Below are 141899 nucleotides of genomic sequence, written 5' to 3' on the forward strand. Positions count from 1 at the left end.
GCAGCTGATGCTGCCAGGGTAGGTGATATTTGGAACCAGTGACTACTAGTCCCCCTGAGCAGTTGGGATTTCTTAGGAATGCCACTTGGGGTGGGTAGTGATTTGTATACACTCTCAAGGAAATTTTGAGGGAGTTCAGAATATTCTTTTTTCAGAGATGTATCTGACAATTCTCTGGTTTTTTGGAGCTGAATTAGAAAAAGGGCAGGGAGCATATGTACTCCTCTAAAATAAGTAAATATGGATTTGTCTGATAATCTTTCCAGAACAATCTGAATTCTATAACTTTCTGAAGTTGTATGTAAAATATTTCATGAACAAATGGTGGTATATTATTCTGGAGAGATCTTTGGTTAAAGACAATCTTTGAGATAATGCTACAGGAGGCTGGGGTTGGGGCTCAGTGGCAGAGTGCTCGCCTAGCACATGCAAGGCCCTGGGTTCGATCCTCAGCACCACATAAAAATAAATAGATATTGTGTCCAACTAAAAAATAAATATATAAAAAAAGATAATGCTACAGATGAGTGTTTCCCAACCTTTTCACCTCGTGACACATATACAAAATATATATATATATTTGCACGACACTCTAGAATAAACTGAGGCATGCTAGGGTAACCTGTTGAGGCTTCTTCAGCCTGAAGTTACTGGCCAGGCCCACCCCATCTCTAAAGAGATTAGTATCAGCACATATATAATCCATGTGTGGCACAATGGTTAAGAAATTTTTATAGATTACTGTGGTATCTTTAAATCAGCCTGGATTTATTGCTAATCAGAAATCAACTTTCAGCCTAGCCATATGCATCCACAGACTGTGATGGAGGATGTAGACTCTCAGTCCCTGTAGGGCTCCAGTGCTCACTTGTTCACTTATCAGAACAAGTGTGGCCTTATAGCCTCTTGACCTTCTTTTGGCCTAACCTCACCCACTCATGGATATGGAGCAGCAGTGACTGATTCCTTGGTGCTTTTGAGGGAAGCAGAATTAAAACAGCTGCCATATGAAAATCTCAAAACCAGAGTATAGTTTTAGTTTGGTAAATTCCAGGATTTAAATATTCATCAGCCTGGCTATCCACATATCTGTTGTCCTGGCCCTGCCATTCTGGAAGGAGTTCCCATTGAAATGAATTAGTTGTTTCAGCTCTGACATAGGCACCAAGATCAAGTTTGCTGTGTGCTCCTTCCTGAGAGATAACTCTCTAAAATATTTACCAGACTCAAGTCTCATTTTTTGTGTGGGGCGGGTGGGACCTGGGTTGGGAATCAAACCAAAAGCCTCACATGTATCAGGCAAGTGTTTTACCACTGAGCCCAGACTTGAGTTCTTTTTATTTTATATATATATATATATATTATTTTTTTTTTAAGTTTTTTTCGGCGGACACAACATCTTTTTGTTTGTATATGGTGCTGAGGATTGAACCCGGGCTGCGCGCATGCCAGGCAAGCGCGCTACCGCTTGAGCCACATCCCCAGCCCCAGACTTGAGTTCTTGAAATGCAAGTTTAGGAAAACAATTAGCCAGGATAGTAGTCCCTACTTATCTCTAGGAATCCCACCACTACCACCACTACCATCCTCATTGGAAAGACACCCTGCAGAAGTGGCCTAGTTATTTTAGAATTCTCTTCACAGGTACAGTTCTTTGTAGGAATGTCCTCTGGCCAAGATCTGGAAACCACATAGCTCTTACATAAAATGAACTGTCCATGTTGGCTTGATTAATGAGCATGTGTATAGTTGGAGCGGTATTCTTAAGTGCATATGAATAATAACAGTCTGCACTTGGCTACTTAATGATGTGTTGCCTTGTTAATTGTTTGAGCTGTCCATTCCTCTTCCTTTGTATTGCTATTGCTGTCCTCTCTGTCTCATGCTAGATCACTGCAGCAATTCTCTACCTAACCTGATTGGGAATGAAGAGCAGAATTCCAGGTAACTTTAAAGAAACACTTGACAACTTTGATTCAGCAAGTGTTTAGCAACAGTCATGTGTCAGTTCTGTATTGGGCCATGAGAAAACAAAACTGAAGAAGACATGGTCTTTTGCTCTCAATGAACTCTCAGCACCAACTTCACCTCCTACCCCACTAGCACACCCTATAGGACACTGCCACTTCCTTAAAGACAAGCTAGTTCATTCTTTTTTGGTGCCAGGAATGGAACCCTGGGGCACTCAACCATGGAGGCACATCCCCAGCCCTTTTTGTATTTTATTTAGAGACAGGGTCTCACTAAGTTGCTTAGAGCCTTGCTAAATTACTGAGGCTGGCTTTGAACTCGTGATCCTCCTGCTTCAGCCTCATGAGCTGCTGAGATTATAGGCATGCACCACCATACCCAACTAAGGCAAGCTAGTGCTTAACTCCTCGTGGTGCTCCTGTCCATAATACAATCCAAGTTCTACCTGACATACAAGACCCTGTGTCAGGCAGGGCACATTCATCTGTAGTCCCAGCTACTCAGGAGGCTGAGGCCAGAGAATCCCTTGAGCCCAGGGATTTAGGGCTGTCTGAGCCATCTTCATTTGCCTTTACCTCTACGTGTGCCTAGGCTTTTCGATCACCTCCATGCATGTGGATTTCCTTTCATTTATATAACACACATTTTTAGTCCATCAGATTCCTCTTTCAACTTCTGCAGTGCTTGTATGGAAATCATGCCTGAGGAGTGACTTGGGGGCTAACCTCACCCTGGCCTCTACAACTTGCTAGTTTTATGGGCTTGTATATGTTTACATCATACTTTGACCCTCAGTGTTCTTAGATGTGAGATGAGAATACTAATAGAACCAACCTTCCTTAATAGATTGTGGTGCAGATTAGATGACTAATACACAGAAAGCATTTGGTTCCTGGCACACAATAAAAGAACTCAAAAGATTATCTCAAATTTAGCATTTAATTTTATACCATATTGTTTGCTACTGGTTTTGTTTGTCCAGTTAGATTTCAGACTCAGTGTAGGCACTTTTAGTCTTGTTTCATTCTCACCAAAAAATACAGAGTCAGGTATTTAATAACCACTTAGATACTTAAATACCAAAAAATTTCCAAATAAGAAATATTTGACCTCCATTTAGAGTTTTCTAAATGATCAATTATAAATTCCTAAGCACATCTACCAAGTTGCTTGTAAGAATGCGAAAGAAATTATTCAAGTTTTTTTTATTGGCATTGATGATAAAATTATTAACTGATGTATAATATTTGTACTCAATGAAAATGGTGTACTACTTTCTCTAGGATTTTCTCCCTCCCCACCCTTCAATCTAGCTGTTGCTATAAATTGCACACTTCATCCCAATTACAACATGAGAAAGTTTACTGTAACTCAGCAAATGGAGAAAGTCTTTTATCTACTGTCCAATATTGGTTTCAGTGAAGAATAAAATGAGCCAACCAGCTTCACAAGACTCCTTTAAAGTTTGTTTTTTTTTTTTCTTTTTTCTTTTTTCCTGTTCTACCACTGAGATGCTTCCCTGGTCCTTTGCATTTTATTTTGAGACAGGATCTCACTAAGTTGCCTAGACTGGCCTGGAACTGGGAATCCTCCTACCTCAGCCTCCCAAGTAGCTGCAGTTACAAACGTGTGCTAGACCCACCTATTAATTGTACATATTAATGGAGCTCAGTGTGTTATTTCAAAACATGCATACATCATGCACTGATATCGTCCAGCCTTCATTGATTTCCTTCTCCCCTTCATAGTCTCTAGTAATCTCTAATCTCCATTCAGGTCAACTTCTCTTCTCCCTATCTCTTCCACATATGAGAGAGAACATGCATTTGTCCTTCTGGGTCTGGCTTATTTCAATTAATAATGAACTCTGGTCCCATCCATTTTGCTGCAAATGATATTTCTGAATAATATTCCATTGTATATGTGTGTGTATGTATACACACACAGGGTGAGGTATATATATATATATATATATATATATATATACACACACACACACACACACACACACACACACATTTAAGGATAGAAATACATAAATTAATGAAAACCCATAGATATTATATATATAATGTATATATATATATATATAATGTATATGTATATTATATATACATATATATTAATTTCCATAGGCACAACTAGATTTCACATGTAATATAAAATTAACACCTTAGGGCTGGGATTCTGGCTCAGCAGTAGAGTGGCTCGCCTAGCACATGAGAGGCCCTGGATTTGATCCTCAGCACCACATAAAAATAAAGATTTGTATCCAGGTACAACTAAAAAATAAATATTTAAAAATAAATAAAATTAACACCTTAAATAATCCACAGATAAAACTATATATACATACACTATATATACATACACACACACACACACACACACACACATATCTCGTTTTCTTTATCCATTCATCTGTTGGTGGGCACCTAGGCTGATTTCATAATTATTGTGAATAGTACAGCAATAAACATAGGTATACACTTATTTGGTATAGTAATCTTACTTCCTTTGGATATATATCCAGAAGTGGAATAGCTGGATCATATAGTGGTATATTTTTAGTTTCTTAAGGAACCTCCAACTGTTCTCCATAATTGTTACACTAATTTACATTCCCATGATACTTCTTTTTTCTCCACATCCTTGCCATCAGTACTTTTTTAATAATAGCAATTCTAACAAGTGACATTTTATTGTAATTTTGATTTGCATTTCCCTAATAACTGATATTGAGCATTTTTTTTCCATGTATTCGTTGGTTTTTTGTTTGTTGGTTGGTTGGTTGGTTCTGAGATTAAATTTGGGAGTACTCTACCATTGAGCTACATTTCTACGCCTCTCTCTCTCTTTTTTTTTTTTTTTGTTAACATTTTAATTTGTGAGGAACTATATTATTTGCCTGAAGTACTGAAGTAACCAAGTAGTTAATACATAGGAATATCTGCAAAACGGGAATATTGTGGCATTAAAAATGAGAAAATAAACTTATTAATATAATTTTTCATGTACTAAGAGAGTGTCTATACTTTTTATTTTTGAGTCAGGGTCTTGCTAAGTTGCTGAGGCTGGCCTTGAATTACAATCTTACTGCCTCAGCCTCCTGAGTCTCTGGGATAACAGGCATGGACTACTGTGCCCAGTTTGTATTTCTTCTTCTTTTGAGGAGAGTCTTATTCAGATCATTTGCTAATTTTTTAATTGAATTACTCAGGTTTTTGTTGTTAATTTTTGAGTTCCTTAGATATTCTTTTTTTTTTTTAAAGAAAGAGAGAATTTTTTTATTATTTATTTTTTAGTTTTCGGCGGACACAACATCTTTATTTGTATGTGGTGCTGAGGATCGAACCCAGGCCGCATGCATGCCAGGTGAGCGCGCTACTGCTTGATCCACATCTCCAGCCTCTCCTTAGATATTCTTAATACTAAACTTTGTCCAATGAATACTTGGCAAATATTTTCTACCATTCTGTAGGTTGTCTCTTTACTGTTTCCTATGCAGAAGCATTTTAGTTTGATATAATTCTTTTTTTATTAGTTGCTCAAGACAATACAATGATCTTGACATATCATACATTTGATTCAAATAGGGTATGAATTCTCATTTTTCAACGTGTCCACATTGCAGGATCACATTGGTTTTACAATCCATGTGTATACATACAGCAATCCTAGTGTCAGTTGTATTCTGCTGGTTTTTTTGTTTGGTTGGTTTTTTTGTTTGTTTTTTAAAGAGAGAGAGAATTTTTAATATTTATTTCTTAGTTTTCGGCGGACACAACATCTTTGTATGTGGTGCTGAGGATCGAACCCGGGCCGCACGTATGCCAGGCAAGCGCGCTACCGCTTGAGCCACATCCCCAGCCCTCTGCTGTTTTTGATATTTGTCTATTTTTGCTTTGATTTCCAGTGCTTTTGGGATAATATCCAGAAGTTATTGCCTATGTCAATATCTTGAACTGCTTCTCCCATTTTTTCCTCTAGTAGTTTTATAATTTCAAATCTTATTTTTTTCAGTCTTTGTTTCATTTTTTGAGTTGGTTTTTGTACAGGGTAAGAGAGCTCAAAATTCAGTCGCCTGAATGTGGATATCCATTTTTTTTTTTTCAGCACCATTTTTTGAAGAGGCTGTCCTTTCTCCAATGTATGTTTTTTGTTTGTTTGATTGGTTTTTGGTTTTGTTTTGTTTTTGTTTTTGTTTTTGGTAACAGGGATTGAACTCAGGAATTCTGAGCCATATAACCAGCCCTATTTTGTATTTTATTTAGAGACAGGGTCTCACTGAGTTGCTTAGGACCTCGCTTTTGCTGAGGCTAACTTTGAACTCGTGATCCTCTTGCCTCAGCCTCCGGAGATGCTGGGATTACAGGTGTGCACCACCATGCCTGACCCAATGTATGTTTTTGTTGCCTGTGCTAAGAATCAATTTACTGTAAATGTCTGAGTTTATTTCTGGGAACTCTGTTCCTGTTCACACACATAAAAAGAAACTATAGACCAAAATCCCTGATGAACATGAGTTCTGAAAAATTCTGAACAAAATACTTGCAAGTAGAATCCAACAACACATCAAAAAGACCATTCATGGGCTGGGGATATAGCTAAGTTGTTAGAGTGCTTGCCTTGCATGCACAAGGCCCTGGGTTCAATCCCCAGCACCATTAAAAAAAAAAAAAATTCACCAGGATCAAGTTGGATTTATCCCAGGGATGCAAGGTTAGTTCATCATACACAAATCAATAATGTATTACATTTCATCAACAGAATGAATTATCAAAATCATATGATCATCTCCATAGTTGCAGGAAAAAGAAATTGATAAAATCTTAGGTTCCTTCATGACAAAAATCCCTGAACAAATCATGTATAGAAGGATCACACCTCAGTGTGACAGACCCACCAGCAATATCATACTGAAAGGGAAGAAGCTGAGAGCATTTTCTCTAACATCTGGAGCAAGATAAGGGTGTCCACTCTGACCACTCTTAATTCAACATAGTACTAGAAGTTTTAGCCAGAGCAATTAGGCAACAGAAAGAAAAGGCATACAAATAGGAGAAAAGTCAAATTATGCATTTGCAGTTAGGGTACTATACATTGAAAAACCTAGAAACTCCACCAAAACATTATTAGAACTGATAAGAGAATTCAGTAATGTTGAAAGATACAAAATCAGCATAACAAAAATTGACAGCATTTTAAAACATCAATCATGAGATGAGAAAGAAATCATGAGAGCAAACCTATTCACAATAGCTACAAAAAAATAAAATACTGTGTGGTGTACCTATAACCCCAGGAACCCTGGAAGCTGAGGCAGGAGGATCCCAAGTTCAAAGTCAGCCTGTGCAATTTAGCAAGATCCTGTCTCGAAATAAAATAAATAGGGCTGGGTTGTACCTCAGTAGCTCAGTGGTAGAGTGCCCCTGGGTTCAATCCCCAATAAAAAATAAATAAGTAAATAAAAGACATTCTTTTTAGAACTGGAATGAATAAATCTAAAATTCATATGAAACATGAAAAACCCCAACAGCCAAAGCAGCTTTGATCAAAAAGAACAACGCTGGAAGTATCACTATACCTGATTTCAAGACATACTACAGAGCCACAGTTACAAAAAAAAAACAGCATAATATTTGCATAAAAATGGACACCATGGGGCTGGGGTTGTGGCACAGTGGTAGAGCACTTGCCTAGCATGCATGAGGCATTGAGCTCGATCCCAGCATCACATAAAAATAAACAAAAAGGTATTGTGTCCATCTACAACTAAAGAAATATACACATATTTTTTTAAATAGAACCGTGGAAGAGGAAAAAGATCATTAGAATTTTTATATTTCAAAATATTTTTAGTTGCATATCAACACAATAACTATTTTATTTATGTGGTACTTGCTGAGGATTGAACTCAGTACCTCACACATGCTAGGAAAGCCCTCTACCACTGAGCCACAACCCCAGGCCCTGGAATATCTATTCTTTATCTCCCATTGAGGCAATAGGTTTATAAAAGTAGTGCCTCACCACCCTGATTGATATTGCAATTGCCCAGAGAGCTTTTGAAAACACTAATGTATGAGTCCCTCTAAGGATCAATTATAACAAAATAGGGAGGAGGGGTCCTTACCATCTTTTTACTTTTTTTTTTTTTATAAGCTCCCTGAGAGATCCTAGTATACAGCCAGAGTGGAGAGTCTTTGAGGTAGAAAGTAATAGAAGATCTTATTCACAAAATGTTAAAGCCAGAACTGATTCTTGGAAATCATCTAATCAACTGCTTTGCTTTACAGATGAGAAGCTGAGGCCGAGATGGGAACTGGTTACACCATAGTCATATTGGTTGATTAAAAGAGAATCTACACAACCAGGAACAGTGGCACATGCCTGTAACACCAGCTACATGAAAGACTGAGCCAGGAGTACCCCAAGTTCAAGGTCAGCCTGTACAATTTAGCAAGACCCTGTCTCAAAATAAAAATAAAAAGGGCTGGCAATGTAGTTCAGTGATAAACTGCTTGCCTGGAAGTGTTTGTATACATGCTAAGGAATGCAACTGCAACTATACACATGCTCATTAACTAAGCCAACATGGACAGCTCATTTTACACAAGAGCTATGTGGCTTTCAGAACCATCTTGGCCAGAGAACTTTCCTACAAAGAACTGCACCTGTGAAGAGAATGCTAAAATAACTAGGCTACTTCTGCAGGGTGTTTTTCTAATGAGGATAGCAGTGGTGGTAGTGGTGGGATTCCTGGAGATAAGTAGGGACAACTGTCTTGGCTAATTGTTTTCTTAAATTTATATTTCAAGAACCCAAGTCTGGGCCAGGAGTATAGCTCAGTGGTAAAGCACTTGCCTAATATGTGTGAGGCCCTGGGTTCAATTCTCAATCTAAGAAGGAAGACAGAAAGAAAATATATGAATTAAGGCCTGGAATGTACTTGCCTAGCACACACAAAGGCCTGGGTTCAATCTGCGTGTGCGCATGTACACGCACACACACAAATTAATATCTTAGAATGAAAGAAATATGGTATTTGCCTGAAATCTAAGTTCCATCAGGGACAGAGCCCAAAAAGCATGTAGTGGGTGGATCTTGGATATGAGTCTCCCTAAATTTACCCAAGAGAGAAGGAGGAGTGTGGGAAAGAAAAGGGAATTTGGAAAGTGATAGAACTGTATTCAAATCCAGAAGTTTTGATCTTAGCAAACCCTCTGCTTCCCTAACTGGGTTTCCTAGACTCTAACATGGTTGGGTGTGTATATACACACACACACACACACACACATACATACATATATCAAATTATATACTTTATTTATTTATTTTTATGTGGTGCTGAGAATTGAACCCAGTGCCTCACACATGCCAAGCAAGCCCTCCACCACTGAGCCACAATCTCAGCCCTGATATGGGGATTTAATACGTTCAGAGAGTTGCTGAGGCCAGAGTGCTGAGTACAGGCCTGGCATGGGATGGGCCTTGAGAAATGATTTATGAGGTTGAAGTTGGCACTCCTGCTGCTGACCTGATCCCACCTCTCCATGGCTGCCAGTGGGAGAGTCTGCTCTCCAGGACCTGAGCTATCAGGCCCAATCCCTGGGAGAAGATATACTGGCAGAGGAAAGGAACATGACTCAGCCTCAGGGACCTTGGGAGAACAGCAGGTTCTGGGCCATGCGCAAGGGTGGGTATAGAAGTCTCCCATGGGGGTGCCCAGACTTGGTCTTGGCCTCAGCTGTTTCCCACCTGCTGACCCAGGCACTGACCTTCCTGTATTACATTTTGCTTTGAATAGAGGTATCATCAAGCATCAGGCCTTTGGTAGTGATAACATGCTTGACCTGTGAGCAAGTGATATATCCCCTCTGAGTACTAACTGCTAACATTTGTATACCAAATGCCCAACCACTTAGAGAGGTTTCCTCACTGCTTCATCCTGTTCAATTTGACCTTCACAACACAATAGGGATATCAATGAGGCATAGTATTATTCCACTCCCCTTTTCTTTTTTTTAAATATTTATTTATTTTAGTTATAGGTTGATGCTATACCTTTATTTTATTTCTATGTGGTTCTGAGGATTGAACTCAGTGCCTCACACATGCTCAACGAGCACTCTACCTCTGAGCCACAACCCCAGCCCCTTATTTTTCTTTTTCAGAGAAAGAAATTAAGCTCAGAGAGATTGTATACCTTGCCCACAGTCACAGTGCAAAAAAAAAAAAAAAGGGAATGCTAATCCTGGTTTCACTCATCCATAAGCAAGCCACACGAATTGAGCAGCTGTCATAAGCCTGGCTCATGCTGAGAGACCCAGGTATCTGGGGAATGTCAGAGAAGACAGATACCTTCTTTGCTTTCAAAGGGCTCTGCATCTAGAAGTAGAGATGGATGTATAAACAAGGGGATCAGTACAAAGAGAGTTGTGTTGACTGCTGTTTGAGCCCCCAGGAGGCAGAGCAGGACAGAAATTAGTGTGGGCATTGACCCAGAGAACTTGCCATCCTGTCTCCCACTGAATCTTTATCTATCGTGTGATCTTGGGCAAGTGCTTTAGCTGCCTTCTCTGTAGCATAGAGTTAATTCATGGAGTTACTGTGGGTTTGATATGAGAAAACACATGCAAAGCTCCTGGCGTCTGACCCAGAGTACTCAACAAACATTAGTTCTCTGGGCAGTAGAAAAGAGGTTGATCAGAGAAGGCTGAACAAAGGAAGAGATATTTGGATTAGGCATTAAAGGGCAGGTTTCCCCAGGTGGGAGGAAGTCATTTCAGGAGAATATAATACTTTACATACAGACAAGGAAAGAGAAAGAAGAGGATGGTGGGAAAAGGTGGAAGTGCTGGGGATGGAGTGGGAAGGGCCTTGCAGGGGGGAGTCAAGGGGGGTGTGCACCCGCCCCCAGCTCTTCTGCTTGCTTCACCTCAGGAGGCTTAGTTTGAGCCAGAGGGGACAGGTTGTGGGGCAGTACTTTGATGAGAAAAGGGCTGCTGGGTAGGACAGGTTCATGGGAGGACCCAGCTTCTAGGAGCCAGAGGGGATGCAGCTTCCAAAAGAATGGACAAAGTGACTAGTGTCACTGACCCTTCAGTTCTGCTGAAGGTGCTTCTGTGTGGCCATGGTCAGTATGTCCAGCTGCAGGTTGAGGGTCCGAGATCCAGGGGAGAGCAGATCTCAGCCTCTTGTGCTGGATGTGCAGGGCCTCATAAAGGGGGACCAAAAAGGAGCCATCTGAATCCTAGTCTTGCTGGGGCAACGTGGCTTTGCACAGAGGTGGCCTTTAGGAGCAGGGGTTCCAGGCAGCAGCAAGCCATTGACGGGAACAATCAAGATGGTGCCAGAAACAGGCTGAACAGAGCAGTATCTGCCTGGAAAGCAGAAGGGACTGGTGGCAGCATGGGGCAAGACAGCAACTGCCTGAGCAGTGTAGAGGCCTGTGTCATCTCTCAGCCATATATATATATATATAAATGTTTTGATTTTATCATGGTTCTATGGGCAAATAGAGTTAAGTTCTATAACCAATCTCTAAATACCATGATTATATTGTTACTCTGATCTTGTTCAGTTTCAATGCATTATCTAGTGATGGCCTACTATGAAAGATTGGAATTTATGTGTTACCCCCATTTCCACTAAGCACTACCACACTTCCCGTACCCTGATCCTTTCAGTATAGTTCTAGTGTAATTTTTTTTTAATATTTTTTTTAGTTGTAGATGGACACAATACTTTTACTTCATTTATTTATTTTTATGTGGTGTTGAGGATCAAAACCAGCGCCTCACAACACAACCCCGCAACTCCAGACCCTCTAGTGTAATTTTACTTAGATAATAGTCAATGTTCACATCATTATGACCATACAAATTTACTTGGAGAGGAATCCATGTAATAAACTGAACTCTTTATATTTGGGGGTAGGGGGTACTGGAAATTGATCACAGGGGCACTCTGCCACTGAGCTACACCCAAGCCCTTTTCATTTTGATTTGAGGCAGGATCTCACTAAGTTGCCCAGTCTGGCCTTGGACTTGCAATTCTGCTTCCTCAGCCTCTCAAGTTGCTGAGATTATAGGTGTGCACCACTATGCTCAGTCTTTGTTTTACCTTGATAATAATCTTTCTCTAGTTTATATATTTATTATTGATTCAAGCCCAAACTCTTTAAAGTTTCCATCAATGTATGCTTAATTGCTAGTACTTACAATGTTTTTCTGCAGTATATTTTCATTGACAACATATAAAATTTTGGATATTGAATGAGCTAAGTAGGTTTTGAGTGGCTAGTCTGAGCATAGCATTGTTTAGTGTGTTGATTCTTTAGGAAAATGTGCTCTGATTTCCAGGCAGTTGGTTTATGAGTGTTCTGTGGGTATGTCCACCTATAGAATACCACTTTCTGCCCCCAAGGACCTTCTGGTATTGTCTGAGATGCAACACTGAGACATGAATTACACAAAGGACAACATCACTGTGACAAATAATCTAGTGCCTGTTGAGTGGTATAGACAGATCAGTGCAAACTCGAGTTTTAAGTGATTGTATGTGTTTTTTTTTTAACATATATTTTTTTAGTTGTAGTTGGACACAATACCTTTATTTTATTTATTTATTTTTTATGTAGTGCTGAGGATTGAACCCAGCACCTTGCATATGCTAGAGGAGTGCTCTACCACTGAGCCACAACCCCAGCCCCTGATTGTATGTGTTTTTTTTATTTTAATTTTTATTTTTTAGGTGTAGATGGACACAACACAATGCCTTTACTTTTATGTGGTGCTGAGAATCGAACCCGGGTCCCGTTCGTGCTAGGTGAGCACTCTACTGCTGAGCCACAATCTCAGCTCTTGTGTTTTTTAACTGTGGTAAAATATACATACATACTGTAACCCCAACAGCTTGGGAGGCTGAGACAGGAGGATTACAAATTCAAAGCCAGCCTCAGCAACTTAGTGAGACCTATCTCTAAATAAAATACAAAAATAGGGTTGAGGTTTTGGCTCCGTAGTTAGGCACTCCTGGGGCGGGGAATGAATATATATATATTCCCATTTTAGCCATTTTTAAGTGTACAGTTCAGTAACATTAAGTACATTCACAAATTTGTGTAACTATCAACACTCTCTCCAGAAACTTTTCGTCATCTCAAACTGAAGACTGTACATATTATTTCCTCTAAGTTTTATTTACTATTTCTGCTTACAAAATTTAATGTATGTATTAATATTATTATGTATTTAATGCAGACAATTGGGAAAAACAAAAATGCACTAAGGAGACAATTTTTTTAATATTTATTTTTTAGTTTTAGGTGGACACAATATCTTTATTTTACTTTTATGTGGTGCTGAGGATCAAACCCAGCACCCCGCGCATGGCAGGCTAGCGGGCTACCGCTTGAGCCACATCCCCAGCCCCAGGTGAAAATTTTAAAATCTCGTAATTTTACAAATTGGTTAGGGACTTAATGAGAAAGGTATGGAAGGGAATCCCAGGATGAGACCTAACCCATTGGCTCAGATGGTCAGAGAGTGAAGATAATTATCTTTTATCTTCCTGGTTCTAACAGTGAACCCAGCCCATAAAGATTTCATCAACTGCTCTGGTTTTCTGTTACTAATAACAAACTTATTGGTGCAAATCTACAGCAGTCATTTGTTACCACTGCTATCCTTCACAGGCTGGAGATTAGCTCGGCAGGTTGGGGTGGGGTGTCTCTGGCACTGAGGCACTGGGGAAGCCCTCCTCACTTACATGTTTGGCTCCTGAACTGGACAGATTCAAACTGCAGGGGGTGGGGACAGCTAACATGGCTATCTCCATGGGATCCCCCCCACACAAGGTTTCTGGAGCATGGTGGCTGTAAGGTGACTGGACTTCCTACACAGTGGCTCAGAGGGCCAAAGGTGCTAGTCTTGGAGAGAGCACCAGGCAGGAGCTTCATCCTCACCCGCTTTTTTTTTTTTTTTTTTAATATTTACTTTATTTTTTTATGTGGTGCTGAGGATTGAACCCAGTGCCTCACATGTGTGAGGCAAGCACTGTACCCCTGAGCTATAACCCCAACCCGCTTCATCCCCTTTTATGATGAACCTCAGAAACCACAAAGTCCACTTCTATCACACACTATTCTTTAGAAATAAGTCACTAAGGTCAGGCTACGTCAAAGGGAGGCCAATTAAACTCTACTTCTTGAAGGGAAGAGTGTCAGAGAACTGAGGGCACCTAACCATTGAGCCACATCCCAAGTCCCTTTTATTTTTTATCTTGAGACAGGATCTCATTTTCTGAAGCTTGCTTTGAACTTGAGATCTTCTTGCCTCAGGCTCCTCAACCAGTGGGATTATAGGCAGCACCATTGCACCCAGCTCATCTTTTTTTTTTTTTTAAGTTGGGTTCTTAATTTGTTACCCAGACTGGCCTCAAATGCCTGGGCTCAAGTGATCCTCCTGACTCGCCCTCCTGAATAGTTGGAACTAAGGCACATGCCACTCTACTTATAGAAACTAATGACATCTTCCTTCTTCTTTCTTTTTTTTTTCCTTTCTTTCTTTCTTTCTTTTTTTTTTTTTTTGGTTTTCCCCACAGTGCTGGGAATGAAAACCAGGGCCTTGAACATGCTAGGTATACATATAAAAATATCTACCACTAAACTATATCCCTAGCCTGATGACTTATTTTTGGTACTTGGAATTGAACTCGGGGGCACTCAACCACTGAGCCACATCCCCAGCCCTATTTTGTATTTTATTTAGAGTCAGGGTCTCACTGAGTTCCTTAGTGCCTCTCTTTTGCTGAGGCTGGCTTTGAACTCGTGATCCTCCTGCCTCAGCCTCCCAAGATGCTAGGATTACAGGTTTGTGCCATTGTGCCTGGCTGGCTTTTTTTTTTTTTTTAATATTTTTTCTTTAGTTGTAGATGGACACAATACCTTTGTTTTCATTTATTTATTTTTAATGTGGTGCTAAGGCTCAAACACAGTGCCTTATGCATGCTATGCAACCTTATACGTGCTAGGCTCTACCATTGAGCTACATCCCCAGCTTGACTGATGCCTCTTGATTAGAAGATTATAACATACCAGGCACCATGGCACATGCCTGTAATCCCAGCAACTCAGGAGCCTGAGGCAGGAAATCTTCAAGTTGCCTGGGCAACTTAGTGGACACTGCTTCAAAATAAAAAAGGACAGGGGATGGGGATGTAGCTCAGTGGTAAAGCACCCCTAGGTTCAGTCTCTAGTAGTGAAATAAATAAATGAATAAGTAAATTAATAGGCTATGGATATAATTCAGTGGTACTGAAAAAAAACTATAACATTCTTTTCTGATAAGGATCAGCCTGAAGTAAGTGTGCAAAATTATCATTTTTTTTCCTCAGCATCAGATTAGCTCTTGGTGTTCCTCATATCTCCTATCATGTCCTCCTCATGGTCCAACATGGCTATAAATTAAACAAAATGTAATTAAGATTGACAAAAATTTAATTGTTGAATGATTTAAAAAAAAGTTCATGGAAATCCTAATGGTGTTCATCTGGATGTGTTCTGCAATCCTTCCATGATCGCTACCCAGAAACACGCCACACTCAATTGGAAGCTTTCCATGGTACCATTTGAAAAGAGAAAACAGTAGAATATTTGAATGATTGATTGATTGATTGATTAAAGAAATAAATCAGGTTCCATATCCACTTTTAATGATGTGAACTTTTTGGAACCTCTGGTTAGAAATGTACCACATATCCAGCCCTTTTAATTTTCTCAGAGACAAAGCCCAGTGAGAGAATGGAAGTTCCCCAAGGTCACACAGTAAGCCTGTAATAGACACAGGTCAAGAACCATGGCTCTTATTCTTTATACTGAGTTTGCTTGGCCTGAGCCTGTCACTCTCTCCCCTCATCTCACACTCACATAGTCTTCCCCCAAGAGCCTGTTGCTAAAGGGAAAGAAAAAAATTTTTTTTCTTAGTGCTGAAGATTGAACCTAGGCCCTTGCACATGCTAAGCACACACTATACCACTGAGCTACACCCCCAACCAAATGCTGATATATGAAATTAATTTTTTTTTGGTGGGGGGGGATACCTAAGATTAAACTCAGGGGCACTCGACCACTGAGCCACATCCCCAGTCCTATTTTGTATTTTATTTAGAGACAGGGTCTCACTGAGTTCCTTAGTGCCTTGCTTTTGCTGAGGCTGGCTTTGAACTCTGGATCCTCCTGCCTCAGTCTTCCATGCCACCGCATCTGGCTTTAATTTGATTTTTGTATGGCTTGTGGAATTCTTTCTATGGTGACAGTTAAATCATCAGCTGCTTTCTGGAGGACATATAAGACCTGCCCATCTGGCCCCACCTCCCTGGCTTCATCTCCTGCCCCTGCTTTCCTGCCCAGTGCACATCTCCTATACTCTGCTTAGAATTTCCTTGGAAACCCTTCCCTGCCTCTCCCCAAGTCTGGCCTGAGTGCTCTGCCTCCCTGTCCCCATCATGGCCTACCTCACCTGGTATTATAATTGTCTACTTGCCTGCCTCCCTTGCTAGCCTAAGTGCCATGCTGGCATGAGCCCTCTTACTTATCACTGTGTTCCCAGAGCCCAGAGCAGGGCCTGACCCATGATAGCTCTGTGAGTCTCTGTGGAGTCAATAATTGGATCTGCCACTTCTGGAACACTTCCTCTTCTCTCACAGAACAGAGCCTCTGCAGAGGGTGCTTCTGCTGCCATACCCGTCAGTTCTATCTCCTTAACTTGTCAAAACCCAGTTCAAAAATCCACAACAATCAACAGTTCTGTTGATTGAAGCCTTCTTCCTCAGACTTAATGTCACCAGGCCCCGCACACATTTACTCTCCCTTCTTGCTTCCATCCTCCTTGCCACCCCATATCACTTAGGACCCTATTGATCCTGTAGAAAGTAACTTTTTACCCTGGCCCCTGGCACCTACACAGTGCTGGCTATTGTGCTAGATCCTTGGATTTTAGCAGTGAACCTAGCTAGTAAAAATCCCTGTCCTTGCTGGGTATGTAGAGTACCCCTGTATCCCAGTCACTTCAGAGGTGAAAAACAGGAGGATCACAAGCACAAGGCCATCCTGAACAACCTAGCGAGACCTTGTATCTAAAATATAAAAAGGGCTGTGGATGTACCTCGATAGTTGAGTACCATAGCACCCCCAGATTCAATTCTCAGGATTTGGGGGAAAAAATCTTGTCCTCATGAAGCTCACATTGGAGGTGGGACAGGCTATAAATAAGTAGGGCTGGGGGTGTACCTCAACCTTAAAGTGCTTGCCTAGCATTCATGAGGCCCTGGGCTCAATCCCCAGAGCTGCAAAACAAACAAACAAACAAACAAAAAAGAGAAGAAAAGAAATAGAATGAGAATCTGTTAGAAAGTAATGAGTGTTGCAGACAAGAATAGAGCAGGGAAGAGGGACAGGGATAGATAGCAGGGGAGGTTGGAGGAAGCCTGGAAATCTTAGGACGAGGCACAGACCTCCAGATTTGCACTGGCTGGGCAAAGGTCTGGAGAGGGGCGCAACATATGATCCAATTCCACACAGGGGTTGTTATGACCAGAGAGGTGGGGAGCAAAGGGGACAGTATAGAAAACGAGGATAGAGAGGAAAAACAAGTCTCCAGATCAGACAGGCCTGTGGGTGGTAAGAAGGACTTTGGCTTTTGCTCTGAGATAGGAACCATGAGCAAAGATATGACCTGATCTCATCTTAACAGAGCCACCCTGGCTGCTATATTGACTAAAGGGGGGCAAAGGCAGAAATGAGGCCATGAGGAGGCTACTGTAATGACGTGATAGGGGAGGGTGCTTGGAGCAAAGTGGTAGAATCAGAGAGTAGTGGGAAATCAAAGATTCTACATTTTTTACCTGAGCAATAGAAGTATGGAGCTGCTAGAAGTTGAAATGAAGACTATGGGAGGAGTAGGATTGATGGGAAGATCAGGATGTAACCAGAGGACAAATGGAACTTTGAGCAAGTACCTAAGTACCCAAATCTGGGCTTCAGAGGAGATGGTCCAGGCTGGAGGTATTCATTTGAGCATCACCAGCATAAAGATGCTCTTCAAAGCCTTGAAGACCAGATGAGATCTCTAAGGAAGCAAGTGTTCCAAGGATCAGTGAGTGATCCACCAGATCAAATGCTGCTGAGGAGTCCAGAAAAAATGAGGCCTGTCAGTGAATGAATAAATATCAGATTCCTTTAGATTTGCAAAGTACAGGCATGATAATGGTTAACTGACAATAAATGGGTACAGAGACAAGATGGATGTAAGTCACAGAACACTGGGAGACACAGGGAATGGAAGAACTATGGCATCTTTGTGTTGAGAGGGACCTTAAAGAGATCTTTTAATCTGTACGCCTCTCTCTACCCTGCCTGAAGACTGAATCCCTAGTTCTAGAATAAAAAATATCTGTGGGATACTGGGGCAACTAATCTGGGTATGCCATTTAGACAAAGCACAGGTGAAGAATGGGAGAAAGGGTAGCTCAATAAATGCTAGACAGCAGATACAGAGAAAGGAATTGGAGATGATGATCTCCTGGACTCAGGTCTTGCATCTGCTGTTTCCTGATCTCCTGTTCTTCAGAAACTCACTTCACATGCCCAAACCTCAGTTCCACGGTATGTAAAATGGGAGCAAGCAAAATTCCTCGTTCCTCCCACGGTTGAAGTGAAGTCTGAATATAGTACTGTCTGTCCTCAGTGGGTCTGTTGATGCGGCATGTGAAGAAGTGAAACAGGATTCAGGCCAGGACCTAAGCTGGAAGGGAATGGACAGAGCTCGGTGGCAAAAGAGGGCCATCTAGACTGAGACTAAGGTCTTGCATCTGCCTCCATTGAGCCTGGAACAGAGATGAAGGAGACCCTGAGGCAGTGATAGGGAAAAGAAATGGAGACACCGAGGCAGAGACCCGGAGACCCAGAGGCAGGGAGACTAAGAGATAAACAGACCCCCAAACAAGCGGTCTCAGAGGGGCCCGAGGAGACCTGGAGAAGGCGAGGCACTGGAGCCCAGACCCTGCCAGAGCAGCGATCCCGCGCAGCGCAGGGTCCCAGTGGGGCTCCGGCGGCCGCACTCACTGGGCGCCCCCGCCCGGGCCGCTCGCCCAAGATGGCGATGGAGGGGCGGGCGAGGCGGCAGCGGCCCCGGCCCCCGCTCGGGCCCGGGCCCCCGAGGCCGCGCCCCCGCCCGCGGCGCCGCGCCTCCCCGGGCCACTGACGCCCGGCGCGCCCTCCCCCCGCGGTGGCGGTCGAGGCGCCGGGAGGCGGCGGCTGCGGCGGCGGCCCGACCCGGCCCCATGGCGCGGGGGGACGCTGGCCGCGGCCGCGGGCTCATCGCGCTGACCTTCTGCCTGCTGGCCGCGCGCGGTAAGGGCGGGCGCCGCGGCAGTGGCGGGAGTGGCTGCGGTGGGTCGGTGCGCCCGCGCCCTGGGCTGCGCTGGGCTGTGGGGCTGGCGTGCGTGCCCGGTCCGAGTGAGTGCTGGGGCCGTGGTCGCGAGTCCTTGTGCCTGTTATGCCTACGCGTGGGGACTGCGGGACGCGGCCGGGGGTCGTTTGAGGAGCGTTCTTGTCCGCAGGGGGTGTGTGTCCTTGGTTCGCAGAGTCTGGAGTTGTGTGTGTGTGTGTGTGTGTGTGTGTGTGTGTGTGACTGAGGGGTGTCCTACGGGTGTACGTGTCCGCAGTGCGTGCCATGGTCGCAGCGCGGCATCCGTGGCGCGAGCGGCTGTGGTGTCGGTGGCTCGCTCAGGGCATGCTCTGCTGTGCCCGCATGTGTCTCCGGGCTGAAGGTGTGTGAGAAAGAGGAGGGGAGTGGGAGTGTGTGCGTGCACCTCCATTTGTGTCGAGTGCGTGTGTAACTGTGTTTATGGGGCTGAGCTAATATTTTGGCCTTGGCTTTTGGGGAGTGTCCTTGTCCGTGTTTGGGGGGACAGCAGTAGATTCCAGATTGACTGAGGAAGACGGTAACAAAACACTCAACTTTGCCCAGTGGGTGTGGTCCCTAGGGCCAGTTGGGGGTGGGGGTGGAGGTCTTGCTCCCCCAAACCTGTGACCTGGAGTGGATTGGGGGATGGGGCAGGAAACCAGTTGCTTTCATGGACGTTTCCAACACTCTCAGGATGGGACGCGTGTCATGCCTGCCCCACCCCCAAAGGGCCGATCAGGAAAGCGTGGACGAGGTCAGCAAGGCCTCCTCCAGTTCCCCACCCAGGGCGAGGTAGGGGTAGGGCCAGAAGCCACAGTTGCCCAAGCTGGAGAGAGGGCTGGGGAGGGGGTGATGGAACCGCCAAGTGTGTGTGGCCAGGGCTCCTTCTACCCACAGCCTCTAGCTTTCGGTGGGTTGTGCGTCTGTTGGGCGGCCCACGGGACGGTAGGTGGTAGGGCTGGGAGGGGGATGGGCTGCCCGCTTTGTTCGCCTAGTTCTTGCCTTCCCTGTGGAGGGGGGAGCTGAGGATGTGTCCGGGGAGAGTCGGGGAGGGACTTGTCGGTGGGGGTGGGGAGGGGGATTTCTCTCCAGCTGCTGCGGCTTTCCAGAGAGACTCAGCCAGGCCACGTGGGAGAGAGGCAGGGAGGGCGATGTCGCGGGGGAAGGAGCCTCAGCCTGGCCAACCCCAAGCCCATCTCCAGGAAAACCGCGTGTGGGAAAGTGCAAGGAACTATTGGGACCCCTTCTCTCCGTACAAAGACACGCCCCTTTCCAGCCTGGACTGTGGACTGGGCTGGACGCCTTGGCTCGGGCAGCGGAAGCTGGGGGCCCTCGGAGTTCTGTCAGGTGAAAGCGGCCAGGAAGTGTCAGAGAGGCTTCTGTCCTCCCGGAGCCGGAGGATTAAAAAACAGTTTTGCCCCTTCTCCCGCCCTTCCTTTCCAAGAGCTCCAGGAACGAACTTAGTGTTACCCAGCAAAGAGGGATCAGGGTTGGGAATTGCACCCACGCTTTATGGAATACCGTTGGGGCCTCTGGCAAGGGGCTTAGCTTCCCTTTGGAGACCTGGCCTCTCCTGGCTCCTGAGTGCACAAGGCCGGGGAGGGCCCAAGCTGCCTGTGCTCTGACCTGGTACAACATCTACTCTGCTTGCCTCCTTTGAGTGTGCAAAGCCCAACAGGCCTGGGGACACGTCTATAGAGTTCTGATTAACCACCCTAATCTGGACCAAAGTCATTCATTCGTTCCACAATATTTACTGAACAATTCTTATAGGCTAGCATGTGCCTAGAATATAGTAAATAAAAAGTCAGACCAAGTCCCTAGTGGGGAGTTTTCAGTTGTGGGGTGGAGGGAGACAACTGACAAATACCTTGCAGAAAAGAGGCTCCTAAGCCAGTCTGGGAAAGTCAGGAAAGGCTTCCTGGAGAAAGTGGTGAATAATAAGACTGAACAGAGAGGGAGCCAATCCTGTGCAAGGATAATGATGACAAGAAAGTTTTCCAGAGAACTGCATGTGCAAATAAATACTCAGAGGTGATTGAGTTTAGATCACTGAATGAAGCTAAATCCCGCTGAAGTTGAGAATGCAAGTTGTGGGAGTTAGGCAGGTAGGAGTGGGATGGGCCAGGAATCAGGAGTATCTGGAGAGGAGGCTGAAGAGGGCAGCCAGACTCAGCTCACAAAGGGCAGTATCAGCTCTGCCACAGTTTCTGGCCTGAAAGCCCCTGGTGAATCCTGGGCTCAGCTTTGCATCAGCTCACTCCAGCCAGTGTGGAGAATTGATTGGACAGGCCTGGAGGCAGGAAGCTCCAGCTTCTTGGGAGGCTGTAGTAGTAATCCAAAAGAAAGGATGGTGGCAACTTGCAAAGTAGCAGTTGGGGTGGCCAGAGTGACTGGATCCTAGAGATATTAAGGAAATGGAATCAGGAGGACCTGAGGATAGATTAAGTTTGTAGGGAGTAAGGAAGAGGAAAATAAAAAACAATAGACCGATCAGCCACCCCACCATGGGACAGGATTATAACAGTGACTGCCCCTCTCCTTGTCAGCATTGTCCTTGAGTCAGGGATTGGAGACCATAGAAACATTTTTTAGGAAAGGAACTCTTGCTTGGGGACAGTGATGGAAGGCTGGGCTTTTTCACCACATGAAAGAAGTGGGACTCCCCTTTCCACCCAAGTTAGACTTTGGGGTATGAATAACAACAGGAGGACCCAAGGATATGGGAGCATTCTCTTCACCTGGGAATACCTCCTTCCCTCCCATCCATTTCTAGGCTCAGAGGCCAGTCTCAGTCAGTTGGGGTGGCCCTCTCTAAACACCATCTTTGAGGGTTAGGAGTCAGGTCAAACATTGGGAACTTCTCTTAATAGTGAATCTTATCCAGAAGTTATCGAAACCTTCATTGATCCTATAAGCGCTTTCATCGCCTAGATAATAGCACATTTATGTGAAAATTAATATTTCCTGTCTTTTCTCTTAAAGTTAAGGGATCTCACAATTAGAGCATACAGAATATCAGCACTGAAAGAGACCTAGGAATAATTTTTAGCATAAACCCATTTTACAGATGAGAATGGAATAATTCCCAAAGTTACATAATTAGAGACTGAACTGGGGCTAGAACCAGTCTCCTGGCTCTTGGACATTGTACTGTAAGGCCAGAGCAGCCACCCTTTCCAGGGATTTGGAACAAAACATACTCAAGTTCACCCTCTTTGCACTTCTCTCTTCTCTCCACCAAATGAGAAGTTATCAGCTTCAGGCTTGCCCTGTCCCCATATGCAGTCAATCTGGGATCCACCCTTTTCCTTGTCTCACCCCTCAAACTCTTTCGATTCCCTCCAGTGTCTCTGAGGTAGAGCAACCAGTCTTGACATAGAATTCCAGATGAAAAACAGATGTCATTGCTAGACAGGCCTGGGGGCTCCCGGTTTCCAGGAGAACAGGAGGAGTAAGAGTGGCCCTGAGAGATAGGACCCTACCCTGGTCAGAGGTGGGTGACCGAAGCTAAAGTTGGGGAAGAAGGACCCACATGCTGTTTCTGAGCCAGCAGAGCTGCCAGCTTCTTCAATGCTGGGGCTCAGGCATCCTTTGGATTTAGAGGATGGTGGAATCCCTGGAGTCAGGGAAGCGGAAGATCAATAATCTCTCTCTCAGGTGCAGACCCAAGACTCCTGGATGATTTGATAAGGGGCTCATTACCTTGTCACATAGTTTGGAGGATGGAGTTCTGATGAGTGAGCAGAGAGCATACTGGGAGACACAGGTGGGTGCAGGAGAAAGATATTTTTAACCATTGAGCCATATAACAGGAGAACAGGGAAGCTAATGAACTCCTAGCCCTGGTAAGGTTTCTTTCAGTGTGCATTTGCTGTTCTGTGTGCTTTTGAAGCATTTTGTTAGGTGTCTAGTAGGTGTTGTGTGGTATGCTCAGGAGTCTCTAGAAGTATTATTTGCATCACCCCCAACCCTAAGGGAGTTGCTATTATTTTTACAGATAAGAAGACTGAGGCTTGGAAAAGCATGAGGGGCTTTTCGTCTCATCTTTTCGAGTAACTCTGCATGCCCACCCATCCATTCAAGTTATGTGTATTGAGCACCTTCTATGTGTCAGGCTCTGTTCTAGACACTAAAGAGGTACACAGCTGGCTAGAAAGCAATCATGAGTCTGTTGCCTAACTGGAGAAAAAGACAAGTCAAAAATCTAGACCAAGGGGCTGGGGATGTAGCTCAGTTGGTAGAGTGCTTGTCTCGCATGCACAAGGCCCTAGGTTCAACCCCCAGCACCACCAAAAAAAAAAAAAAAATCCTAGAGCAATGACTACCGTGATGCAGATGCCCAGCATTCTGTGGGGCAGAGGAAGAAGAGGTATCAAAATCAGACAGGGTGTCACACCAGGTTCCAGGGAAAGGGAACAGCGCCTGTGGCACATGGAACTGAAAGTGGTTTGCTATGTATGGCGGGGGACTGGTGGGAGTCTCAGTGGAGCAGGAGGTAGGCAGGCCAAGCCCGGTGTGGTTTGCTGCTGACGCTGAGCCTCTCCACTCCGGAGGGAGGGTCAAGGCCTTCCTTGTGTCCCAGGCAACGCCCCAACTCTCCTTCCAGCTGTTGGTGGGCGGGGCTTAGTGCGGGGAGGGGAGGGCGGGGGGCGGTAAGGGAGAGGCTCAAGCTCTGGAAGAAACTGACTTGTGTCCCCTGGGAGGAGAGAGCAGTGGTGGTGTCCTGGAGAACTGCCCCGAGGAAAACAAGCTGCAAATTTGTTGGGTCCTGAAACTTAGAAGTGACAAGGAACTGATGTTTGTGGCCATTTCTGGGCCTAATGGAGAGAGGGACTTGGCTTTGTTCCCCTCTCCCACCCCCTTCCCCTGGAGGCTGGAACTCACCCTGGGCTCCCTTCAGCCCACCAAAGGGCACCGAGCTGGCCCTGGGCATGGCAGCGAATCTCCTTTCTGACTGAGTTCTAACTAGCTTCATAAAATCAGTGTAAGTGGGTAAAATAATGTGTCAGAAAAAAAGAGACCGAGAAATGGCTCTGGGGTTCCCAAATGCCGAGACTCTGGGTCTCACCAGGTGTCACAGAAAAGATTAAGGAGAAGGGATTGTGGGGGAGGGAGGCCCCTTCCAGGCAGAGAACTGGCCCCAGCAAATATCCACTGGTAGGCATGGTGTGTCAGACCCAGGCCTGGGAGGGACCGCTCAAAATCCTGTGGGAGGGGCTTTAGGGGTCTGCCCTGCAGTGCAATGGTGGTGGTGGTGGCAGGAAAGAGGTAGCTAGACAAACAAGGTCTGCTCCAAAGAGCATCACTTTTATGAAAAGATTGTATGCAGTATTATATATAACTATGATGTACCAATACAAAATTAAAAAAATAAATTACAATGTGGTTATCCTTAAAACAAAGATTTGATGGTGAAGGAACCACATTTATATTAACATTGCAGCTGGGCGAGATGGCACACGCCTGTAATCCCAGCAGCTCCGAAACCTGAGGCAGGAGGATCTCTAGTTCAAAGCCAGCCTCATCAATTATCAAGGTCCTAAGCAACTCAGTGAGACCCTGTCTCTAAATAAAATACAAAAAGAGGGCTGGGGTTGTAGCTCAGTGGTACCGCACTTGCCTAGCATGGGTGAGGCACCAGGTTTGATTCTCAGCAACACATAAAAATAAATAAAATAAAATAAAAGTATTGTGTCCATCTTCAACTTAAAAATAAATAAATAAATACATACATACATACATACAAAAAGAGCTGGGGATGTGGCCCAGTGGTTGAATGCCCTGAGTTCAATCCCTAGTACTGAAAAAACCAAATCAAAACAAAACGTTGCTGCTTTGTAGAAAAGAATGGACAGTGTACTAGAAGTTTAAAAATAAAAACATTTCAGGCAAACAGGACACCTCATATGTACCTTCTCTGCTGTTAGGAGAATTTGATGAAAATGTTTGAGAAATTTGGAGACTCCCCATTTTAAGTTGAGGAAACTGAAGCTGAATAGAGGAAAGAAACTGACCCAAGATCATGCAACCAATAACTGGACCTAGAGCCGGAGTCTAACTCCAAAGTCAAAGTTTGTCCCATCTCATCCCATGTTTGTTTAGGCAAGAGGAAAAATAGTCAGGGGACCTTCAAGTGGCCTTTGATGTGAGACTCAAGAAACACTGCAATTGGGGAAAGCAGGCTGCAGCCTCACAGAGAGGCTGGCAGTGTGGGTGGAGTCCCCAAAGTACCAGTCTGAGGCACAGAAGTCAGGTGGGGCACTGAGGCAGAGAAAAACCTCTTACTCAGGAGCAAGTGTCGGTGCAATGCTGGGTTCATCTCCAGAAAGTCAAAGAAAGGCTGGGCACAGTGGCACACGTCTGTAATCCCAGCCCCTCAGCCCCCTCAGCCCAGGAGGCTGAGGCAGGAGGATGGATAGTTCACAACTAGCCTAAGCAAGGGCAGGCGCTAAGCAACTCAGTGAGACCCTGTCTCTAAATAAATGGGGGATGTGTGGCTCATTGGTTGAATGTTCCTGAGCTCAATATATGGTGTCCAAAAAGAAAAAAAAAGTCAGAGGAAGTTCACCCAGACTCTTGCCTCCCAGAGATATGAGACACCATCCTCACACATCTCTGGACCTCAAGTTCCCCACTTGTTGAATGAGGATCCTCAGATTTCACAGGCATTTCCACTAAAATGGGTCATCTTGGGATCCTGGCACAGCACTGCTGCTCTCTGAGGGGGACCCCCTGTTCTCTGCATCTCCATCTCTGCTGGTTTCCCTGTTTTGCCTTGCTGGGCTTCCTCAGAGGCGGGGAAGCCAGACATCTGCCCATCCATGAATATTCAGGAAGGGAATCGGAGCCTCCTCTGGGCTCCCCAGCCAGCCGCCAGCCCCTCTGGCCGCCGTCCTGCCCGCCAGAGCCCAGGCTGCTGACATATCCAGCAGCTGCTCAGGGCCCCAACTGTTCACATTGTTTGTTCAGCACGGCAGGGGATTTTCCAAGCCCTGGATGTACTTTAGGGGGCGGGGAGGCTGCCCGAGGGCCCAGGGATTCATGTCATGTGGGGCTTTTTTCTCCCCTGAAACCCAAACCAACTGCTCAGCGGCTGGAACAGGGCATTTTGAAGCCACTGGGCTGAGAGCCCGGGCTCGCCTTCCTCCAACCCCGTGCTTGAGTCAGGAAATTCAGGGCCTTAGAGATAGAAAGATCGGAGTGTTGAGTACAGCAGTCAGCATTCCTGCAACCTTTACAACGGAGAAAGTGCACTTAAAGAATGAGCTCCTGTTCCTGGAGTGATGGCCGTTGGCTCTGGCCGGAGCCCTGAAATATATCATCTCGTTTAATTCTCACAGGCTCTCAGTGTCATCTTCATTTTACACACGTGGAGACAGTCCCGGAGAGGTTAAGTGGCTTGTCACATAGCTGATAGGTAGTGCAGCAAGACTGTAATCTTTATCTTCTGCCCCAAGGTCAGTGGTCTTGCCACCACCATCACGTGACTGCTCTGAATGCCTGTTTGCTTTCTTCAATTAGAATGCAAACTCTGCGCAAGGGCAGGTGCTGCCTTCTCCTTCCCTGCACCCACCAGTCCCGAGGCCAGCTGTGCAGCTGGACATGTCCAGCAGAACCTCTCTGATGGATTAAGAGAGGCAGTCGTTTGCATAGAACCTTCTTGACCTTCAGACCCTGGATTCTGCCCTAGTTCCCTTATCTCAGGCAGTCGGGACTCCTCTTCTCCCCTTGGCCTTGCTCCTCTTTGGAGGTTGTGGAAAGGGAGGCTGAAAACATACTATAAGGATCTAAGTGTTGAAAGACAGACCGAATGTGCATGTGTTTAGGCCACACAGTAGACTGTGAGAGACCTGGGTCTAGAACTAATGGTCTTCTGATTCTGTGGCCATCATGCTTTCTCCCCCATGTGGCACTGTCAGTCCCAATCTGCCTTATAATGAGTATGGGCGATGGTCCTCACCTGTGCCTCCGGTTTACTCTCAGACGTGCATTCTGTCCTGAAATGAAAAGTCAGACCAGAGGATAAGAAGGGATCTTGAATTCTTATGGGACAGGAAGACAGCGAGTCAACCTTCTGGAAGGTACCAACCACTTCTCTATGAATAATGGTGATGGGGCCTTGCTGAAATGTTGGTTGAGTTGCCTTTTGTGGTTTTTGCCTTGACCCTGGGGTGGCACTTCCTTCCTGCGTTATTCCCTCCCTCTTCCCTTTGGTAAGGGCAGTGTTGGGGTCTGCAGGCTTTTCTGGGGCCTGGGTCAGGACACCCAGGTCTTGACTCCAGCCTCCTGTGTGTCCTTGCAGACATTAGCCGCAGGAAGAAGCCTCCCCAGCTGAAGAGGCCTGGAAGGAGCTGCAGGAGCCTCCTGTGGGCTTGCTTGGAGTCTAGCTAGAGCCTCGCCCCTACCTGGATGGACAGGGAGCACTTAGTTTTCCCAGCAGGGCTGCTCACCTGTCTGTTGTAGAGAAGAAGGGGATTCTGGCTTTCTTTCATCCAGAAGGCTCCACAAACCAACTGGGACTTATTTTTATGTTGTTTATTCAATATATATATGGATTCACATGCATGTTCTCACTCACTTACTTAAGTACTCTGAATATAGTTTAAACATTTCCTGGCTACAATAATTTTCTAGCCCTTGGCATATTTTTGGTGGGGTAGTAGTGGTCAACATGAACTGCTGGGTTCCACTCTGTGCCTGGCCGTGCTGCACTCTTCTCACACACCATCTCATTTAATGCTCACAGCAGCCCTACGAAGAAGGTTTTGTGTTGTTTTGTTTTAATCAAGGTATAAATCACACACCACAAAAATCACCATATACAGTGTATAAGTCCATGGTTTTTAGCATATTGACTAGGTCGTACAGTGTTGGCAGCTATCTCGTTCTAGAACATTTTCACTACCCCCAAAAGAAACCTCATGCTCATTAGCAGCCACTCCCCATTCTTCTCTGCCCACAGCCCATGGGAACCATTACTTTACTCTCTGTCTTTATGGATTTGCCTATTATGGGCATTTCATGGAAATGAGATCATGCAGCATGTGGCATTTTGTGACTCGCGTCTTTCACGTGGCATGAAGTTTTCAAGGTTCATCCACATCAACACAAGCGTCAGTACCTCCTTCCTTTTCCCGGCTGAGTAATAGGTGTACCTGTTCATGGGCCGGGAGCATTTGGCTACTGTGTGTGATGCTGCTGTGAACTGGACCTTTTGGTGGGTGAAGAAGGTAAACAGTCGGGAAGCTGGGCACAGAGAAGTGCAGCATTTTCCCGGAATCACAGGGAGCAAGAGAAGAGCCGGGTCCAGGTCCAGGTCTTCCCAGGAGACCTCTTTCTTAGTGGTTGGACCTAACTCCTGGGTGGTGGCTCTGGAGCAGAGACTGGGAGTGGGGAAGAGCCACGCTGATAGCCCCTGTGTCTCCTCCTCTGCGCAGGAGAGCTGCTGTTGCCTCAGGAGTCGACTGTAGAGCTGAGCTGTGACGTGGGGCCGCTGCGTGTGATCTTGGGCCCAGAGCAAGCTGTAGTGCTGGACTGCAGTCTGGGGGCTGCTGCTGCTGGACCCCCCACCAGGGTGACGTGGAGCAAGGACGGAGATGCCCTGCCAGAGCTTGATCACCTGCACCTACTACCCAATGGCTCCCTATGGCTGTCTCAGCCACTAGCACCTGATGACAGTGACGAGGCAGCCTCTGAGGCCTTGGGGGTCATTGAAGGCAGCTATTCCTGCCTGGCCCATGGTCCCCTCGGAGTGGTGGCCAGCCAGGCTGCTGTGGTCAAGCTTGCCAGTAAGTACTTGCATCTGGGGGCTGGAGCTGAGGCCCAGGCAACCTGTAGTGTGGGACGTGGGATCTGAGTTGGTTACTTGCACAAATGCCTATCTCCCCGGCCCACTCCCCCGTCCCCTGCCTCTCTTCCTGCTCAATGTCCCTTCCTGGTATTGTCACCCCTCCCTGTTCAGTCTTCCTTCCCTCCTCTTCTCCACTTCTCTGTTCCTCCTTTTCTTGCCCTCTGAGCGTGGAGTTGTGCTGTTGTCCAGAAAGCCTGTCGAGAGGCTTGGGAGAGGTCACAGGCCCAATGGTGCCCCTCTGGGAGTCCCCCACACAGCGGGCAGCGTGTATGGAGCTCTGTTGCCCTCTTACCCTGCTCTTGGGTGCTCAGGAACCACAACTCAGTAGCAAATAATTTGGGGGCCAAAAGAGGAGTGCATCTTACTGTAGTGTGACCATCATGGTGATGCCATGGAGATGCCATTTCAAGGGGACCTTGAAATTCATTCTGCCAGCAGCATCTGACCAATAGTCACCACTTTTTATCCATTGGCTGCCTCTGTCCAGCTATCTCCCCAGCTATCTCCCCTCGTCTGAATTTGTTGTGCTGTGCATTTCCGTGACTCTGTGTGTGTTCGCTGTGCTCACTGTGGTGTGCCCCGCCCCATGCTCCTGTCCTGTCTCTGCCCATGTCTCACTGTCCTCATCTCCAGTGCTCGAGGACTTCTCTCTGCACCCGGAGCCTCAGATGGTAGAGGAGAATGGGACAGCTCGCTTTGAGTGCCACATTCAAGGGCTGCCAGACCCTGTGATTACTTGGGAGAAGGACCAGGTGACATTGCCTGAGGAGCCTCGGTAAGTGTCCTGTGGGAATGGGTCCCTGTGGGAATGGGTCCCCATGGGCAGGACAGACAGGACTCCAAGATGGGCTCAGAACTGGGATTCTTAGTGCCAATGTGGTCCCAGTTCCCAACTCCTAGCGCTCTGCTGGCCTTTTTTTTTTAATATATATTTTTAAATTGCTGATGGACCTTTATTTTATTTACTTATTTATATGTATGCGGTGCTGAGAATCGAACCCAGTGCCTCACACGTGCTAGGTGAGCGCTCTACTGCTGAGTCACAACCTCAGCCCTCTGCTGGTCTTAAAGAGAAGTTAGACAAGAAGTTTTTGCTCCCTGGGAGGAAAGCTACTCACCAAGCCAACAAGAATCCATCAGAGCACATTAGTCTGACCGTGGCTCTGTTGAGGAGACTGAGGTCCAGAAGAGCTGTGGTCTGTCCAAGGCCACACTGTGAGACGTTGGCAGAATGTTGGTTTTTCACTCAGGGCCCTGAGGCTGAATTAAAAACTCTCCAGTAGTGGTAGAAGGTACAGGAGAGACTCCTGGGTAGAAAAACTACAGGATATTTGTGAGGGCAAAGTTACAGAAGAAGGGTAAGAGGTCAGGCTATAAGAGATTCTTAGTGATGGCTTAGAGCCCACCACTCCTTAGCCTGTCAAATCTTGCTAGCCTTGTTTTCCCCGCCTATGAAACAAATGGGAAAGAAAAGGGGGTTCATTTATTTTATTTTTTTATATTTATTTTTTAGCTTTAGATGGACACAATATCTTTATTTTATCTTTATGTGGTGCTGAGGATCGAACCTAGTGCCTCACGTGTGCTAGGCGAGCACGCTACTACTTGAGCCATATCCCCAGCCCGGTTCATTTTAGATCATGGTTTCCCAAAGTGTGTCTTTGTAGAACATCAATTCCAGGCAGATGAGCTGGGCAAGCAAGAACCAATCGAGAGCCTACTCCTCACAGCCCCCGAGAGGGTGGGAGAGCAATGACACCCCCCACACCATCAGCACAGGCTCCACTTAATGAGAGCTTCCCTTGGTCCAGGCACTGTGCTACGTTTTGTATGTTTTCTTATTTTTTTCTTCCCATCATCCTTCAAGGTATTTCTAATTTTTCAGTTTTTCTCTATTTACTTTTAATTTCTATTCTTAGCAGATGCATTTTAAAATTCATAGAACCAAAGAGGTAGAAAAGGCTCAGAAGGCTGAGGCAGGAGGATTGCAAGTTCAAAGTCAGCCTCAGCAATTTATCTAGATTCTAAGCAATTTAGCAAGACCCTTTCTCAAAATAAAAAATAAAACGGGCTGGGGATGTGGCTGAGCAGTTAAATGAATTCAATCTCCGATACAGGGGGAAAAAAAGTAGAAAAAAGTATCCATTATCTTATCACTTGTAAAAAACCATTGTTAGCTGTTTGTTTTTGGTGCTGGGGTGGAACCCAGGGCCTCCCATGTGCTCTCCTGAGCAGCGTCTCTGTCCCCTCATTGATAGTTTTCATGTCTGTCCTTCTGGACTTTTTTCTTATGTGTTTGTAAATATTATTTTTAAATTTTTGAATATATTGTACATACTGGGTTCTTTGTTCAGTCTCAAAACAAAGTTTTTTCACTTAACATAATGAACATCCTTTAGGATTTGTGGGTATGGATATGGTAGAAAATTCTGTCTAAAACGTTAAAAGGAGAGATCTGAGACAGAAGTCACTTGACCTAAGTCACACAACTAGTCCCCAGAGTGTCAGACTCCTGAGCTCTGGTGTGGATGACACAGACCTCTCCTGGGTGTGATTTGGTGGTGGGGTGGGGAATGCGGGGTCTGAAGAAGTTTGTGCTATGGGTGGGGTGAGAGATCGGTTGTCTCAGTGTGGCTCCAAGCAAAGTTTCTCAGCAAATCAGTGGGGTTCAGACCATCCTTCCCAACGTCTAATTCAGACCTAATCCCATGAAGCCACAGACCTCACCCACGAGGCTAGAGCTGCCAGGTCCTGGACTCGGGGAGTGTTTGCCCCCAGGTCCTCTGAAAAGTGATCCTCATCTATAAATAAGCCAGGCTTACATGTCCCAGCACATTGTGTGGGGGAATAAAGAAATGTCTAAAACAGCAGCTGGATTACGCCCAAGGTATGTATTTTTACATGTGCCCAGATATAGTGCATGTACAAATATGCTATTCAAACACTCGGCCCAGCAGTTTGAAGGAGACCATATATGTGGAGTGGGGTGTGCACATGTGCAGTTAATAGACATACTCTGTCAGGGTAGGTGTGCATACTTTTGGAAGTGATAGTGAAGACTAGCCCCCAAGGCAATTCCCTGATACTTACCCATGGAAGGCAAACCTTCCATGGGAACCAGTAATCAATGAGAGCAGTGTTCCCCAAACGCCTGGCATTCATAGCCACCTTCGTAATTTTGGCCATCCTTCTGCCACTTAACACTTTTCTTAACATCATCTCTCTCTCTCTTGTAATTTTAACACATATTAACAGAGCATTATCAAACCAGGTGTAGTGGTGTGGACCTGTAATTCCAGCTACTCAGGAGGCTGAGGCTTAAGGATCGCAAGGTTTAAAGCCAGCCTGGACAACTTAGCGAGACCCTATCTCAAAATAAAAAATAAAAGTGTTCAGGGTTCCATCCCCAGTGCCACGGGCAGGGTAGGGTGGGGGGAAGGAGAGAGAGAGACAGAAAGAAAAAAAAATACAGAAACAGAACTTTATTGGGTTGGGGCACAGCTCAGCAGTTGAGCATGGTGCTTGGTACGCACAAAGCTGTGGGTTAATCCTCAGCACCAAAAAAAAACCCCAAACAACAAAAGCCCCACTATCTCACTGCAATGAAATGGAAAGCCAGCAACAAATGCCATAAATAGAAGGTAGTCATAAAAATAAATATATAACTATTCAAATAAAAAACGTGTCTGGATCCACTTGAAATCATTTTGTATCACTGTCCACCTATTTTGGGAAACACGAAACCAATGCACTTAAACAACCTAGGCTCCCTCGCCTAGCCCTCCTCTTGGCCTCTCCCAGCATCCGCCCTGTTTGCCAGGCTCAGGTAACCCTCAGCTAGCATTGCCTCTGGGGGGGGGGGGCGAATCTCTCAAGGGCTTAGCCCAGGGGCTCCTTGACCCTTGGAAAATTCAGAGCTGCTGGGTCCTTTCATCTGTGTTCTTGAATTCCTGGGCCTAAGTGACCTTTCAGAGATGGGGTCAGCAGACCTCAGATTGGACTTGGAAAAAGAATAAATCCTTTCGAAGAGGTTGTTTCCCATTCTATAAGTACCTACTTTGTTTTGTTTTAAATTAAAATGGTAAAATATACAACTTTACAGACCGGAGAGGGATCATCTACTGACTAAACACAGTTATTACAGTTTTGGATGTTTGGATGAGTCCTTTGAAATATGTACACGGTTTATACCATTTATCAACTTGTTTAGAGCTTGTGACTCATTGTGTTTTGTCCCATACCTAATGTGAGCTCATGACAATTAAGAGAGTCAGGGTTGTGAAGTAGGTGGGGCAGGAATCATCTAACCCATTTTTCAGATGTGAAAACTGTAACCCAGACACATAATGTTACTTGCTAAAATATATCAATTACAGCCAGTTCTCTCTACCAGGCCACTACTGCCTCTGTGTTAGAGCCCCGAGTTTTAAAAAAAAACAAAGCGCACATGAGCTTATACTTTTTTTTTTTTCTTTGGTGGTAGGGCTGGGGATTGAATCCAGGGCCTTGTGCATGCAAGGCAAGCACTCTACCAACTGAGCTATATCCCCAGCCCCTGGGGGCACATACTTTTAAAATTTAGAAGATAAAAATTTTCCATATTTCTAAACTGATAAAATTCATTGTTTAAAAAAAATATACAGGAGTCAACAAATAAGAGTCCCCAGTAGTCATGCTCCCAAAGAAAACCCCATGAATTACTGGAGCTTTGCCAACCTTGACTTTTTCTGCACACACCTGAACCTATCATTTATCTATTTTACAAAAATAGATTTGCTTCATAAACACCATTTTGCAACCCCCACCCGCCCACCCACTAACCAATTCTTGGACATCTTTCCAAGGACAGAGCTTCTAAAATCACATTTTTAACAAAACAGAAGATCTTAGATGGGCACCGACTGGATCTGCCTCACCTCCTTTGGCTGCAGCAGCAGCAGCACCCTGTTGGGGGAAGGAAGGCTTCATTCCCTCCTTGGTTCACTCCTTCATTCAGCGCAGAACGAATGAAGGGTTATCTGTCAAAGGAGGTGTTAGCTCTTGGTACGTGGAGCATGATTTCCCTGGGAAGACCAGAGATCTTTGGGGTCAGGAAGCACAGGCTGCTCCTGGTAGAAAAGTCAGCTAGCTAGACAGGGAGGAAGAGGTTTTGAACCGGAGAATATTAGGGGGCACAGACCTGGGTGGGGGTGGAGGTGGAGCCTCATTTCACATGGGTTCTGCTTGTCCTTCCCCGACTCTTCCTTTCCCATCAAGTTTTTGTGGCAGTAGACTGGGTCCTGGCCCAGGATTTCTCCTCAGTGACCTCTGGCTTCCCTGCCCCCTGCCCACTCCACTCTAGCACTTCTGTGGGCAGCTGTTGGAGTTGAGGGTGAGAGGCTGGGGGCCTGGGGGTGGCCCATTGGTTCAAGGAAGGAGTGGTGTAGGGTTTTGTTCTTCTTTAAGTCTTTGGGCTACAGCAGGTTTTCAGGCCTGGGTCCAGAATATCTTCCAGCACTCTGCCTCCCCTACCCTTGAGCTACTTGTTCTCTCCCCTGTTTAGATTTTCTCAGACTCTGATTCCCAGGGAACTAAGGGATCTTCCCCAAGCACACAATTGCCCCACTCTCTCTCACTCTGATCTTAGCCAAGCCTACAACCTAGGGCCCAACAGAGCTGTTTACCCACTGCTTGGACCCATTTTCCCATTGCTTGGGCTGGTACCCACTCTGCTGCCTACCATCCCAGCCTCCACGGAGATCTCCCTGTCCCAAATCATAGCCTTTCTTTTTCTCTTTTTTTTTCCTTTGTGTATATTTTTTATTTGTTCTTTTTAGATATACACGACATGGAGTATAACTTCCATTCTTGAGGTTGTACATGATGTGGAGTTATACTGGTTGTGTATTGATACATGAACATAGGAAAGTTATGTCCAGTTCATTCTTCTGTCTTTCCTATTCCCATCCTCCCTCCCTTCCCTTCATTCCCCTTTGTCTAATCCAAGGAACTTCTGTCTTCCTCTCCCTGCTTATTGTATGTTAGCATCTTCATATCAGAAAGAACATTTGACCTTTGATTTCTAGGGAATTGGATTATTTCACTTAGTCTCCAGTTCTATCCATTTACTGGCAAATACCATAATTTACTTCTTTTTTATGGCTGAGTAATACTCCATTGTGTATATATGCCACATTTTTTTTCTACCTATTCATCTGTTGAAGGGCTCTTAGGGTTGGTTCCAGCTTAGTTATTGTGAATTGAGCTGCTATTAACATTGATGTGGCTGTGTCACTGTAGTATGCTGATTTTAAGTCCTTTGGGTATAGACCAAGGAGTGGAATAACTAGGTCAAATGGTGGTCCCACTTTCAGTTTTCTAAACATCTTCATACTGTTTTCCAAGTGGTTGCACTGATTTGTATCCCACCAGCAACTTACAAGGGTACCTTTTTCTCTTGGGCTTGTTTTGAGGGTCATATGAGAAGTGTGAATAGGGATTTTGCCAGAGCAGGGAGGAAATAATACCAATAAGAGGTTAAAAACTTTTGAACTGTATAGGATATATAATAAAAAATAAATCCCATGGCAGGCGCGGTGGCACATGCTTGTAATCCCAGCAGCTGAGGAGGCTGAGGCAGGAAGTTTGAAAGTTCAAAGCCAGCGTCAGCAAAAGTAAGGTGCTAAGCAACTCAGTGAGACCCTGTCTCTAAATAAAATACAAAATAGAGCAGGGGATGAGATTTAGTGTTTGAGTGTTCCTGAGTTTAATCCCTGATACTCCCCACTCCAGCTCACAGGATCCCACTTTCCCCACCCAGAGATAACCATTACCAGGTACATTATACGCGGAAGTGCTCCCAGGCCTATTATTGTTTTGCACCCAAATGCGTTCTGGAGATTGCCCTCCACCAGCAGGCCAGGAGCTGCCTTTTGTTTAACAGCTGACTTGCATTCCATTGTATGAAGTTCCCAAACCCATATAGCTGGTCCCTTCCCTACAGAGGGACACCTGTGCTATTTCCAGTCTTGCTATTACAGGCAATGCTAGAGTGAATGTCATTTGACATACTTTTTTTTTGGTACACATGTATGAGACTGTCAAATGGAGTCCTAGAACTGGTGTTGCTGGGTCAAAAGGCTCATGCACTTTTTTTTTATTTTAATTAAAAATTTTTTTAGATGTTGATGGACCTTTATTTTATTCACTATTTGTAGTATGTAGTGCTCAGAATTGAGCCCAGTGCCTCACACACGCTAGGCAAGTGCTTTACCACTGAGCCATAACCCCAGCCCCGGTTCATGCACTTTTGATGTTGAGCTGTTACCAGCTCGTTCTGGAAAGACTGGGTATTGTATGGCTGCTGCCAAGACAGGAGTGCTGTCTCCCCATTTCCTCATTCACGTGAGGTGTCAGCAAACCCTGTGACCTTTGTCAGTCTGACAGGTAGAAGTAGTATCTTACAGGTTCTTTGTTTTTGTTTTTTTGTGATGCTGGGGATCAAACCCAGAGCTTTGTGCTACGAGGCAAGCACTCTACCAACTGAGCTATATTCATATCTTGCAGTTTTGATTGACACTTCTTTCATTGCAAACCACCTTCTCTGTGCCCGCTTCACTGTTGTCCTCTCCCCCTTTCCCAAGGCTCATCATGCTTCCCAATGGTGTGCTCCAGATCCTGGGTGTTCAGGAGAACGACACAGGCTCCTACCGCTGCGTGGCCATCAATTCAGCCCGCCAGCGCTTCAGCCGGGAGGCCTCGCTCATCGTGGCCCACAGAGGTAAGGGCCACCCAACAGGGAAACCTAAGGGTTTCTGGAGCCAGCCACCTGTGAGCTGGTAGGGACCCAAGAGGCCAGACCCAGCCTTCAGGTAGGTAGTAGGGTAGTCATCCCACCGGACAGGTAAGGAGAGAAGCCCAGAGGGGCAGTGCCACCCAGCCAACTGGGCATAAATCTGGAGCTAGAAACCAAGACCTCTGCTCCCAGTGCAGGACTCCTCACTTCCTGTGGAGTTTCTGTGTTCCCCTGGGTTGGACAGAGCAATGGGGATGGCTTCTGAGAAGGGGTGCCTTTTCTCTGCTGCGTTGGCACACCCCACAACCCCACTGTGAGCCCAGGGCTCCTGGTGCTGGAGAATTCACCCTGCTCTGCTGACTCTGCACAGCCAGTCTGGCTTCCTGAGGCCTTTTCTATTTCTGCCTGTCTGAAAAGCTCCTGCCCCAGTGTTATAGGTGTAGGAAGAGTAAAGCTTTGGGGTCAGAAAGACCTGGTTTGAATCCAGGCTGTCTACTTACCATCTGCTTGACCCTGGGCCTGCTATCAAATGTTTAGCTCAGAGATGTAGAACACTAGCTGTAGATGTGCCTGGCACTTAGCAAATGCCCTGCAGATCTCATTTCAATCCTCCCCCAAGGGCCCCATGCTTCCCTTTGCTGTGGCATCCTCCCCTCCAGGATCCCCTCCCGGGTCCCCTCCCTGCTTGCTCCTGGACTTTGACTGGTGAGGTACTCCGGAGTCTGGTTCACTTTCTCTTCTGAGCCCAGGGTCTCTGCCTCCACCTGCTGGACAAACCACGAGTTCACCATTCTGTCCAGAGGCCCAGGGTCACGCGGAGAACCTGGCAGAGATGCTGGGCTTTGGGAGCTGCTGAGCCGGCAGAAACTTGAAAACCCGCTGCCACCACTCCACCTTTTCCACATGGGAACCCAGGGCCCTGTGGGGAAGGGACTTAGCTAAGGTCACACAGCGTGTTAATAGCAGTGCTGGAACCAGAGCTACGAATGCTGAGTCCAAGCCCTGTGCTGCCCCACCACCCTGCAGTCCTCTGGGTTGGATTTGGCAGGGCAGAATGGAGGGAGGTGTGGATCTATCCTGCCATTCCTCTGGTTCTGCATCAGAGGCCAGGCCGTTCTTCTGGTTCTAAGAGAAATCTCCGAGTTCTAGTCCCAGCTCTGCTGAACTTGGTGGCTACTTTCTCATCTGCTTGATGAAACCATGGCTGCTCCCTGCCAACTGCCTCAACAGGTGACCAGGAGCCTCGGGTGAGGTATGTCAGGTAAAGGTGCCTGCTAGTAAGGCTACCACTGGCCTGTCTTCTCTCCAGGGTCCCTGGCGGCCACCAGGGGGCAGGACGTGGTCATCGTGGCGGCCCCGGAGAATACCACCGTGGTATCTGGGCAGAGTGTGGTGATGGAGTGTGTGGCCTCGGCTTACCCCACCCCTTTTGTGTCCTGGGTCCGACAGGGTGAGTGGAAAGAGAAGGGCATAGGAAGGGAGGGACATGGCATTCCCAATCAGGGAGTCGTATGTGTGATCACTCAGTGTGGTAGGGACTGGGTGTGGTGGGCAGCCAGGTCAGGGACAGCATGGGAGAACAAACCTAGTCATCCACTGTGTGGTGTGTTTTCTTGACAAGACACGTTGGGTCTGCCACTCATGAAACTGTTTCTGTCGCTTTACTGAGGGCGGATGGGCCCTGGGTTAGAGTCTTACTTATGTCTGTTCCTCATAACAGTGTTGCAGGTGAGGGTTTGAGAACTGGAGCATGCTTGCTGGCCAGCGAGTGAACGGGAGCCAGAAGGCCACTGCTGGTTGGTGTATCCACAGCCAGCTCTTGGCCATGCAGCATGCTGCTACCTGTGTGCAGTAAACTCAAAGTACAGTTGAGCGGGAGGGACCCTGGCCTCCACACTCACAGTGTGGGTGAGGGAGATGGAGATAAACCATGAGCCCTTACCCAGGAAGAGAGGCTTGACAGTATCAGGCCAGGAGTGAGAAGCACCTCATGGACTGAGTTCCTGGAGATGCCATCAGGGTAATAATAGCGCAGGGCCAAGGGTCACGGCACAGTGTGCTGAGCACTTGACACTGGTCTCCTGTCAGAGCCTCCAAGAGCCCTCTGAGGAGAGCAGAGGCCAAGATGGGCAATCCCAGTGGGCAGATGAGGAACAGAGACTCAGGCAGGTAGAGAGCCAGGACCAAACTTTAGGGCTTGTTCTCTGTCTAGTACACCGTCCCTCCAGTCATATAGAAAGCAAGCTAGGGTAATTTTTGTTTCCATTTGATGATAAGAAGTGACTTGTCTCAAGCTGATGGCAGATGTGTCTTAAATCCAGCTTTTTTAATTATTTTTTTTAGGTGTAGATGGACACAACACAATGCCTTTATTTTTATGTGGTGTTGGGGATCAAACCCAGGGCCTCCCCTGTGCTAGGCGAGCGCTCTACTGCTGAGCCACAATCCCAGCCCCTTAAATCCAGCTTTTTACACTTCTTCTGACTCATTTCATTACCCTATACTGCCTCCATTCCATAAGTTTGCATCTCACACTCAAAAGAGAATAGAATGCAGAGTCTAAAGAAAAACAATAAATGGAGCAACTGTGTATCCAACACTGAGAGAATGAAATAGAACAGTGCTGGAATCTTTGCACCTATCTGAACTACACTTCCTCATTGCACTGTGACACCTGCCTAGTTAGGGAGGATCCCAAGGCCAGCAGGACCCTGGCACTATTACGTGAGTAAGGGTGTGGCATCACCCAGAAGGCCTGATATCAATATTTCTCAATCCTGGCCATGCATCAAGATCATCCAGGGAACTTGTTAGCTTCAGACATCTTCCCTTCACCTTGGGGAGCCAAGACCTAGGAATCGTAGTGCTCAGAAAGTGTCCTGTCTCATTGCTGGTCACAGTGTGGTCTCTGGACCTATCATCTTAGCCTAGTTAGCAGTGCAGAATCTGGGGCCTGCCCTCTGCCTCCTCTCAATAAGGGCCCCCTGAGATTCTGTGCACAGTAAGGATAAGAGAATTGCTTTCCCAGAGGATCCTAACATCTGTGGTTCTAGAAGCTTACGTGGGTCAAGGGTAGAAAGAGAAGTGCAGGAAAGGATCTTCATTCCTGACCCCAGGTCCTGCTCTCTTTCCAGGAACTCACTTCACTAAGTCAGGGAGGTACTTGGGCTTTTCTGTGTTTTGTTTTGTGACTACAAATGCAACACATGTTCATTGTAGAAAATTGTGGGGGGGGAACATAAGCAGAAAATATCCCACCACTCAGATAAAACTTGTTAACATATAAAAACATTTTTTCTTCCAAGTTTTTTTCTAAGCTTATGTACATTGCCCCCTGAAACTGAGAAAGCATGCTGTACATATAGTTCCCGGCTGTTTTCATTGAACAGTGTCTCATAAGCATTTCCCAAACCTTAACATTTTTTCAAAAATAATTCGAATGCCTATAATACTCCATCATAGGAATGCATCTATAATGTGATCCACCAGTTCCTACTGTTGTATATTTAAGTTCTTCGCAGTTGTTTGCTATTTCAGTTAACACTGCAGTGGTCTTTCCTGCTAACAAATACTTGCCTATGGCAGGCACAGTGGCTGAGCGCCTGTAATCCTAGAGGCTTGGGAGGCTGAGGCAGGAGGATCATGAGTTCAAAGCCAGCCTCAGCAATTTAGCGAGGCCCTAAGCAACTCAGCAAGACCCTGTCTCTAAATATATAAGAAAAAAAAAAGCAGGAGCTGGGGATGTGGCTTAGTGGTTAAGCACCCCTGGATTTAATCCCTTGTACCAAAAAACAAACAAACAAACAAAAAATACTTGCCTATGAGTCTAATCATCTCCATGGGACCAGGATGGATAAGTGGAATTCCTGGCCTCAAGGTCAAGATGGAGCTCTTTTATGACCCTTTCTCCATCATTGTAATTTACTGTTTTTGAAACCATTCCCAAGTTGATGGATGAAAATTAACATGTTTTGTTGTGCATTTTTAAATTTCTTGGTCATTTTCAGTTTTCTTTTTCTTTTTCTTTTTCTTTTTGATACCTGGGAATGAACTCAGCTTGGAGGTGCTTAAGTACTGACCCACATCCTAGTCCCTTTTATATGTTATTTAGAAACAGGGTCTCCCTGATTGGGCCTTGATAAGTTGCTGAGGCTGGCTTTGAACTCGTGATTCTCCTGCCTCAGTATCCCAAGCTGCTAGGATTACAGGCATGCACCATCATGACCAGCGGTCATTTGCATTTGTTGTCTGGATTTTCCATACATGCCTGTAAAGGCAAGAGCTTTTAAATGGCTTTCATTTTACATCAAGATAAAAGTCTCTGCACATATTTAAATTTTGCTCTGGCCATATTTTACTAGTGCAATCCTCATCACAGTACTGAGGTAAGACCATAGGGAAGGAATGTCCTTGAGAGAAGTTAAATTAATAATGGTAATATCAGTGAGTGATTAGCGTACCAAATACTTATTATATGCCTTTACTGTGCACCAGGAGTTTTCAGACCTTACTCTTTCCCCTTCACAGCTGTCCTTCCACTTAGGGACTCTCTCCCCACTAAAGACAGGAACAAGCCTGACTCAGTGGCGCACACCTGTAATCCCAGGAGTCTGAGGCAGGAGGATCATGGATTTATTTATTTATTTATTTATAAATATTTATTTTTGAGTTTTAGGTGGACACAATATCTTTATTTTTATGTGGTGTTGAGGATCGAACCCAGGGACCCACGCATGCCAGGCAAGCGCGCTACCGCTTGAGCCACATCCCCAGCCCGAGGATCATGAATTTAAAACCAGCCTTATAACGAGGCCCTAAGAAACTCAGTGAGACCCTGTCTCTAAATAAAACATTTAAAAAGGGCTGGGGGATGTGGCTCAGTGATTGGGCGTCCCTGGGTTCAATCTCCAGTACAAAAAAAAAAAACAACACGAAAAATCAGGGACAATATAGGGCCACTGGGCTGGCAAGAGAAGGAGCTGAGATTCCAGCCAGCGATTGTGGTGTTAACTTTACTTGCTGTAGCGGATTCCCGAGGTCCGGTGAGGGGGCGGAGGAGCGCCCCCCTCTAGCGCGCCTCCCCTCTTGCTGCAGACGGGAAGCCCATCTCCACCGATGTCATCGTGCTGGGCCGCACCAACCTGCTCATCGCCAGCGCTCAGCCCCGGCACTCTGGTGTCTACGTCTGCCGAGCCAACAAGCCCCGCACTCGCGACTTCGCCACCGCCGCCGCGGAGCTCCGCGTGCTGGGTGAGGTGGGATCAAGGATGAGCTAGCAGTGTGGAGGAGGGGGACTGGAGTGGATCTGCCGGGCCTGAGGGGACACTAAGGAAGGGGAAGTAAGCAGGTGGACTTGTAGAGGGACGGAAGGATGCTCCTGGAGGATGAGAAAGGGTTAGGGAGGACGAGCTCATGGGAGGAGTCCTGGTGAGGAGGTAGATGGGGGTATGTTAAATAGTACCTGGAGGATGGAGTGGTGGGTGGAGTTGAGTGAGGGACAGGAGAAGGGGTCTCGGGCGTGGCTTGGGTGGATGCGTGGGGCGGGGGAGTACTGGAAGAGGTAGCAGAGCAGTCTGGGCACCAGGCTTGCTCCGGCTTGGGATAACTGCAGAGAGGGCAAGAACTGTTAGGTGTGGGAGACGTTGGCAGGTAGAGGAGAAGGAGGTGGGTAAGTGAGGGCGTGGGGTTAGAGCCGGCAGGAGCGGAGAGTTTTAGTGGAGGCTCTAGAGTCCTGGGGACCATTCGGGAGAGGCCTGTGCGAGGTACCTGGGGCAGGCGGGATAGACCTGCGCTGGACTAGTTAGGGAGGGGTGAGTCTGGGACAGGTTAGAATGACTGGAGAAGGGAGTGGGGGCGGCACGGTAGGGGTAACGGGGGAAGGAATAGAGCCCCTAGTGGCAGGAGACCGTGGTCAGCTTTGTCCCTCCCGCCCCCAGCTGCACCTGCTATCTCGCAGGCGCCAGAGGCGCTGTCGCGGACACGGGCGAGCACCGCGCGCTTCGTGTGCCGCGCGACTGGGGAGCCCAAACCAGCGCTGCGCTGGCTGCACGACGGGGCGCCGCTGAGGCCCAATGGGCGCGTCAAGGTCCAGGGTGGCGGTGGCAGCTTGGTCATCACGCAGATCGGCCTGCAGGATGCTGGCTACTACCAGTGCGTGGCGGAGAACAGCGCGGGAACTGCGTGCGCCGCCGCGCCGCTGGCGGTGGTGGTGCGCGAGGGACTGCCCAGCGCCCCCACTCGGGTTACCGCCACACCGCTGAGCAGCTCCGCTGTACTAGTGGCCTGGGAGCGGCCCGAGCTGCACAGTGAACAGATCATTGGTTTCTCCCTCCACTACCAGAAGGCACGGGGTACGTCTACCCAAGTCTCCAGGGGCCCCAGCAGAAGCCTACGCCCTGCATATTAGGGAGCGAGCACAAGTTGGATGACTGAAGGGTTTTCTGGTGGGTGCCTCTGGGGATGGGGTTGGAGCCCACAGAAGAGATCCACTTATCTGTTGGGGATCTTCAGCCAGGTGCTAGAGGGACGTTCAATGTATGTGGGTCACTTCTCCTCTGCCACTTTTGATATAAGAGAAAGGAGAGGATGCTTCTCCTTTAGGGAAAATTTCTGGTAATTCCTGGAGCCACCTCCTACCCCAGTTAACTAACTGCAACAGGAATTATTTCAGTTAGACACCAGAAAGAACCTCACAGCCAGGGGAGAAACTAATACAATGAGAAGACTAGAAGCCAAGGGAGTTTATACTTTCCAGCTCAGAGTATCTGGGATGATTTCGCTATAAATAGACTATTAGAGATGGAGATGCTACGGAATATCTCTAGACACACTCCCGATGGCCAGGGCCTAGGGTGGCCCTCTGATAGTCCCATTGTCCCTTGTGTTACCACCCAGGCATGGACAATGTGGAATACCAGTTTGCAGTGAACAATGACACCACAGAGCTACAGGTTCGGGACTTGGAACCCAACACAGATTATGAGTTCTACGTGGTGGCCTACTCCCAGCTGGGGGCCAGCCGCACCTCCACCCCAGCACTGGTGCACACCTTGGATGACGGTAGGGCCTCCGAACCTGTAGCTGGCAGCCTGGGGTCCAGAGAGCTCCCTGGGGTCGAGGGGGTGGCTCCCCTTCTCTTTACTAGGGTTGCACCAAGGCACTTTTGCCTGCCTGTGTCATCTTTTGTGCCCTATAAGGGAGTATGCAGGGTCTCTAAATTGGGGAAACTGAAGCCCAGCAAATGAGAGTGACTTGCCCAAGGTCAGTAGTACAGCTGGGACTTGAGCCCAGGACTTGGGATTCCCCATATCATACAGTCCTTCTCCCTGACACCCATGTACTATCCAGCTAGGGGAAGGGCCAGGGGCATTGAGCCACTGAATGGGAACATTGTGCCCCACACCATTATCTAGCTTCAGGGTGGGAAGAATGTCCCTTTATCCTCTAGCTTAGGGCTCCCCTGAGAGGCTCCCTTTCCTCCCTCAGATCCTGGTCCTGGGCCTACTTCTGACTTGCTGTGTGACCTGGGCAAGTCTCTGGCCGCTCCTGAGTCTCACCTCCCACGACGGTGGAGCAGAGCTCATGCTGATGTTCTTCTGTCTCAGTCCCCAGTGCAGCGCCCCAGCTTGCCCTGTCCAGCCCCAACCCCTCGGACATCAGGGTGGCGTGGCTGCCCCTGCCCCCCAACCTGAGCAATGGGCAGGTGGTGAAGTACAAGATAGAGTACGGTTTGGGAAAGGAAGGTGAGTGGCAGGCAGGGGCAGGGTGGTTGGGAGTTACTCAACAGTCTGAGCTGCTGGAGAGTTGAACAGAGGGGGAGCCTGAGGGGTGGTGGAGTGGGGAAAGCCAACCCTGGGAAAGAGCAGCGTGTAATCCCAGCTCGGGAGGCTGAGGCAGGAGGATCGCGAGTTCAAAGCCAGCATCAGCAAAAGCGAGGCCCTAAGCAACTCAGTGAATGAGACTGTCTCTAAATAAAATACAAAATAGGGCTGGGGGTGTGGCTCAGTGGTCGAGTGCCTCTGAGTTCAATACCCAGTACCCCCTCCCCCCAAAATAGAGCAGCCTGGGCTGGGGGTGGGGTCAGCAGGGATGAGAAGGGCAGGCAAAGAGGCTGCTCAAGGCCAAGGGAGGCCTGGGGTCTAGTCCTACCTCCTCTGCAGCTGCAGTGTGTAGTCCATTTGGGTCTCTGTTTCCTCATCTATGAAAGGAGACACAGGTAATCCTTGGAATCCTTCTGGCTCAAAAAACAGATTAGAGATGAGGAGGTGGAAGGTGTGCTCTTGGGGCTTGGAAAAATGGATACAGAGGGCTGTGTTAGGGCAGATGGAGTCATATAGGGAAGGGGCTCGGAAGGGGTAGAGATAGGAGAAGGAAAGTAACTGGAAGTCCAGGCTAAGGGCGAGGAGGGAGGAGAAGGTAATTCTCAGGGCTCTAGAAGCCAGGTGGTAGTTGATGGCCTTCCTGGCCAGCCTTGAGTCTGCATTCTGGTGTGTGTTGAGGGGTCATTGATAGCCCACAGGTAAGGGGAGAGCATGCCTGGTTCTCTGCATGCTTGCTGGACTACATCAGCCAGAGCTGAGGCCCAGGAGTGGGCCCTGGAGCCTGGAGTCTGACCAGGTTCGGAGGGCCTCAGGCCCCAGCAGGCACGGAGGAACCAGGATCTGAAGTGGAAGAGTCAGTGTAGGGAGCTTAGAGGTCATGGTCCCCAGGTAATAGCCAGCAGCCCATCTTTCTTGTCCCAGCAGATCAGATTTTCTCCACCGAGGTGCCAGGGAACGAGACTCAGCTTATGCTAAACTCCCTTCAGCCAAACAAGCTGTACCGTGTGAGGGTGTCGGCGGGCACTGGGGCTGGCTACGGGGCCCCCTCACCATGGATGCAGCACAGGACACCCAGCGTGCACAACCAGAGCCATGGTATGGGGCTGGAGGGAACAGAACAGTGAGTGTGGCAGTGTGGGTGTGACAGTGTGAGTATATGTGTGCCCTTGGACCCCAAGACCTCACCACCCCATCCATCAGAGGCCTTCTATAGCTCCCCCTGCTTCACAGGTAAGGGAAGCCAGGGTGAAGGGCTGGGCCCTAGTGTCCTTTCTGTCCATCCTTTGACCTTGGACAAACCATTCACAACTCTTAAGCTTCATTTACTGATGAGACATGGCACATGGATTAATAATTAACGTATCATAAATGACTTGCTTAGAACCTCAGGAGAACCCGTTAGGTGGCAGCTGCTTTGGTGATTATGATTGTTGTTTTCCTGGAGAGGCCCAGTAATAGAGTGATTAAGTGCAGACAAAACCTGGCACACATACTATCTGACACTGGGCAAGTTACTTAACTTCTCAGAGCATCGGTTTTCCTATTTGTAAAATGGAGATCATAGTGTTTGCTGAGCTGGGGATGAAGCTCAGTAGTAGAGTGCTTTTGCCTAGTGTGCACAAGGTCCTAGCTTCAATCCCCAGTACTTTAAAAACAAAGGGTTTTTTTGTTTGTTTGTTTTATAAGATTATAAGAATAAAGTTAAAATACACATGCAAAGTGCTTTAAACAGTGTCTGACCCATAGTAAGCCCCCACTTTGGGTTCCAAGTGGGACTCCCCACTCTGATGGCTCGCTTTCTCCTTCCTGGTTTCTCTAGCCCCTTGCCCGAATTTGCTCCTTCAGGAAACTTACAGAGCCTCCTCTGTGCCAGACAAAGGTGCCCCTCGACGCCCCTTGGCAAATGCTCAGCAGGCCCCTGCACTCCGAGCTCTGCCTGAGTCCAGGTGCCGGCTGAGTGGAGCCATGCTGGGGAGACACTGCGAGGCTCCCTGGAACCCCATCTCCCTGCCTCTTCCCTGGCCCCTCCCCCCACCACCCCGGTTTCTTTCTCTGCATTCCTCATTCTCCCTCCTTTTCCCCATCCTGCTCTTCTGTCCCCAGTCCCTTTTGCCCCTGCAGAGTTGAAGGTCCGGGCAAGGATGGAGTCTCTGGTCGTGTCATGGCAGCCACCCCCTCACCCCACCCAGATCTCTGGCTATAAACTGTACTGGCGGGAAGTGGGGGCCGAGGAGGAAGCTGGTGGTGACCGCCCCCCAGGGAGCCGCGGAGACCAGGCTTGGGACGTGGGGCCTGTCAGGCTCAAGAAGAAAGTGAAGCAGTATGAGCTTACCCAACTAGGTGAGGAGCCTGGGGACGGGGACGGGAGGCGGGGACAGGACTGCATCAGGGACCAGACACAGGGCGGAAGAGGGGACAGTGGCTGCAGAGTCCTTCTAGCCAATGAGTGACCCTGTGACCTTCCCCAGTCCCTGGCCGGCTGTACGAGGTGAAGCTTGTGGCGTTCAACAAATACGAGGATGGCTACGCAGCAGTGTGGAAGGGCAAGACGGAGAAGGCACCCACGCCAGGTGAGGGTGCTGGGGAGGAGGGGCGGTGGCAGGGGAGGGGCCTGCGGGCCGCTTGCTGCCCTCTCCCCTGGGCCAGTCTGACCAGCAGGACAGGCAGGGTGGTAGCCTCAGCTCACTCTGAAGCCCATCTTCCTAGGTAGCGGTCCTCTTCCTGGCCAGGCTAAAGAGAGCCCCAGCCCCTGCTCGTTCGCTGTATTTCAGGCCTGTTGCCTCTTTTTCTTTTTCTTTTCATTTTTTTTTGGGGGGTATTTTTTGGGATTGAATTCTGGGCACTCGACCACTGAGCCACATCCCCAGCCCTATTTTGTATCTTATTTAGAGACAGTGTCTCACTGAGTTACCTAAGACCTTGTTAAGTTGCTGAGGCTGGCTTTGAATGCATGATCCTCCCGCCTAAACCTCCCAAGCTGCTGGGATTACAGGTGTGCACCACCACATCCGGCAGGCTCAGTGATTCCTGAGCCCACGTTTGGCCTTAAAAAAACTTTTCAAATACATCCACCCACATCACACCATCTATCTGATCATCTTTCCACTCTGGACAGGGAGAGTGTCCCTGTGTGCTCTACAGGGAAACCAAGGCTCAGAGAGGTAGGCTTGTCCCAGGTCACACACAGCTGAGACCAGACAGATTCCTGGCTCCTAGGTGGGTCTTTCTGCTGTGTTGCACTGCTCTGTAGCCCTTGGTTGCCGGTCATGGTACTTCCTCACCCCTGACTTCCAGGCTGATTTTCAGCCATGTGGTAGAGCAGGAAAAGTGCTCAAGAGAAGCCAAGAAACCTGGGTTCTAATTCCAGTTTGTTCATTTATTCATTCAGCAATTTTTTTACTGAGTATCTACTACGTGCCAGCTCTGTTCTGGGAATTTAGTGATGATCAACACAAATAAGGTACCTGCTGTCATGGAGTTTATTCTATTTTATGTTTATATAATAAACACTTATCATCAAATAGTACATACTGTGTGCCAGACACTTTCCTATCTGCTTTATAAATATTAATGAACTGAGTCCTCATAACAACCCCATGAGGTAGGTACTATCATCAGATGCACTTACAGAATAGGGAATGGAGGCACAGAGAGATTAAGTAACTTCTCTAAAGTCACATAGCTAGTAAGTGGCAGAGCTGGAATTTGAACCAAGGCAGCCTAGCTCTAGAATCTGCGCTCTTCTTAAGCCACAGTATGCTGTCTCTCTATGTATACATTGCATTCTTATGTCCTATATCTGCTATGTGTGTGCCCTTGACAAAAATCACTTAGATTGTTGGGAGTCTCAGTTTTGTTACCTGTAGGATCAAAAGAAAGGGCCCAAGGGCAAGCCTCAGGGACTGTGACTACTATACAGTGGGGGGAGTGTCCTCTCTCCCTTCCCCACACTCTAATCTTCCCCTTCTAGACCTACCCATCCAGAGGGGGCCGCCCTTGCCCCCCGCCCACGTCCATGCAGAATCAAACAGCTCCACATCTATCTGGCTCCGGTGGAAAAAGCCAGACTTCACCACAGTCAAGATTGTCAACTACACGGTGCGCTTCAGCCCCTGGGGGCTGAGGAACGCCTCCCTGGTCACCTATTATACCAGGTGGGGAGGAGGGACTGATGCTGGGGAAAGTGGGGGGCCGGGGGACACGGGACCCTGGGGTTCAGAGACGGCTCACCTGTTTCCACTATGGCGCGCTGAAGGTCTGCGGGGCCCACTGCCTTGCCTGTGGACCAGAAGGTGACGGGTGAGAAAGGAGAGGCTGTTTGACCATCTCCTCAGGACAGAGCATTGGTCTCCACCTTTGGAGAATGGCCACAGAATCAACTTGCTTCTCCAGCCTCCAGGGGCTCCTGTCTGCAGGGAGAAAGCCCTGCAACTGTCCTCAGAAACCCACCCTCAGAGAGATGGGAGGCAGCTTGAGGAGCTGTTCCTTTGACAAACACTGCATTAAAAGCCCCTGATGTCTGGGGCTGGGGTTGTGGCTCAGTGGTAGAGTGCTTGCTTGCCTGGCATGTGTGAGGCCCTGGGTTCCGTTCTCAGCACCACATATAAATAAATAAAATTAAAGGTCCATCAACAACTGAAATATATATATATATATTTAAAAAAAATTTTTTTTTGATGTGTATAATTGCCACTAAGGCAGAATTAAGCCAAGATGGAGAAACGGTTCCTGGGGTGGGGAAATTAACTGGATTAATTCAGGAAGGCTCTCTGGAGAGGGGGGGTCTGGCTTGGAGATTAGAAGTGGAGGGACATCCATCCCCACCTCTCTGTAGGTCCTCTGGGGTGTGTTTGTGGCCCTAGGCCAGGCCAGCTCCCTTTCCAGAGCAAGGCCTAGGGCTGGGGGCTGGGCCTTGGGGGCAGGCAGGGGCGAGGCCTGCTGGCAATGCCCAGAGCACTAGCCAGCTCCTGCCCCACAGCTCTGGAGAAGACATCCTCATTGGCGGGCTGAAGCCTTTTACCAAGTACGAGTTTGCGGTGCAGTCTCATGGAGTGGATGTGGACGGGCCTTTTGGCTCTGTGGTGGAGCGCTCCACCCTGCCTGACCGTGAGTGGTCTCAGCCCCTCGCCACCAGCCCACCTCCTGCCTCTCTCCTTCTTGCTCCCGTGGCCCTCTTTTCTGAAGCATCTCTCAGAATCTCAAGGTCTGGGCAGAGCTGAGTGGAGGAGAGCTTCAGAGAGGGGAGGAGCTGAGGAGCACTGCCCCTGCCATTCTCAGGGACTCCCCAACTAGAGGCCAGAGCTCATCCTGGCTGTGTGGCTTGCTCCATGAGGGAGGAGGGGGGCGGACTGTCATCCCCTGACTCCCTTGTCCGCAGAGCTGGGCTTCCAGTGGCCCTGCTCTCATCCCTCCCCTGCACTCCAGGGCCCTCGACGCCGCCATCTGACCTGCGCCTGAGCCCTCTGACGCCATCCACTGTTCGGCTGCACTGGTGTCCCCCCACGGAACCCAATGGTGAGATCGTGGAATATCTGATCCTATACAGCAACAACCACAGCCAGCCCGAGCACCAGTGGACACTGCTCACCACCGAGGGTGAGGGCCCCTGCCCAGCCCACCCCCACTCCAGCAGCCGGGCTCTCGAGGAGAGCAGCACCGAAGCCATTCTGGGGCTTCTGGGATTAACAGGGAGCCTCTGCTGCCCAGTGAAAGGCCGACTTCTCAGCCCTGCACCCCACCCCACCCACCCATCACCCTGCTCTCCCACTTCCCCCACCCCAGGAAACATCTTCAGTGCTGAGGTGCATGGCCTGGAGAGCGACACCAGGTACTTCTTCAAGATGGGGGCACGCACAGAGGTGGGCCCTGGGCCCTTCTCCCGCCTGCAGGATGTAATCACTCTCCAGGAGAAGTTCTCAGGTAGGAGGGTCTGGAGGAAGGAGGACTACCTACCCTGGGGCAGCCAGGTCCCCAGCAGCTCCTGGAGTAGACTTCCAAGCCCCTGCCTCTGGGTACAACTACTCAACTCTCAGTTTGGACAGCTGCCCTCCTGGTTGGTTGGGAGCAGGTTGAACTGGAAGGGAGAAAGTGGTAAGGTGGTGACTTGGTTGAGAGGCCAGCTTCCTAGCAGACTGGTGTGGCTTAGAGACCATTTCTTTGAGAGATTGCTTTTGATTGGTGGATTGGCTTGGCCAGGTGATGAGCTTTTTGGCTGGAGGTGGGTGGGACTGGCTAAGTGACTTTCAGGGCTCAGTGTAAAATGATAATCCAGGGCTCTTCATTTTAAAAAATTACAAATTTAAGCTGAGCGTTGTGGTGCACGCCTGTAATCCCAGCGGCTCAGGAGGCTGAGGCAAGGGGATCACGAGTTTAAAGTCAGCCTCAGGAAAAAGCAAGGTGCTAAACAACTCAGTGAGACCCTGTCTCTAAATAAAATACAAAATAGGGCTGGGGTTGTGGCTCAGTGATCAAGTGCCCCCCCAGTACCCCCCGCAAAAAATTATTAATTTTAAGATGATGACCACAGAGCGTTAAGCCACGTGGGCCCGAGGCAACTGCACACCATGAAGCAAGACCTAGTGGGCAGGCAGGCGGTTCACTGAATTGAAAGGCCAGTTTGATGTGAACAGACCACAGCCTGTGGATGTGTGGGGTGGGACCATCAGGCGGGTGGTGGTGGGCCGTGTGAGGGTGTAGGGCCCTCCTGTCTTTGCATGAGAAGATCGCAAGCTGCTGAAAGCTGAAGCCAGTGGTCTCCTGTGGAAGTTCGAGTCATCCTGATTTGTGAGCCACTGCCTTTCTCCTGTATTTGACTATCTCTGTTCTGTTTTTGTCCCGCCAGACTCCTTGGATGTGCACTCAGTCACAGGCATCATTGTGGGTGTCTGCCTGGGCCTCCTCTGCCTCCTAGCCTGCATGTGTGCTGGCCTGCGACGCAGCCCCCACAGGTGGGCAAGGACACCTATCTGACCAAAGACAGATTTCCAGAAAGGGCTGCAGAATGGGCAAACAGGGAAAGTCACCAGGATCCCCATTAAAGTTAGGACTTGGGGAGCTGGAGGCCAAGCTTGGGGGTAGAACACTTGCCTAGCATGTAGGTGTGAGGCCATGTTTGAACCCAAGCATTGCAAAAATTAAATTAAATTAGATAGGACTCTAGGATGAAGGGACATGGGAGTGGTGGGAGATGTTCTTATAAGAATGGGGGTGGGCTTAGGGAGTCTCCCAGTCAGCAAGGACAGACCAAATCACCTTGCTCCTGCTTCCAGCATCTTGGAAATAAAGGCCCCAGACTTCCATATTTCTGGAGCTGGGGTAGAAGGAACCCTGTCGGGCTGTTTGGATAATAGTTGTTCCCTACTCTTTGTGTAGATTGGAAAACAAGGCCCAAAGGTAGGCAGGAACCTGACCTGAGAAATAGCAGGGCTGGATGCCAGTCCCAGCCCACTCTCCACTCTGACCACTGGGCCTTGTTTCCCATCTTGCCTTCCAGGGAAGCCCTCCCAGGCCTGTCCTCCACGGCCACAGCTGGGAACCCAGCGCTGTACTCTAGAGCCCGGCTGGGCCCACCTAGTCTCCCTGCTGCCCATGAGCTGGAGTCCCTTGTGCACCCCCGGCCCCAGGACTGGTCCCCACCACCCTCAGACATGGAAGAGAAGGCTGAAGTGCACAGCCTTATGGGTGGCAGCATTTCGGACTGCCGGGGTCACTCCAAGAGAAAGGTAGACTGAAGTCTAGTTTACATCAGAGACCCCCGCTCCTGCTCATTCCCAAATAGGACACCAGAGGGAGCCAAAGCACAACGTGTGACTGCAAGGGTCACCAGCCCCCACACCACACATACCCAATTGCAAAAGAGGCACATTCTCCCCTCTCCATCAATGATTGGCAGAACCAGGAAGCAGGTGGGTCTCCATTCCCGCAGAATATGCTGGCCTGCTTCTCATCAAGGGGAAAGTCATTGTTTGCAGGTGACTGGAGCTGGCCAGAACACCCAGATCCCTCTTCGTCCCCAGAGCTGGGAGCCTTCTTAAGACTGAGGAGGGAGAAGAAGCTGGTCAGCTTGTCTGTGGCCAAGTGGGACCAAGATAAGGGCAGGCCCCTGAAAGATAGAGCTCCCCCACACTGGCAGTGGTCACTCATCTCAGCCAGCTGACCCAGTCCTTCCCTCACCTCCCTGCCAGGCTGGTATTAGGCTGTCTACAGAGGGGCTGCATCTGCAAACTCTCCCACTCACACACGGCCTTCCTGTGCTTCACCCCGTCCTTGGGAAGGGGCTTTAGCAGGGAACCTGTGGTCAGGGAGATAGAAGGGGGCCAGGACTCTGGGCTCTGCTTCTCCATGGTCCCATCTACTTCCCTCCTTCGTGCTTCCCTCTCCCAGCCAATCCCCATCACGCTCCTGAGTGTCCTCTTCTTTCTCCTGTGCAGATCTCCTGGGCTCAGCCAGGTGGGCCAAGCTGGGCAGGTTCCTGGGCCAGCTGCGAGCTGCCCCAGGTGGGCCCCAGGCCTGCTCTGACCCAGGCCCTGTTGCCCCCTGCTGGAACTGGACAGACGCTGTTGCTGCAGGCTCTGGTGTATGATGCTATAAAGGTCAGTATCCTGGGAATAAGGGTTAGAAAAGGATCTGGATATTATCATCATCTTGGTGGGACACTTCCTGTTTCCTTTTCCACTTCTCATATGATGCATACCCTGATGTAGAGTCAGTCTCTCTCTGTTCCACATATGTGGTTCTTGTTTCTGATCATTCTCAGTGATGGTCCCTGGTCTTTGTGTTCTGTGCTCTAACCAGGGTAATGGGAGGAAGAAGCCACCCCCAGCCTGCGGAAACCAGGTGGAGGCCGAGGTCATTGTCCACTCTGACTTCAGTGCATCCAAAGGGAGCCCTGACCTCCATCTCCAAGACATAGAGCCTCAGGACTCTCTGCCTGCAGAGGCTTCTGGCCTCTCCTCTGGTGTTGTGGATCTCAGGCCCCAGGCAGACTGGCTAGACAGGGAGCTGGAAGGCTGTGAGCAGATAGCCACTGGACCAGACAGACTTACCTGCTTGCCAGAGGCAGCCAGTGCCTCCTGCCCCTATCCGGATCTCCAGCCCAGTGAGGCTCCGGAGGAGGCTTGTGGGAACAGCTGCCAGCCCAAAGCCCCCTGCTCTCCAGGAGCCAGCCCAGGCCTGCCCAGGGTCCCTGTCTCCTCCTCTGCTTAGCTCCCCTAAGCAGAAGGTGCAGTCTAAGCAGGCTAATATGGCTCATGGTACATGACATGCATGGCCATGCCTATACACATGTGTACCTGCAGATATCATCAAGCCCTTTGGAGCCTCCTAGGATGCTTTGGCTGGGGGGAGAGGAAGAATTGGATCATTCACTCCCCCCACACTCTTTGTGACACACATGTGATAAATATGTGAGAGACATGTGAGACACAGCTACGTGTGATGTGCACATGTGTGAAGCCACATGTGTGTGTACTGGTTGGTGAACTGGGAAACCCTGGCTACCATAATGGTGGTTAGGGCCTAATCGATTCTCCAGGTCAGAACAGTATCCCAGAGTGGTTAGTCCCCATCCCTGTGGGCTCCCACCTCTGTCACCCAGCCTTTTATTACACACTCTGCGAGTGTCTCCAATGCCCTGTCTGACAAAGACGGCCCCAGCCCACTCTCCTGTCTGGCTGGGCTGAGTGCAGTAGGCTCTGAATGCCTGACATTTTAGCCACACCGCCTTCACCTCCCATAACCCCATGACCCAAATTTAGAGGGTGACACGGGCTCCACTCAGAGCAACTCTGTGTCTGATTTTATAATTTGGGAAGTGCCTGGCTTTGGAAATCTATATTCTTTTCCCCACTCCCTTTCTCCCTCTTCCCTGCTCTAGTGATCTATCTCTAGATAGTTTGCTCTCTGGGTTCCAGTTCCAGTGTCCTCTTCCCAGTGAGGTCTCCCTTTCCTCTCTCGTTTCCCTTTCTCTCTGTCTCTCTTATCCCTCATGTCTCTCCAGACTGTGCCATCCAGTTCTGCCTGGCTTCAACCTCTGCACCCTTCCCTAACAACATGGCTACCTCATGTCTGCTTCAGGCCACAGCATGACTCCTATGTCAGCCACATTCCCCTGAACACACACCCCTCCCTCCACCTCTTCCCCCACTTCCTCTGCTCGGTCCTCCTCCACCGGCCCCCTCCCCAGGTAGACCACCCGCCCCCAGGGCAGGTTTGGAGAAGACCTAGCTTCCACTTCCTCTTTCTCCTTGGACCTGGGATGGGAGGGTTCTCCATAGAGCTGATGAATCCAAGTCACAAGGGAAGTTTTGAGGCAGAAGGGAACTATGACCCAGAGGCTTGGAATATAGGGATTTCCTCCCTTCCATTCAGGATGGAGGTGGATTGTTACCTTTCTTCCCTCCTGAAGCTGAAAGGGGAGAGGGGAGCTGGAGTAAGGGGGGCAGCCCAGCAGCTTGCACCCCACCCCAGCACATTGAATGGGACTGGATCTAGGTAGGGGGACTGGAGTCTCTTCCTCCAGGAGGCTGGAAGGGAGGTCTTTCATAGGAAAAGTGGGTTTGGCTTATTTTACTATTTTTTTCTTTTTTGAATCCTGAAGTAATTTTCTATTGACCCGTTGCACAGGGACAAGCTTGACTTCTGTTTCCTGTGCAGTGAAAACCCTGTCATTTATTTGATTTTTCACCTCAGCCCTCTCAGGAGCATAGAATGTGGGGTCTCTTGCTCCCTAACTGCGTCTTTTTAACTGATCTGCACATCAAGAGTTAACTCTGACTTCTGGGCCAAATTAGAAATAAGCAGTCTATCTTTCTTTTCTTTTCTTTCCATCTTTTTTTTTTTTAACGTTGAAATGTCTCTCAGTGGAGCTGCAGCCTCCTCAGCCCCTGAATGCATCTGTGTTTATTACACTCGGGTGTCACTCACGGTTGACATCCTCACCTACATTTCCTCCTCCTCCCCTCCTTCAGCCAGCCTATGATAACACTAAAGATTATTAATGTCGGTTTTGTATCTCGTTAAAGACAGAATTGTCACTTATACTCTTTCTGTAGCATTCAGCTTTGCCGTAGCCGACGCCACTGTGTATGTTTCATCGTTGCTGTGAAGGTCAAAAGCCTCATTTTATTTTCCTGGTTTGATTTTTTTTTTTTTTAAGAAAAAAACTGCTCTGAATTAAATGGCTGTTTTAACAGTAGGCTCTTAGCATTACACCACATAGTCATTTTTCATGTTCTTGTTTAACAGGCACTGAGGTTCTGGTTTAAATTAAATAGCTGCAAATGAGACAATTTATAACCCATTAGGTTAGGTGGAAAATTGTTTCTCAAAAGCAAATAAGTAATAAATCTGGTATCTGCCTATAACTCACAGTTGATAAGAAAGTGGCCATTACTCACTAGCATTATATATGATTTGGGCTCTGGGTAATTTGGAAGTGTTAGGTTTGTGTCTTTGTAGCAGTATTTTTATTAGAAAAGAGTCTATTGGCCTTTTATAGGGTATTAATCCCTTTGTCACCTACCATTGATGCCTTAAGTTTTTTGAGTCTCATTTAAAAATCTTCCTTTTCTTGATGCATGACAAGTGTAATCGGTACTTGCTCATTTATTTGTCTATATTTAGTTTATGATGTATTATTTAATTATTTTTCCAGCATTTTTTTTCCTTATGAATATGATATTCTTTAGTGTTAAGCTAAGGCATTGATCATGTATCTACCCCCATAATGAATTAATAAACTATTTTCCAGACATATGTTATTCTTTATGGAACTAATGTTTCGAATTCTCTCAGCTTTTCTACCCTGGGGAGTTCATTTCCTACAAGGATAGGAAATGGTGGTTTTTTTTAAGGGTAGAGAAAATGTTCACAAGAAAGAACTAACCCATCTCCTCCCCTCAACAGGCACTTAAGAAAAAATTTAAGTTTAGGAAAAGGGGCTGGGGGTGTAACTCTTTGGTAGAGCACTTGCCTATCATAAGCATTCAAAAGGCCCAGTGTTAAACACCCCTCCCCACACAAAGAAACCATGAGGGAAGATGTGTTCTTTGATGGCATGCAAACTCTCTGGGGACCTCTCTGCATCTGGGCACACACTTTCCTGAACTTTCTTAGGTAGAAGGAAAGAGCTGTGGGTTCCACAACCATTCTTTATAGCTGGTCATCAAAATTACTGATGCCTGCACATTCACACACATGGGCACTATGTCTGTGAGCTCAGATTCACAGATGCATAGTCACCTACACAAACACGCTGGTGTCCATTAACTCAAGTGCATACACAGTCTGACATCCAGAACTTCACACTCACACCCCACGCACATCTCAGGATCACAGCTGGCAGCTGCTCCAGGCTCTATAAAGAGCCAGGAATGGATTTTTCTATTGGAAGAAACCAAGAGCCAGAGACTGTCCTGACCAGGACCACCCCCAAAGTGGCGGGTGGGCCAGACCCAGAGTTAATTGACAGATCATACAGAGAGATACTGCACATTTTGCATGCAGTAGAATAGCCATTATTTGCATATCACTCTCAGACCAAGCGTTGTGATAAAGAAGAATTAAACACTTGTCAAGATGAATTTAAAATGACAACAATTCAGGACACCAATTTGACCTCTCAGAGCCCAGGACATGTCAAGAAGGGGTTGTTGAGGATTCAAGCCCTGCAGGGGAGTAGTTCCAGGACTTTAGGCCTGGGAGGTCCCTCTTTCCCTACCTTTCCTATGGCCAGTAGAGGCCTCACTTGCCAATTCTCACAATGAAATCCATTTGGGGCTATGACACACTGGGTCCCTGACCTTGAATTTCTCCATCGCCTCCCACTGCTCACATGCCTTACGTCTTGTTTCTCAGGCTCATCTTCCAGTTTCTACTGGAGAGTGAGGAGTCCCTGTGCTGTACAAACCCTCTCATTAGCAGACTTGTCCATGTAAAAGCAGTCTGATTTCTGCAGGCATTTACCACCAAAAATGACTTTATATAACACTCCTAGTTCCAAGGGTCCAGAGTTAATATCAAAAGACAGACTTAAGGCTTGCACAATGATGCACACCTGTAATCTCAGCTACTCACGATGCCAAGGCAGGAGGATTGCAAGTTTGAAGCCACTCTGAACAAGTTAATGGGACTGTATCTCAAAATAAAATAAAAGGGGCTGGGTTTGTGGCTCAGTGGTAGAGCACTTGCCTAGCAAGTATGAGGCACTGGGTTGAATTCCCAGCACTGCCAATCCAATGGCAGAGGAGCAAATAACCGAGTGAAGCCAGAGCTCCAGGGCTAGCAAGAATACATTTGCCCTAAGAGACATGCTTGCCTTCTGTAATATTCTCATAGGCACCTTTGTTATCGTCTTATGTTTTCTGACACGAAACATCAGAATCTGTGTGGCACAGAGATGTTATTGACAACTTTAATTTTCAGTGTGCTTTCCCAGTTACTAAATCATTTGTCCAGGCCTGTGCCATTTAAAGGTCTCCTGGGTCGTGTAGGAGAGATATGATTATCTTCACCTTTCAGACAAGCTCAGTGAGTGATTTCCTGGGCCAGGCAGCAGGCAAAAGTGGGGTGGATCCTGTTGGGTCTGTTCTTCTCAGGCAATCTACCCAAGATTGAGGAGTTGCCTTAACTCCTAGTCTAGGAAAGCCAGTCTTGCGGCAGAACGACCTATGCTTTGAGTTTGAGAGGAAAGACCAGGTGCCCACGGAATTCTCAGTCTCTGACAACTTTGAGTAGCTTCTAGGGAATTAGCCCTAAAATAAAGTCTTGGATACATTGGAGGAGGGCGCAGCAGAAAGAGTGGGTCAGAGTAAATCCCTCAGCTTTGCGTGTTTCTTCTCAGCCCTGACGTGTTCCGCTGGGTCTATACTTCTCCAGACGCTCAAGTCCGGGACTGGCGGGCCGCGAGGGGACACAGGGCTACAGCCCGAGACGGCGCCGGCCGCTCCAGCCACAGTTCAAAGCGCAGGGGGCGCGTCCGCCGCGCAGCCGGGAATGTCCGGCCGCTTAAAGCGCTCGCCGGCTCTTTTGTTCCCCAGACCCGGCCTCCGGGGAGAGGGGGCTGGGGGAGGGGACCCGGAGGGGAGAGAAGGGGGGCGGCGGGCAGAGGAGGAGGGCGGGGCGGGCGCGGGCGGTGCGAGTGCGGAGCGCGCACCCCGGGCGAGGCTGACAGATCGCCGGAGTGGGTGCAAGATGGCGCAAGCGGAGCTCCCTCTGCGCCCCCCGCGTTCCTAGGCAGGCATGCGGCCCCAGCCCCCCGCCGCCCGGGCTCGGCCCCGGCCAGAGCCCCGGCCCCGGCCCCGGCGCCGGCCCCGCGGGACGCTGTGAGCCGCGAGAGGCCCGGGAGCTGCGCGTCGCCGAGCCCAGCGGACCGAGAGCCCCATGGCTGCGCCGCGCACCGCGTCCCCGCGCCGCCCGCCTGCGCCGCGCTGGCCCCGGCTCCTGCTATCGCTGCTGCTGCCGCTACTGCTGCCCGCGCCAAGCGAGGGTGAGCGAGGGCGCCCTCAGCCCCAGCGGCTGTGGACAGAGCCCAGGGCTGGACCGGAGGGGAGTAAGCGGGCGCGAGGGGCGGACCCCGGGAGTGCGGCGCGGACCTGCGGGCAGACCTGGCTCAGAAGGGACCGAGCGGGACAGAGTGGAGAGGGACCGAGAGAGAAACCGAGGCGGGGCTGCCTAAGACTGAAGCGGGGTGCTGAGAACGGAGCCCCAGGAGAGATTCCCGGGCTCGGTCCGCTACCGCTCCGGGACGCAGGACAGGACCCAGATCTCGGACCGAGTGGACGGAGGGTGGCGAAACAGGAGCTAGGGGAGGGGAGCGGGCTGGCGTTGGGGATACAGAAACCAGCCAGGGGAGACTGCATGGCTGAGTCCCAGCCGAGGGAGGCGAACTGGGATGCTTGTAGCCTAGCCGTGGACCCTGAGTCGCCCGAGGCGACCGACAGAGGCAGGAGACAGTAGACCGCGGGGCGGAGGCCGGATCCCAGTCCACTGCGCGGGACTGAGAGGGCACATCCCGGATTTGGAGTTGAGACTGGGGCCGGGAGTGCTCAGGACAGATGGAGGAAGAGGAGGAGGAAGATTCTGGGCGGGCGGCGTGTGGGGAGAGAGCGAGCCGGGAGAGAGCCCAGGAGAGAAGGAGGAAAGGAGAACCTTCTGAGAGCCAGAGCCAGCCACCGGATGCCCACGTGCCGCGCCCTTCCCCAGAGAGTGTACTCGTAGAGAGACCCTGTCCCTGGGCTCGCGGCGCTGTCCGGCTTTGCTGCCCTGAGCTCCATCACCAGCACCCTGTTCCCTTGGTGACTGTAAGGGGCCCATCAAATAGGAGAGGGATGCCAATCTAGTCCCTTCCTCTCCCACTCCAAATTCTCAGCAGACACACATTTGGGCTATTTTCTCTCTTCTTCCCTTCTAACAAGCAGAATATTGCGTTCACATCAGGGAGAAACTTTAGTCTCCCGGTTGGCTATACCCGGGTTGAATTAGGGACTCAGGCAGCTAAAACTCTGAATATGGGGAGGATGGTGAGGGTTTGGAGTATGATCCTCAAGTGCCTTAAAACCTCACATATCCCTGGGGGTCTGGGCGATGCCCAGCATTCCGGCACTCCTCCTTTCTCCTCACCCACTTCCCGGTATCCCCTAGCAGGGGAGGGCCCTGGTCTGTTGGGCTGGGCCAGTTTCAGGATCACTATTTCCCTGGAAATGTGAGCAGGAATTTGTGGCTGCCCATTCAGACCAGGTGGGTTCATTCCTCCTGGAGTGAAGTTGTAACAGGTCTGGTAAGTTGGCTGCTGGAGAACTTGGTGACTTGGCATCGTGCCTGAGATGCTTGTTCCTCCTGTCGGGCTTCTGATTTCCAGATCAGCCTCTTCTTTTCCCTCCTCCTTTCTCAGCTCATTTCTTTTCTTCTGCAATAGTAAAAGGCTCTAGGTCCCTGTCCTGCTAAGTGTTGGGAATCTTAGTTGGTGCTTACGACTTCTCATCTCTCCGTATAACAAAGGCCACTCACTGGTCCAACACCCAGAGCAGGGAGGGAAGGGGTCTACAGGCCACAGCCTAGCCTGTACCCTGTGTAATGGGCCCCCACCCCCTGCTCCCTATGCCAGGCATTGAACCAGGCCTCTGATGATTTTGCCAGCAAAAAGAAGCATGATTTATTACTATCTCATTACATTTCTTTAGAACTTTTGAATATCCATAGTGCACTGAGTTTGTAAATCATGTCAAACAACCCTATGACACAAGCTACATTGTTGTTCCCTAATTTAAACAGATGAGAAGTGAGAAGCCAAGACAAGTTGATCCTTTCACCTAAGATCACCTCCTGATGTCTGTGAGACTTCAGTGCTTATCCAGGGTGACCCCAGAAGGGCAGCAGCTGTGTTGGAATCAGTCTTGAATCACAGATTTGTAGCTACTAACTGTGAAACCCTGGGCAAGTCCCTTAACATATTTGGGCTTTAGTTTCTTTTTTGGTGAAAGAGGAAATGGTACAAATAATATTCATCTTTCTGAGGTGGTCTGTGATTAAGAAAATACTGCTTGGGATGGTACTTTGCAATGCATAAGGTTCTGTATATAACAGGGATTTCTATTAACATGACTGAAACATGGGAATAGGATGCTAGGCCCAGGGAACTGGAAATCCCAGTGTGTGGATTTTACACTAAGGTCTCCTTTTCCTCTCATCTCCCCTTCCCTGATGCAGGTCTTGGCCACTCTGCAGAACTGGCATTTGCTGTGGAGCCCAGTGATGATGTTGCTGTCCCAGGGCAGCCTGTAGTGCTGGGCTGCAAAGTGGAGGGGACCCCTCCAGTGCGAATAACCTGGAGGAAGAATGGGGTGGAGCTTGCTGAGAGTACCCACTCTACCTTGCTGGCCAATGGGTCCTTGCTGATCCATCACTTCAGGCTGGAGCGGGGAGGCAGCCCTTCAGATGAGGGTGACTATGAGTGTGTCGCTCAGAACCGCTTTGGACTGGTGGTCAGCCGGAAGGCTCGAATCCAGGCTGCAAGTAAGTGCACACCCCGTTTCCTTTTGTGTAAGTCAGATTGGTAATCCAGGGTCACCTGGGGGCAGGAAGGAAGTGCCATCTCTTGCAATGTTCTGGAGAACTAATTTCCCAGCATGGGTCAGTTAAGAGGTGCATGGCATGAATTGGGGTGATAAATTGTATCATGTGCTCCTTTAAGGGATTGGAATGTTGAATGCACAAGAATGTAGCCAAACACTCCGGGTGTGGGGGTGAGGATTCTTGGGCTTTAGTCTTGGACCAGCTTGTCTTAGCTGCGTATGTCTGTGGTACCTTCAAGCATCTTGATCCATTGAATATGTTTCTTATGTAAATAATGCCTTATTTGTGAGTGATGTAAGAAATTTTTGTGCTACATGCATTTTTTTGTGTGTGTGTGTGTTTGTGTCTGGTGCTGGGGATTGAACCCATGGCCTTGTGCATGTGAGGCAAGCACTCTACCAACTGAGCTATATCTCCAGCCCCCTACATGCATTTTTTTAAACATTTATTTTTTAGTTATAAGTGGACACAATACCTTTATTTATTTATTTATTTATTTTTGTGGTGCTGAGGATCGAACCCAGTGCCTCATGCATGCTAGGTGAGCACTCTTCCTTTGAGCCACAACCCCAGCCCTGGCTGCATATATTTTTTAAATTACGTGCTGACTTTAGAACTTTTTGGGTAGTATAAGACCTCTCTATACAAGCAGTGGAGTGCTGAAGCTTGTCACCAAACTTATTTTAAAAGTATATGGTAGGTTGGGGATACAGCTCAATGGCAGAGCATTTGCCTAACAAGCCTGAGGCCCTGGGTTCAATTCCCAATACCATAAGAAAAATAAATCAATAAAAAAATATGTGGTAGGGGCTGGAATTGTGGCTCAGTGATAGAGTGTTCGCCTAGCACATATGAAACACTGGGTTTGATCCTCAGCACACATAAAAATAAATAAATAAAGTAAAGGTACTGTGTCCATCTACAACTAAAAAATATATTTTAAAAAAATATGTGACTGGGGGCAGTGGAGCACACCGGTAATCACAGTGGCTTGGGAGGCTAAGGCAGTAGGATCCCAAGTTCAAAGCCAGCCTCAGCAATGGCACGGTGCTAAGCAATTCAGTGAGACCCTGTCTCTAAATAAAATACAAAAATAGGGCCGGGATGTGACTCAGTGGTTGAGTGTCCCTGAGTTCAATCCCCAGTACCAAATTTTATATATATATATATATATATATATATATATATATATATATATATATATATATATATATGCCGCAGTCTGGCTGGGCACAAATCACGAGCCACTGAAGCAGGAACAAACTTTATTTTTGAACTGCAGGAAAACACTTCACACAGCTCCCGGGGAATCCTCCCGATATATATATATATAAAATTTATATTTAAGGCTTATCTCATTGATAGCATCCATCTTTATGCTAATGAGCTTTTTTGGATGGGAGAGAAAAGGCCAGACAAGGTATTTCAGCTCTAGAACTGTGCTTTGCTGGCCCTGATGGATCATCTATTGTTGTGGTGATAAAAATAATAGTTGTACTTTAGCTGCTCTGTCCTGAAAATTCTGCTATTATTATTGTTGTGTTTGATCCATGCTGTGCTATGCACATTCAGAGTGTGTTGTGTAAACCAAAATTAGTGATGCATCTTGGGGAGGCAGCAAGCTGAGGACACCCATGGGGGGTCATGGTTGAGAAGCACTGCTCTTGACACAGGGCAAAAGTTTTGGCAAGTAAAAAACGTTCTCCATTTCATACATCTATACTTTGGGGAGGTGGTTGTCCCTTGGAGAGGCTGTTTTGGCATTCATTGGTAATAATCTGTAGCTATGGCTTAGTGAGTACTTGCTGCATGCCAGGCACCCTGGTGGATTAACTCACTGAGTCATCACCAGGACCCTGGAAGATAGGCCATCATCATTTCCCTTTCACAGATGAGAAAACTAAACCTTAGCAGGGGTTCAGTGACATTCTTCTAAGCAGAAGAGCCAGGACTGCGCTCTAGGCGGCCTGAACAATATGCCTCCATTTACCTCCTATGGCACTCTGCCTTTTCTCTGGCCCAGCGCCCGACAAGTTTTCTTCCCGGCTCTGAGGGCATTTGCACAGTTGCTCTGAACGGTTGGTGAGTGATGAATTGTTCAAGGCAGGAGCCCTCTCGCTGGGCTTAAGATGCCCCTTTGTTCTAAGGAAGGCTGATCCAGGCCCCCATATGGAGCTCCCTGGGAGGCAGCCCTGGACTTTGAGACAGAATCACTTCTGGCTCAGCCACCCCTCATCCAAGCTTCCTGGCAGTACAGGGGGAGGGTGGCTGGAGCCTGGGAGCAGATGGCTGGGTGTGTGGAAGATATAGTGGACAGAGGGTGGGAACTCAGGGAAGACTGAGGGTGGAAGAAATGAGACTCCTCAGGGAGATGCTGTCCACATCCTCCCAGGCCTGTGTTGGTGCTGAGGGACAGAGGCCCTGTGGAATCTCTGCATCACCAGCCTGGGGTCCTGGGAAATAAATCCCCAGGGGGTTTGAGGGAGGGGAGAAAAGGCAGGGGAAAGGGGAGAAACTCTATTTTTTTTTTTTTTTGGTACTGGGGATTGATCCCGGGCCTTGCACCTGCTAGGCAAGCGCTCTACCACTGAGCTATAGCCTCAGCCTGCAAATATGTTTCCCTATAAATGGTAATACCTTCAAGATGTTTGGTTTCCTTTAACCCTAACAGTATAAGGAATTAAGATGTGAGTGGGGTCAGCCTGGATAATCCTTGGGGGTCCTGGAGACAGCTGAAGGGTTTGCCCCTAAGCACTGGCAGTCTGACATGGCCTCTCCCTGACAAGGGTATGGCCCCATGGGGAAATGCTTGGACGCCAAGCAATTGGGCGGCTGGATCCCTTTTCTTACTTCATGGGCTGGTGTTCCTAGAAAGCTTCAAAGCTGATTAGTCGCCTGGGTTTCCTCCTTGGTGATCACCTCCTGCCCATTTGCCCGCTGGCACTACAGATGTTGTGTGACATGGGAGGGTGGCTTTCTGAAAAGGTGTTAGGAGCCTCCTCAGCCCCTTGCTTTTCCTGCCTGCTCCATGGGGCTGATGGGAAGGAGCATGCTCAGTACCACTCACAGACAAGCTGTCCTCCCAGGCACAGTGAGGCACGTGGGCATCCAGTTCTATGTGCAGGTCAGCTGGGACATCTGGGCCCTGAGCCAGAGGACCATGACTGGGAATGGACCACTTTCCACTCCATGAGCTCAAATGCTGTCCTTGAAAGATGGCCTGACCAGGGTGGTCTACACTGCAGACTAATTCCTTGGGAATTCAATTTCAAGTTCTTCCCTTTTCCGATACAATGGCCCAGGCTCCTGAAACTATTCGTGTCCCCAGGACTCGTGGGCTCTCTGCGTTGCAGTTCCATGTGCTAATAGTTTGAGGATTGAAAACTGAGACTTGTTAACAGTGAGACCTGGACAAGTTCATGTTCCCTTGGCCCAGTTTCCTTACCTGTGACAGGTGGGTATAATCGTAACCTATAGGAGGATCATGAGGACCAGCTTATCCCACATGTTGCCTGGCACACGGGAGCCACTCAGTGGTCAGAGCCAGTGCTTCTTTCTTCATTTAAAGGCAGTGTCACTGGCAAAAGTTTTGAATAAAATCTTGTTGCCCGCAGAGGTTAAATGCAGTGGAAGCAAACTGCTGGGCTCCGCTCCCAGCCCCAGCTTCTCCCTTGCTGGGATTCCTTTAGGGCTTACTCCATTGGGCTGTGGAGTTGTTGGAGCTGGGGGCCTTCTTGTTCTGTTTCACCCTCTCCTGGAAAGGTCAGGGGTTCTCCCAGGTCTCAGAGTGTGGACTGAGCTGGGCAGGCCTAGGAGACCATCTGGACACACGCACTGACTCCCACTTTTGAGGTCCCCATGCCTGGAGGACTCCAAAGAGGGAAGGGCCAGCTGCAAGGAGCAGGGATAATGGGGGGCCATCCCAGCCCCCCTCCGGTCCTTAGGAAGGATCCCTCAGCCCCTGCCCCTCACCTCTTGGCCTCTGGGGAGCTGGAGTCAAGAGCCCTATGCTCCAGGTCAGGGTTTTTCAAACCAAACTGACTCTGGGACTCATTTAAGCAAGGCTCCACCCTGGGCCACACCTCCAGTCCTTTTTAAATTTTATTTTGAGACAGGGTCTTGGTAAGTTGCCAAGACTGGCCTCAAAACTTGTGATCCTCCTGCCTCCTGAATACTGGGATTACAGGCACGTGCCACTGTACCCAGCTCACCTAGGGGTCTTGCTAAGAGTTGATTTCAAATTTGGAGGCCAGATTTCTGTGTCTAACCAGAACCCAGGTGTTGCTGATGCTGCTGGCCACAGGTCATACCTGAGTGCCCAGGTACTATAGGGAGTGCCTGTTCTGTTGGCATAATCTCTGATTTGGGGGCCTGTGGGCAGCATAATGAAGTCCACAGAACTAGGACTGTACTGCCAGACCCAAGCAACTGCGTTTAGCATGAGTTACTCAACTTTCTTGAGCCTCTGTGCACTTGTCTAAAAAATGGGCATAATCGCCAGTCTGTCAGGGCTGTGGGAGGAATAAATGAGATGATGAAAACAAAGCACTTGGCATAGGGCTTGGCATCTGGAAAAGCCCAGTAAGTATTGTTAGTGGCAGGTATTGCCCACTAATTTAGGATGAGGTCTGGCCTGTTTCCATGCTAGCTGGATTTTCAATGAGCCAGCTAGAGCATTTTGATCCTGGGGATTGAACCTAGGAGGCATTTTACCACTAAGAACATTCCCAGTCCCTTTATTTATTTTCTTTTTTTTTTTATATTTATTTTTTTATTTTTTTAGTTTTCGGCGGACACAACATCTTTGTTTGTATGTGGTGCTGAGGATTGAACCCCGGGCCGCACACATGCCAGGCGAGCGCGCTACCGCTTGAGCCACACCCCTGCCCCCTTTATTTATTTTCTAAATTTTGAGAGAGAGCCTCAATAAGTTGCCCATGCTGGTCTTGAAGTTGGGATCCTCCTGCCTCAGCATCCTGAGCCATTGGGATTACAGGAATGCACCACTGCACTCATCCCCAGCAGTAGTTTTGAATGTGAGTTAAGGCAGCAAATAGACCTTGCTCGGTGGACTTGGGCCTTGGCTCCACCACCCACTAGCTGTAGGACCTTGGGCAAGTCAATCAACTCTCCTGAACCTCTGTTTCCTCATCTTTAAAATGGGGGAAGTATCACTGTGGACAGTAGCACATGCCTGTAATCCCAGCAACTCAGGAGGCTGAGGCAGGAGGATTGCAAGTTCAAGGCCAGCCTTAGCAATGTAGACCCTCTCTCAAAATAAAATATAAAAAGGGCTAGGGGTGTTGCTCAGTGGTAGAGCACCCCGAGGTTTCATCTCTAGTACTGAGAAAGGGGGCAGGGAGTATAATACTTACCAGAGGGGAATGTCATGGAACTGAAGTCCATAGAACTAGGACTGTACTGCCAGACCCAAGCAACTGCGTTTAGCATTTGCTAAAGGTGGATAATGCACTTGAAGAACTTAGCACAGGGCCATAGGCAGTGTTCCTAAATGATGATTAAGGAACCAATAATATTAACTATTATTATTCTGAGAGATAACAAATGAAAAGGTTAAGGTCTGGGCTCCTTTAGTTGTGGGATGATTCCCAGGAAGGCCCCTGGTGACCAGACTCCTTTCAGGAGGCAGTGGGGTGTGGTGAGAGGGAGAAAGGCCAATTCCAGGTCCCTGTTCTCTCTACCTCAGTGTTACCTGTCTCCCCAGACCTCAGCTCCCAAGGCCTCGCCTCCTACTTCTTCATTCTCAGTGTGTCTGAGGAAAGCCCTGTGAACCAGCCCCTCTGGATCCCCTTTCCACTGGGGCAGGACCTGGGGTCAGGTCACAGGCTGTAGTGACTGGGAATGAAGGCTTGGTGTATTTGGGGGCCCCCATGCAGGGCAATGGGCATGACGGGAGGTGATTCCTGGTGCAGTGGCTGGTAACCCTGCAGGCCTCTGTCTGGAGGCTGAGGGCTCAGGCCTGGAGTGTGGAGCCCAGGTTTTCTTCTCCCCGAAGGGAAGCTCAGCTGAGGGAGCCCCAGGAAGTCTCCACCAACTGCCTCTCAAACATACATCTAACTCCTGCTAGGGCAGGCCACAGGTGGTTCAGTCGCAGTGTCCCTGGTGCAGTGGGTGAGTGACCACACCTAGGCAGCCTCTGGTGGGGAGCATGCCTGAACCACAGCATGGCACTTAGGCAGGTGCAAACAGGTCCAGTCCTTTTACCTGCCAGGGAGCATGTCACAAACAGACCCCTCCTGACCCTCCTGAGGAGCTATGAGGTGTGCTGGGAAGGCCCTTTCTGGACTCCCTTGTGGTTTGGATGAGCCACTCTTTCTCATTGTCAGATGGGGGTGTGGCCCAAGGCCATCTCTGTTCTGAGGCTTTGTCACGGGGCCTTTTCCCAGTCTATTCTTGTCCCTCTTCTTCCCACACCCAAGCCCTCCCCAAAGACCATTTAGCTCACAATAATTTCTCCTTCCCCTCCTAAGGCCAGTCTGCAGTTCAGAGCCCTGCCTCTCGGAGACTGCCGTGGGTGTTGTTAAGTAACTGTTTTGTAGAGGGATAGTCCATCTGTCTTCACAACTAGAGTTTAAGCTCCTAAAGGGCTTCTCTTTCTTTTGTATTTCTCATGTCCCCTGCCTGTGGAGCTTGGTAAAAACTAAATGAACATGTGGCCTTTCGGGGGCAAAGCTCTGTCTGTCTCTCTGTCCCTCTCTCTGCTTCTCTGTCACCACATCCCCCTCCCTCCTCGTAATTGATAGCAAAGCTCAAAGGAGCAGAAGCTGTGAACAGGGAGGATGGGCCGGGGAATACAATGCACAGGGGGCAGGATCATGGGGTGGCCACGGCTGCATGTTCATCTCCAGAGGAATCAGAGACTCTGCCTCGCCAGATGGGGTGTGAATCAGAGTTGATTGCTTGGTACTCCCTCCATGGGTCCCAGCTCTCCTGCTTGGACCTTGCTCTGGCTGGAAGAGGCCTGGATCGCCAGCGGCTTTGGCCTGAACTGTGGAGGAGTTAGGCCCCCACCCTCCCCACGAAGGGTTGCCCCTCACCCCATCCAGGACTTGAGTGTGGAAGTCCGGAGCCTCTGGTTCCCACACCTTGGCTCCACTGTCGCAGGCAGCCAGCTGGCCCCTTAAACACAATGTGCAAATCTTCTCTGTTCCTGTCCAGGCATTGTCAGCGGCCAGGCGCCCGGGCTGGGAATGTGGGCCGGTGAATAGGAGAGGCATTTGCAGCCTGCAAATGAAACAGGCCCCCAGCCCCCCTTAGCCCTCTGTCCCCTCCCCACCCCCAGGGAGAAAGGACTTTTTCACTCCTGGCCTTGTATTGCCTTTCCCTCTCCTCTGCAGAGTCTCTGCCGCTGGTGTGTGTGTGTATGTGTATGTGTGTGTGTGTGTGTGTGTGTGTGACAGAGAGACTTTTTTGCACAGTAGCTTGAAGGCTGTCCTTCAGTGGAATGGAACAGAAGGACAGAAGGGCCCCCAGGATGGAAACCAAATTGCTCATGGCTGGCTTTGTTCAAATTGGACTCAGTAATTCCAATGAGAATGCCTGTCTGTATAACTAAACTGTGGCACCTTAGTTTCTCTGGGCATAGCTTTGTCCCAAAAAAGGATGCAGAGACCTGTGTGTGTGTGTGTGTGTGTGTGTACCTGGGCATACAGGTGTGTGCCTGAAATATGTGCATGGGGCCTAGGGTTGGTTCTCCTGTGAGAATCCCTTTTCCGGTAAGCAGCTGGGCCAGGCTAGAGGGCTAGAGCAGAGCCAGCCAGGGCAAGCAGCAGGTCAGGTCCCGGGAGGGACTGATCATTTCCCAGTCAGCTGAAAAGAGAGGAGACACCAAGCACCAGGCCATTGGGGGATGGCCTGGGCTTACATTATGGGCCTGGGAGCACCCCTTGCAATGTAGGCCTTCTTCTTCATGAGGAAGGTGCCCCAAATCTGGCTGCCATCTCAGTGAGCCTGCTGGCCTGTGCTGCTGGACCTCCAGAACCTCTTCTTGCTCCCCTACACCAGCTCTGTTCACCCTGTTCTAAGACATGCCAACCCTTGGTTACTGCTGCCCGTGGTTGTAGGGGGTGGGGGACCTCTGTGGACTTTCTGAGGAGGAGCGCCTGGACACTGGATGTTGGGAGTGGAGAAGGCGGAGGGGGGGCGCTGAGGAGGCCTGAAGAGGGAGGTGGGGGTGGGGCTGGCACACAGGCTCCCTGGTTCAGGCAGGGAAGAAGGTTTGATGTAGAGGCTCACAAGCCAGCGTCTCCCACCGGCCCTTCTCCAACTCCTCTCTGGGTCTTGTTTCAGGATTCCTGTCTTTGGTGCTCCCCACATACTGTCCCACCTCTGCCTTCCCCTGTGGTCAATAATGTCCCTCAGTCCCAGTCTCCTGCCCTCTCCTGTTCTCCTGCTCTTCTTTCTTGCATTACCGGTCTGTCCTTCCTCCTGCCTTTCCCCATTGTGGGCATTCCCACATCTTCCCGTTAGGAGCCAAAGCCCCTGTAGGACAGCAAGAAGAGAGACCAGGAGGATGAGGTTCAAAGAAGAACCCCAAAGAATTGGTCCACAGTCTCCCCGAGTTAGAGCCTCCCTGGAGGCAGACCTTCTCTGAGAGGAATCCGAGAACCCTGGACCCTGGCTGGGGCCTGTCTCTGAGCCTCGCCTGGACACTGACACTGACCATGGGGGTGGGGGCAGCCGGGGCTGCTCTCTGGAATGCTGGTGTTGGGTTGCAGGGAGATGCGAGCAGTGATAATGGGCAGGAACTGGACTTTCTGGTCTGGCTGCTGCCCCCAAGGCCACTGGAATGTGATGGAGGGGGGACTGTTAAGAGGCCCTGGGGACTTGGGGTGGACAGATGAAGACCAGACCACCTAAATGAAGAGGAGGGGACAGACCACCGTGAGAGATAGCCAAGTCCTAGCCCCTTCATGGGGTTGTAGGCTGCAGCAAAAGAATCCTAAAATTCCCAGCCTACTTAGGGCCTCAGTGGTCTCCAGTGTGCAGGATCAGATCTGCAGGAGAAACTCAGGAGCCTGTCAAGTTCACCCTTCTCGTTTTACAGACTTGAAAACTGAGGCCTGGAGGGTGTAACATGTCCAAGGATAGGTCAGGCCACCAGCCTGGGCAAGTAAGGGAGTCCCCTCCGGTTTATGGGAGCTCTGAATTCTGGCCTTCCCCAGTACCTCACTGCCCTCTGGTTCAGAAAGTGGGGGGCACTCTTTTTATGTGCCCCCCCCAGGCTGGGCTGACATGCTCATTTATATTTTTCTTTTTCCTTTTTTTTTTTTTTCCTCTGATATTCTGGGGATTGAATCCCAGTGCGCTTTACCACTAAGCTACATCCTCAACCCTTTTTAAATTTTTGTTTTGAAACAGGGTCTCTAAGCTGCCCAGGCTCGCCTTGTACTTGTGATCCTCCTGCTTTATTTAGCTCTTTTTTTTTTTTTTGGTACTGGGGATTGAACCCAGGGTGCTTAACTCCTGAGCCCCATCCCCAACCCTTTTTTATATTTTATTTAGAGACAGGGTTCCACTGAGATGCTCAGGGCCTCACTAAATTACTGAGACTGGCTTTGAATTTATGATCCTCTAGCCTCAGCCTTCCCTGCTGCTGGGATGACAGGCCTGTGCCACCTCTCCCGGCCCTGCCTCAGCTTCCTGAGTGGCTGGATTACAGGCGAGCAGCCGACTCCTGACTTGTCTGGGTTTTTCTTTTGTGCTGCCCTAACTGGGCTTTGTGGTTGTGGTTCTGAGTGTGGGTTGGCCAATAAGCCTTGGCTGTGGACTCCTGGCAGCCATGGCAGATTGCAGAGGGCCTCTGGCTCTCCAAAGTCCACCAGGTACTGAGGACTGTCCGTATGCTGGCACTCAGTTGACCCAGGCGATGGTAGCGGATATAGTCATGGGGCTGCACTGTCCTAAGCCCTCTCTGTGTTCATTTGCTTAAAAATTCCACTAATAGGTATTACTAGTCCTATTTTACAGATGAGTAAGGGGAAGTTCAAAATGATCAACATGCCCGGGGGGACTCTGTTAAGTAGGGAGGGTGAAATTTCAACCCATGCCTGTCAGGCCTGATGTTTACTGACCCGAGTGTCTTGGGAGGAGTGCATATTCCTTGAGAACATCTGTATTATTGCCTCAGAGCACAGCAGGACACCTGGCAGGCAGGCAGGGGTGGGAGAGTGTGGGGAACAGAGAATAGCTTTGAACCCTGGTCGAGGTGGGATCATTCCCCCAACCTCAGCCACTGCTGGGTGTACCAGGGAGGCCTGGATGCCCCTTGGAGAGAAGTCCTGCCCTACCTGAGAGGTGGACAGAGCCAGGCGGCACAGGTTCCTGACCGTAAAGGAAGCTGGGAGGTTGCTGGGGCTGCTGGAGGTGGAGGTGGGATTCCTTCTTCCTGAGGAGGGAAGACAAGTTCCCCTCCCCCGTGAGGTCCCCTAGCTCCCTTTCCCTTTCTTGTTTTCCCGCATAATGATGCTGATTGCTCCACATCTGTCATAATTACTCTTTGTTTGAAAATTCAGAACAAATCACAGGAGAGGAACAGGCATGGCTCGAGAAGTGCCTTCTCCCCAGGGGTCCTGGCAGGAAGGGGAGAGTGGGAGGGAGGGTGGTAGGGAAGAGCCATAATCAGCCTGGAGGAGCTGAGTCTGATGATTGTCCTTGTCCTGTCCCCGGGCCTAGGCCACAGACACAGACCTCAGGGCAAGGTGGCCAAGGCCTCCTAGAGTTATGTTACCTGCTCCCCAGGTCATGTCTCTGCCTTCTGTGGAAGCTAAGAGATGATCCCCCCATCCCCTACTCCCCACCAACATTAACTTGGGGAGGGGTCTGTGGTGGGTCCCCTGTAGGCCTGACTTCATTGAACAGTGGGTTAGGCAGCTGCCTTCCTGGAAACCCAAGTAGCCCAGCTGTGCCCCAGCAAGGATGGGGTCCTTTACCAGAGAGGAGCATGGGGTAGATATAGCAGGGGGCACCTGAAACAGGGTAGCCATTGGATCTCTGGGTGAGAGCCAGAAATAGGGGACCATGACTTCCAGTGAACACCAAGCCAGACCTTCTTGGGATCCAGGGGACAGCACTGATGCCCACTTCATCTTTACACTCATCCCCCCTCCCCAGCCTGAAGGCTCATAGTTTTGGGAGGTTTATAATTCCTGGGGCATGGACCTGGGCTTGTGACCCTCTCTGCCAAGAACCCATCCATGTCCCTCTCCCAACCTACCCCACTCCCACTTGAGTTTAGGAAGAGATCCTGTGTAGACAATTAACCCCCTGATGGCAGAGTATGTCTGTGTAGGTGTGAATAAGAACCTAGTGTGAGTGAATGTGAGTGTCCTTGTTTCCCAGGTCTCCCGCCCCTACTCCCCTCGGCTGCCATAATCTCACCTGGTTAACTCAGGAACTTGACCCCCACGCAACCTTGGAGCCTGAAACTGGTCTGGAAGGAAGAATAATGTAGGAGAATGAAGGCCTCAGATTCCCGTCCCCTTTCCCCAGCTAACTTGGCATATAGGCCACCAATTTCTGAAAACGGGGTAAGGGATAGACAAAATTTATGGGCAAACCGTGAAACAGGCCAGCTCTTGGAGGGAGGAATCAGAGAGGCTCTCAGGCTATAGGATGGCTGACTTAAGCACAGGGGTAAGAACTTGTCACCTGTCACTCCCCGATAACGCCTTTGAGTGCTCCCAGCCCGGTGTTTATGGGAATGGACAGGGCCACCCCCAACCCCCTTCCTGATTCACCTGGACCCTGCTCTCTCTCTTCCAGCCTTCCGTCTAACCCATGTTTCTTATATCACTGTTATGGAAACTGAGGCCCAGAGAGAAGGCCTTGTCCCAAGTTCTAGGTGCACAGAGCTGTGACAGAATAGGTCCAGCTGTTCTCTTCAGTGTGTTGATTGGCCAAATGGGATTTAGGCTCTAATTTCAGAGCCAGAGCTGACTAGGACCTTAGAGAATTGAAACCCAGTGATAAACAACCATTCTGGATCTTTTTTCTGCTACCTCAAATCTGGTGTAATTTTTCCTTGCCTTCTTTTTTGATTATTTTTGTTTGCCTCTTTACCCCCCATTATATGGAATGTCACCCTCTTTTTGTGACATTTACTTTCACCTTAATTTGTTGAAGTCTTTTCAAATTGTGTTCCAATCCTCTAACACCCTAGAGAAGCCCCTTCTTTTTTTTATTTGCTCATTCTTTTATTCTGGTACTTAGTTTAGTTCTTAATACATATCAGTTGAATATTTGAAATTGTCATGTTCAAAGACTTATCTACCAGGTTGCTTATCAGAACAATAGCAATATTATTATATTGTATAGCCCAAGAATAATTGGGCTATACAATATAATAATATAATAATAATATTAGATAAACACTATGCTTTCTTTGTTTTAATTTAATGACAGGAAATTATTCATAATATGTTTAATAGCAAATCACAACAAATGGAAATGTGTACGCACACACATCAAAGAGAACTTGCAAGGTGATATCTCAGTGCATAAAAGCAATCATCGCTGAATAGTAGGGATACAAGCAGCTCATACTTTCTTCTTTCTGGTGTTTAGGAGGATTGCCTTCAAAAATATCTATTATAAACAAACGTCTAATGTAAATTCTGCAGTCAGGAATTGGTTGGCCCAGTAAGTAGGCAGCCATGAGTGGAGGAGGGACAGGGCCCCTGGCCTCACCTTGAGCAGCTCCACCCCACGGTCCTGGGCATTCTCCAGCTGTTGTTCAATTTGCTTCTGCAGATAGAGAACTTGCCCCTCCAGGTACCTGGCAATTCCTTCATAGTAAAGAACTGTGGGGGTTCTCCTTGACACCAGGTGTTTGGCTCTGCTGGAAAACGTGTGGAATTCATCCCAATCCTGAAGCCTGGCATACCAGATAGCAACACAGGAGTAAAGTCCCAGGAGGATTCCACTCTGGAACTTGAGAATTCTGTTGTCTTCATTTTGGCATATGAACTCCACACATTCTTCAAATGTTCTATAGATAAAGCCAGAATAGAGCATGATGTCCAAGCAGACAAAATAGAAAAATGCCTTGCTGAAGATGTGCTCTTCCGCCACAGAAAGGTCCCACAGCCACCCCAGCACCTGGATCAGCTGCTTATATCTGCTTTTCAGGAAGAGCGATTTACAAAGTCTGCAGAGGACCAGATAGTGTTTGTTGGGATTCCGAAGCAGTGACCACAACTTATGGGCTCAAGAGCCTGGAAGTCGTTCTGCGTGGAGAAGCCCCTTCTAATTCACTCTCACTTTCAGATTAGATTAGAATATTCTAGATTCTTTTTTGGGGGAGTACCAGGGATTGAACCCACTTAGCCACCAAGCCACATTCCCAGCACTGCCCCCCTTTTATTTTGAAATGGTTAAGGCCTCACTAATTTGCCAAGGCTGGCTTTGAACTTGCAATTCTGCTTTAGCCTCCTGAGTGGCTGAGATTGCAAATATGTGTCACCATTCCCAGCAGAATGTTCTAGATTCTGTCACCTCAGATCACCAATAATGATATTCCATGGAATGAGCCTAAGATCGGGTCTGTTTAATATTCCTGCCCCCCTCCTCTGTTTCCAACTTCACTTCTCAAATCAGTAATTTCCCATCAAACTGTGACAAAATCAAGATCTGTACAAGCAAGCTGGTGTGATGTTGATGGGACCGAGGCTTTCAATGAATAAAATGATATTGCTTTTATCACATCAATTCCAGAAGGACCCATCGGGCTATATGCCCAGCTTTGCTTTTTGGGAACATGGAAGATCAGAAGATAGGGTCCATCCTAGGACAAGGAGTAAAGAACACATCCCTCCCCTGGTCGCTAGCTCCTGGCTGGGAGGACTTACTCCTCTCTGCATCCTTAGGGCTTGGCTGAAGTTAGTGCCTAATGAGGGTGAGAATGAAACCCGTGAGGTTATGACAGGGGACAGAGACATCTTTCTGCTGCTGAAGGCACTCATCCCCTACACCTCAACAGCCTGGAGGTGTGGGTATTGCTCCCAAGAGCTTCTAGGAATGGCTTCACCTAGGTCAATTTCAGCCAACGTCTGAGTCTCTATGATCAGGAGCCCAGACTGACTCATATGGCTGCTCTTGACTCAAAGGGGATGAAAGACTCTCATCCATCTGTCTGTATCAATTCGTACCCTGAGCCCCCATCCCAGCCTCTTCTGGTCTTAAAAGGCACCCTCGTGTTCCTACTCTGTTCTCTTCCTTTAAACACCCTTCTTCTAAGGTCCAGCTACTGGCCGCCTGGGAGAGGAAAGAGATTAGCCAAACTCATTGGTGCCACTACCAAGTGCTGAGTAGAAAGGGCTTGGCCTGATGGATCCAGATCTCAGTCTGCTGTCCCAGGAGAGATACTTGGTCATCTCAGGGTGGGTGACCCTCCCAGGAAACTAGAGAGATTTTCAGGATGCCAGAGCACTGGCCTCACCCCCAAAAGAGCCAGATTTCACACTGAGAAGCATCCCTCTTCCCTCCAATTTCTTGTGCCTCCTCTTTGGAAGCACTATCCCCACATGTCCATGCCTGCCTTCCTGCTATCTGCAAAAGTCATAACCATACTGAGAACAAAGCATCTGGGGAGTGTGTGCTGCTATGGAAATGGATAAGGGGAGGGGAAAACACACTGTCATTATTATGCTCATTATCTCCCTATCAGAATACTCACCTGCAGAGCATTTTTAAAAAAGTTTCTCATGAGCTTAAGTTTGGGCAAAGAAGAGCTGTGAGGAGAAACAGGCTTCAGCTAGAAATCCTTTTCAGTTAAAAGTATTGAGTCCCTAATTTGGACCTGGAGGCTCTTCTTGCTTTTTGAATAGTGGTCCATCTTCCAAAGCAGAATGCATCCGGTTTTGATCTTCTACTAACTACCTGTTGTTTCCTTGGATAACTCCTTTTTCCCTGTAGAAAAAGGGATTGTAAGCATCATTCCTTACAATCCCTGGGTCTGTGGAGGGGGCTCAAGTGTCAAAGGCAGGCAAAGATTGGTGGGCTTCCTGCCACCACCCATCCTCAGCAGCTCTGCTCTCATCTCTTTGTTTTGTTCTGGAGTTCTCTAAACTGACCAACCCCAGCATGGGCAGACCAGCTGGGAGTAGCTCAGCAGCAGGTGCTATGATGTCAGGTGGGCTCAAGGTCCTAGAACCAAGAAATATGACTCTATGATAAAGGTTTAGTTGAGAGAGTTATAGAGAAAAAACATTATGATCACATCTGGGGTTGTGACTAGGGGTAGATGAAACCTGGATTCAGGATTGAGTCAAGAAAACAATGAGCTATGATTAATTTTTTCTCAGTACTAGGAATTGAACCCAGGGATACTCTACCAGTCAGTTACATTCCCAGCCCTTTTAATTTATATTTTATTTATATTTACTTATTTATTTGTATTGAAGATTGAATCCATGGGCACTTTACCACAAAACTACATCCCCAATCCTTTTTATTTTATTTATTTATTTAAAAAAAAATGGGGCCCTGAACCACTGAGCCACATCCCCAGCCCTTTTTTATATTTTATTAGGGACAGGGTCTCACTGAGTTGCTGAGGCTGGCCTCCAACTTGTGATCCTCCTGTCTAAGCCTCCCAAGCCACTGTGCCTAGCATATACTTAGCACACTTTTCATGTTTTATTGTTACAACTAGTACTTGGTAATATTAAACACAGCTGGTCAGAGCAAGGAGGAATTTGTTAGTGCTCATTCAGTCCTTCAGTGAGTGTTGTGCCATTCTTTAATTTTATTCTCAAAGAAATGGGTAGGTAGATGGACACTCATGTTTAAGGATTTGGTTGTGGGCTGCCTACAAAGGACTTACAATCTAGTTGTGATTATGTGGACATTAGCAAATATAGCAACCTCAGAAAGAGCTTATGAAATGTGCCAAATAGATGTTGCTAAGGGCTTCTGGTTTAACCCAACAGATTACTGTTGATCTGGGCCACAGAATACACCTTTTTATCATTTGATAAACCTGATAGAACATTGGAACATATATAGTCTAAAGCCCATCAGAAGGAATTAGGAAGTATGTGTTTCCAGAAAAAGAATATGCAGAATCGAGGGATACTAAAGTAGATGAGTTCTCAAATTAACAAGTGTCAAAGAGCATCTGTCCTCTTCTTATCTACCTCTGCATTCAGTACTCTGAGGGACAGAAAGACACAGATCTGGAAGGAAGTAACCTCCCCAACCCCCTCCCCAGAAGCCACCTTTTCTTGGTGGAGATGCAGCCTGATGCAGCACATGGAACCTCTTAAATGCACACAGTGCTGTCCTCAGACTGCCCATCTGCATCAGTTCCCTCTAGTTCTGACTGATTTCTTAGCTGAGCCCCCTCCTATCCTTGTAGGTGAGAAAACAAATGCGGCAGGCTCATCTGGTTTCTAATGAGGAAATCTGTTTTCACCTGGCTGTGGTTGGAACTCCAGCCCATCACTTTCCTGGGGCCCATCTTGTATCAAGGCTGCTACCTCAGTGCTTGGAGTATTAAATCCAAATTCTGAGGTCTGGCTTTGCAGGACTCCCCTTTTTTCCCCCTGAGCCCAGGCTCAGAGTCTTTTCTTCCCTCCTCTCATCTCTGCCAGTTATTCTCAGAACTTCTCCAGTGCTTTCACTTGGTGGCACACAGCTGGGCACTAAGGTGTATAAGCTCCCCACTGACTGTCCAATTGTTTCATGCGTTCCCAACGAAATCTAATTAGGCGGTTGAATGCAGGCCCTGCCTGTTTTTCGGAGTGAAGGACGGATTGGGCGACGAGCAGGTGCCCCTAAGAATCTGCAGGTGGAAAATGCTGGGTGAGGAGCCCAGTGGTCAGGAGAGCCCCTGGCAGCATGCGTCCACCTGCCTTCCCTCGGGGAGCCTGGATCTGCTGCCTCAGTTTCCCCGGCCGAGACGGACTCCGCCGGGGGCCAGGCCCAGCTGGGGAATTTGAACGGCTGGGGGAGGGGGTGGCGGGAAATGGTGCCTCGCTCGCCCCAGCGACATCAAACCCTCGTTTGGCGTGCGAGGACAATGGCTGTCTTATTTTCTCCATTCGCCGTGCACAATGCCGGATTCTCTCATTCACCCGCGGTGGTGCGAGCGAGGTAATTAGCCAGCGCCATTCAGCGCGGACACTATTGCTATGCGGGGGGGCGAGGACGCCCGCGTCGGCGGGGATTAGCCGCGGGGCGGGGTGTGCAGCTGCGGCCACTTCAAAGGGGCCCGGCGGGCACGGCCGGCTGTGGGAACCGGCCGTGCCTCCAGCGGGAGCGGCCCGTCGCCCCTGCCCTTGGCCACTGGGAAGAGACCCAGCCTTTGCCCAGCTCCCTGCCGCCGCCGGCCGCGCTCTCGGCCCGGGAAGGCCCGCAACGCTGGGGCCCGGAGCCGAGGCGCTGGCGTCGCTCCCCGTCCCTCTCCCACTTCCATCAGGACCTCAAGTGCTTTTCTCTTTTGAGTCCCGGGAGTCAAAGGGCAAAGCGGGGAAGGAGGGAGAGCAGCGAGGGGGATGGGAGCTTGACACAAAGCGCTGACCTCTGAGGAGTGGAGCAGATGGTCCCACTTACTCCTGCCGCCGAGCGAGCGCGGCTCTCAGGGCCCCAGGCTCCGGCCCTGACCCCCCCCCCCCCCGCCACCGAATGCCTCGACTGGGGCCCTGCGGGGGCGGCGCGATCGCGCGCTTCGCCGCCACCCTCTGCCCGCACTGCGCCCCGCCTCGGTGCTGGAGTTAGCCGGGACCAGCGGCCTCCAGCAAGAATTGTGCGGCTGGGCTGAGAATCTGCCCTCGTCGGGATTCTCAAGAACTTTCCAGGCCAGTGTTCCCGGTTCACGTATCTCAGTCACCTCCCGGACGGTAACAGAAACAGATTCCTGGGCACCACACCGGAACCCCGAATCTGAATCTCTGGCAGTGGGGTCCAGAAATCTGCATTACTAGGCAGCACTGTAGATTATGCCAATCCACCGCCAAGTTTGAGAACCGGGACCCCGTCCAACTCCTTTTCCATTGAAGAAACTGAGACTAAGGTGGAGGAAGGAACTTGCTGGAGGATGGCCTTGGAATTTTGTGCTGGGGTGAGGACTTGGGTGGAAGAAGACTATGGGTAATGACTGACCCAGACTCATATGGCTATTAAAGTCAGCATTCAGGTACCAGTTTATGAGGGCTTGTTACTTGTTCTTAGTGCTGGAGGTAGAAAGGTAAATTAGTCTTTCTCTGCCCCTAGGGGATTCATAGTCTACAGGTGAGTGGGCAGATAGATCTGTGAACAGTTGACACTAATGTAGTCTGATAAGGGCCAGGAGAGAGCTGTCCCCACACATAGTTAGGAATTAATTCTTCCAATAAGAATGTGGAAGATGGAGGTGTTTGTAGAGAAAGGGGCAAAAGAGTTCCAGGCAGAGAGGACAGCAGAAGCAAAGGAATGTAAGGGCAAACACCTGTGATGTGTCAAGGAAAGGCAAATTTATCTCACAAGGTCAAAGTACAAATCACATGACTACAGAATTAGCTGGCAATTGAGGCTAGAAAAATGAAATGCCCTAATAAGGAAGGCCTTGAATGCCATCCTGAGTCCCGATATTCCCAGTGAGACAGCCAATATCATATTGAATATTCAGGAAAGCTGTCACAGAAACAGTTGGGAGTTATAGACTCAAAGGCAATGGGGATGGAAAGGGCAGATGGAAAAGGGATTTGGGGACCTGGCAGCCTTAGGAGAGAGGGAGAATGGGGCAGCGGCTCTTTGAACAGTAACTTGGATATTTGGTGATAAGGCTGTTAATAAGATACAGGGAAAGAATCTATTTCAGTGGGTGTGCAGATTCCTTTGAAATTGTGGGAAAACTTTTGAGCCCCTCTACAGAAAATGTTTCTTGGGGCTTCAAGAGACCTCCAACCACTGCAGCTCAGCAGTGGAATTCCCCAAATAAGTATTTCTGGGAGTTGCCAATCCCATGTCAGCCAAGAAACTCTATGATCCTTGCATGGATGCAGCCTCCCTCTTCCCACAGACAAGGCTTATTATGGAGAGTTGAGGTGGAGGACCTGCAGGCCTCTATCTATTGAGGTTTGGTGTTAGGCCACCAGAGTGCATGGAAATACAGTATGTCACGAGACAGAGGCAAGATTGATCAGAGTTGGAGAACAAGAGATTAGGATAGTTTCTTTTTCTAAATGAAGAAGGGTCACTTTGCCCAGTGTTTTTTTAGATTTTTTTTTTTTTGTACTGGGGATTAAACCCAGGGCACTTTACTATTGCGCTTTTCATTTTCTTTTCTTTTTTTTTGAGACAGAGTGTCACTAAGTTCCTGAGGCTGGCCTCAAATTTGCAACCCTCCTGCCTCAGCCTCTCAAGTGACTGGGATTACAGGCATGTGTCATGTCCTAGAATCTTTTTTTTTTTTTTTTGGTGCTGGAGATAGAACCCAGGGCCTTGTGCATATAAGGCAAGCACTCTACCAACTGAGCTATATCCCCAGCCCATGTTCTAGAATCTTAATGTTGGTGTGAACCTTAGAGATTATCTTGTCCATCCTGCCCCACTTCCATTTTACAGATGAGAAAAACAAGGTTGGAATTGAAAAGTCACATAGCCTGTGACACAGCCAGGCAGGATCCCAGCTTGCCTTTTCATTACCTAACCTTTGTGCTATTAATCCCTACAAATCCTAATATATGGCTCTGGAAATTTGGGGGAAGTATCTGTTTTTGTTGAGCTGTCCTCCTGGTCATGTGAAAGCAATTTACTTAATAGCTCCAGCCTGGGCCCCCTAACCAGACGCCCTTCCGGGAGGCAAGGGAGATCCGGTGTCCTGACCAGAACAACGGAAGTTAAGGATATTGTGGGACTGGGCAGGTTTACATAAGGAAGATTGGTGACCCTGATGCTTGCAGAGACTGCAGTCTGTGGAGAGGGGTTCTGCTGGGCCTGGACATTTTCAAATCCAAGGTGGAGAGAGACTCCCAAGCCCTGACTGTGCACCACTGTCTGGCACTTGGAAACAGAGTATCTTAAAGGTTCCAGCGAGATCCCACCCATCCATCTTCCCCATTTTACAGATTAGGAAACCAAGGCCCAGAAATAGACTTTGACTTTACCAGGATCACACATCCAGTTGTTAAAAGAGCTGGGTCAGTCTCACGGCCACATCTTTATCCCACAGAAGCCACTGGTGTTTCTCAAACCCTTGCCTCCCTGCTCCCCAAACCAAGAAAATAAATAACTTCTCTATTTTGTGCACCCAACAGGCTGGCCTATGGAAGTGGCCCTGCAGCTCAGATTTCGTGGAGGGCAGAAATACACTTCTATAATCTGATAATGGCTAGGAGAGGGCTGTCTGCAACACAGAGTTAGGAATTAATTCTGCAACCATTGGGAGATGGGAAAGATGGGAGGTGCTTGTAGAGAAAGGAGCAAAAGAATTCCAGGCAGAGAAGACAGCAGAAGCAAGGTGTCTGTGACTTGTCCAGAGAAGAACTACCCTGCCACAAGCATCCCGAGTCTTTACCTGTGTCAACAGAATTTAGGAAATATGTGGGAACAGGGAACTTTAGTGGGGCAATAACAGCACCTTATCTTGGTGCTTATCTGTGTTAGTTACACTCTATAAAATCACCAAATCCTGGGGCAATTAAAGTGAAGCCTGCTGTAATGAGTGTCTCTGAATGGGAGTAGTAATGGGTGCAGCGAGGCTCTCGGCTCTTGGGTGCCTGTGTTTTCCTGTGCGAGTGTCTGTGGGCATCATCTGTCAGGAGCTGGGAGGCAGGCACTGGATTTTGAAGTCAGACTCTCTAAGTTCAAATGCCTGCCTTGACATGCCATTGGCTGTGTGTGTGACCTTGGGCCAGTTACCTAATCGCTCTGAGCCTTAAAAGAGCTAGGAATCCCTCCCTCGCAGGGTTACAGCAATATACACAAATTTTTTGACTACCTGGATTTCCAGGGCTGTTTTTCACAGCCATGTTACTGTGGCCATACCTCAAATCTTGATGCTTTTATCCTTCCAGTGTTTTTTAGGAACTGAGGTGGGAGCATCTAAGGTCAGAGCCTGGGGGACGAGGGAATTTGCTCCTGGTATGTCAGAATATCCAATCTAACATGTTGGCTTCCCTTATCTGCTGAATGACTGGTGCAGTAGACTCAGGGCCTCTGCCACGAAAATGGGACAGGTGACTATATTTCCCAAACCAAAACCCAGGACATGTCTTCTGACTCATCACCTGATCTGTGATGAAAACAGGGCAAAATATTTAAAATTAGGACTGCTTGGGAAACCTAGTAGCGGGCTTAGTGGAGTGGTCATATGGAGTAGAGGACGTTCCTTTCCCTTTCCCCTCCCTGCTTCCCCAAATTCTAGGGAGGCCCACACACACCCCCATGCCATGTGGCACATCCACTCTGTACAGTCAAGCACAGGACCTGGCCCCTGCAGCTCACACCCCCAGCACACTTCACACCCTCCACGGAAGGCTAAAGACTGGAGAAGAGAAGCCCAGGGCTTCTGGAGCCTCCAAATTACTGGACAGAGTGGTTAAAAGTGGGGCTTTGAGAGGTTTTATTCTCTGCAGCTTGTGAAAGCCCAGGGGCTGCTTAGAGGCCTGGATTGCCTCCCCTGGAGCCACTCCTTTGACCCACGTGGAATCAAAGTTCCTTCCAGGCTCATCGGTCCTGCAGAATCCAACAGCTGGATGCAGGGACTTTCCCAAGCTGAATCCAGCCCCCCACCGACCTCTACCTCTCCCCTGTCCAGGCCCCCATTTGTCAGAGGTGGCTGTGGAGAGGGAAGAGATGTGGATTTATGGCTGCTGACTTGAAAGACAAAGTTGTCTTTTGTGTTAGAATTGGGGTGGGGGTGGGGGGAATGGTGAGCTGGTGGTGGAGCAGGAAGGAGGGGCTGGGGTTCAGGGGCCCAAGGCAGGGGATAAGGGGCTCCAGGAGGCAGACAAAGGGATGCAGAGGCTTCCTAGAGCAGGGTCACCAGGCAAAGGCCAAGAGGATCGGTCACCCGCAGGAAGCCAAGTAAGCAGATTCCTCTGTACACCAGGCCACCCACCCCTATTTCAACATCCAACACCTACACAGCCTTCCTCTCCTCTGAACATACTCTGGATTCAAAACCTCAATTCATCTGGGCTCAGTAGTGCATCTCTGTAATCCCAGCAGTTCAGGGGGCTGAGGCAGGGATGGCCAGTTCAAAGCCAGCCTCAGCACCTTATCGAGGCCCTAAGCAACTCAGTGAGACCCTGTCTCTAAATAAAATGCAAAAAAGGGCTGGGGATGTGGCTCAATGGTTAATCACCCTGGGTTTAATCTCCAGTACAAACAAACAAAAAACCCTTAGTTCAATTCTGACTCTCCTTGGGAAGCCCAGGGAAATAAATATGGGTCTTCTAAGCTCATGCTTTCCCCTGCCCCAAATGGCCAGATCTAGTCAGTGTAAAGGCTTTCTCTGACAGAACTGAAGTCAGGGGCTAAGTGGGGGCCTGGATGATGGGAAATGGGAGGGTATGAGAAGGGTGAGCCTGCGCCAGAGAATCCCAATGACAGGACCACTCCCGCCCAGAGGACCATGAGCAAGCCATCACCCTCCCCAGGACTCAGGGTCTTCTGCCATCACCTTCCACCTTATCACAGACTATTCTGGATGGGACATTTACAAGTGCTTTAAGGAGTTTAAGGAGCGTGTGAGGAGAGCCTTGGCTAGCTTCCTTGCCCTCCAGGGGTCATTCTGGCCCAACTGCCCACTGGTGGTTCTGCCTGGTGGGTCTGGTGGGTCAGGGTGGAGGCCAGAGTAGCCGTTGGGTACCCGAGTTCAGCAGGTGTTTTAACTACACCTTGGAGAGCCACATCCAACCCCCGGAATGAGCCTGGCCAATAAAGGCATGAGTTTATGGGCTTCATAAACATTTTACTAGAGAAATCAAGGCCTCAATTACCCAGTGGCCTCTTCCAACTGACAGCTCTTCTACTGGGGCCTCTGTGAAGTCCCCAGGCTGAAGTAAGATAGAATTGGCTGAGTTCTGGTTCATACGAGGTTAGCCCCCCACCCCCAAGCTGACCCCCTCACCATTCAGGCTTTGCAAATTCTGCCTTTACTCACATCTCCAGAGGGCTTGAGACTCCCTGCCAACCACCTCAGCCTTGTCCCCTGCAAGGAAAGGTGACTGACTTACTCCATTGGAGAAGTTAGCACCTAGCCTTGCTCTTCCAAAACCTCTCAAGTCTGGGTTTTTCTCTTTCTTTTTTTTTTTTTTTTTAACTTTGTGGTGCTGGGGATTGAACCCAGGGCCTTGTGCATGGAAAACAAGCATTCTACCAACTGAGTTATACCCTCAGCCCCTTCTCAGGTCCCTGTTAACTCCATATTTTACCATCTTTCCTCAAAGATGGATAGCAAGTATTTACTCTTTGCCAAGGATTGTGCTAAGCACTTCAAAAATCTCTCTGATCGGATCCCCATGTGCACCAACTATAGTGATGAAAGCTATTAAGTGAGAGATTATTTTAATTGCCCAAGTTCACACAGCTCATCATAGTGTGTTCAGATTTGAACTCCGGTCAGGTACAGTGGTGCACACCTATAATCCCAGCAGCTCGGGAGGCTGAGGCAGGAGGATCATGAGTTCAGAGCCAGCCTCAGCAATTTGGTGAGACCCTATCTCTAAATAAAATACAAAAAAGGGCTGGGGATGTGGCCCAGTGGTTAAGCGCCCCTGGGATCAATCCCTAGTACAAAAAAAATTAAAAAGATTTGAACTTGGTTTGGTATGAAGCCAGGGTCTTTGCTGTTATCTGTTATCTCTGCAAAAGCTTCTGGCAAGCATTTCCCTATGAGGAGCAGACATCTTCCTGTGTGAGACCTCTGCCCTGTTGGTGATAGCCCTAGCATACCATAAAGTGTGTGTCTTGTCCTGGGTCTCTGCATCGACATGGCAAATTGGGAGGAAGCAGACAGGGGCATAACTAGGCTACTGATGAAGCTGGAAAGGAGCCGTCCTCGCTGTTGGGACAGCCAGGGAGAAAGAGCAGGAGAAAAGGCAGCGGGGCTTTGAGACCTTCCCTTGGGCCTGGAAATCCAGAGTATTATTTCAGCTTGTCATCAATTTTTTTAAATTATTGAAAAATAATTCATAACCTTTTTTTGGGTTCCTGGGATTAAACTCAGGGGACTCAACCACTGGGCCACATCCCCAGCCCTATTTTTTAAAAATATTTTTTAAAATATTTTATTAGTTGTTGTTGGATCTTTATTTATTTTTATATGGTGCTGAGAATCGAACCCACACATGCTAGGCAAGCACTCTACCACTGAGCCACAACCCCAGGCCCCCAGCCCTATTTTTAAATATATATATTTTTTACTTGTAGATGGACACAATAACTTTATTATTTGTTTATTTTTATGTGGTGCCGGGAATCGAATCCAGTGCCTTATGTATGGTAGGCAAGCACTCTACCACTGGGGGCTGGGGATGTGGCTCAAGCGGTAGCGTGCTCGCCTGGCCTGCGTGCGGCCTGGGTTCAATCCTCAGCACCACATACAAACAAAGATGTTGTATCCGCTGAAAACTAAAAAATAAATATTAAAATTCTCTCTGTCTCTCTCCCTCCTTCTCTCTTAAAAAAAAAAAAGGGGGGGGGCTGGGGATGTGGCTCAGGCGGTAGCATGCTCTCCTGGCATGCATGCAGCCTGGGTTCGATCCTCAGCACCACATACAAATAAAGATGTTGTGTCCACCTAAATAAATAAATAAATAAATATTAAAATTCTCTCTCTTAAAAAAAAAGGTGAATAAATCTTAAAAAAAAAAAAAAAAAGAACTCTACCACTGAGCCACAATCCTGGCCCTCCCCCAACCCTAAGTTGCCTGGGCTGGTCTCAAACACAAACTTCATGTCTCAGCCTCTTGAGTAGCTGGAATTACAAATGTGTGCTACCTCATCCAGTTTCATAACCATTTTTAAGTGTTCATTTCAGTGGCATTAAGTATGTTCATATTGTCGCACAACCATCACATCTCCAGAACTCTTTCCAAAGTAAAACTCTTTGTTTCCGTTAAGCAACAATAATAGATAATATTGCCCGTTAAACAATATTAATAATTCCTATTTCCCCCTCCTCCCAGTCCCTGGCAACCACTATTTTACTTTCTGTTTATGAATTTGTCCACCAACAACTAATAAATTCTACTTATACTTCATAAAAGTAGAATTTGTCTTTTTCATTTTTTTGTGATACTAAGAATTGAACCCAGGGGCAGCTCAATCACTGAGCTCTATCCCCAGCCCTTTCTATTTATTTTGAGGCAGGGTCTCACTAAGTTGCACAGGATGGCCTAGAATTTATGATCCTGCCTCGGCCTCCTGAGTTGCTGGGATTATAACTGTGCGAGACTTAGAGTTTGTCTTTTTATGACTGGCTTATCTCAGAGTGCATTAGGTCTTCCTCAGGTTTCATCTATATTGTAGCATGTGTCTGGATTTCCTCCTTTTCTTAAGACTGAATAATATTCTATTTTGTGCATAGACCTTTTTGCTTATCCATTCATCTGTCAATAAACATGGTTGCTCTATCTTTTAGCTATTGTGAATAATGCTATGAACTTTATCAGATATCTTTCTGAGTCCCTGCTTTAAATTATTTTGTATATATGTCCAAAAGTATCTCTAGATCATATGGTAATTCTACTATTTACTTGTTTGTTTTTGGTGTTGGCTGTTGAACCTGAGCCCTCGTGCATGCTAAGCCTGCTCTGTCACTGAGCTGCACCCCAGCCCTGAGGTCTAATGTATTGAGGAACTGCCACACTGTCTTCCATAGAAGCTATATCAATTTATATTCCTACCAACAATGCATAAAGGATCCAGGGTTTCCATATCCTCCTCAGTTTTTCCACTTATTTTCTATTTCCATTTTGTTTTGAGATGGAATCTTTCTATGTTGCCCAGGCTGACCTTGAACCCCTGAGATTCTGAGTGGCTGGGACTACAGGTGTGTGTCCAGAACCCAGCTTATTTTCTACATTCTCTCTCTCTTTCTTTTAGTACTGGGGATTAAACCCAGGGGCACTTAACCACTGAGCCACATCCCCAGCCCTTTTTATTTTTTATTTTGAGACAGGCTCTCACTAAGTTGCTTAGGGTCTTGCTAAATTGCTGAGGCTGGCTTGTGATCCTCCTCCTCAGCCTACTGATTTGGTGGGATTATAGGTGTGTGCCACCATGCTGGGCTTATTTTCTACATTCTAATGGTATCCATTCTAATGGGTTTGAGATGGTGTCCACTATACGTTTTGTTTTACATTTCCATAAATATTAGTGTCTGTTTTTTGTTTTTGTTTTTTGCTTCAAATTCTAGTGTGTATTTTATACTTAAAGCCCTTCTCTATTTGCACTGGCCACATCAAGTGCTTCATTGCTGGCTACTAGATAGTGAGCTCTCCATATATGCAGGTTCTGAATCGTCAGATTCAATGGGCTGGGGTTGTAACTCAGTGGTAGAGCTCCTGCCTAGCATGTATAAGGCCTTAGGTTCAATTCCCAGCACTGAAAAAAAATTGCAGCTGGACTTGGTGGTAAACCTCTATAATCCCAGCCACTTCGGAGGTCAAGGCAGGAGGATTACAAGTTTGAGGCCAGTCTGGACAACTCAGCAACACTCTGTCTCTAAATAAATAAATAAATAAATAAATAAATAAATAGGCAGGCCTAGAAATAGAGCTCTGTGATAGTACTTGTCTGCCATGTGCAAGGCTCTGGATTCAAGCCTTAGCATTGCAAAAAAAAAAAAAAAAGCGTCTGTACTGAACATGTATGGACTTTTTTCCTTGGCATTATTCCCTAAACAATATAGTATTACAACTATTTTCATAGCATTTATATTGTATTAGTAACTACAGGTAATCTAGAGATGGTTTAAAGTATGGTTTAAAGGGTACTATAGGATGCATGTAGGTTATATGCAAATACTACACCATTTTATATAAGGGGCTTGGGCATCCACAGATTTTGCTTTGTGCAGAGGGCCCTGGAACCAATCCTTCATGAATCCTGAAGAATAACTTATTGGAAAATGTGGTTCTAGAGGGAACAGTTGGGGGCCATGGGTAGAGGTGTATGGGATCCAGGCACGTGTCTGGAGCTGCCTGAGCAGGAAGTGGGTTTTCAGAAGGCTGCATGTCTTGGTGGTAGGGTGGGTACTAGGAGGAGACTGCCCTCAGGGACCTTCAGAGGACTCTGGTACACAGTCAGCCCTCTGGAATGGCTGTATGAGAAGAAGGCAGTCAGTGCCACTTTGCCAGTGCTGCTAGTTTTGGCAAAGGCTGTTGGAATGCTCCATGCAAACATGCCTGCAGCTCTTTCTAGCCTCACACACTGGACAGGAGTCGACTGTAACCAAGGGGTGGAGGGCCTACGTTTCCTTCCCAGCACTCTGCCTCGACCCTGCACTGCCCCCTGCCTCCCCCTGGAGCCTGTCTAATCAGATCCAGGCCTGGCCTTGCCAGAGGTCCTGGACCAGGAGGAAAGTGCCCCCTCCCCTCCCTGAGTGGCCCTGGATCAGGCTCTCAAGAGACCTCTCCCCTCGGGGTGATTTATAGGGGTGTCCGGGAACCGTTTCCTGCCGGTTTCTGCTCCCTCTCAACCCAAGGATTACTGTTCTCACTCTCTGCCCTCTGTCTCTCTCACAGCCTGGCTGTACCCATGGCAGGGGCTGGGAGAGTCCTCCCCAGATTGCCTGGGGACAAAGGTGCTTTCTTCTTTCTTTTCCCTATGGTATCTCAGGCCCTCCACTCTGGTAGGACTCCCAGCCACTGTCCATTACTACCTTCATCCAGTTTGAAGAGAGGGACCCAGCACTGTCCCCACCAGGCCAGCAAGTGCCAGCAGAAAAAGCATAAAATGTCCACAGTCAAAGTCACAGCACCACCACATGTCCACACCACTGATGTCACTGACAGTCATTCGTCCACACTGGGTGCGCAGAGATCCAACCCTCAGTCTGTCCAGCCTCCCATGTCTGTCCAGGGTCTCCCTGAGAGAGACCATGAGGACCCTAATGCTGCTGGAGCAAGAACAGATTTGTGAACAGAACGTGCTCCACCCTGAGACTGCAGCAGGCCTGAGCAGCTGTGGATCCTTTCTCCCCTCACTTTGCAAAGAAAAAATACTATTGCTTATGACCCAGGAAAATTCCAAGCCTCCAGTTAAGATGAGTAGTAGTGCCCAGAACATGTGGCCGTGGACACGGCCCACTCGTGAAGAAGGGTGGAAGCAGAGCTGGAAGGTCCCAGAAAGGCTCTGTGTCTATCCGTTTGTTCATGCTGCATGCCCTGGCCTCCCAGAAAGCCCAGGGGCACCTAAGGGATATGCAGGGCTGACCAGAGGAAGGGTAAGGATTTAAAGAGGGGAAAGAAAAGGGAGGTTGGGTGACCAGGACACCTGTGAAGCCAGGTGGACTCCCAGAGGTGGGGCTGAGGACCATCCCTAGGCCTCAGTACCTTCTCTCCAACCAGCCAGAAGAGGCCAGTTCAGTTTGTAGTCTGCCCTGCTGTTACCTGCTCTGGAGAGAGAAAAACCTGCTGGGAAGTGATAACTAAGGGACACCCCAGCAGAGGGCCCAGGACTCAGTTTCCCTTTGTAGAATGAAGGGATTTGCTTCTGAGTGGTTTTCGAGGGCTTTTAAAGGCAAAACTTCCCTTCAAATTAAGTGTTAGGCAGAAGTGCCACTCAGTAAAGCTGATGGAGGGACAGCAAGGAGCTGCTCTGATGGAAGGGGAGTGTGGGCAGGGAGAGGCTCAGCTGCATCCCAGGGATTCCGGGGGACCCCGTGTGAGGGATATCAGACTGGCTCCCACCTAGACCTCCCCAGCATCACATCCAGCCCCTGCCATTGTCTGCTATAGCTGTAGTTTAGTCCCCGGGAGTGGGGGGAGGGGGGTGGCGGGCAGGGAAGGGACTAAGACTGTGGGCTGGTCAGTAGAGGCCAGACTTCTCCACCCCAGCACCCTGAAGAACAGCAGTACTTTCCATGTGTCTTTCCTCAGGCCAGCTCCTAGCTGTGGGTGCCTCCAGGGAGCCCAGAGTGGAGGCCAGAGGCACAAAAGGATTCTGGTTCCTTAATGAGGAGGCATCTGTAGTCAGCACAGAGCCATTAGCTCCCGCCCCAGGTGTATGTGGGGGGGGGTGCTGTGAGCTCCTCTCCAGCTGCAGTGAGGAGGGGGCAGGCCACTCCCTGGCTCCCTAATGGGCAGGGCCCAGAGGGCACAGACTGCAGACCCAGGAACCTGGGTGTTGGTTCTGCCTACCCCCCAGGCCTGCGTCCATCCCTGCACTTGGGGTGGGGGGAGGCCTCTACAGCACCTCAGCTCCTCCCTCAAGCCCCTGGACTGACCTGCAGGCTTCTGGCCTGAGAGAAGACTGGCTGACTTCCGTGCTCCTGGGGATCCTCTCACCAAGCCTGACGGGGTATCTGCTGGACTGCTTGTCCAGCAACCCGAAACCCCCGTGGTCTCAGGGTCCTGTCTGTAAGAGCTACACCACATGGAAACACACGCTAAATTACGTATACAGTGTCAGAATCACAGCAGCTGCAGGAGCTGACAGATTCAAGCCCCCATCCCCATCCAGATGGGGACACTCAAACCACACCCATGAAGACACAGCCACTCTTCTGCACAGCCCCACACGCGTACAAAGGGGCGCCCACACCCATCAGCCGTACTCCCAGGAGGCCCTCAAAGAGGAGGAGGCAGGGCGGGGGATTTTTATGCATGTTTATATTTAATGAATCACATGCAAATGAGATGGAGAATGCGCCACAAAGGAGCCAGCCCCCAGAGACTCTGGATGGAAGGGCACAAAGGCTTGGCCTTTCAGGCTGCCCTGGAGTCTAGACCAGGCCCGTGGACTGAGGGGACCTGAGACAGGAGGGCATGGGGGCCATGGGGAGGGCTGCCACACCAGAGAGCCAAGGGCCAGCAAGGGAACAGGCTCCAGTGTCCCTGCTGCTGTGGGGGAGGGCTCCTCCTGAGAGGGGAGCGACTGTCCCAGTTGATGGAGTGCTGAGGGGCGGGGCTGCTGCCTGGACAGATGGTGCACCGCCTTCCGCACTTGAGGCAAAGTGGATTTTAATGAAACCACAGCCCTGGCTCTGAAGCTGGGAACCCGTGTGGGAGGCACCCTTCCCCAGGCTCTACTGGGAGGGGCTTGGGCATGGGTGGGGTTGGGGGGCAGCAGGGACACTTACCCAGCCTGAAACTGGGGAGCCCGGTGGTTGCACTTCAGCTCCTCTGCCCTAAAGCTCCTCTGCCCTGGCCTCTGCAGACCCCGGTTTAAGCAGTGAGTTCAGATTCCCCCAAAGGTGTGGGGGGCTCTGAATATTTATGACACATTGTAATGTAGATTGGTCGGTTTGACAGTCTTCTGAGAGATTTGTCACCTTGGATGGATACACCACCCCCTTGGGGCATGTGGAGAAACTGCAGAAGAACTGGAGGTGAAGGAGGATGAGGAAGGACAAAATACCCTTCTGGTCCCCATAACTGGGATCTGACGACTTTGCTGCGTCTCTGCTGGGCAACATTGGACTAATCGGTCTCCTCTCTGGGCCTCGGTTTCCAATTCTGAAAAATGATATTCAGGGCTTGCACCGCACAGGGGGAGTTTATGAAAATAAGTCCAAAAGCAGCTGAAGAGGTGGGGAGCAGGCTTGGGGTCAGTGCTCTCTCTGGCTGGTCTTCGTGTGTAGTTCTGGGGTATCAGTGCCTCCAGGAAGCCCCTGACAGACCAGCATCTCCTTGTTGGAGCTGTTATCTGTGTGTTTGTCCCACCTTTTCAAAGCATCCCAGCCCAGCCTGTGCCACCTCTTAGGGGTCTCAACCATGAAAAGTGCTGGCACATCACCCACACTGCTGCCCTGTCTCACCAGCCCCAGAAACCTCCATGCCCCCATAGGAGTAAGCACCACCTGTATGGGTGGTCACCTACCCCGACCCATCCATGTCCACCCTTCCTCCCTCTGCGCCTTGGCAGTGTGCCTTACCATGGTCTTCTCTTCCCCCAGCCATGTCTGACTTCCACGTGCACCCCCAAGCCACCGTGGGCGAGGAGGGCGGCGTGGCACGCTTCCAGTGCCAAATCCATGGGTTGCCCAAGCCTCTGATCACATGGGAGAAGAACAGAGTCCCCATTGACACGGACAATGAGAGGTGAGCCTCGTGTGGCAAGGACAGAGGCCAGCCAGTGACGCCAGACTGCCCATGGCTCTGGGAGCTGCTGCCAGCCCCCCAGGGTGATTCTGCCACTGCATTTGGGGTTGGTGTCCATGTGGCTTGCACAGCCCCAATTCTAGGCTCATGGACATGCTCATGAGGACTATGTGTGATGACTGTCATACTGGGAATGAGGGTGCCCGCCTGTGAGAGTCCCAGCATGTCTGTGATGACAACTGTGTTGTTGGCACAGTACCTGGTCCCGGGCTGTGTCTCTGATGCTCAATGTCCCTGTGGCCCACAGTGCCAGTAGCTGTGCTGGTGGTCAACTGTGTCTCTCCAACAGGTACACATTGCTGCCCAAGGGAGTACTGCAGATCACAGGACTTCGGGCCGAGGACAGTGGCGTTTTCCACTGTGTGGCTTCGAACATTGCCAGTGTTCGGATCAGCCATGGGGCCAGGCTCACTGTGTCAGGTGAGGGCCCTTGGCCTGCCAGTTCTTCCCCTTGCCAGCTTCCTAACTCAGTCCCACGACTGGCCTCCGGAGCCAGGGCCACCCAGTGCCAGCTGAGCAACTCCCAAGCTCAAAGCCAAGTGCTGGTGGCTAGAGGAGGACCAGAGGGTGGCGGAGGAGGTGGGTGGGAGGTCCACCTGGACTCCATTCTCCCAGGGAGGGCCATCCTCTCATCCCCAGGCTTGCCCATTGCTGAAGGTCCTGTGGGGCTGGCCTGGGGGAATGATGTGCGAGACGCCCTGGTTCCCTGGCATCTCTCTGCCCACAGGACCTGGTTTCTGGGTGGGGTTTGTCCTAGGTTGTGGGTAGGTGAGAAAGTGCGGCCTTTCCCTCCCAGGCTCAGGCTCCGGGGCCTACAAGGAGCCGACCATCCTGGTGGGGCCTGAGAACCTCACCCTGACGGTGCACCAGACCGCAGTGCTGGAGTGTGTCGCCACTGGCAACCCGCGCCCCATTGTGTCCTGGAGCCGCCTGGGTGAGCCTCGTCCCACAGCCTCCACCCTGCCCCCACCCGCCCCCTGGGAGGCGGTTTCATGGTCTCATCGCCCAGCACTGGGGGGGACTTTGATTCCTGTTTGTTCTCGTGGGGGTCAGTCCTCTCCCTGCGACCTGAGGAGGGGCTGAGTTCCCCCTCCTGGCAGGACCAGGGACGCAGACCTGCCCACTACATTCTCCCTCCCCGTGCAGAGCTGGCTTAGCTCCCTGGGTTACCCCGTCCAGTCCAGCGCTGTCCCCTCTTTGCCCTGGCCTCAGCCCTCCAGAACCCTCAGCGCAGAGTCTCCTTTCTCTTGCACTCACCCATGCCCTCTGTACCCTGTTGCACCCTGAGCTGTGCAGTCCCAAGCCCCCCAAATCTCAGCCAGTCATCCAGCCCTGGCTCTGGGCTCTCCCAGTCTCTAGCCTGGTCCCCTAGCCCCCCAGCCTAAATCCTGAGGCAGCTGAGGGAAGAAATGAAAGGGTGCAGATGGGCCCACATTGTCTGAGCAGAGAGGTCACTGGGGGAAGGAAACTCTGGAGGGGTGGGGTGGGGTCGCATTCACAAGGAGACTGTGCCACATTGTAGCAGCTGAGTGATCAGGGAAGGAGGGGGCAGCAGGCGGGATAATGGAGTAGATTTCACCACTTCAGGGACTGAATGGGGAGCTGTCTCCTTGTGTTCTGACTGTGCTAATCTGATCCTGGGGTGGGGGGAGGGTCTGGGTCCCTGGGAGAGGCTGAGAAGAGTGGCCTCACCATCAGGAGCCAGTAGGCATTGCCGGAACCATCTGGTCCAGCATTTCCCAAAACACGATTAGAAGGGACAGAATGCTCAGTGGCCTAACAAATTCGGGAAACAAAGTTAACCAGGTTCCTTAACTGCAGGACTTCTCAGAGCCTTTATATTAATGATCATTTTAACTGACCATCCAGAAGTGGAATGGATATTTGACCGTGGAATTTTTTTTAAGAGAGACAAATGAGGTTGGGAAAAGTTGATGGAATCCAAAGCCCTTCCTTTATGGACTGAGAAATGGGAAAGGGACTTGAAAGTTAGCAGCGAATCAGCAGTTACTGTGGAATCAGGATGCTGGACCCTGCTGTGGGCGAGAGCACTGGCCTGCTCTCTGCCACCTCTGGGGGCAGAAGACGGGGGTGTCAAGCCAAGATGAGGGCTCTGGAGAAGACTGATGGAAGGGTGGACCCTCTGGAATGTTCCTGTGCCTCCCCTCCCCCACTTCCTTCTCAGATGGCCGCCCCATTGGGGTAGAGGGCATCCAGGTGCTGGGCACGGGAAACCTCATCATCTCAGATGTGACAGTCCAGCACTCGGGGGTCTACGTCTGTGCGGCCAATAGGCCGGGCACCCGGGTGAGGAGAACCGCCCAGGGCCGGCTGGTGGTACAAGGTAGGGACCAGCCATGCCGGAAGGGGGGGCCCTCCGCACTGCCCCTCCTCCTGTCCCTCCCCTGCCCAGTCCTGCCGCTTCAGCATCCCATGTCACCCTGTACCCACTTATGCCCTGTCCCTTGCCACTCACCAGGTCCCGGCAGCAGCTCTTGGGAGTCTGGGGGACTCCCTCGGTTGCGCAGCCCACGTGCCCCCCTCCTCCCTGAAGTCCCGCTGGCCACCCCCCGCCTCGCTCACGCGCCCCCCACGTGCCGTTCTTATTCACACGTGTGGCACTAACACGCTCACACCTGCCTGCCTGAGGCTCCCTGAGCGACTGTCATTTTCACACGTGCTCGTCAGCGCCCGCTGCATGTGCAGAACGGCCTGGGCGCCCAGGGCACGGGGCCCCTGCCGCTGACCAGGTCAGCCCTCCGTCCCAGCCCTGGGGCTCCACTGTCCCCAGGCTTGGATCTCCATTCAGGAGTGGTTGTTCCCTCCTTGAGAGCAGAAGGGATGGGAAATGGGGGAATTAGGAACTTAAATGCCGCTTGTTTAGCATTCCATGTGCCGTTAATCTGTCCAGATGAAAGTGATGGAGCATTTCATTTCCCGGGTGTTAATAGAGGCCTGAGGCTTGGGATTGGAGGAGAGCGGAATGGAGTGTGGGGCTGGGGGGCCGCTCTGAGGGCTCATCCATCTCCCCGTCATTACCGCCTCCGAGGTGCAGCCAAACCTATTAGCACATTTATTTATTTAACAATTTCCTGAACTGGGAGCTCAGCTTGATTGCTTTCGGATACAAATGTCAGTCTTTTGAGTAGTGGTTACAATGGAGTCCTCTCTTGGGTCTGCCAGGGTAGAGGAAGGAGGGAGGGAGGCTGGGGTCCTGCTAGCCACATGGGGAGTCTCCAGGGGGCCATGAATGTCCCAGCCCACCTCAGCCCCACGGCTGCCTCCCCAGCCCTTCACGGGCAGCTGTCTCTCCCCTCTCTACCTGGCTCTCACCACTCAATGCTCCTCTGTGCCCAGCCCCGGCGGAGTTTGTCCAGCATCCCCAGTCCATCTCCAGGCCAGCTGGAACCACAGCCATGTTCACCTGCCAAGCCCAGGGTGAGCCGCCCCCTCATGTCACGTGGTTGAAGAATGGCCAAGTGCTGGGGCCAGGAGGCCATGTCAGGCTCAAGAACAATAACAGGTGTGTGTGTGTGTGTTCGCATGTGCACACTGTTGGGGAGAGGACTGGGGAAGAGAGGGAAGGGGCCTGGGTAGTGGCCTAGTAGGCTGTGCAGTCCCGCTGGGGAAGAGCACAACACTGGGACCGGAGACTCAGGTTCGCGTCCCTGGGAAACCTCAGTCAGACAAGTTGCTTGTCTAGAGGGGACCTGAGGCTCTCCTCTCCTTGCAGCACACTGACCATTTCTGGAATCGGTCCTGAAGATGAGGCCATCTACCAGTGTGTGGCCGAGAACAGTGCTGGCTCGTCACAGGCCAGTGCCAGGCTGACCGTGCTGTGGGCCGAGGGCCTGCCTGGGCCCCCTCGCAATGTCCAGGCTGTCTCTGTGTCGTCCACTGAGGTCCGTGTGTCCTGGAGCGAGCCCATGATCAACACCAAGGAGATCATCGGCTACGTCCTGCACATCAGGAGGGCGGCTGGTGGGTGGGCCTGGGGGGCACAACCAGCTTTGCACCCCCACACCGTTGTTTCCCATCCCTTTCTACCCTGAGTGTCCCAGAGAGCACCCTCCTCTCCTTCCCCCACTGCGGCCCCACTGCCCTCACTTCACAGGTGTTGGCAAGGTTGCCTCTTGTTCCTCACCCCCCCCCGCCCTGCGCTTTGCCTCCCCAGACCCTCCAGAACTGGAGTATCAGGAAGCAGTCAGTAAGAGTACCTTTCAGCACCTGGTGGGCGACCTTGAGCCCTCTACAGCCTACAGCTTCTACATCAAGGCCTACACACCAAGGGGGGCCAGCTCAGCCTCCATGCCCACCCTGGCCAGCACCCTGGGTGAAGGTGAGACTGGGTGTAGAGTACAAAACCACAGACAGAAAGTTTTGATGAAGCCCTCACATCTTGGCCTCCTCTGCCTTTAGCTCCTGCCCCCCCGCCACTGTCCGTGCGGGTCCTGGGCAGCTCCTCCCTGCAGCTGTTGTGGGAGCCCTGGCCCCGGCTGGCCCAGCATGAGGGTGGCTTCAAGCTCTTCTACCGCCCTGCCAGCAAGGCCTCCTTTACGGGTCCCATCCTGCTGCCTGGAACTGTGTCCTCCTACAACCTCAGCCGGCTGGGTGAGGCTTGGGGCTGGGCAGGGAGGAGGCGGTGTGGTAGGGTCACCTCCCCGCACCCTGCCAGGATGGAGCTGGCTGGGGGGCAGTTTCTCACAGCCTTCAACCCCCAGACCCCAGGGTGGTGTACGAGGTAAAGCTGCTCGCCTACAACCAGCACGGGGACAGCAACGCCACTGTCCGCTTTGTGTCTTTGAGGGGAGCGTCTGAGAGGACAGGTGAGGGCTGGGATGGGCGGTGGAGCTACATTGGCCTGAAGGAAGGAGGACAGGGCCTGAGGGGCGGGGGGAGCAGGCCAGGTAGGAGGGTGTAAGCCTGTAAGCGCACAGGCTCAGACCTGTGGGAAGCTTGCTGTGTGGCATTCTGTGTGGTGTTGGTCAAACTACTTACCCTCTCTGAAACACAGTTTTCTCCTGTACAAACAGGCATAATAAAGCCTGTCTTAAAAGGCCATGGCAAAGTGCTATTCCCAATATCTGGCTCAGAGTTGGTGCTCAGTAGCTGGTAGAAAGAACTGGAAAGGTTGGGCTAGTGTCACATAAGTGAAGTGGAGGGCCTGACTGAGGGAGAAGGAGCCCCAGAGGCTGGGTGTATGGGGGTGCTCCAGGCCGGGAGAGCCGCAGCCCCAGCCTGCCCCTGCCCGTTAGCTCTGAGCCCACCGTGCGACTGTCGGAAGGAGGATGCTGCCAACCAGACGTCCACCACAGGCATTGTCATTGGCATCCACATCGGGGTCACCTGCATCATCTTCTGTGTCCTCTTCCTGCTGTTTGGTCAAAGGGGCAGGTGGGTACTGGGAAGGGCAAGAGGCTGGCTGGGGCGGAGGCTCAGCCCTTGGGACTCCTGCCCCGGAGTCCCCTAATTCTGCTTACCCTTTAGGGTCCTCCTGTGTAAGGATGTGGAAAACCAGCTCTCCCCTCCCCAGGGTCCCCGGAGCCAGAGGGACCCTGGCATCCTGGCCCTGAATGGGGTGGGCCGCGGAGAGCGAGGCCAGCTGGGCCGAGGTGAGAAGTGCGTGGACGCCAAGGAGCTGGAGCAGCTGTTCCCCCCAGCCGGGGTGGTGGGGCCGCCTGGCTCCAGGCCCACTGTGAGTGCCAGAGAAGCTCCTTTGACCCTGACCACTCTCCCACCCTTCCCCCCCTCACCTTGGCCTTGGTCATTGGCGTTAGCCAAACTCTGGGTCTTCTCTGGGCACAGAAGTCCTGGCCATGCTCCTCTGCACCCCTGTCGGGCAGAGGCCTGAGGTCTCAGCCCAGGGGTGGGATGGAGCCTGAGCCCGGCCCTGGGGGGGGTCTCTGGGCCCTGCCTGGGTCCTCCTGCTGACCCTGTATGCTTCCTTTCCCCAGCAGGATCCCACAGCCCCTGTCCCGTGTGAGGAGACCCAGCTCTCCACGCTGCCACTGCAGGGGTTTGGCTCTCTGGACAGGAGGGCGACAGAGGCCAAGACCCCCTGCACAGGCCCTGTGGCTGCCCCGTTGCCTCTGGACAGTGGCCCCGACCTCCTTGGAGAGGGACAGGTGACCCAGCTTTCTGAGGCACCCGCTGCCCAGCCAGCTCACTCCGGACAGTAGCCAGGGCCTGGCAGGCTCTGCAGGGGGTAGCCCCCCGTTCTCAGGTCGAAGGCAAGAGTTCTCCTGCTATGTGGGCTTCAGGTGGCCCTGGGCTCCCCAGCACTTCTGTCCTGACTGGAGGCCGGGGTGGGCCAGGCCTAAGGGGCCTCGGCAGGGACCCCGGAGCTGGAGGGGCCCTAGGGAGCCTTCCCTCCTCAGACTGACGCCCTGGCTGCTGCCTGGTCCCCACCTGCCTGGGCACTGGGTGGCTGGCGTCCCTTAAACGGAAGCGAGAGGAAGGTGAACTAGACTCAGAGCCCCCCCCCCCCCCCGGCCGGCCACGAGCCCTGCTCCCTTGTCTTCTCAGGACCCAGTTCTGCCCTTTGGCTCAGCACCTACCTCAGCCGGAATGAATGTCCTCGGGGGAGTGGGGTGGTGGCCTAGTTCCTGCCCCACAGAACCCGGATGCACCTACCTCAAGCCCCTCCCGGGCGCCCCTCCCTCCCCACGTGTTGTCTAGAGTTAAGAAAGGAAAAGAAAAAAGAAAAAAAAAAAATGGACGTCCCCATTTCCAGGTGTGAAAGAAAACGTCTACCTCAAGGCTCTGGCTCCGGGGCCTGTGCCCTGGACCCTCTGCCCAGCCTCTGCTTTGCCCGGCCTCTGCTCTGCCCACTGCCCTGCTGCCTCCCCCAGAGGAGGCCCGGGCCCAGTGACCCATGGGGCCTACAGAAACGAAGAGGGAACTGGTCAGAGGGAAAAATGTGAAAAAAGCCAAAAATGAGAGGAAATGGATTCCTCGAAATGTAAATCCTTGTCCCAAACTAGCCACCTCCCAGCAGCTGCCATCGCCTGCCTCCTGCCCACGCACTGTTACCCTCTTGGCACACCTGTCCCCCCATCGGGATCCCCATGACCCTCTCCACCTGGGCCTGGGGAGGTGGAACGTCACCCATAGCCACAGCCTGTGTCCTGTCCTTCCTCCTGGGGCAGCCTGGCCCCCGAAGGTGCAGTGCGTGTGGTGGGGGGGGGGGGGCGTCCCTGGCCAGGTCCCCAGCCCTCGGTGTGGCAGGCCAGCGGCTGACCCTCTGGGGCCCTGGACACCCTCTGTCAGCAGATGTGGCTGGGAGGTGTTTTGATGGAGATGTGTTAAGGGCCCTTGTGACTTTTCCTTTCTGTTGTGAACTACTTAGGTGAAGAAGAAGAAAAACCAAGGAAACAAATACCTATTTTTGGTTACACTCAGAAACATTTTTTTAAATAGAAGAACTTTTTTTAAAAATAAATAAAAGATACGTGTATTCCTGAAGAATGAGACTAGAACCTAAAGTCCTTTGACCCCCACCCTCTAGGGACACCCCACCCTGAAATTTAGTTCATTAGCCGAAGAAGGTAGAATTTGTGGTGTTTTCCTAGGAAACTAGAGTAGTGTCCTGTGGACTGGGGAAGGGTGGTCCTCCCTCCCCAGGGAGGGAGAGGGCAGTGCCAGACCCCGGGGCCCTGAGGCAGTCCCCTGTCTGCGCAGAGACTTCCTTCTGGAGCCCACTCTCCCTTGGGGAGGGTGGAGCTGGGCCACCTGGCCTGACTTGGGTTTTGTCACACACTACTCATTTTGACTGAATAAAAGTCCTGTTGCCAAAGTGAACTTGAGCGTGTTGGTGGCTGTCAGCTCCCTGGGGAGGGGTGGGCATGCTGGGTAGGCCAGACACCCACCCACTCCCCCCCAACCCATGGTGTCAGAGCTTGAGAGGATGATGGCAGAGCCCGGTGCATCATGACAGGCACTCACCAGGCTATCTCCACGTGCCAGGCAGGCTGTGGGACCTTGCGCTGCCTTTCAGGGTAGACACCCTAGTGACTGTCCGGCTTCAAATTCCAGACCTGAAATCAAGAAAGGGAAGAGAGGAGCCAGGTGTGGTGGTGCACACCTGGAATCCCAGCAACTCTGGAGGCTGAGACAGGCAGATCGCGAGTTCAAAGCTGGCCTCAGCAACCCTGTCTCTAATAAAATACAGAAGAGGGCTGGGGATACAGCTCAGTTGGTAGAGTGCTTGTCTTGTATGCACAAGGCCCTGGGTTCAATCCCCAGCACCACAAACAAAAGGGGCCACTGGGGATGTGGCTCAGTGGTTAAACACTCCTGGGTTTAATCCCTGGTATCAAAAAAAAAGGGAAGAGAGGGACAGAAAGAGCCAAATCTCCTCCACCCAGATGGGGCACGCCCCAAGCCCTTGTCCAGGCCAGGCTGCCTGGTTCCAGGGTCTGCCTGCTGACGGTCTCCTTAGCCCCCAGTGAGGACACTGAGACTCCAAGGTAAAAGCCGCCCAGGACTGAGCCTCCTGGACAGGAGCTGGGGGCGCTGTGTGCTTTTCAGGTGTTGTCTATGAGAGGCTTTCCTTCCCATCCTAAACAGGAGGAAAATGAGGCTGACCCAGTGACTTTTTCCAGGGCACCCAGCCGGGACCGCTGGGGAGGCCTCACCATTCCTCTACTGTCCTCTTGGTCCAGGTTCCTGAAGTCAGGTGTCCAGGATTGCTGAGATTGGCCAGAGGCCAGGGGAGGCCTGGCTTGATGGTAGTCATGCTGACCAAGATCTGAAGGTCTGAGCTGACCCCAAGCCTAGTAGGAGGCAAGGATGTAAAGCAGCTGCTACTGAAGTGGAAAGCCAGGCCTCACTCCTGAGGACTCTGCAACTGTGGGAGTCAAGTTCTCCCCCAAAAACTCCTTTGCAGAGGAACATACCAGGATGGTGGTTTATAAAGTGACATCCCCACTGTGGCTGGGGTGTGGGGAGCTTCATGGGGTGGGGGGCGGTTGTCACTCTCCCCTCCCACCTTCCTCCAGAGCATCTCCACGTTTCTCTGTCCTGTTTTGAACTCTGTGGAATTTCAATCAAAATCAAGAGTCTGCTCCTGAAGGGATGCTTTTGGTGGTGGTGGTGTAGGAATGGAGCAGGGAAAGCCTCTGGCCCAGCGCTTCTGGAAGAGACCTGCAGGACAGGGGGCCACAGTGATAGTGTTGGGGATGGACGCTGGTCCAAGCAAGAGAAGCCCAGGCCCGTGTGCTGTCTGTGCTGAGTCTCCAAGGAGTGTCCCCACTTCCCCTTATTATCCTGGGGAAGGTCTTGCCCCGGCAGAGGGGAGATGGCACCTTTCTTACACAGCCCTTTACACAACTCCAGCAGCCCAAGGGCTACGGGGGAGGGGTGTGTGTGTGAAGCAGTCACTGTGCGGGTGGGAGTCCCCCCCAGAGCCACCTCCTCAGAAAGTCCAAGACGCTAGCACTGCCACCAGAAAGGTGCCCAGAGACGTTTAGAAACCACCCCAACATGGTCCCCTGAGATGTGCACACAAGTCACATGCAACTGTGGCCGGGCCTGTTCCTGCCCCCACTGGGCTCCCTGGCTAAGGCAGGAAAGCTGGGAGGAGGAGGGGAGTGGCCCTGAGGTGGCAAAGAGCCCAGAGGCCGAGGTTGGCGAGCCCCGGTGCCCCAGCCCCCCACACCCTCTTTGGGCATCTAGGTCTGGCAACGTGCCCTGCTCCTCCGAGGCCCCCAAACAACTGCCCCAAACCCCGGTGACTTAATGCACTTCCTTTGCCTTCTAGCCGTGGGCAGGGCTCTGGGGACAGCGGTCTCTGCTCCACTCAGCACCAGTCAGGGAGGCATGAGGCCGAGGCAGGAGCCATCTGAAGTCTCCACAGGCCCAGGTCCAGTGGGCGGCTGGAATGGCTGTCACAGGGGCCTACTCGGACACACCCTCCCAAGGATGGTGTCCTGGGGGCGAGAGCCAGGAGGAAAGTGCACCATCATGTCTAACCTTAATCACCAAGGCTGGCCGTATTCAAGGAATTTGAGGGGAATTAGATCCCACCATTTGAGGGGATGCCAAAGAATGCGGACACATGTGTTTTGTTTGTTTCTCTCTTTTTTGGTGTTTTAAAATGACCACAGGAGCACGCAGGAGGACAAATGGGAGCTGAGAGCTGGGGAGCCAGGAGGCAGGAAAACGCCACCTGGTGGCCCTCATGGTGAAGGTTGGGGACATAGCAGCAAGGGGGTGGCTGGTGGGCTGCAGGAGGCAGAGAGTGTCCCCAGTTCCTGAGCTGGGACCTTCTTTAGGGGCCTCACCCCTATTATTGGTCAAGATTGGTCTGAGCGTTCAGTTAGAGGCACAGGGTGGGGGATCAGGCCTCTGCCAACTCCCTGAAAGTGGCTTCTCCAACTGCTTGCTCTGTCTCCTCATGTGAGGGGCCAGCAGTCAAGGGCAGCTGATGCTGGTTTGAGACCCCCACCCACCTGGAATGGCAGGTGTCAGAGTGGCAGAGCCAGCGGGAGGGGTCTGTGGACCCCCATGAGACTGGCGCAGCAACTGAGGACCCAGGAGGGGTGTGAGCGGCTGCAGGCGACAGGGCAGTGGGCAGCAGTCCAGCCACACCCCACCTGGAACCCTCCCCCTCAACCAGCTGGACCAGTGGCAGACCCTCAGTACTGGACAGAGTGGACAGAGGGAAGGCAGAGGGGAGAGACTGGAGACCCCAGGGTGGGAGGTGGTGAATGGGGGGGGGTCTTCCTGGAGAGGAGCTGGGACAGGTGGCAATTGACTGGAAACAGGTGAAGCCGGAAGCCACCAAGGGTGGGCACCTGTCCTCAATTCTGGGATCAGGTTACAGTCAGGGAGGGGACAGGTAAACCCATGGCCCTCCCTCAAAGAGGCCTCATAAGTACTGCCCTGGGCTGGTCCCTCTGGACCACCTTGGAGCAGGGAGGGCTGGGGAGGGGACTGGGGCTGAGACAAGGGCTGGGGAGGAGCAGGGGGGGAAGGCCCTTCATGGGCTGAGCGGACGCAAGCTGGACTCTGAGCTCCCTGTGCCACAAGCCACTGCCTCGATGCAGCTGTCTCCAAGTGACAAGCATAGATAGCATCCCCTGGAGCTGAGAAGGGTGGCCCTGAAGTCCAATGGCTCTGCCACTCCCCAGTCATGTCACCGTGAGCAGATTATCAAACTTCTTTAGGCCTCAACCCCCCCCCCCCACCTAAAGCAGAAATAATAGGCCCTCCCTAGAAGGGCTGTTGGCTCTGCTGGCCTCTGTGCAGAAATCGAGAAGCTGATGCTAAAACTTATATGAAGTTTTACCCCAAGTAGCCTAAACAATCTTTTTTTTTTAATATTTTATTTTATTTTTTTAGTTTTCGATGGACACAACATCTTTGTATGTGGTGCTGAGGATCGAACTCGGGCCGCACGCATGCCAGGCGAGCGCGCTACCGCTTGAGCCCACATCCCCAGCTCCCCAAATAATCTTGATGACAAAGAAGAACAAATTTGGAGGACTCTAGACTCTCTGCTTTCCACACATACTACAAAGCTACAAAGTGACACTGTCAGGTGTGGTGGTGGCACACACCTATAATCCCAGCAGCTCGAAGGCTGAAGCAGGTCGACTGTGAGTTCAAAGCCAGCCTCAGCAACTTAGTGGGGTCCTAAACAACTTAGTGAGACCCTGCCTCTAAATGAAAAATAAAAAGAGCTGGGCTATGACTCAGGGGGAAAGAACCCCTGGGTTCAATTCCGAGTTATAAAAAAAAAAAAGATGTGGTACTAGCATAATAGAGACCTATGTAACAACAGAATACAATTAAGACTCCAGAAATATTCTCACAATTATGGTCAATTGAATTTGGACAAGGGTGGCAATGCTTTTTCATAGAGAATTGTCTTTTTAACAAATGATGCTTGATGGGCTGGGTATGGGCCCATACTCAGGAGGCTGAGGCAGGAGGATCACAAATTGGAGGCCAGCCTCAGCAACTTAGCAAGACATTATCTAAAAAAAAAAATTTTTTTTAAAGGGCTGGGTGCAGCTTGGTGGTAAAGCACCCCTGGGTTCAATCCCTAGTACCAAAAAAGGCGGGGGTGGGGTGTGGAGCAGGGAACTGGAACAAGGAGATATTCACATGCAAAGAATAAATTTGGATACCTTACTTACTCTCACCACATTAAAAAATCCACTCAAAATGGACCAAAACCCCTACATGTAAAAGCTAAGAAAGAAGAAAACATAAATGTACTATTTTGTGGCATTGGATGAAGCAAAGTTTCTTTGATAGAACACCAAACCCGCCCGGGTTCGATCCTCCTCACCATATACAAAACCAAGATGTTGTGTCCGCCAAAAACTAAAAAATAAATATTAAAAAAAAAAAAATGGGGCTGGGGATGTGGCTCAAGCAGTAGCGCGCTCGCCTGGCATGCGTGCGGCCCGGGTTCGATCCTCAGCACCACATACAAACAAAGATGTTGTGTCCGCCGAGAACTAAAATAAATAAATATTAAAAAAAAAAAAAAAAAAAAAGAACACCAAACCCACGAAAACGAAAAGAAAAAAATAGGACTAGGCTGTGGCTCAGTGGTGGAGTTCTCCATAGCATGCACAACCCCCTGGGTTCCATCCCCAGTAACAGGACAGAAGGAGGAGATAGAGAAGATAAATTGGATTGGATATCTTAAAATTTAAAAACAACTTTTGTGCTTCAAACGACACCATCAACAAAATATAGAGCTGGGTGGGTGGAGCCCTGGAAGAGGCTGAGAGGGTTCAATGAGTTTGCCGTTCAAAAGATCCACTGGAGCAGGCAGAGTGAGCAGGGCAGTGACCCTAAGCAGTGGTGTCAGGGGGACTGCGGGGTGGGGACCCAGGGATGAGGAGACGCTGAGGTGGGAGGTACTAGGGCCCCTGGGCCGCCTCCCTTTGGAGCCTGGTCCCTGACGGGCGGCTCTGCCACCTGCCCTCCGCGGAGAGGGGCTGTGACTGGAGGGTTTTGCTGCCACCCTGTGGAAACGGTGAGAATGACAGCCATGGGACAGAGGCCTGGCCCCCACCTGTCCAACCGAACAGAGCAAATGCCCATGGGCTGGTTCCGCACAAGCCAGGGACAGCCCCGGCCCTCGGTGAGCTGGCAGTCTCTAGGCTGGAATTCAAGTCACTACGACCTTTCCAAAGACGGACTCGGAGGAGTACGAGGAGAGGCTGGAGCAGCAGAGGAAAAGGTGGCCTCTGAAATTCTGGATAAAGGAAGGCTTTGGAGAGGAGGCTCTGGAAGGGGGGAAGGTAAGACCGAAGGCACAGCCGGAGCAAAGGCCTGGAGCTCGCGGGGCAGCCAGGAGGAGGTCATTTGCTGCAGGGGTCGGGCGCGTAGTGGATGGTCATCAAGGGCAGGAGTGAACGACTCCTGGATTTCCAGCACCTATGCTTTTCACATGGTTGTGTCTGAGGAGAGCAGTAGTAGCTTTGCAGGAGGGAATAAGTTAGCGAGAGGGGAGTTTCCTGGGAGGAAGGAAAAGGACCCTCTAGGAGTCCTACTGTCCCAATGACGACAAGATGCCTCTGGGGCTGTGGCTGTGGCTATAGCTGGGTGGTAGAGCTCTTGCCTAGCTCACGTGAGACCCTGGCTCCCGGCACCATGAGAAAAAAAAAAAGCACCTGCCATTACCTCGTGGGAGTCTACCCATAGCTTATCACGACAGGACTAGACTCACTGTCATCCTTCCATTTGACAGATGAGGAAACCAAGGTCCTGAGGAATGAGTGGGTGGAGCTGTGGCTTGAACCCTAGGCTCCTTGTCCTCAGCCACCTGTTGACTTGTACCAGTATATAGAGGAAGGGAGTAGGGGGAGGGCCTCTAAATCAGCTGGGATGGAGATTTTTCCTTTTGAAGGATGAGGAGGGACCCAAGTGGTAGACCCCAACCCCCCATGAAGTACAGTGTGTCCTAAAATGCAGGGGAGTCAGGATCCTGCCATAGCTCCCACTGTTCTGGAACAGTCCAGCACCCCTTGCCTGGTCTTCAGGGTCCTCTCACAAGAGGCAGTTAGCCCAGTGGTCAAGATCCTGACTCTTCCCCATCTAGCTGTGTGGCCAAGTGAGTGCCCCTTAGCCCCCCCGAGCACTATGATTTCCTCCTCTGTAAGCTCTGGATAAGGATCAAGCATCCTGCCTTCCCGGGGTCGTCGGAGGCATTAAGGGAGTCAGTCTAGAGGATCGGGCAGTTGGAGGCTGACCCTCATGATTACTGCCCAGAGCAGGAGGCCTTGGGCCTTTCACAGGCTGCTCCTTCACAAGCTGGTTCAGTCTGGAACCACAGCCTCCCACCAACCCTGCTTTCCAGATCCTTCCAGATTGCCCTGCTGCTCTCTTCCCATCCCATCCAGCTAGACAGACCCCTCCTGGACCGTCTCCGGCTGAACCATGGCCTTTGGCACCCTCCAGGGGCTCTGAGCATTCAGAATTAGGTTTTCTATGGCGAGACGCAGGCCTGTGTTTATCTTTTTGACCTGACAGTGTTACCGCAGAGAAGCACTCAATTCTCAATAAGCACTGGGGAAAGGAAGTGGGAAAGAGGGAGGGACTAGGGAAGGTGAAAGGGGTGGGGAAGGGAAAGGAAAGGAGACAAAGATGAAGCCCAGATAAACCTGCTCCAGAATGGCAAGAATACAAGGTACAATGAATGTGGGCGGCGAGGTGGGAAAAAGCAATTTGCAGTCCCTACCCTGCTGTCAGACTGCAAATTGGTACAGCCACTCTGGAAAGCAGTATGAAGATTTCTCAGAAAACTTGGAATGGGACCACCTAGCATATACCTCGGCATATACCCAGAAGACTTAAAATCAGCATACTATAGTGACGCAGCCACATCAATGTTCATAGCAGCTCAGTTCACAATAGCTAAACTATGGAACCAACCTAGGTGCCCTTCAACAGATGAGCAGATAAAGAAAATGTAGTACATAAACAATGGAGTATTACTCAGCCATAAAGAAGAATGAAATTATGGCATTTGCTAGTAAATGGATGGAACTGGAGATTATCATCCTAAGTGAAATAAACCAATCCCAAAAAACCAAAGGCAGAATGTTTTCTCTGATATGCAGAAGCTGACTCACAACAGGCAGGGATGGAGAGCGGTGGGGAGAGAGGAAGAGTGGGTGGGGGGGAGGGGAGATGGGAATAGGAAAAACAGTAGAATGAGTCAGACACAACTTTCCTATGTTCATAGATAAATACACAAGTGTAACTCCACATGGGAAGTTATACTCCATGTATGTGTATGTCAAAATACGCTCTACTGCCATGTATATCTAAAAAGAACAAATAAATTTTTAAAAAGATAAACCTGCTACAGCTGGGGCATGGCTCAGTGGTAGAGTGCCCACTTAGCATGCATTGAGGCCCTGGGCTTGATCCTCAGTACAAAAAGCAAAACAAAACAAAACAAAAACCCATTTGCCTTGTGTGTGTGTGTGTGTGTGTGTGTACTGGGGACTGAGCCCAGGGGCACTTTACCAGTGAGCTACATCCCTAGCCCTTTGTATTTTTTAATTTTGAGACATCTGACTAATCTGTGACTTCCTGAGTCATGGGTCACAGGTGGGCACCACTGTGTCCAGTTCCATTTACCTTCTAACAACCCCAGGGAATGCATGTGGCGACTGGGGCATGTGGCAATGTGAGCTCTTCCTTGGGTTCTGTTTTCATTCCTCAAGTCGTGGCCTTGAAAAACCTCACAGTGGCTCTGGACTTGATCCTTCACCCCTCTGAAGCTCAATTTCCCCATTGTAATAGAGATAATAATGGAACTCAAACGATTGGGTTGTTATGAGGATCAAATGAGAAAATAACCGGGAATGCCTGCCACCTGGTGCAAAGTACGCATTCAGTAAACTGTGCCACGATAGGGATGGTTCCTGACGGTGAGGATTCCAGATGGAGGACACAGGAGGCAGGCACTCCCCAGGCTTCCAGAGAAGCCTTTGTCCGGCCCTGCCTGCCGGTCACTCAGAGGTCACAATATTCTCTTCTGGCCTCCTCCTACCCCCACCATAAGACACACAATAAAGACCCCTGATTGCCTGATTAAAGGATGTGGATACACAATTAATTTCAATTTTAGACCAAAAACCCTCCCCCCACCTTTCCAAAAGAATTGCTCACCCTATTCCAATTTACACACTGAACCAACATAGAATTTTCCAGCGGGTTTTGTAGCCTTTGAAGTGACCAGACCAGACTATTGATTTATTTCCAACTAACCTCCCTCTTTGAACCTAGAAGGGTCAAGGTTAATTATATAATAAAACATACTGTGCCCAGCTGCCCCTCTGAAGGCACAGGGAGCCCCCAGACCTTTCTGAGCCGGCAAGCGGTGGATCAGATTTCTGATCCCTTCCCGGATTCATTTCCTTCATCAGGGCCCATTAAGAAGAAGAAGAAAAAAAAAAAAAAAAAAAAAAACCTGACCCTTCATTTCCTCCCTGAGAGATAAATTTTAATTTGCTGGAAACCAACAAAGGGGACCTAAGCCACATGTCCAGGCTGCTCCCTCCACAGGAAAAGCTAGCCAGGAGCCCCTGACCTGCAGCTAGTGGGGACACCGGGAGGCGGAGAGAGTAGCTGAGGGGTCTGCATCTTCCACAAAGGGAGAAGTGCCCAGAGGGACCCCACTGAGCAACAGCAGGGGGACAGACAGAGGCCATGGCCAGGGTTTCTCAGGCCTGCTCTGCTGGTGCTCAGCAGCCACCTGACATGGGCTTTCTCATAATCCCCATTTCTCTGACAGCAGAACAGGCTCTGAGTGGTACCAGCTTCAGGCATCAAGACAGGAAGTGGAAGGACCAGGTTTGGAACCCAAACTCCCCCCCACCCACTTTTAAATAATAGGTTTTATTGCCCCACAAACTCACACCCCTAGGGAAGAAACTTTGGAAACTGCTGTAGTTTGGATCTTGAATGTTCCCCAAAGGCCATGTGTTAAAGGTTGGTCCCCAGCCTTAGGTGTTGGGAGTGGTGAAGCCTTTAAGAGGTGGGGCCTGATTGGGCCTAGCAGCACACACCTGTGATCCCAGCGCTCAGGAGGCAGGAGGATCACAAGTTCAAAGCCAGCCTGGGCAACTTAATGAGGCCCTAAGCAACTCAGCGAGACCCTGTCTCTAAATAAAATATAAAATAGGGCTGGGGATGGGGCTCAGTGGCTAAGGGCCCTGGATTCAATCCCTGGTACCAAAAAAAAAAAGAAAAAGATCTGGAGCCTGGTGGAAGGGAGTTGGGCCACTGTGGGGCACTCCCCCCAAGGGGATATGGAGACCCCTGCGCCTTCCTCCCTCTCTTCTCTGCCACCATGAGGGCAGCGGCCTCCTCTACCACGACCTTCCCTCTGAACCCTGCGGTGCCACAGGCCCTAGAGCAATAGAATCAAGTACCAGTGGACTGACTGACGCCTCTGCCACTGGGAGCCCAAATAAGCCTTTCTTCTTTAAGGTGACTACTTCAGGTGCTGCTCACAGAGTCAGAAGGCTGACTAACCCGCGAGTGTTCTTTTTCCATCATTAAAAAGGAAAAAGAGGGGCTGGGGCTGGGCTGGGGCTCAGCGGTAGAGCGCTCGCCTAGCATGTGCGAGGCCCTGGGTTCGATCCTCAGCACCACATAAAAGTGAAAAAATAAAGTAAAGGCGTTGTGTCCAACTACCCTGGCCATCCCGCAAGGTCCTTAGCTGTGTCCCTGTGCCACGTCCAGCCCAGGCGCCCTCTCCCTCCGTGGTCCTGTCTCTACTCCCTGGCTACAGAACAGCCCGGGCCTTCTTGTTTTCCAGGACAGTGACATTTCAGAAGTGACAATGGCTGTTGTCCTGCAGTGACCCACAAATGGATTGGTCTCCTGTTTCCTTCCTACTGGTCAGAGGCAGCTATTGGGACATGAACAGTTCAGAGGCCGTGCGGGGTCCTCTTCAGGACCAGGGACCCAGGGTTTTCAGCTCCATGTCCAGTGTCGGCGGTGGGGGGGGGGGTGTCGGCCCATCCTGTGAGTTAGCATCAGCCACAGGACACCACAGCCTCTAGCACTCTTGGACCTTGGGAAGGAGTCCTTCCCCTCCCTCCACCCATCTCACCCCCACCTGGCCTGAGACCGATTTCCCCAGCCCTTCCACCCCCCCCACCCCGGCCCCCCCCAAGTCGCTCCCTCCTCTCCACTCCCACTTGGCTTCTGCCTCATTTACATGGTTTGTCCTGATGTGTTAGAGGTGGTTGTGCAGTTCCAGGGCCCAGCCCAACGCTGGGCAAAGAAGGCTGTTCATAAATGAGAATCAAATAAATGATGAATCAAATAACGTTTAACCCAGATGAAACCCATTCGCCTGTGGTGAATTTCTGCTTTACATCGGAAAGAAAAGTCCAACATCCAAAATTGAATTGAGAAACTGTTAAGTTTTTGTTGAACATCTTGGAAGAGGCTGCAAAGAAGGAGTTACTTCGCATGTTATACTCTAAATAGTTCTAATCACAGCCTTGTTTTTTGTACTGGGGGTTGAACACTGAACTATATCCCCCATTCTTTTAGTTTCTATTTGGAGGCAGGGTTCCTCTAAGTCATCCAGGCTGGCTTCCAACTTGCAGTCCTCCTGCCTCAGCCTCCCAAGTCTCTTATATAGATGTGTGCCACCATACTGGCTATATGAGTCTTAAATATTCTCTTTACCAATTTTTATCCTTATCATCTCATGGCTCCCTACCTCCAAACCTCTTTTCTTTCTGCCCAGTTCTTCCCCAGGGACCACTAAGTCCACCTAGAAAAGTCCTTTTAACAAACTGTACTGGACATCTCATGCACAAACAAACAAAAAAGAACCTTGACCCATAATTCATATTATAAATAAAAGTTGGTTCTAAATGAATTCTAAACCTAAAGGCAAAACTCAAATGCCTAGACACAGTGATAAATGCCTGCAATCCCAGCTACTCAGGAGGCTGAGGCAGGCAGATTACAAGTTTGAGGACATCCTGAGCAACTTTGTGAGACCCTGAACAATAACAAAAAATATTTCAAAAGGACTGAGGTTGTAGTTCAATGGTACAGCGCCCATGGGCTCTATCCCAATACTGCAGTTGAGAGAGAGAGAAGCGCGCACCTGGGAAAGTTGAAAATTTAAAATAAAACCCTATTTTTTATGCGTTCATAGAGATCCTTTTTTGTTGTTATTGTTGTTGCTGCCACTGGGGATTGAACCCAGGGGCACTTGATTACTTAGCCACATCCTCAGTCCTTTTTATTCTTATTTTGAGACAGGGTCTCACTAAGTTTCTTAGGGCTTCACTAAATTGCTGAGGCTGCCCTTCAACTTGCAATCCTCCTGCCTCAGCCTCCCAAGTTGCCAGGATTACAGGCCTGCACTACTACACCCAGTTCCCTTTTGCTTTGATTCAGTCCACAGAGTGGGCCAGGGCCTAACTTCAGTGTTGTATAACAGCCTCCCTGAGAGCACAGTCTAGGTACCAAGCACCAGCGTTAACACCCTTGTGAGGTAGATGCTGTTACCACTGCACCTACTCTACAGAGGATGAAGGGCAGCAAAGAGAAGTGCAGCCACTTTCTCAAGGTCACACAGCTACAAAGGGGAAGAGCTGGGATCAGAATCAGGCAGCGTTCTCCAGGACCTGGTGAAAAGTCACATGGCTTTTCAGCTTCCGTGTGGGCACCCACCCAGCACTGGGCACCTATGTCTCTCTCCCAGAGCACCGCATGGCTATTTCCACTTGCATTTCCCAATGAGTGTGTGAGGGGAGGGGAGGCCCAGCTTCTAAGTGAGAAAACTGAAGCTCACCCAGGGCCAGAGATAACAGGACAGTTTCACTCCCAGATTTCATTCCAAGAGGAGGAGGAAAGGAAAAGAAGCATCATGTCCATGTATATTGGACAAAATAGATATAAGATATATAGATATATATGGACAAAAAATGTTATGTATATAAGTTTGTGTGTGTGTGTGTGTGTGTGTATATATATTTTTTGCAGTCTTGGGTTTTGAACCCAGGGTTGCTCTATCACTGAGCCATATCCCCAGTCCTTTATATATATATATATATATAAATATATATGAACACATGAATACATATGAATATATAAATATATAAAATATGTATAAATATATAAATATATAAAATATGTATATATAAACATATATAAGTATATATATATATATATAAATATATATATATATATATATATATATATATATATATATATATATATAATTTTGTTTTTGGTACTGGGGATTGAACTCAGGGGCACTCGACCATTGAGTCACATCCCTAGCCCTATTTTCTATTTTTTTAAATTCATTTTTTATCCTAATTTGTTATATATGACAGCAGAATGCATTTCAATTCCTATTACATATATAGAGCAATATTGCTCATATCTCTGGTTGTACACAAAGCAGAGTCACACCATTCGTGTCTTCATACATGTACTTGGGGTAATGATGACCATCTCATTACCTGCTAATTTGTATTTATTTAGAGACAGGGTCTCACTGAGTTTCTCAGCGCCTCACTTTTGCTGAGGCTGGCTTTGAACTCACAATCCTCCTGCCTCAGTCTCCCGAGCCGCTGGGATTACAGCCGTGCGCCACCAAGCCTAGCTATTTATTTTTAATTTTGAGACACAGTTTTGCTGATTTGCCCAGACTGTCCTTGAACCTGCCATCCTCCTGCCTCAGCCTCACTAGTTACTGGGATTACAGGTGTGGGCCACTATGATGGGCTTCAAGTCCATGTTCTAATGTTCTTCCCAGACTTTCAAGTGTTGGTCCATTAACTCCATTTTAATTAAGATGTAAAAAGGATGGTCCCGGCCTTCACCCAACTGATTTCCTCATTCCTGTCCCCATCCCCACCTGCCTCCCTCCTCCTGTGTCCTTATACCCCATGTAGCACCCCTTTCTTTTCCTCTCCTCTCTCCCCTCTCCCTCACCGCCCTCTGCATCTAGATGCTCTGCTCCACCTGGCTAGTTAGGCATCCGTTCATTCTAAATGAGGTTCTTCTTTTTTGTTTTGTTTTGTTTTTGTTTTTGGTGGTGCTGGGGCTTGAACCAGGGCCTTATGTATGTGGGGTAAGCGCTCTACTCACTGAGCTACATTCCCAGCCCTTTCTTTAACAGTTCTTGAGCTTGGCAGGGGCCAGGCTCTGTGGTAAAAGGTGGGGACACAGATATGTGCCCCATCTCCCTGTGAGGGCCGAAATCAAGTCAGTGCCTGTCATCTGCCTACTGTCTGTCCATCTGTCCATCTTGCTACCCCTCTCCCCAGCCCAGTCAGCTTCACCTGCCCCTTTGTTGAAGCCTCTGTCTTCAGAGTCTGTGGCACATCATGGAAGATGGTTAAGGCCTGTGAAATATCAGCAAAAGAGGGGACCGGCATGGGGACCCAGGCAGCACATTTGCAGAGGAAGGCCTGCATCCCTTGCCTGATGCCCCTAGTCCCTTGGGCTCACCTCAGGCAAAGGGGCAGGCTGGCTGCTCACACTCAGCTCACAGATGGACCCTAGGGAATGAGAGTGGTGACTTAGGATGGACAAGTGGGCAGCTGTGTACCTGGGTGAGTGGGTTTGTGCATGAGTGTGTGTGCTTGTGTTTGTTTGCACAAGTATGTTTGATGTACTATGAGCACGTGCCCCTATGTCCAGCAGGACCGTCTTGTATGACCTTGCAGCTTAGTTTTAGCTCCGGTCTGTATCTCCCCAAGGACCAGTGTCTCAGCCAGGCCTCTAGGATCAGCCCGCCTGGCAACTGAACACAGGGGCAGTCCTTATCACAGCCTGTGCTGTTGGGCTCTGTCACATTCTTATCTTCACTCCCTTGAGCTCAGAGCTTAGCATCATAAAATGTCAGAGTGAGGCGACGGTTGGGGATGGAATTTAGAGATTATCTAACTCAACTGACCAATGCAAAAACCGAGGCCCAGAGGGGGTCCTGGACTTTGGGCTGCAGTGGTTAGACACTCAGACACTCGGCGCTGGAGAGGCAGGTCTGATAGGGGACTGCATCAGTCTGTCCAGGCTGTACCCTTCCCAACCTAGCTGTCATGCAGGGTTTCTCTTCCTGAGAGACAATAGCCCCTAAGCTCCTCTCTCCATGCTGGTCTCTCATGCTGGTCAGATCACTACTAGTGCTTAATTACAAATGGCAGATGACTACATTCTTATTGATAAACATCGGGGCAGAACTCTTGCATGTATAGGGCTCATGAGCAAAAAATAATAAATTATGTCTTTGGTGCAAATTTTGGGAATGTTTGTGGAATGAAGGAGTGAAAGAGGGAGGGAAGTAGAAAGGGAAGATGAAAGAACATAAGGTGACCAGGGAAGAGTTGACCTTGAGTGGTTTTGGTCCCACCATTAAAAAAAAAATCAGAAGGGGGCCCTCTTAGACAAAATCCCCAGTTGTTCTGGAAAGGGGGTCTCATCCGAATTCATGTGTGTTCTGGAGACCTTTCTGGGCTGCCCTGGAAAGACTAGATGGCTTAGGCTGAGGGTCTTATGATGAGGCCTTGGGAAGGAGGTAGCTGGCTCTTGCTGAGGTGGGAACCCAGAGAGGCTGGGGAGGCTCCCTCTCAACTGGTGCTGATCTGGGTCCTAAGGAAGCTGAGCAAAGTGAGCACTTGGGGCTGCCTTCTTGACACTATGGCAGGCTGAACTTACTGGGTAAAGACGCCCAGAGTAAGAAACATGAGTGGATGTCCCATCCTTAGCACCCTGGAGGTGCTGTTTGCACAGTGATGCATTGTGCTACTGGTGTCCACAGTCCTGGTTACACCAAGCTTCCAAAATCTGGAGTAAGTGTGTGTGTGTGTGTGTATGTGTGTGTGTGTGTGTGTGTGTATCGGAGATTTGTTTTTTATTTGCCTCTGTCTTTCTGGAGCAAGTCAAGCCTATTACTGAAGTCGTAGGGAGTCTGTCTGCAGGAAGCCTCTGTTACCTCTAGTTTGCGAGGGTTAGGGCAACGTTTAATTCTGTATTATCACTTCCAAACGTTTCCCTCTTGTGGCCATCCTCTGTACTGCCCCACACCACGTGTGGCAGGGAGGGAGGTACAGGGGTTACCTCCACATGGCCGTGTTTCCCTCCTGCTGCTCCTTTCATATCTCCTGGGACATACAGGCCTGGGCAGGGGCTCCAGGGATGGGTAAGGCTGAGAATTGCTGGGAGGAATTTTTAGTTTGGGAGAAAAAGCCACAACAGGGAAGGATAGTCCCAGCAGGGCATAGGATGTCAGGTGTGGTGATTGATTCATAATAACACTGTTGCAGGGGCTGGGGATGTGCTCGCCTAGCATGCGTGCGGCCCGGGTTCGATCCTCAGCACCACATACAAATGAAGATGTTGTGTCTGCCGAAGACTAAAAAAAATAAATAAATATTAAAAAATTCTCTCACTCTCTCTCTTAAGAAATAAATAAATAAAACTGGTGTTCTTTAAAAAAACAAAACAAAACACTGTTGCAGGGGCTTATAATGCACGATCCTACAGATGTTTTCCGAAGAAACTTTAAAATTAGCCTGTTGAATACCCACACTAACTCCTGTCAAAACAATACTTAAAAAACCACGAAGACATACATACAGATAATGAGAAATAAAATTTAAAACCGGAGGTGGTGAGCCTGGTGAATCAAAGCAGATGAGAAGTGCAGTAGTATACGGTGTAAGTCACAATGTGAGTAGTACATGACAACCGTATATATGCCCACTTACACATAAGACATTGAGTAATACTCTATTTTTTAAACAACAAGTAGTAGCCTTGCCGAAACAAGGCCTCAAAAAATTGGTTTAAGACTCAGAGTTGTTCCTCTCCACGGAAATCTTTAGTAAAAGGCGAAAGATTTATACGATCTGAAGAGAAACCAGAGCATGCTGTCGTCACCTATAATCCACAACTCGGGTAACAGCAACTACTAATTCACTGATGGTGGCTAGTTAACGCTAGGATTCTGTACATCAAGAAAAAGTTTCAGTTTAGTTTGTAGAAATGTGTCATTTGCACAAAATGTGCGCGGAAACTTAAATTTTTTTCCCTTTTAGACCTGTTTGCGCAGTGCACTGTGGGTATGCAAATAAGTGGAGTCACCTCCCTTTCCATTCAGGAAGTAGTGGAGTGCTCGCCTAGTTACTCCGCGTCACCCTTTGGGGGCAAAGCGGCTAATCCAAACGCAGTCCCACCTAGGTCAGATTTGGGTTTTATCTGTCTTGTATTTTGTGCGTCTGAGTTTGACTTCCTTTAAAGACTATTACATTGAAATAGAAAATAGCAAATAACACTTTGTCACAAAATGCAGGGTAGTCAGTTTCCTCCCTTCGGTCAGAGTGAGGAGTGTCAAGTGGGGAAAATTGCACTCCGCAGTTTGCACTTTCATTTTTCTTACACTGCGTGGCGGGCACACGGGATCTTGGATGTGGTTGTGGTGGTTTCGTTCACCTTTCACGTCAGCACGTACGCTCGAATATTCTGCAGTTTCGTCTGCCATTGAGAATTCCTGGGACCCTGCGCGTTCAGTTTCTGATTTTCTGTCCCACTGGCGTTGCTTCTTGGGGATGAAACCTTGCTATTCCAGTGTCAGAGCTCGAGTCTCTTTAGCCTAAGCTTTACAAATGTGCTGTCCTCTCCCAACAGCCTACAATAGAACTCCTTGCTTGTAAAAGGAAAACTGCTCTTTTTAATTTTTCCAGCTTCTGATGTAGATGTCTGCTTCTCACCTTTCATACCTCTGAACTGAAACTTTCCCCTCCCACTTTGCTGGTTTCTTTGCTAATAAGACAATCGTTTGACTTGTACGTGATTTGCATGTTTAATAGAGCTTAAAAACACTTTTTTTTTTTTTTTTAATACTGGGGATTGAACACAGGGGTGCTTAACCACTGAGCCACATCCCCAGCCCTTTTTTATATTTTATTTAGAGACAGGATCTTGCTGAGTTGCTAAGTGCCTCGCTAAGATGCTGAGACTGGTTTTGAACTTGCGAGCCTTCTGCCTCAGCCTCCTGAGCCACTGTGATTACAGGCGTACACCACCTCCCGTGGCTCTAGTTTTAAAACACTTACTGGATAAAATTCAAAAGCCATAACATTCGTACCCTTTAAGTATACAGTTCAATAGTATTTTCACAGAATTGTACAATCATCACCACAATCTTAATTTTAGAACATTTTTGTCATTCTCCAAAAAAACTGTACCCATGAGCAGTTACTTCCTGTCCCCCTAGTTTTCCAGCCTTTGATGATCACTTTAATGTTCTTGTTCTGGACATTTCATATGAACCAAAGCATACATGTATTTTTTTTTGTTCTGTTTCTTTGACTTGGCATATGTTTGCAGTTTCATCCACCAATACATGTTTGCTATATTTCACAATGTAATGGAAGTTAAAGAGACCCTTGGAGATGCACTACCTGTTAATAGCTATACCTCATAGGGCTTGGCCAGGGGCTAAGGGGACACAAAAGAAGTTTCCCTGCTCCTGGGTTTTTGGGGGCATTCATCTTCTGGCCTTTGCTCTGCTTCCCTCTGGAAAGGTTCTGGTAGCTTTTGAGAGCTACCTGGAAGAGAGCTACCTGGTTAGAGAACTACCTGGAAGCTTCACTTTTGTTTTTAGCCATCCAGGCTCTGATGTCACGGAACTTCCAGGGTTTCTGAATCCCAAAGCATTCAGTCATCCTGTTTGTAAACGTGGGTTTTGAGGGGCTGGTACCATTTCACTGTTTATGGTGTGGCCTACTCCTGCATTTCTGGCAATAATTCATGCTAATCTTTAATATAAGAAATAACCTACAGGTGAGGTGAAGCATGCTTATAATCTCAGCAACTGGGGAGGTTAAGTCAGGAGCATACCAAGTTAGAGGCCAGCCTTGGCAAGTTAGTGAGAACCTGTCTCAAAATTAAAAATAAAAAGGACTGGGAATAAAATTCAGTGGTAGATAAAGTACTGCTTTGTTTTTACTCAACTTCTCAGATATTTACTTAATTAGTTTACCTTCTCACCATCTTTTGGTGTTCTGCAAAGATAAAATACAATATTTAGCTAGGAGAAGCAGAGAGATGAGTATAAACTCTTAAAATAACCAGATGATGACTTTCTGCTTTAGGAAAAAATATATAAAACTTTACTTTCTTTGCTATATAAACTTTGCATTATTGCTCAGATATTGAAAGGCAAAATAAGTGATGTTAGATAACTTGGCTTATTGAGACTCAGATCATCATAAAAAAAGTAATAGATGTGTTTAAAATCAGAACACTAGAAAAATCAACATTGATATTTGTTTCTAACTGTAGTTTTTGTATGTCCTTTTGAAATTGAAAATATACTCAAGTGTCTCTTGGGGTTGTGTGACCCAGGGACATGTTATTTTCTAGTGTCACTTGGCTGAATAATTGTATACTACAGGAAGAAAATTTGCTCTGATTCAAGTGTGTTTTAGAAAAACATTTTAATAAAGACATGAATGTCAAAAAAATAAATAAATAATTCAGTGGTAGAGCACCCTGGGTTCAGTTCCCAGTGCTGAGAAAAAAAAAAGAAAAAGAAAAAGTAGCCACATTAATAAAAATAAACAGGTAAAATTAATTGTTTTATTTACTTAAGTAATAAATGTTAAACATCCCAAATATTAATTTTTCAATAATCAATATAAAAATAATTACTTGTTTATAATTTTTTCAAAGTCTTCACAATCCAGTGTGAATTTATACTTAAAACACATCTTGGGGCTGGGGTTGTGGTTTAATGGTAGAGCGCTCGGCTAGCACATGTGAGGCCCTGGGTTCGATCCTCAGCACCACATAAAAATTAAAAAGAAGATATTGTGTCCAACTACAACTAAAAAAAAAAAAATCTTAATCCAAGCTAGCCACATTTCAAATGCTCCACAGGCACATGTGTCCAGTGGCCACCATACTGGACAGTATAGTTCTAGATCTTTTTGGATCTTTTATGAAGATAATCATATGGACCAATAGTAATGATAACTTTTGTTTTTCTGATCTGTATACTTTTTTTTCCTTTTCTTTATTTTACTTTCCATTTTTATAATTTTCTGTAGTTTCTTGTATTTAACATTACACTGGTAGTGCAAAATCAAGTGGAAGTGGCTTGTCTCCTTTTGGACTCTGAAGAAAAAATTTAAGACACTTTCTATTAATGTGTGACATTTGCTTGGGGTTTTTGGTGGTAATGTTCACTATATTAAATAGATTAATTATGCTAATAAATAAATGAAATTATTAATTAGGATACTGTTATATTAATTCTAGTATAATACAATTAAAATATGTAAATGTTTGTCAGTGAATGGAGAGTTTATTAAACACCTTTTCTGTATTTATGGGATTATCAGATGATTTTGCTTTCATCTCTTATAGTGGTGATCTATAAGAGATTAATATTGAATCATTCTTGCCTGTTCTTGCTGTTTGTTCTGTGATTACTACTTGTGACTAGATTCCAGGACCATAGATACAGGATGCAAATTCAAATGTGGAGACCACATGAAATTTTTTTGAGTTTTTGTTTATGTGTTTGTTTGTTTGGTACTAGAGATTGAATCCAGGAGTATTGTTAACATTTACCTAATCCTTTAATTATTTGTTTATTTATTTTATTTTTTTGTGGTGTTGGGGATTGAACCCAGGGCCGGCCTTGTGCATGCAAGACATTTGTACCAACTGAGTTATATCCCCAGCCCTCCAATCCTTTTTACTTTTTATTTTGACACAGGGTCTCACTAAATTGCTGAGGCTGACCTTGAACCTGCAATCCTCCTGCCTCAGCCTCCACACTGGGATTATAGGTGGGTGCCACCATGCCCAGCCCAGCCTTTTCAAATTCTGCAATGGAGAGACTTTCCCTGGATCGAGGGTAGATGGGGGCTCTAAATCTCAGCACCAGATTTATCTCTTTTCTTGGTTCATTTCTACTCCAGCCTCTATGCTGGCCACAAGGGGATACTGTTTCCTTTTAGTGCTCAGATCTGGCCACAAAGCCTACCTGTTAAATTAAGGTCATGGAGTCAAATATCTTGTTCCCATAAATCCCAAAAGAATTTTGAAATGTATGTTCCTGGTGCACATTTGAAAACATCATATCTATAGTTTTCGTGTGATAACTTACAATAGCATCAGTTTAAATAGATTCAGAAGCTGGATACAATCTGTATCTCCGCAGGTTCTGCATCTGCAGTCAACCAGCTGTGGTTTGAAAATATTAGGAAAAAATTGTATATGTACTGTACACGTATAGACAATATTAGTATTTAATTTTTTTTGCAGTATTAGGGATAGAACATAGAACCTTGTGCCAGCTAGGCATGCAAACTTCAACCCTTGACCTTCAAAAAACCTTCGAAAGATTCTCAATCTTTCTGGAATCAGGAAATAATAATTTGAATTATTATAATACCATTTTACACTCTCTAGATATGAGGAAGGAAGGAAGGAAGGGAGGGAGGGAAAAGAAAAGAATTAAGAAAAGGCCAGAGTAATTAACTCCAAGTCAACTATTTTGACAAGTAATTTGTCATTATTCAGTAAAGAAAGATAGGGATGTCCAGGAATTCCTGAGACATGTAAGTCCTATAAACACTGGTGTGCTTGTGTTCTGTGTTTTCATAGCAGCAATGTTTTGAGTAAAAAAGTGAAAATTAGAATATAGTGCAATGCAAATGAGCAAAAAGAGCACTACACACTTGTAATCCCAGCTACTCAGGAAGCTGAGGCAGGAATACCACAAGTTCCAGGTCAGCATGGGAAACTGAGAGACACCCACCAAAAAAAAAAAAAAAAAAAATCTTGCAAACCAAAATTTTAAAAAATGCCCAAATTTGAGTTAAGGCTTAACACTATTGTATAATTCACAGTCTTGTGCTGAGAAAAAGAATGTTTGTCAGTTGTATAATAAAATTTAATAGGATTAAGATGTGTTCTGGGGCTGGGGATGTGGCTCAAGCGGTAGTGTGCTCACCTGGCATGCGCCGGGCACTAGGTTCGATCCTCAGCACCACATAAAATAAAAATGTTGTGTCCACCGAAAACCTAAAAAAAAAAAAACTCTCTTCTCTTTCTCTTAAAAAGGATTGTTACCCTCAGCCAGTCAAACTCAAAATAAAAGCTGTGGTAGAGCCCTTGCCTAGCACGTGTGTGTTATTTCTCAGCATCATAAATAAAATGAAGGTTCAATGACAACTAAAAAAATTTAAAAAAAAAAATGTGTTCTGGGAAACCATACACCATATGTGTAAACTTGATTCACCCAAGTTTTACTTAAAAATTATTTAAAATTTGTTTTGGAGTTAAAGCATGCATCTCAAGAGTTCATCTAATAGCGCATACACTCAAAAAGAAACAACTTAGCATTTCCATTTTACAATCCTCTAATAAGAATAAAATAAAACCCCAGCATCGAAATCTCACTGAAATAAAAAGTTTAATGCTTCATAAAAACTACCCAGATGAGAAAATAAAAAAACACAACACCCAAAGGAAGAACCGTGTACACACTTAACAACTTTAAAGAAGCCAGTAAACTTACATAAGCTGAAGGAACAGCTAACATAGAAAGACACCACTCACCAATCTTTCTTTTGAACAGTTACATATAGCCTTGCTGAAAAGCAAGGCCTCAAAAAATTGGTTTCAGACTCAGAATTGTTCCTCTCCACGGAAATCTTTAGTAAAAGGCGAAAGATTTATACGATCTGAAGAGAAACCAGAGTATACTTCTACCCCTTTGTAGTCCCTGCCTGGAGTAACTGCAATGCCTAGTTCACTGATGGTGGTTATTTATCTAAAGCATTACTACCTGCAGAAGTTTACCTGATAAATTTTGTAAATAATAACTCATATTCTTAGAAACTAGCATAATGAATAAATTTGTTTTCATGAAAACACTTGCACTATTTGCAGTGTCTTATGGGTATGCAAATGAACCTGAATAATTACCCTTGATACTCCGGAAATATCTTAGTTCTGCGGAGCCATCTAGGAGGCGAGCATTTGTTCCCAGGTTTAAACGAAGTGCTGGTCATCAGAGAGGTTCTAATTTAGTGTATTCATACACTGGGACTTTGAGTTTGATTTCTTTTAAATAAAGTAGTTTTCTTACAGTTCGGACCGGGAGGGTTGGTAAAGGGCAAAGGAATGTTTGATACAAATTCTGCATAGTGGCCATCCACAGTTGCAATGAGGGGTGTCCTAGGGGAATGAGAAGTGCTTCCACTTAGAGGTTATCAAAGTTGTTGGCAATATTCTTTTCCTTAAATTCGGAGGGCGCATTAGAGTTTTATTGTATTATTTTTCTTTGAACTATGATTATGTTATTTGTGTGTAAAATATACTTAAATTTTTAAAAGGCTTTTTTTTTTTTGGTACCAGGGACTGAACCCAGGGGCATTTAACTAGTGAACCACATCCCCAGACCTTTTTGCATTTTATTTAGAGACAGGGTCTCCTAAAGTTGCTTAGGGCCTCCCCAAGATGCTGAGGACACAGGCGAGCACCACTGAGCCCCGCCAAAAGTTTTTTGTTTTGTTTTGTTTTGTTTTTAATACTTTTTTAGTTGTAGATGGACACAATATCTTTTTTTTTATTATTTTTTAAACTGTCCATGGACCTTTATTTTATTTATTTATTATGTGGTGTTGAAGATCAAACCCAGTGCTTCACACATGCCAGGCAAGTGCTTAGCCCCCTCACTTTTTTTTTTTTTTTTTTAACACTGGTGTTATGAGAAGCTTCCTCTGTAAAAATAATTAATTATAAAGGGAGGGGCGGTTTCCTGAACACAACATGGCCCTTCAAAGTTTGGTGATTGTATCTTTGGGGAGTGTTTCTTTACCCCTGGCTTTTAAAGGGAAATTCACCTTCTGCTCCATTGGGCTTCCTTAGCAGTCAACCAAGAAAGGAATGAGTAAGAAGTAAGGTGAGCCATGCCAGACTATGGAGGAAGTTGTGGTGCTTCAGGGTCTTCTGGATCCAGAGTCTGATCCCTGCACTTCAGTGGCCACACTTCCTTATACATGTGGCCACAGAAGTACTTAAGACTTCTTCTTCTTTTTTTTTTTTTTTTTTTTTTTTGGTACTGGGAATTGAACCCAAGGGTGCACTATTACTGAGCTACATCACCAGCCCCTTTTATTTTTTTATTTTGAGAGAGGGTCTCATTAAATTGCTTAGTGCCTCACTAAGTTACTGAGGTTGGCCTTGAACTTGTGATCCTTCTGTCTTTGCCTCCCAAGCCTCTGGGATTACAGCCATGTGTCACTGGACCCCACTGACTTAATTTTTTGTGATATGCATATCATATATTCATGAACATTGTAAATCTTCCCCCTTATTGCTGGGCACGCTGGGCATAGTGGCACAGGCCTGTAATCCCAGTAACTCAGGAGGATGAGACAGAAGGTTTGAGGCCAGCCTCAGCAATTTAGTGAGGATCTAAGTAACTTAGTGAGACCCTGTCTCAAAAAATAAAAAGATCTGGGGATGTGGCTTAGTGGTTAAGCATCCGTGGGTTCAATCCCGGTACCAAAAATTATATGTACATTATATATATATATTTATGTGTGTGTGTATATAATATACATAGTAATATATAAAATATATGTATTGCTCCCTTATTGAGATCTATTTTTGTATCTTTCAGTATAGTTTTACAATTTTACCATGAAGATTTTTGTTAGATGTATCTTCCTTTTAATACCTTGTAGTTTTTGTAGCTAGTATAGATTATTTTTAATATGTATTTTTTGTAGCTATAGATGGATACAATACCTTTATTTTATTTATTTATCTTTATGTGGTGCTAAGGACTGAACCCAGGGCCTCTACCACTGAGTTACAACTCCAGCCCCAGTATAGATTTTTATTTAATTAAAAATTTTAGTTTTTGGTATTAAGGATTGAACCCAGGGTCATTTTATCACTGAACTACATCCCTAGTCCTTTTATTTATTTATTTGTTTGTTTGTTTATTTATTTATTTATTTATTTTTGGTACCAGGGATTGAATCCAGGGGTGCTTAACCACTGAGCCACATTCCCAGCTCCCTTTTTTTTTTTTAATACATTTTTTTTTTAGAGAAAGAATTTCAATATTTATTTTTCAGTTTTCAGCGGACACAACATCTTTGTTTGTATGTGGTGCTGAGGATTGAACCCGGCCGCACGCATGCCCGGGGAGCGCTCTACCGCTTGAGCCACATCCCCAGCCCCCCCCGCCCCCCCTTTTTTTAAGTTGTAGATGGATAGCATGCCTTTATTTGTTTAGTTTTTTTATGTGGTGCTAAGGATCGAACCCAGTGCCTCACACATACCAGGGAAGTGCTCTGCCACTGAGCTACAGCTCCAGACCCCCCAGACCCCCCCCCTTTTTTTTAAGAGAGAGAGAGAGAGAGAATTTTTTAATATTTATTTTTCAGTTTTTGGTGGACACAACATCTTTATTTTATTTTATATGGTGCTGAGGATCGAACCCAGTGCCCCATGCCAGGCGAGCACGTTACCACTTGAGCCACATCCCCAGCACCCCCAGCCCTTTTTTGTACTTTTATCAGAAACAGGGTCTTGTTGAGTTGCTTAGGTCCTGCTAAGTTGATGAGGCTGGCTTTGAACTCAGGATTCTTCTGCCTCAGCCTCCCAAGCTGTTGGGATCATAGGCATGCACCACTGTTCTCAACTAGTATAGATTTTTAAGTATAATTTTATAATTACCTATTGCTCATATACAGTAATGCAGTTGAGTTTGTTTAAAATCGCTCTTAACCCCTCAGTTTCAATAAATGGTACTTTTTTATTTTTTGTTTTTTTCCTCTGTGCTGCTGAGGATCAAGTCATGCTAAGCATGCACTCCTCCACTAAGCTACATCCTTAACCCTGGTAGATTTTCTTGAATGGTCTGTGCAGAGAAAGCCTTTCATCAAAGTGACAACAAGTCTTATTGTTTTTTTATTTTTATTTTATTTTTTGTACCAAGTATTGAATTGTGGGAAGCCATCCTGACACGTGACTGGGCGACTCCCGTTAAGGGTCTGAGGCTTCTGGCTGTGTCGGAATTTTCCCGGCCCTTTCCTGATGAGAGAACCCGTCCGTCCGTGTGGGGGTGTGACTGACCACTGACCCCGGGGGCCCAATCACTGACCCTGACCTTGGAGTGCAGTCCCCCCTCAACCTTCATTGGATGGAATTATCCCCTGAATTTCTTGTTCCCCAATAAAAGGCTACTCCCTGGCGTGTTCACTCTCTCTCTCCTGCTATCCCTGAGTAATCCTTGCTGCCCTGCTGGGCGGTTAGAGGAGGGAACCAGAGAGGGGAGCCGTCTCGGACCTGGCAATAGAAATAAGGTAACTGAGTCTGTGTGTTTTATTTCGATCTCTTCTAACTAACTTTATGCCGAGAACCTCATTAATGAAACCATTGCGCAGGCCGCGTGGTATTGAATCCAGGGGTGCTTTACTACTGCTTTATTCTGTTTTTAGTTTTGAGACAGGGTCTCACTAAGTTGCTTAGGGCCTCACTGAGTTACCAAGGCTGGCCTGAATTTGAAATCTTCCTGCCTCAGCCTCCTGAGTCACTGGGATTACAGGTGTGTACCACCATATCTGCCTCTCATTTTTTTTTAAGAGTTGATGTTTTTAAAAATCTATTTTTTGTGGTTGTAGATATATAGCATACTTTTATTTTATTTGTGTATTTTTATGTGGTGCTGAGGATCAAAACCAATTCCTCACACATGCTAAGCAAGCACTCTACCACTCAGCCACAACTCCAGACCTCTTATTCTTTTTATTATTCATTTTTCTTGTTTTCTTTAACTGGTTGAAAACTCTGGCAGACAGAGACATTGAAATGAGTAATGATAGTGGGCATTTTTTGTTTCTTTTTTGATGACTTTTATGATCACAATTAAGTGCCAAGTTTGGGGTAGATGGGTTAAGCTTCAGGGACAAGCAGTCTGTGCAGTTGCATAGGGTCTTATGCTTAGAAGGTTCCAATTGTGCTGTTGCCTTAATGAATTTTTTGTGTGTATGTGTGTGTGTGTGGTTGTAGATGGACAGAATGACTTTATTTTATTTGTTTATTTTTATGTGGTGCTAAGGATTGAACCCAGTGCCTCACACATGCTAGGCAAGTGCTCTGCCACTAAGCTATAGCCGCAGCCCACCTTAATGGAATTCTTAATAAATTTTGAAAAGAGCACTGCATTTTCATCTTTCCCTGGGCCTTGAAATGTTTCTGGTAAGAATTCTTTCCTTTCTCCTTCCTTCCTTCCTTCCTTTTTTATGGTAATGGGACTTAAACTCAGGACCCCATCCATGTATGCTAGACAAGCGCTTTACCACCGAACCACATCCCCAGCCCTTTTTATTTAATTTAGAGACAGTCTTGCTAAGTTGCCGAGGCTAGCCTCAAACTTTCAATCCTCCTGCCTCAGTTTCCCTAGTAGGAGAGAATTACAGGTGAGTGCCATCATACCTGGGGAACTTTTTTGTTTCTTCATGGTGCTTGGAATTGAACCTGAGGACTGGTGTATGATAGGCAAGGGCTCTATCACTGAACTACATCCCCAGCCCTAATAATGTTTTTTTTTTAGTAGACTTCATTTTTCAGAATTTTTTTTTTTTTTTAGAGAGAGAGAGAGAGAGAGAGAGAGAGAGAGAGAGAATTTTAATATTTATTTTTTAGTTTTCGGTGGACACAACATCTTTGTTTGTATGTGGTGCTGAGGATCGAACCCGGGCCGCACGCATGCCAGGCGAGCGCGCTACCGCTGGAGCCACATCCCCAGCCCAGAAATTTTTTTTAACTACAGAAAAATTGTGAAGATAGTTCAGTGTTCTCATGCATTTCACACCCAGTTGCCTTTTTTTTTTTTTTTGGTAGATGAACATAAATATTTTATGTATTTATTTTTTATGTGGCGCTGACAATCAAACCGAGTGGCTCACATATGCTAAGTAAGCGCTCTGTCACTGAGCTGCAGCCCCAGCCCTGTTGCCCTTGTTTTTAGCAGCTTGTTAGTATGATATATTTATTACAAAATCAGTCACTCTGCCTCTTCTGCCCTTCCAACTCAGTAAGACAGAAACTCCACTCCAGATGATGCAGCTAACAGTCTCCCCAACCCACCCGCTCAGCTTTCTTTGGTTGTCAGGACAACCACATTTTTCATTTTGCCCCCAGCAACTTCTGGGCCAGTGTAGCTGGGTGGTGGGGACTCCCTTCTTCTGTCCAACCCCAACCTATAGGAAACAGGCTCTACCTTGGACATTACTATTGAGAATACTGGGCACCGCGTTATATTTGCTCCAGCTGGCTAGGTAAGCTTCTAGGGTATGAGAAGCCAATCAAAAGGACCTTGGGCTGCTGCCATTGAAAGGGGCACATTGCTCACAGGGGAGTGTCCCTGAGAGAGGTTTATTATCGTTGATGTCAAGTTGGTGGCAGTGACTTAGGACAAAGCAGCCCGCTGGTGAAAGAAACATCAATCAGTTCCCAACGGAAACGCCTGTCAATCAGCAGGATCTTCTGGCCAATCCTGAATTTCAGCCAGTTCCCCCGACCAACTCCAGCGGGACAGGGAACTCTAAAAACACCTTTTCCTGTTCCAAGTCCTTCCCTTTCTGCTGTAAGCCCCATAAAAGTCCAGTCTGGTCGAGCCACCATGCGGTTTCTCCTCAGACCCTTCCCCTGTCCACTCTGTGGGTCTGATGAGTTCCACCCGCCAGTGAGTCTCAATAAAGCCTCTTTCAGCGGCCTTTTAAAATCTGCCTCCTTTGGGAGCCGCCTGTTGCCTGATCTCACTTCAGAGCCCTGGCTCAGGTTTTTACCTGTGGTGGGGGCGCAAGGAGAAATTTAAAGAACTGACCTTATTTGCAATAGAGCATGAAGGAACCTCTGGTAAACTGTCAATTGGATTGGTGATGTGGCTCAGTGCTAGAGTGTTTGCCTAGCTTGTTGGAGGCTCTGGGTTCAATCCCCAGCACTAAAAAACAAAACAAAACAAAACAACAACAAAAGACAACAAAACAGAGAGTGAGAGAGAGAAAAGAAAAAGAAAACAGTGGTTATGGTGAAGAACAACTGGGAAGGGACTGCGGTTGTGGCTCAGTGGTAAGACTCTTCCTTAGCACATGTGAGGCACTGGTTTCCATCCTCAACACCACATAAAAATAATTAAATAAAGGTATTGTGTCCATCTACAACCAAAAAAACATATTAAAAAAGAAAGAAAGAACAACTGGGAAGAGACTGGTAGACCCATTGGTCTTGTGGACTAAACAATAGGCTGGCAGGTTGGCCAGCTAGAAGGAGCCAACCTGGAGTCAAACAAACCTTAAACACTGACCTAGGGAACTATTCTTTTAGAGGAGCCCAAACGTGATTGGTTTGGTTTGTGCAGCACTTAGTACTCCAGGGCTTTGTTGAAAATATGGGAGCAAACACATAGTAATCAGTGGTCTTAACAGCCAGATGTGCTTATGTAAAGACAAAGAAAGCTCTACAGATACCGCGTCCACTGGTCTCATGGCTGAATCCCAGGAACAGCAACCTTAGAGACCTAACACTGAAGGGTGAGAGAGACTCCACTGAAATAGTGCAGTCACTAAACAAATAAGCAAATAGCAACAAGACCCAGACTTGGCGGGGACTGGTAACAATATATTATCTAAAATGTCTTGCCTTCAACAGCAACAAAAATTATGAGACATACAAAGAAAGAGGAAAGTATGACTCATACACTGAACACAAATCAGGCAACGGACACTGCCTGTGAGTGAACACATGTCAGATCTAACAGGCAATGCCTTCAAAGTAGCCTTTATAGATAAGTTCAAGGAACTAAATAAAGGAAACTATGATTAAAGGAGAAAAGGATGGTAAGAGGACAGTGTCATATCAAATAGAGAATGTCAATAAACAGATGTTGGGAGCAGCCACATAGGAGCTGAGCGCCCTCTAGCTTTGAGCAATGGAAATGTGGAGACTGGCTTCCCTGACCCGAAGCAGGTGGATCCCCATCTCTGCTCAGTAGAGGAGCAAAGCTTTGGGAGTGGGCGTTACCTAATGGAGTGGGTTGCCTTCCTGTTCCTTTGTAATACTACTCCTGACCTTTTTTGGAAAGAACATTCCATAGAACCTCCTTCTGTGTGTCCCCCGCTCCTATATAAGAATAAAGAATTCAGGTGGCTCTCTTTCTTGCCTGCTTTGTCCTCCTTGTGGGAGCTGTGGCCGAGGCGCAGAAACTGAACTGTGTCTTTATTGAGTTAGCCCAAATTCACCTGGAGTGACCCTGACAGATTTAGTCGCATGACCCAGCAAGCAGACAAAATTCTTATTATTGAATGTATGTGTGTGTGTGTGTGTGTGTGTGTGGTACTGGGGATTGAACACATGACTTGCTACCACTGAGCTATACTTCAGCCCATTTTACCTTTTTGTTTTTTTTTTTTTGAGAAAGGATCTCACTAAGTTGCCCAGGCTGGCTTCCAACTTGCTATCTTCCTGCCTCAGTCTCCCAAACAGCTGGGGTTACAGGTGTATGCCACGATGTCCTGCTGGTTCTTTTTTTAAAAAATGAATTTCAAAGCTGGGTGCAGTGGCACATGCCTGTAATCCCAGCTACTCAGGAGACTGAGGCAGGAGGATGGCAAATTGGAAGCCTGTCTGCTCAACTTGGCAAGACACTGTCTACAACAACAACAGGCCACAGTGGTGCATGCCTGTAATCCCAGCAGCTCCAGAGGGTGAGGCATCACAAGTTCAAAGCCAGCCTCAGCAATTTAGCGAGGCCCCAAGTAATTTAGCAACACCCTATATCAAAATAAAAATAAAAAGGGCTGGAGGTGGCTCAGTGGTTAAACGCCCCTGGGTTCAATCTCTGGTACCAAAAATAAATAAATAAATTTATATTATTATATGTATATATTATAATATAATATATAACATATAACACATGATATAATATATAATTATGTATAATTATATATTATATATATAATATATATATGGAATTGGGGATAGAGCTCAGTGGTAGAGTGCCCCTGGAGATTCAACCCCCAGTACCACTAAGTAAATAAATAGATAAATAAATAAATAATTTAAAAGAACCAAATGATAGTGATGGAGTTGAAATTACAATAATTGAAATTAAAAACTGGCTAGAAGGTCTGAATAGTACATATTCATTAGCATAAGAATTAGCAAATATGAAGATAAGTTGATAGAGATTATTATTATTTGCAGTACTGGGGATTGATATATGCCAGGCAAGTGGTCTACCTCTGAGCTATATTCCCAGCCCTTTTTGGAATATTATTTTGAAGACTGGGAATGTAGCTCAGTGGTAGAGCCCTTGTTTAGCATGTGTGAGGCTGAGTTTGATCCCCAGCACCACAAATAAAGAAAAAATAATTGTACTTTTTGGAGACAGTCTTGCTAGTTGCCCAAGATGGTTTCAAATTTACAATTCTCCTGCCTCAGACTCCAGAGTAGCTGGGATTATAGATGTGAACTGCCAGTCCTGGCAGATTGATAGAGATTGTGTAATCCAAAAATCAAAAAGAAAACAAGAAAAATCAACAGAACCTCAAAAAAACGTGGGACACCATTAAGTATACCAATATATGTGTAATGAGAGTACCAGAAAGAGGGAGAAAAGGGAACAGAAAAAAAAATCTTAGAAGAAAAAAATACTTGCAAAAATCTAAAATTTAACAAAAAATAATCATCTATACTTCCAAGAAGCCCAATGAACTTCAAGTAGAATAAATGCAAAGAGAGTCACAGACAGACACATTATGATAAAAATTCTGAAAGCCAGGCCAGCATTGTGGTGCATGACTGTAATCTCAGTGTTTTGGGAGGCTGAGGCAGGAGGAGGATTGCAAATTCAAAGCAAGACAGAGTAATTTAGCCAGGTTCTAAACAACTTAGTGAGACACTGTTTCAAAAAAAAAAAAAAAAAAGGTGAGGGAGCTGGAATGTGGCTCAGTGATTACGTGCCCCTGGGTTCAATCCCTGGTATTAAAAAAAAAAGCAGCCAGATGAAATTGACAGCAGAAACAATGAAGGCCAGAGGGTGGTGGCATCACATACTAGCAGTACTCAAAGAACCCTCCACCCCCCAAGAAAAAAACCCTGCCAACCAGAATTGTATATTCAGCAGATCTCTTTTTCAGAAATGAAGAGAATTTTCAGATCAACAAAACCAAGAGCCACCATTCAAGAAATACTAAAATGGCTGGGGGTGTAGATCAATGATATAGCACTTGCCTAATATTTGAGAATCCCTGGGTTCAATCCCCAGCAAAAGAAAAAAGAAACAGCAAGGAAGTTCATCAGGTTAAAAACAAAAGCAAGTGACCTCAGATGGTAGTCTGAGTCTACTTAAAAAAAAAAAGCATCACTAAAGGTAATTATATAAATTGTATGTCAATATTAACTTACATTTGTTCTCCTTCCTCTTTTCCTCTTTTGCAATGAAGGGCATCAAATTCAGGGTCTGGCTCATGTTAGGCAAACACTCTACCATTGAGCTACACCCCAGCTTCCTCCTTTCTTCTTTTAACTAATTTAAAAACCAATTGTATAAAACAACAAGTAGGGGCTCAAGATGTAATTGAGTAGTAGTGTGAATGCTTAGCATGAACAACACCCTGTGTAGTACAACATCCAGCACTAAAAAATAGCAAACGAGATGGTCATGTTGGTGCACGCCTGTAATCCTAGTGACTCTGAGGCAGGAGGATCATGAGTTCAAAGCCAGCCTAAGCATCTTTATGAAGCCCTAAGCAACTCAGCAGGTAGACCCTGTCTCTAAATAAAATAGGGTCAGGGATGTGGCTTAGTGGTTAAGTGCCCTTGAATTCAACCCTAGTACCCCCCTCCCAAAATAAATAGGATTAATATAACAAAATGGTAAATATATACTTGCTCTTCTTCAGTTTCATTAAAAGAAATAAAATTATATGAAGTAATAATGTGTTGTTGGATTGGTAACATTTATGGACATAATCTGTATAACAATAGTGCTACAAAGTGGGGAAAGTAGGGGCTGGGGTTGTAGCTCAGCGGCAGAGTGCTTGCCTTGCACATGTGGGCACCACATGAAAGTCAATAAAGATATTGTGTCCATATCAAAAAAGATCTTTTTTTTGAAGGGGGTACCGGGATTGAACTCAGGGGCACTTGACCACTGAGCCACATCCCTAGCCTTATTTTGTATTTTAGTAGAGACAGAATTTCACTGAGTTGCTTAGAACTTGCTAAATTGCTGAGGCTGGCTTTGAACTCAAAATCCTCCTGCCTCTACTTCCCAAGCCACTGGAATTACAGGTGTGCTCCATGGCACCAGGTTTGAAAAAAGAGTGGGGAGGAACAGGGTACAGTGGCATACACCTGTAATCCCAGAGACACAGGAGGCTGAGGCAAGAGGATTGAAAGTTCAAGGCCAGCCTCAACTATTCAGTGAGAACTTCAGCAACTAAGTGAGACCCTTTCTAATAAGAAAAAAAAAAAGAAGAACTGGATGTAGCTCAGCAGCATAAGAACCCCAGGGGTTAATCATCAGTACAAAAAATAAAAAAATAAAGAAGAGGGGGCAGGGAATAGAGTGCTATAGGACTGGAATTAAATTAGTATAAATCTGAAGCTGACTCTGATAACATGTATATGGTAAGCTCTAATGCAATTACCAAGAAAATAATATTTTTAAAATTTAGGGCTAGTAGCATAGCCCAGTGGAAGAGCATTTTCCCAGCATGCATGGATTCCTAATCTCACACACACACACACACACACACACACACACACACTACAAATAAACCCAGAGTGATATGCAACTAGATATTCTAGGTTGCTCTCTAGATCTCCTCAGAGGCCCTTCCACATCCTCTGGGACATGGTATTGTCACTTGATTCTCATTTCAAGTGTGAGAAAATCTATTCAGAGAAACAAATTTCATATATTCATGTAACCAACAATATTTGAGGTTAAGGAGATAACAAGAAGTGTTTTTGTCTTATGTTTACAAGTGAAGAAGTGGAATGATAGAGAGTTCTCGTGTCTTCTGCCCAGCGGCTCCGGTAACCTTAGAGTTCCTGGGTTCCATGAGATCTCCAGGACTTTTGGGCACTAGTTGCCCTTTTTGAGGTCATAATGTTACTATTAGGATGGCCAGTCAAAGTCCAGGTCCTTGGTGTTCCGTACAAAGAATTGAGCAAGACACACAAGTAATAGGCAAAGTACAGATTTATTGAAGGCAAAGGTGAAAGTAGCCCTCTGCAAGGTGGAGGGGAGTAGGCTGAGGAAGAGAGAGGGCCTAGCCGTGCTCTGGAAATTAGTATTTTATATGCTGAGCTGTGAAGCAGTAGCTTCCCTAAACGGACCTGATTGAGGACCTTAACCCATTTTTTTTCCCACCGGTGATCTTATGATACCTGATTAGAATATTTTCCAATCCGTCTCTCCATTGGTTACTTCAGAAAACCTAATTAGGATACTGCCCATTTTACCCCCATTGGTCATTTTAAAATTCTGAACTTGTGGTGGGAGTTGCCATGGTGATAAGTTCTCAGTGGCAGGAATTGTCACGGTAATGGGACTTATCCTAAACAGGAACACAATTAGTCTGTCTTGTCCTCAGCGAATGCTTCTTACACTCTGCCTCCGCGCCATCTTGGTGTCTCTGAGCTCCCACCTAACAATAAGGCTCTCAGACACCTTTTGGTAGTTCTCAACAGTCCGGGCCTCACAACAACCAGAGATTGTTATGCTCGAATTCGGGACCCCCAAATGACCATCAGAGACCAAGATCGATGTAAGCAGCAAAGAGGTGTTTATTGCGAGCTAGTTCAGTTTTCTGCGCACACACAGCAACTGGTGATGCTGAGAGGCCCCGAGCCCAGGGTTTGCAGCAGTTTTATACATTCTTTGGAGGGACCCCCACATACATCATAGTATCTCCTAGCAAATCATCACACACCGAGGGAAAATCAAATAACAACTCTAAAACATGATTAGCACATTCACTGGCGGGAACAAGTTGGGTAGGGGTGATTGGTTACTACAAGAGGGGGATTCATTTGAACTGATTGGTTTAAGCCAAGAGGGGTGTTCGTGCTGAACTACGTTGTTTCCCAACACCATAAACTACTGGAGGGTCATCTGGCATCCCAGGTATTTCCCTGTCTCATGCTGATTGGTGGCTGCTAGGGGGTTGCTATGGGTCCCCACCTAGCCTGACTGAGTCAGGGACACCTGTTGCAGCAGATCTCTCCTGTTATTTGTAGATAAACAACTTAGTAGGGTGGGAATGTGCCTGGGGTGCTCTGTGGGTCTTTCCAAGGACAAAGCCATGTCCCTTCCTCGGACAGGCTTTGCTCTGAGGTAGAGGCTGGTTTTTCAAGCACATTCACTGTTGGGAACAAGTTGGGTAAGGGTGATTGGTAGTACAAGAGGGGGATTCGTTCGAACTGATTAGTTTAAGCCACGAGGGGAGTACGTGTTGAACTACATGGTTTCCCAACATGTTATCAACCACCATATACTCCTAGGAGGGTCATCTGGCATCCCAGGTATTTTCCTGTCTCATGCTGATTGGTGGTTGCTAGGGGTTGGTATGGGTCCTCACCTAGCCTGAGTCAGGGACACCTGGCTCCAAAGATCTTTCCTGTTATTTGTAGATAAACAGCTCAGCAGGGTAGGAATTTGCCTAGGAGTGCTCTGTGGGTCTTTCCAAGGACAAGGGTCACGTCCCCTTCCTTGGACAGGCTTTGCTCTGAGGTAGAGGCTGGTTTTTCAAGATGTGATGTTGACTTCTGGGAGTAGCCTCTTCCTACTGTCTGGTCCCAGCACTGTGGTATTTAGGAGTCTGGTCCCATTCTGCTTCCTAAAGTCATGGAATGGCATGGACCATCTCTTCTTTGACCTCAGACCTGGCTGCCAAAGAGGGGAAATTTCTCACTTAGAGGATCCTGTAAAGGTTGTTGTGAGTGCGGGGAGTTATAGGTCTTTTTTTTTTTTGATCTAGGAATCCAGCAATGTCTTGTGTTAAAATTTCCACTTGACCACGATGACAAACTGGTGTTTTCACTAATGAGGTTCTGAGCAGGGAAAGGGAGTCTCCTCTTCTCCTTTCTGTAGGGTTAGTTTACTGTTTTCCTCTGCTTTCATTTCTTCTTTCCCCAGACTCCCTGTCAGAGAGCCCTCCAAAGAAGGATCTTGGGGCATATGAGGCCAGACACAAGCAATCCAGAGAATTCTGGAGGCTGAAAGGCAGTGGAAGGTCTTTTGGTCTGTCTATGGCATTTAAAAATATATATATTTTAGTTGTCGATGGATCTTTTAATTATTTTTTAATTTATTTATTTACATGCGGTGCTGAGAATCGAACCCAGTGCCACACATGTCAAGCAAGCGCTCTATCATTGAGCCACAACCCCAACCCCTGGCTATGTCATTTTATTGCACTACTCTGAGCCTCCGTTTCTCTGGGTGTAAATGGATCTTTTTGTGCAGCCAGTCCGTTTTGGAGGCAAATAACCCAAGAGGGACACAGCAGGAAATAAGAGTTCCCCAAGGTGAGACCGGCAGGCTCAGCCTGCTAAACTCGGACAAAGTCAAGTCCTGGGGCGGGTCAAGAGCTAGCCTGGGGTCAGTTCCTACTAGGGGCTGCAGTGAAGACGGCTCGCAGCTGCTTGGACGACTTCGCCCGTCACACTCCGGCGGCCGCGCCCCTGTTAACCGCGACGCTCCGGGTCGGAGTGGGCGGGCACAACCTGCGCGGAGGAGGGACTGGCGCGGGAAGGGGCGGGCCCTCGGCTGAGCTGGGAGGAACGCGGAGCAGCGTGGGAGCGCGGCGGCGGGGAGGGGAGGTAGGCCCGGGCGCCGGAGCCCATAGGGAGGGCGGGCACGGAGAGCGGCGTGCGCTGCTGGGCGAGCGCAGGCGGCGCCGCGGGCAGCTGGGCGAGCAGCCGGGCTTCAGCGGCGCGGGGCGAGGCAAGGCTGGGAGACACGCGCGGCTCCCCGTCTCTGCCCGTCGACCCCCGGGGGCTGTCCCCGCTAGGTCAGCCCCTGCGGATAACACGTGTCGGCGCGTTCCCGCCGTTGTCATTTCATCACTGTCATAGCCCCTCCCCGGGCCTGGGATCCCCGGCCCCATTATCCCTGGTGCTGAGCTGGTTTCAGCTGGGTCTTTCCTCAGCCGTCCTGTCTGCTCTGCAGCAAGCGCCCCGTAGAGGACGCTCGTCAGCACGTTCTCACCCCTGTCATCTCGCCTCTCTGCCTAGCTGCTCCTCAGGCCTGGGAATCCCGGCCCCCGACGGCCCGTTGTCCCCGCGCTCCGGTCTTTTGCTGACCGCAGGCTGGGCCTTCGCCTCTGACCTGCGTGTTTCCCCCGGCAACGCGCCGCGACCTGGGATGCAGCCCTGCAGGGCGGCGGCCAAGGAGGCGGCCGGCCGCGACGTGCTGGCCGCGGACCTCCGGTGCAGCTTCTTCGCCTCTGCGCTGCAGAGCTACAAGCGCGATTCGGTGCTGCGGCCCTTCCCCGCCTCCTATGCTCGCCACAACTGTAAGGACTTCGAGGCCCTGGTGAGTGTGCTCTGTCCGGGCGCTGCCCACTGCGTACTGGGCCAAGTGGCCTGTGCACCAAGGCAGTGGCGACTCCACCTGTGTTAGTACACATGCCACCCGTAGACTTTCTATTCCCAGCCTGGCCCGAGGGAAGGTTTCCACCAGCCAAAAACACTCCTAACACCCTTTGACACACTCCCAATCACTTGATGACTGCTTCCTCGTGTTAATGACAAGTGATCCATAAGGAGTTAAGTGAGAAATTTAATAGTTGCATAGCCCTCCACAAAATTTGTTAGCCTGACTAGCAATGGGCTGTTGATCTGAATCAGCTGTTCTGATAAATAGGAAGTTACCCATCCCTTTGCAAATAATTAGACATCCAAAGTCCCCAAAGCCACCCAGACTTTTATCTTAAGATGAAGTAATATGTGGGCAGTACATTTATAAACTGTAACACATAGTGCACATGTGAGCTGTTATTTTTCTGATGAGTCACAGGGTATTTAATTTCTTGCAGAGTTCACCTTAGGATCAGCATTCCATTTATCAGTTATCTTTGTAGTCCAAATCTTTGGAGTTTCCTAGAAAGGTACAACTCATCAGATGATTTGATAAAAAATAAAATGGCCTGTAATTATTAAAGGCATTGAATTAGTAGTCAAAGATTTTCCCTCAAAGAAAACTCTGGGGCCTAGTTGGCTTCATTGGTGAGTTCTACCAATCACTGAGGGAATAAGCATTTCCAGTTCTATACCTATCTTCCCAAAGTATTGAAAAAGAGACTAGCTTTTTTGAAAAATAGTCTAGATACAAAATCTGTTAAGGATGATACTAGGAAAGAAAATTATAGGTCGGTGTTATAATTTGTGAATATAAATGCAAAAATCTACACTGCCTGTGTAGATTGTTGTTCTTGGGAGGGCAGAGCATTGTTGAGGTCCATTGGCAAGGTGCATTTCTGAAAGAGCCGTGTGGTGGCAGGGTGAGAGGGAAACCTGTTTAGGTGGTGTGGGGGAGAGGTTAAGATTAGAGGGACCAAACTCACTGGAGATGATGCCCCACAATTTAGTTGCATATCATCAAGAAACATACCTCCAAATAGGCTAGAATGCTCAAACATATTGTCTTCTGCTGAAGGTCTACTTGGCAAATCAAATTGGGTTTATTGTAGGATACTTGTAGAGGAAGCTGTGTGTTGGTTTGATTTGTTCATGCTGTTTAAAATTTTATTTTTATGGGTTAGATCCCCAGTACCATACCAAAAAATATTAACTGTGTGAGTAGTGTTTGAATATATTCTCATTATAAAAAATACAAATGACCGGGCATAGTGGCACATGATATTAATCCTAGCTAATCAGGAGGCCAAGGCAGAAGGATTACAAGTGAGAGGCCAGCCTGGGCAATTTAGCAATATACTGTCGGAAAATAAAAAGGGGCGGGGGTTTGGTTCAGTGGTGCACCCCTGGGTTTAATCCTAAGTACCTTAAAAACAAAAAAATTCCAAATGATACCAGTAAAGTACAAGTGCCCCTGATAGAGCTTACCCTATTCCACTCCCCTCTTCAAAGGTATCAGTTGCTCTCCGTTTGGGACATACCTTTCCCCCATTTCTATAAATCCTCAAGACACCATCAGCAACTTAAGTAGTCTCAGTTGCCTCCTTTATAGGGACAGATTGTCCCTCATTGTGCCAGTCCCATTCAGTCACCCTTTTTCTCTAGAGCCACTGGCAGACTCTAACCATCCAGTTCTGTTACTATCTTCCTTACTGGGCACCATTGTTGGGAGAATAGCTCATGCTGCAGATTCTTGGGAGTCTGTAGGCATGGCTGCAATCGGCTGTTTCCTAAAAAAAGGCATCACCTCTGGGGGCATGGGCCTTGAGGTTTCGTTTTTTTGCCACATGTCACATGTGTTATTGAAATGATCCGGAGAATTTGACATTCGAACCTGTATCTGACTCAAAGGTGAACTTTTGTTTTTGGTTTTTCAGTGCCAGGAATTGAACCCAGGTTCTCAGGAATGCTAGGTGTGTGTCCTACAACTGAGCCACACCTCCAGCCCCAGGATCTGCATTTTAGTAAGATCCTGGGGGCACTTCATGCACATATAACAAAATCTGGAAAGCAGTGTATCTGGCTTACCCTATTCCCAACTTCCATTTTGGGGCCATGTTGCTCTAATAAGGTCTCCTGGTGGGCTGAGGATGTGGCTCAAGTAGTAGCGCGCTCGCCTGGCATGTGTGCGGCCCAGGTTCGATCCTCAGCACCACATACAAACAAAGATGTTGTGTCCACTGATAACTAAAAAATAAATATTAAAAAAAATTCTCTCTCTTTCTCTAAAAATAAAATAAAACTCTAATGCCCAGAAGGTGTCACTCATCATCACTGCCAGTGCTGTTATCTTTAAAAAAAAAAAAAAAAGTCTCCTGGTCTTGAAGGAGTAAGGGTACATACTATTTTTTCTTTCTAATCTCTGGCTTGCACTCTCTAGACAAATGATTTTCCACTGTCTGCGTTAAAACTTGTTTAGCTCCTCTCTGACTTAACTCCTATTGATGTCACCCCCTCATTGTCCAGGCAAACTCCTGTTGTGTTTTTTTTTTTGTTTGTTTATTTGTTTTGAGAAGCTGAAATATATCCTTTTTCCATGCCCCCACCCTTAGCAGTTAGGAGTTCTTCCTCTGGGTTTTGTCACAATTTTTTTTTTTTTTTTTCATGGTGTTGGGGACCAAACCCAAGAACTTGTACATGCTTCCTTCACAGTTTTTAGAATTTACTTTTACAAAAAAATGCCATGATAAATATCCTTCTATATTAATCATTGTTTATATTCCTTGTTATTTTCTTGAGGTAAATTCTAAGAAGTGAAATTGTTGGTTCAAAGGCTAACAGAGTTTCTGAGGAAGGCCTCTGATGCTTATTTCCAGATTAGAAATTGAATATTGACATTTCCTGGGGGGGGGGGGATCATTCTTTTTAAGGTTCCCAACCTTGGCTGACCTTCAAATCACCTGAAAAGCTTTGTTGTCTGGGTCCCATCATTAGAGATTACAGTTTAATTGATCTGAGGTGCAGCCCAGTCATTGGGACTTTTTTGTTTGTTTGCAAAGAATATGTAGTTTTTAAATTTTCCTGTTAGCTAATTTGATGATTTTCATTTCTTTTCCTACTGGGTAGTGAGAAAATGAGAGCAATTAGATTTATTCCAGTCTAATAAAGTTTTCCTTTATGTACATACTTGCTATTTCAAGGTATGAGCCTCAGTCTCTCAGTTTACCTTTTTGTTTCCCTGCTCCTCTCAAAGATAGCATCAGAAGAGTGGGGAAAAGGGCTGGGGATGTGGCTCAAGCGGTAGCGCGCTTGCCTGGCATGCACGGGGCGCTAGGTTCAATCCTCAGCACCACATAAAAAGTAAAATGAAGATGTTGTGTCCACCGAAAACTAAAAAAAAAAAAAAAAAAGTGGGGAAAGAAAAAGGATACAGCTCTAAAAAGACTGGATATAAACATAGATATGATGTGAAATGATTGTTGGTTGGTATTTGCCAAGAAGATGGCTCAGCCTAGGAGATGATGATATGGAGAATAGAGGGATGGGTCAGAACCAACCACTTCTCCCTTCCCAGCCATTCAGGAAATGCAGGCTTTCCAAAGCAGATTGGTGAGCAGTAGAGAGGGACATTTGGTTGGTAATAATAATATAGTATATAACACTTCTACAACATTAATAGCACTTACTACTTGCCTGGCCCTGTCCTGTGCTGTCTCTAATATAACTCATTTAATCTTTTCTTTTTCTTTCTTTCTTTCTGTTTTTTTTTTTTGGTACTGGGAATTGAACCTGGAGGTGCTTAACCTCTGAGCTACATCTCCACCCTTTTTGTTTTTTATTTTGCGATAGGATCTTGCTAAGTTGCCTAGGGCCTCATTAAGTTGCTGAGGATGGCTTTGAACTTGTGACCCTCCTGCCTCTGCCTCCCGAGCTGCTGGGATTGCATTTGTACTACTGTGCCCACATCATTTCATCTTAAGTCAGTGTTGTATGTTCTAT

General features: G+C 48.3%; 3 protein-coding genes and 2 non-coding genes across 7 annotated transcripts in view; 3 read left to right on the forward strand and 2 right to left on the reverse strand.

Annotated features, from left to right (window-relative positions):
• Positions 1 to 19279: 19279 nt before the first annotated feature.
• Igdcc4 (immunoglobulin superfamily DCC subclass member 4) lies at positions 19280 to 56643 on the forward strand. 2 transcript variants are annotated; one of them, XM_046426471.1, is made up of 20 exons: positions 19280 to 19387; positions 28883 to 29233; positions 29929 to 30070; positions 36918 to 37054; positions 38379 to 38519; positions 42164 to 42319; positions 43006 to 43419; positions 43964 to 44128; positions 44674 to 44811; positions 45811 to 45984; positions 46993 to 47229; positions 47358 to 47459; positions 48860 to 49043; positions 49868 to 49995; positions 50314 to 50484; positions 50671 to 50808; positions 51731 to 51836; positions 52382 to 52610; positions 53319 to 53480; positions 53683 to 56643. In XM_046426471.1, exons 1-20 carry the CDS (start codon positions 19318 to 19320, stop codon positions 54091 to 54093), a joined length of 3756 nt encoding a protein of 1251 aa, XP_046282427.1. In that variant the 5' UTR covers positions 19280 to 19317; the 3' UTR covers positions 54094 to 56643. The 2 variants fall into 2 exon arrangements, with proteins under 2 accessions (XP_046282427.1, XP_046282428.1); XM_046426472.1 differs by having other exon boundaries at positions 45814 to 45984.
• A 2625-nt stretch (positions 56644 to 59268) lies between these two features.
• Positions 59269 to 101036, forward strand: Igdcc3 (immunoglobulin superfamily DCC subclass member 3). Its single transcript, XM_046426543.1, has 14 exons — positions 59269 to 59374; positions 61594 to 61899; positions 93032 to 93176; positions 93526 to 93656; positions 94033 to 94170; positions 95422 to 95580; positions 96594 to 96759; positions 96970 to 97217; positions 97411 to 97575; positions 97656 to 97847; positions 97958 to 98062; positions 98492 to 98630; positions 98724 to 98931; positions 99194 to 101036. The coding sequence occupies exons 1-14, from the start codon at positions 59269 to 59271 to the stop codon at positions 99413 to 99415; spliced, it is 2430 nt and encodes an 809-aa protein (XP_046282499.1). The 3' UTR covers positions 99416 to 101036.
• Positions 101037 to 117016: 15980 nt separating this feature from the next.
• Positions 117017 to 117132, reverse strand: LOC124080672 (U5 spliceosomal RNA). The gene has a single exon (XR_006847759.1). It is a non-coding gene; the product is annotated as a U5 spliceosomal RNA (small nuclear RNA).
• A 5735-nt stretch (positions 117133 to 122867) lies between these two features.
• LOC124080673 (U5 spliceosomal RNA) lies at positions 122868 to 122985 on the reverse strand. The gene has a single exon (XR_006847760.1). It is a non-coding gene; the product is annotated as a U5 spliceosomal RNA (small nuclear RNA).
• Positions 122986 to 137218: 14233 nt separating this feature from the next.
• Parp16 (poly(ADP-ribose) polymerase family member 16) overlaps positions 137219 to 141899 on the forward strand; it is a 19976-nt gene continuing 15295 nt past the window's right edge. The window contains exon 1 of one of the 2 annotated variants that reach the window (XM_046426591.2): positions 137219 to 137856. In XM_046426591.2, coding sequence (XP_046282547.1) covers positions 137686 to 137856 — 171 coding nt within the window. In that variant the 5' untranslated portion in view covers positions 137219 to 137685. The remainder of the gene's footprint in view (positions 137857 to 141899) is intronic. The other variant, XM_046426590.2, reaches the window with a different exon arrangement.

The sequence above is a fragment of the Marmota monax genome, unplaced genomic scaffold (assembly GCF_021218885.2).
Source record: "Marmota monax isolate L192 unplaced genomic scaffold, Marmota_monax_Labrador192_F-V1.1 WCK01_AAM20220418_F8-fsc00078, whole genome shotgun sequence".
NCBI classification, from domain to species: Eukaryota; Metazoa; Chordata; class Mammalia; order Rodentia; family Sciuridae; genus Marmota; species Marmota monax.

Excerpts from the sequence above, each read along its gene's own strand:
- Igdcc4 (XM_046426471.1), top strand. The coding sequence starts at position 19,318 with ATGGCGCGGGGGGACGCTGGCCGCGGCCGCGGGCTCATCGCGCTGACC. Across the intron at positions 19,388-28,882 it reads CTGCCTGCTGGCCGCGCGCG|GAGAGCTGCTGTTGCCTCAG; the intron begins GTAAGGGCGGGC and ends TCCTCTGCGCAG. Across the intron at positions 38,520-42,163 it reads TGTGTCCTGGGTCCGACAGG|ACGGGAAGCCCATCTCCACC; the intron begins GTGAGTGGAAAG and ends CTCTTGCTGCAG.
- Igdcc3 (XM_046426543.1), top strand. The coding sequence starts at position 59,269 with ATGGCTGCGCCGCGCACCGCGTCCCCGCGCCGCCCGCCTGCGCCGCGC. Across the intron at positions 59,375-61,593 it reads GCTGCCCGCGCCAAGCGAGG|GTCTTGGCCACTCTGCAGAA; the intron begins GTGAGCGAGGGC and ends TCCCTGATGCAG. Across the intron at positions 98,932-99,193 it reads CGCCTGGCTCCAGGCCCACT|GATCCCACAGCCCCTGTCCC; the intron begins GTGAGTGCCAGA and ends TTTCCCCAGCAG.